General features: G+C 33.6%; 1 protein-coding gene and 1 long non-coding RNA gene across 2 annotated transcripts; both read left to right on the forward strand.

The window, feature by feature from the left end:
- Positions 1-275: 275 nt before the first annotated feature.
- Positions 276-58,479, forward strand: LOC132732544 (uncharacterized). Its single transcript, XM_060719022.1, has 8 exons — positions 276-721; positions 12,707-12,759; positions 12,967-13,010; positions 15,156-15,341; positions 37,283-37,606; positions 38,693-38,774; positions 56,633-56,742; positions 58,235-58,479. The coding sequence occupies exons 1-8, from the start codon at positions 680-682 to the stop codon at positions 58,477-58,479; spliced, it is 1,086 nt and encodes a 361-aa protein (XP_060575005.1). The 5' UTR covers positions 276-679.
- Positions 58,480-101,900: 43,421 nt separating this feature from the next.
- Positions 101,901-111,792, forward strand: LOC132732450 (uncharacterized). Its single transcript, XR_009626048.1, has 4 exons — positions 101,901-102,664; positions 105,111-105,137; positions 107,140-107,190; positions 111,667-111,792. It is a non-coding gene; the product is annotated as an uncharacterized LOC132732450 (long non-coding RNA).
- The last annotated feature ends 1,713 nt before the right edge of the window (positions 111,793-113,505 follow it).

The raw sequence follows: 113,505 nt of genomic DNA on the forward strand, positions 1-113,505 counted from the left end.
TTTCTATTGGAAACTCTTAGGCGGAAACAAATTTAACCACCAAACATAAAGTCCAACTTTATAATAATAATTATACTTTTTTTTCTTGACGTGTTAGAATGGCAATAGATATTAATTCTTCAATAATGCACGTTTTTCGTTCAAATGCTTTGTAATTATTCACTCAGGCCTATCGGCCTTCGTGATTATATTACTACGCATTTGAACTCAAACCGTGCATTGTTGTAGTGCATTGTTCTACAACAATGCACTCAGAATTGATATCTATTGCCTAAATAGTATATAGAAAACAATGGATAACTGTTTTTTTTTTAAATTGTACAACCTGTTACTTTCAACATAAGCATTTTTTAAAAGCTCACTAAATGTAGATTTTGTTAAACTTGTATACTTAATATAACTGATAATGCAATCAAAATGTAAAACGAATTATTTTAACCTGAGGGGAAGCCCTACTTTCGCTTTCGATTCAGATTTGTATAACAAAATATTGTGTGGATTATATTTTTATGTTTAAAGTTTACATTTAAATTAATTTGAACTATAAATTCAACCCTGATTTAGTGAAAGTGGTTATCATAAGACACCAACTTTGTACTGAACTGGTTAGGGCAAGGGAGGAAGCGCCAGGGAAGGAACTAGTAAAAAAAAAAGAATAATCCGACTGCCAGTCCAAGGCATGCTAAAGGTACTAAAAGTGATCTCTAACATTCTCATCAAGGTATTTAAAAATCTACTTTATAGAACTTTATAGAATTATGTTGTCGGTAAACTCTCAGTAGTTTTCTGATTTGTCTGAGGCAATTTTGAGAATGATTCTTTTTTTTGATTTTGTGACATTTATAGTTATTATACATGTATGTCAAGGTTGATTGAGACAAAGGTTGATTTTTACCTATATATTTATCTATTTTTCTATATTTGAAACATTTTAATCATGCACAAAAATGACCTGAAAAAACCTCTGTATAACATAAACTCAAATGAGTGTGGTCTGCTATGTATACTTATTAGGTTAATAGTTGATCATGCAATTTGAGGAGATTTATAAACAAGGCAAATAATAAAAGGTTTATTCTTGTATTATGCTCATGTGTTGATTTTAATATATCATACTCAGACTTTCGTGCCTCTTGATATTGAATACAAATTTCAGATCAAGATTACCCCTTCTGTAATAACCTAATATATCATATGGGAAAACAGAAACATTTTTTTTGGGGGGGGGGGGGGGGGGGGGGGGCGAATAAATCATTCAGAAATCTGCATACATGAATTCCAGTAATCTAAAACAGTTTGTATTGGCTGCATATCTATTGTAAACATTTGTGATGGACACTATCAATATTATTTGAGTTAGACAAGATGGTAAACTTGGCTTGCAGATATAGGATATATTAGCAGTAAAAACGGCGGAGCAATGTTACTAGTAATTTAGGTATGGTCTTCTGTAAAAAAGTGTAGAAAGAATCATTAAATAATTTACTGGTTATTAAATTAATAGACATTTTAGGATTTAAAAGTTAATTTTGACAAAAACAAAGTTATTTGGTCTCAACTGGGTTACTGATGAACAAAGAATGATAACTCCTACTGTAGGAAAGATTACTGTTGTTCAGTCAATATTCCTTCCATTATGTATAGGTTAGTGTTTGCTGTCATCATTAATGAAATTAGATATATCAAGAGTGACAGATTTTGTAACATAAATGTTGATTTCACAAACACTATCCTACTTGACCCCTACTTAACCAATGGCTCTTTAGTGATCTTTTTATATGTGGGTTCTTGACACTCCCGTTGTAAGGTCCTCGACCAAAAACAAAGCTAAAAAAGGTTAACACACTTTCTAAAAATATTTGTTTTTAAAGGAGTTGCGTGTTTTTTGTTTATTTTAAATAAACCCATTACGCGATATACACGCCTGTTTGAGAAATTTTGTTATTCTGTTTGGGGGGTTTGAAGGGGGGCGGAGTCCCCCTCATCGCCAAGAAAATTTTGGACTTGTGAGAGGCTATAAATGACCCCAGATTGATCATAAGGTAACGTGTAACCAACACTGAAAAGCATTTCACTCTATCTCAATCCATTGAGAAGTTGCAATACTTTGAAATCAATTTTGATGGAAAAAATCAACGCAAAATAGTGATTTTTGGCAATTTTGAGATGTCCCCTCGTTGCCATGGTAACAGAAGCTTTAAGCCTGAGCATGTTGTTGCAAGGGAAATGGTCCAGTCAACATTTGTGCCAAGTTTGATTAGTGTTGAAGCAGTTTTTATAGTATTATAGCAATTTGAACTTGTAACGGGAGACTTTTCAATGAAAACAGCCATTTTTCACAAAATGCTCATGAAGTAATGGGTTGATGAAAATAATAAAAAAATCTACAAAACAACAATTTTCTTCAAATTTATATGACAGGCCATGTTTAAACATGGAAAAAGCGATTTTGGGTAATTCAAAGTATTTTCATCATTTTCTGTTAAAAGAATGCTATGCCACGTAAAACATTTTTCTCATCATTTTGGATGCAGATTCGATACGAAATATCCCAAAATGTTGTTGCTAGAACTTTAACCAAATATCACCTCGGAATGAAATCATTAAAGATATGTGTTCACGTAAATGAATATTGTTTGAAAATGAATATTTTTAGAAACCCTTTTCAGCTTTGGTTAGATCAGAAAAAATGTGAAAGAGCTTGTGATACTAAAAAGTCTTTACACCTTGCAGCGGCGTGAAGTTGGCGGTTCAGCGGACTTCGGCATGGCGGCGTGAAGTTGGCAGCCTAGTGGCTCAGCGGCCTGGCTTGAACTTTAAAAATAATACAAGTTTGTCAAAGAAAAAAACGACTCTTAATATTAATTTTCAAAGACATATCTTACCATTTAAAAGTTACATAAAGAAAAAAAAAACATTTTGACAGTTTCTTTGCGATCTGGCAGAAATTTTAATGTTGTAAAACTGTTATAAATATGATAAATAGAGACTTAATGAAGTTCTGAAGACTATTCTTGATATTTAAAAGGTATATAAAAAGAAAAAAATCACTTTCAAAAAACTTTTTATTTTATCAATTTGTGAAGTTGGCGGCCGCCAAAAATTTAATGTTGTATAAATGTTATTCAAATAAAAACGGCATTTATTGAAGTTCTAATTTAAAGGATATAAAAAAGAAAAAAAAACACTTTGAGAACACTTTCTTATTTTATCATTTTTGTGAAGTTGACGGCCTGGCGGCCTAGCGCCCTTAAATTTTAATGTTGTAAAACACTTAAAAACGGCTCTTAAGTAACTTTAAAAGTCATATCTTATCATTTTAAAGATAAATATAAGTAAAAAAAAACACATTTAGAAAGTTTTTTTCACAAGCAACCTGGCTGCCGGAAATTTTACAGTTGTAGAAATGTTATAGATATGATAAAAACGCGACTTTATGAAGTTATTAAGACTATTCTTGATATTTGAACGGTATATAAAAAGAAAAAAAATCACTTTCAGAGAACTTTTTTATTTCCTCATTTTTGTGAAGTTGGCGGCCTGGCGGTCAAAAATTTCAATGTTGTAGAAATGTTATTTAAACAATAAAACGGCATTTAATTAGGTTCTAAAGACAATTCTTGTTATTTAAAGGATATATAAAAAGAAACAAATCACTTTGAGAACACTTTTTTATCTTATCATTTTTGTGAAGTTGGCGGCCTGGCGGCCCAGCAGCCGGGCGAGAAAACATTTTAATGTTGTATAAATGTTATTTAAACAATAAAACGGCATTTAATGAAGTCCGAAAGACAATTCTTGTTATTTAAAGTATATATAAAAAGGAAAAGTTAACTTTGAGAACACTTTTTTATCTTATCATTTTTGTGAAGTTGGCGGCCTGGCGGCCAAAAATTTTAATGTTGTAGAAATGTTATTTAAACAATACAACGGTATTTAATGAAGTTGTTAAGACAATTCTTGTTTCTTAAAAGATATATAAAAAGAAAATATCACTTTGAGAAAATTTTATTATTTTTTTTGTGAAGTTGGTGGCCTTGCCGCACAGCGGCGTAAAAGTTTACGGTTATAGAAATGTTATAAAAAGAAATGGTATTTAATGAAGTTCTTGTTATTTAAAATATATATAAACAAAGGATTACTTTGAGATATCTTATATCATTTTTGTGGATGTAGCATATATATGGTTTGCCTGGGATTCAGGCGTTGATATTTTTTGCATTCATAACATGCCCGTTATTTCATACGTATTTGTGTTTTTGATAATATCAATTTGCCAAACAGAAGCACATAAAAATTGACAGACTGGAACCTAGGCTAATATATGGTGTACAATTTCTGTAACAACTATGAATGGTCCTTAATGGAGTTTCTAAACAATATTTTTCGGGTCCCATCAAATTTATTCTCCCCGTCAAATGATGAGTATAGGTCAGGTAATCATCCTTTACTTACTTTACAAATAACTTTTGCTAACACATTTATTAACAATAACTCATGATTGTAGCATCATGACCATACCTGCTATTGGATGAAACTGAAGGTTGAAAAATGGATAAATGGTTGGGATTCTGATTCTAGCACAAGTGTAAATTAGTCGTTATTCTACGGTGGCACAAATACGGTGGCACAAAGGTGACATGTGTGTGTTTTATTTATCTCGTGGCCACGAGATACTATGTCGTGGCCATGAGTTACTAAGTCGTGACCACGAGATAGTTAAGTCGTGGCCACGAGATACTATGTCGTGGCCACGAGTAACTATGTCGTGGCCACGAGATAGTTAAGTCGTGGCCGCGAGATACTAAGTCGTGGCCACGAGTCACTATGTCGTGGCCACGAGTTACTATGTCGTGGCCACGAGATGGCTAAGTCGTGGCCACGAGATACTAAGTCGTGGCCACAAGTTACTATGTCGTGGCCGCGAGTTGCTAAGTCGTGGCCACGACATAGCTAAGTCGTGGTCACCAGATACTTTGTCGTGGCCATGAGATACTATGTCGTGGCCACGAGTTACTAAGTCGTGGCCACGACATAGCTAAGTCGTGGCCACGAGATACTATGTCGTGGCCACGAGTTACTAAGTCGTGGCCACGAGATAGCTAAGTCGTCGCCACGTGATAAATAACCAATCAGATTACACCATTTGTATGAATTTCCCTAATTAACTAGACATGTGCTATAGTACAAGGATGTCCCTACTTCACTAGCCTGTAAAAGTTCCATTTATACAACTTATTGACTGGTCAATAATTTTACATTTAGCGTCACTATGATCCTGATTTTTTACCCAATGACCTCGAAATTATTAGATGTCATCTTCTGATCAGGTGCAATGATCATCCTGGGTTATATAAACCATGGCTTATCCCTACTTGATTATTCATCAGACAAAGATTTAACTTATAGGCTTTCCACGGGCAATGTCCCTTCCAAATTAAATAAACTCGTGGCCACGACTTAGCTATCTCGTGGCCACGGCTTAGTAACTCGTGGCCACGACACATAGTATCTCGTGTCCAAGACTTAGCTATCTCGTGGCCACGACTTAGCTATCTCGTGGCCACGACATAGTATCTCGTGGCCACGAGTTAGCTATCTCGTGGCCACGACTTAGTAACCCATGGCCACGACATAGTATCTCGTGGCCACGAGATAAGTAAAACACACACATGTTCCCTTTGTGCCACCGTATTATTCGGGTGAAAAATCGTTGCTAGGTGGTATTGAATGTTTCCATGTTGTCATTTGAACGCTGTAATTTGTTAAAGTTCAATAGATGATCTTGAAATTTTTAAACATTGATTTGTACTAACATTTGTATATGTTGTATTATGCAAGTAAATGTATAAAGTTATCTAATTTATTATCATGAAACACATGTTTGTCAATTAATCGTTCTTGCTATTGATGTTTTTAAACACTTATTTCCTATAGTGTTGTATAGACATCTCAGAATAAATGTACAGTATCTCTGGAACGGGAAATGGGTGTCGTGACCCAATTACTTTTCCATAATTAGAATATGTGACATAATGGTTAGGAGTCCAATGCTGTATCCATTGACCACTGACACCATAAGCTTTATGTTACTAAAGTATCGGCTGATTAAACTCTTGCTTCAGCTTAAATATAAATGTGGATCATACTTATAGATGGAAAAGATATATGCGATAAATGTAAGATATACAACACTTGAAAAATTCAACATGCACAAAACACGCATTAGATGGACACATAGAGATTCGTGCCAAATGTGCTCAATGTGCTCCTACATTCATGAACTTTCTTATAAATATAAATATATAATAAATAAATATTATTTTGATCTCGAAATTGAAGAAACAGCATTATCCCCAGGAAATTTACATCACTACCCTCCACAGTTAGAACAAGTTCCGTACAAAATTTTCATTTCCATCTATATTTTCACTTGCGTAACAGTAATACCCAATTTTTAGCAGGCCATTTGTATATGCTCTTCGAGCTTGTAATAAGTTTAATTTTTGTGTTGACTTCTATATATATTCTTTTCCTCCTTGTACAAATTCTTTAATGTTTGGATGTTTGTTGTATTCTGGAAAAGTGGAGATCCATGAAGAGCAATATTCCAAAGCAAATACATAATTATATAGTTGACTCTTGCAGTCTATTTTCTTTGGAGTCTATTCATGAGAGATAATAAATTATAAACCCCCTTCGTCATTTCCGATATAGGGCCTTTTCTGTTCTAATGTTGTTTAAAACAGGTTTGAAGCTTAAAGATTAAAGTCAAATAGATTAGTGATAGCGTTTGTGTAGATAAGCTACGCAATGCGCGGGTCAGTGATTTCCCGCAAATATTACGAAAAGTTTCAAACAATAGTTTTTTGTGTGTTTATTATTTTTATCAGAGAAATAGGTGAAAGTGTTGAGTACGTTTAAGATAATTATTTAGTTACGCGGCGGTCAAATCCACTATATCGGGGTAAAACAGTTATCCTATTGTATTTAACATCTTTTTATGATATAAAAAATTATCAACTGTCAATGTAAAGCAGTAGGTAAGACTTTTAGTTAAATTTCTAGTTGAATATCAATACAAGGCAGGTTCAATTCGCAAAAAAATTTCTGTATAAAGAATATGTTTTTTACTGTGTTGTGTTATTTTTTATTTACTTTCATTTCAATTTTATCTTTTGTTTTCAATGTAGGCATATCTAGCAAGTTGGTGAAATCTTATACTGCATACAAGTACACAAATTGTTTCAACTATAGTTCAGTTGGCACGAAATACTCGTGCACTACACAAGTACTATGACTACTACATACAACACAAAACACAGGATAAAAGTATTTTTCCCGGTATATCAAAATTATTAGATATTATAACAAAACTACATTGATATTCCAATTCATTTGCATCTATCATAACATTAAAAAAATAGGGAAAGAAAAAAGAAAAATGTGAGACAACTTCTGAGGCTCGAACTCGTGATGAAATTTTAAGACGCATACCAACGACTTTACCAACTTTGCCATGAAGACGTTCCTGTCTTTCGTCATGATATGTGTAATTTTATTTGATTAAAGTCCACACACGTATTTAATTATCTAATTTCACACCAAACCTTATCTCAAACCAACCATTAATTTGCTTTATACATAGACTTTTAGACATATTAGTAGACTTTTAGACATATTAGTAGAAATATGAATGATAAAAAAAGAAGGTATTCGCAATACATATAAAGTAATATGTGTATTTTATATAATTATATATGTAAATATGATTTTTATAATATTTACGTACGTAAGTTTTGCTTACACCTCTCATATAATTCTGTATAAAATGGCATATGTACTTTTACCAGTTTTTTTATGCACTTTGAAAGTGTTGTATATGTTGTTAAAAGCTTAGTATCTGACAGACATGCGGGCAAATGAAAATAATGCAAAAGGGATAAACATTTGTTACTTAATGTACTTTCATATTAATTGCCGTAACTATGTTCAAATAAATGATATAAAACTAATAATCGGTTACCAGGCGTCGGTAGGGTGCTTAAATATATTGTGAAATGTATGTCGGTCAAATCTATACATAGGTTATGTTTTTGTGATATGTTTATATATAAATAAATTTGATTCGATTTGATTTGATGCTCATATACATGTAACTACAACTACATTGGCTAAACTAAACAGCTTCTCACTTCCCCCCGAAGCGTGCTCGTCGCTGGCAAATGGCATCGGTAGAATATTTTAAGACTGGAATGGCGAAAAATACCAAACTTGAACTGAAAGAGTCGTTTTTCATTCTTGTCCAAACTTTTACATCATTAAAATTTTAAGCCACCAGGCCGCCAACTTCACAAAAATGATAAAATAAAAAAGTGTTCTCAAAGTGAATTTTTCCTTTTTATATATCCTTTAAATAACAAGAATTTTCTTTAGAACTTCATTAAATACCGTTTTATTGTTAAAATAACACTTCTACAACATTAAAATTTTTGGCCACCAGGCCGCTTGGCCGCCAACTTAACTAAAATGATATTTTCTTTTTATATATCTTTTAAGAAACAAGAATCGTCTTAACAATTTCATAAAATGACGTTTTATTGTTTAAATAACATTTCTTCACAAAAATGAGAAAATAAAAAAGTTCTCTGAAAGTGATTTTTTTACGGTGGCACAAATGTGACATGTCTGTGTTTTTATTTATCTCGTGGCCACGAGATACTAAGTCGTGGCCACGAGATAGCTCAGTCGTGGCCACGAGATACTAAGTCGTGGCAACGAGTTACTAAGTCGTGGCCACGAGATACTATGTCGTGGCCACGAGTTACTATGTCGTGGCCACGAGTTACTATGTCGTGGCCACGAGTTACTAAGTCGTGGCCACGAGATAGCTAAGTCGTGGCCACGAGATAATTAACCAATCAGAATACATTGTATATATATATTATGTTTTTTTATAAACTTTATAACTTACTTTTACATGCAACATTAATCTTTGAAAACACTGAAGATATTCACTTTGAACTGGTCTTTAGGATCATATTAGAAAGTCACCTTCCAAGGCCCATCATACATTAATTTTGACTAAAGCTCTTTGTTGGGAAATTTTTGATCGAATTGGCCAGTTTGTACATACTACGGCCTGTTAACCTTGTTTATACGAAAACATGAGTAGAAATAAGTCCTGGTTTATTTTATTTGGAAGGGACATTGATCATGGACATTAGATAGCCTATAAGGTAAATCCTTGTCTGATGAATAATTTAGAAGGGATAATCCATGGTTTATATAACCCAGGAAGATCATTGCACATGATCAGTAGATGACATCTAGTAATTTTGAGGTCATTTGGTCATAGTGACGCTAAATGTAAAAGTATTGACCAGTCAATAAGTTGTATAAAAGGCACTTTTACAGGCTGGTGTAGTAGGTACATCCTTGTACTATAGCACATGTCTAGTAAATTAGGGAAATTCATATAAATGGTGTAATCTGATTGGTTATTTATCTCGTGGCGACGACTTAGCTATCTCGTGGCCACGACTTAGTAACTCGTGGCCACGACATAGTATCTCGTGGCCACGACTTAGCTATCTCGTGGCCATGACTTAGTAACTAGTGGCCACGACATAGTATCTCGTGGCCACGACTTAGCTATCTCGTGGCCACGACATAGTATCTCGTGGCCACGGCATAGTAACTCGTGGCCACGACATAGCTATCTCATGGCCACGACTTAGTAACTCGTGGCCACGACATAGTAACTCGTGGCCACGACATAGTAACTCGTGGCCACGACTTAGCTATCTCGTGGCCACGACTTAGTAACTCGTGGCCACGATATAGTAACTCGTGGCCACGACATAGTATCTCGTGGCCAAGATTTAGCTATCTCGTGGCCACGACTTAGTAACTCGTGGCCACGACATAGTATCTCGTGGTCACGACTTTGCTATCTCGTGGCCACGACTTAGCTATCTCGTTACCACGACATAGTAACTCGTGGCCACAACTTAGCTATCTCGTGGCCACGACTTAGTAACTCGTGTATAAAAGGCACTTTTACAGGCTGGTAAAGTAGGGACATCCTTGTACTATAACACATGTCTAGTTAATTAGGAAATTCATATAAATGGTGTAATCTGATTGGTTATTTATCTCGTGGCCATGATTTAGCTATCTCGTGGCCACGACATAGTATCACGTGGCCACGACTTAGCTATCTCGTGGCCATGACTTAGTAACTCGTGGCCACGACATAGTATCTCGTGGCCACGACCTAGCTATCTCGTGGCCACGACATAGTATCTCGTGGCCACGACATAGTAACTCGTGGCTACAACATAGCTATCTCATGGCCACGACATAGTAACTCGTGGCCACGACTTAGCTATCTCGTGGCCACGATATAGTAACTCGTGGCCACGACATAGTATCTCGTGGCCAAGACTTAGCTATCTCGTGGCCACGACATAGTAACTCGTGGCCACGACATAGTATCTCGTGGCCACGTCTTTGCTATATCGTGGCCACGACTTAGCTATCTCGTGGCCACGACATAATAACTCGTGGCCACGACTTAGCTATCTCGTGGCCATGACTGAGTAACTCGTGGCCACAACTTAGTAAGTCGTGGCCAAGACATAGTAACTCGTGGCCACGACATAGTATCTCGTGGCCGAGACTTAGCTATCTCATGGCAACGACTTAGTAACTCGTGGCCACGACATAGTATCTCGTGGCCACGAGATGAATAAAAACACACACATGTCACCTTTGTGCTACCGTATTTCATAAAGTCATAAAGGCAGCCAGGTTACATGAGAAAAATAACTGTTTAAGTGTGATTTTTTACTTTTTTATAACTGTTAAATGATAAGATATGACTTTTAAAGTTAATTAAGAGTCGTTTTTACAACATTAAAATTTTAGGCCACTAGCCCATCAGGCCGCCAACTTCACAAAAATGATAAAATAAAAAAGTGTTCTCAAAGTGATTTTTTCTTTTTATATATCCTTAAAATAACAAGAATTGTCTTTAGAACTTCATTAAATGCCGTTTTTGTTTGAATAACATTTCTACACTAAAAATTTTTGGTCGCAACGCCGCTGGGCCACCAGGCCGCCAACTTCACAAAATGATAAAATAAAAATATCTTTGAAAGTGATTTTTCTCTTTTATATACCTTTTAAATATCAAGAATAGTCTTAAGAACTTCATTAAGTCCCGTTTTTATCATATTTAAAACATTTTTACAACATTAAAATTTCTGCCAGATCGCAAAAAATCTGTGTAAATGTCTTTTTTTCTTTTATGTTACTTTTAAGTGGTAAGATATGTCTTTAAAAATTAATTTATAGTCGTTTTAATTTGTTTGCCAAACTTGTATTATTTTTAAAGTTCAGGCCGCCTGGCCGCTAGGCCGCCAACTTCCTTCACGCCGCCAGGCCGTAAGGCCGCCAACTTCACACCGCCAGGCCGCTAGGCCGCCAACTTCACACCGCCAGGTAATTTGCATCAGAAACCTTAAACAACACCAAGGCAATTGTGATTCGTTTCGTTACTTTGAAATTTCATCTCACACTTTTTGTTTTATTGTATTTATGCACAATCATGTATTCTGTTTGGCAAAATGTGTTGCCATTTTGGCGTATTGTTTTTCCACTTTTGCGCACCGTTTCGTTGCTTTATTGTCTTTCAGCTTCCGTGCTTTGTATTTGGTGCATTGTTAAATGGTGACATCACCTTGATTGTTAAATGGTGACATCGCCTTGATGTGTTGTTGCTTCGGCCTATTCCGTTTTTTTCGGCTTATAGTGCTTAATCATGTCATTTGGATTATGCAGTTATTGCTTCAATGACGCATCATCTTGTCACTTTGATATCCCATCACTTTGGCGTATTGTTCATCGTGATATTGTCTCATCACTTTTGGACTTTGTCTCACCGCTTTACTTATTTCATTATATTTCTTGGTGTGTTTTCTTAGTAGAAGCAATTCGTAAAAAACCGTAGTGAATAAAAAAGTACAATAAAAGATGTGCTACAGCATAACATATTCGAGTACATGTATAGATGGACATAATGTCACTTCAATGTTATAGTTTGAGATCCCTTACTAGGAACCTAATTAGCTGAGAAGTGAAGTCCTTTCAAATAAATCTTTTTTTAAAGATTTAACAACTATACCTTAAAAAAGATATATTTGAAAGGACTTTCACTTCTCAACTTATTGGTTTCCTAGTAGGGGATATTAATTAGGGGATATTGCATTTAAATGGCATTATGCTCATCTAAGTATAAATGGTAAGTGTACAGGCTAAAGTGAAAAATACATTTTGTTATGATTGTTTTAATTTTGTATTTTACTTCGCAAGAATAATTAATAACCCACGTGACTCATGTAGGATTCTAAAAATACCCTTAAGAATGTGTCTGAAACGTTCGACTTGTAAAAGGACTGGGACAGTAATATTTTGTGAAGTGTTCCTAGCCATATTTTACACTTACTTTTTTATGTCAAAAATCAACGTACTAATAAAGCTGATGTCACCTTAAAGGACATACTGTGAATATAATATACTTTTGATACATAAAATTAATATACATTTGTAATTACCTAAAGCAGACGATTGGCACAGGTTTAGTTTGAATTTGTATAAGAAATCTTTCACTTAATTAAAACTTTCTATCTCTTTTACTTAGAGAAAAATGCCAGTTTTACTGACAATCCTGCTGATGTTCCAGCTCTTTATTGAGTAAGTATAACAAAATATTTTTTCCTTGAATTTAATACTATCAGAAAAGTAAAAAAGTGTCATTTTCTGATTTAGCATTTCATATTAGGATAAATTGGGGGACAGGAAGACAGAAAAAAGTAGTAAAACAAATGCTTAACATTAATTTAAAAAAAGAACTTGAATTCAAATTAATGAGCTTAACTTGATGTTTTGTTTCTTTAACAGGGGTAGACACATAACAAGAGAAGGGGATATTGAAAAACGCCGAGGTAAATTATTGTATTTTAGTAAATGACTTTATTCACAGCTGAAATAAGAATAAGTTGTCAACATTTTTTCTTGAATTAAGAAGTCAGTAATAATTGATTTACACATTAAACCTAACTTGGCTAGTATTTACCTTTTACTTGAAATGTTATTTCATTTACTTTTCATTTTATCCTCTGGAGGCGAGTGGCTTTATGTCCGAGGGTATTAGGAATAATATCTGAGGTGAGCCGCGATAACAAACACATGGCGTTACTAACCTCGGGATAGGCCACCGTGAATTTAGATTATGTCTTTCTATGAATTTAAAGCTTGTCTATTTGAAGAATAGCGGGGCTATCCTACTCACCATTTTCTAAGGACTGTAACTCTAGCATTGATTTTGGCTGAAAATAATATGATGTCAATTTTTAGCTCAACTTTTTAGAAGAAAACAAATAGAGGTATTGTTACAGTCATGGTGACGTTATCTATCGTTGCAGTTGCCGTCCGCCAACTTTAACCTTGACCAAAACTTTTAAAAATTCTTAGTGAATTGTCTAAATACACAATAGACAATATCTTCAAGTAGACCAGACTAAACGTGACCTTAATTCATAAATGACATTGACCTTTAACTTCAAGGTAAAATATCTAAATTGTGCTTGATTTTTGCTGGGTTTTTTTGCTATTAATGGCTATAACTTTGTTAATTTGAAATGGATTGTCGTCTTCAAACTTTAACACAAAAATCGTTAAGAAAAGACGTTACAGATTACTATACAGACCTTGACCTTCATAAATAAATGACCTTGACATTGAAGGTGAAATTTTCAAATTTGTAACTGGCTATAAATTTGTTATTAATGAGTGGATTGACTTCATTTTAAGATACAACATTCTTTAGGATAAGACCTACTGACATTGACAATGGAAGTTAGGTTACTAAATTTTTCACGGATGTCTGCTATATTTGAATGTAACTTGGTTATCAATTTAGATGTGACATTGACCTTAATTGACCTTGACCATGAAGGTCAAATGAATGAAACTCTAGAGTGTTTTTTCTGTAACTGGCTATGACATTTGGAGCATGTGCATATTTTAAGATGTTAGATTGAACTTTGATATCAGCTGGCCTAGATTTTGACGAAGTGACCTTCTTTTGAACTTTGATATAAGCTGACGTTGATCATCTGAAGAAGTGATCATCTTTATTGTCTTTTGATGTACAGCTATGAAATTTTAAACATTTGCATAGTTTTAGATGAAAAGTTGTACATTGATATCAGCTGACCTAGATAATATGACAGTGACCTACTTTCTTGTTCTTTGATGTACCGCTATGAAATTTGGACCATGTGCACTTATTAAGATGTTAAATGGAACTGTAATATCAGCTGACCTAGATAATTTTAAGAAATGACATACTTTCTTGTCCGTTGATGTACAGCTATGAAATTTGGATAATGTGCACTGTTTTAGATGTAAAGTGAATTTTGACATCAGATGACCTAGATAATTTGAAGAGGTGACCTTCTTTCTTGTCCGGCCCATAACTTCGTTATTTGAAGTCGGATTTAACATCTATTTCACAGAAATGATCACCATATTGAGACGACGTGTCGCGCGCAACGTTTGGGTCGCTATCTGAACTTTTTCTGTGACATAACTCTGACACTACAAGAGGTATACCTTCCTGTGTTCAAAACCTATTCGGGGAGCATCACCCCGTTCAACCGGCTCTTGTTTGTAATTACTGAAACCTTCTTCTACTGAGATCTTTCTTCTTTTTTATTGACAGGAAGGCTTTAAACACATACACTACAGATATACAAATAAATGGCTGTAAAACACATATAACTTCTTGTTTAGTGAAGTTAACTGACATGAAAAGTATTGCTTGAAACTGATTACAGTTGGTTATAACAAAAACCAATTAGAGTACAAAAAACGAATAGGGCAGTTTTGGCAGTATTGTGAATGGGTTTTTGATATTGTTTGTATCATTAAAAGGATATAGACAAACCACAAACTCATCTATAATTATGATGAGCAATCCTATAACCGATTGATAATAAGTGCTCCAAATACTCGAGTAGACGTAATGTAATATGATTAGAACAAGTTCAAGAGAAACACAACTAATGGATTCTATTATTTAACAGCATGTTCAACAATTCCGACGTATGATATCAAGTGTCATGGGGCATGTCCTACAGTAGACTCATTAGCCTGGACCAAGAATAAAGAATTTAAGGAATGTTTACATCCTAAAACTTATCACTGTGTATATGACAATGAAACTCATGAGTACATTGAAGGTTGTGCTGAGCCAATCTTTTGCAATAGAGGTAAGACACTTTATTAATTTCTACGATTAATTTGTAACTTTATTTTCATTTTTAGCTTGACTATACAAAGAACAGGGATTGTACTCACGTGGCGTCGGTATGTGCGACGCCATCATTCTTAACTTTAAGTATTTGTACGCAAGTCTTTATCTCCAAAACTAATCTAGGGAAATTGCTGAACCTTCATACACTCTGTAATTATATTACATGATAGGCGCAGATCCCATTACTATTAATTACAAAGTTATGTCCCTTCTTTTACTGTCAAGAATTGAGAATACTAGTAGCACATGTTGTGTTACAAGTCATTATTAAAGCAGAGCTGTCAGTAAGGCAGCAGGCTTGATAGTTGAAGAAGAGTCTGGGTAATGTAGGCATTAGCAAAGAATATGATTTCAGTAAACAAGCATAACGTAGTTATGAGTTTTGGATTTGATACTGAGGTAAAGAGGTAAATCAATAAACACTTGTTCCTTGTATTAGGGACCAAATTGAAAACATAGATCTTAGACTTGATAATTCAAAATAATTTGTCTTGGAAAGTGACCTTCAATTATTACACTAACGATCAAGTGAATACCTTCTGTAATTTTGAAGATTGATGTTGCTCAAAAATGTTTGAGAATTTTTTAAGTTAAAAAAATCACAAAATTTTGTCAAAATTCCTGTTTGAGTAATAGACTTTAGACAGTGACCTAATCTAGTCTCAAATAAGTATGTGAAATTTAAAACATTTACTTCAGTATAATATTTTAGATACAAACTTGCACACAAAAGTCGCGCTAATATGTGAAGTGTACATAGTATAGAGAAACATACATAGTGACTGCAAGGAAATAGATTATCATCAAGTCGCAGATGTTTTTCTGTATACCGGTATTTCAGTTTTTCAATTCGCTTAATTAACAACACAAATGAACTTTATGGAAGTAAGTGGCCCAGAAAGGACCTTTAAAACTTTTCTTTGAGTTCAAACATGAGTCAACTCAAAAGAACAAGTCAAAGCAAAGCCTAATTAACACACTTTAGAGATAATCTCTTTACTTGGATCTTTATAAAACTTTGTCAAAATGCTTTTCCAAATGATATATTGTACACATTTGAATATTGGTCATCTTGGGGAAAAGGAACAATCTAGATTTATGGTTTTGACTGGATGATTTTCAAACTTTGTCAGAATGATTCTCAAAATAATATCTTTAAAAAGTTTGAATACACATGTATAGGTCATCTTGGATATCAGTGTAGATAAAAGAAAGGAAAGCCTTGTTTACAATATTGATATCATATTTATAATTGGATCTTCGGCATACCTTGTTAAAATCTTTTTTAACACAATCTTATGAAAGTTTGCACGTTGGTCACATATGTCAAATACTACAAATTTAGGTCATCTTTTCAAATTAAAGACAAATTCTGTTAACATTCTATAGATCAGTGTCTTGATCGGATCATAATTAAGCGTTGTCTGAATATTTAGCTCTTCTTTTCGAAAAAAGTGCAGTAAGTGTTAAAACCTTGTCTGCTCAGTAACTTGAGAAAAAAAGAATCTAGATTTATAAAAGTAGGTATGACATTGTCAATGTCCATGTAGACTATCCCTATAGAGTTGAAGGCTTTTAGGTCAAAGATCAAGGTCACAGTGACCTTAATTTAAATTTCTTGTCTGTTTAGTAACCTAAGAAGGAATAGGCATATATAAGTGAAACTTGGTAGGGTCATTAAACATGCTAATAAATGGCTCTTATTATTTTGAAGCCATTTGGTCAAAGATTAATGTCACAGTGACATTTAATGTAAATTTCATGTAACAATAACATTAGAAGGAATGAGGCAATATTGAGATCAAAGGTTAAGGTCACAGTTACAATTAAAGTAAACTCCATGTTTGATTAATAGTCTGTTTAAGTTTTTTTTCTTTTTCCATTGCGTCCTTACAACATCTAATACTACTGGCATAATCATAATGATCCGACATGCGGAGCTCTTGTTTATGTATTGGATTAAAATTTTACTATCATAATTATCGCCTGAAAACGCTGATAATGTTTTAAACTTTCTTTATATTATCCAGAAATAATTGCAGGCCAGCACCTGCTGTAAGACACAAAGGTATATATCTGTATACAGCTGCGTGTATGTATATCTATATGCCATGGTTGTTATGTGCGGTATTTCTATGCATGATCTTTGTATGCATGATCGAATATTCCAAATCAATAGACTAGCCTTATCACTTTTGCTTTGTTTGTTTGTAACATGATACGTATGTCTTTATTCTTTATAATTTTGTTCAGACTGGTGAGTTCTTACATCGTCTATTGTTTTGCACTCGATGTAATTAACGCATTGTCCTTTACTCTAAGTCTAACGTTAACACTATCTATATAGTATTTTGTAGACAATATACTATAGTAATCTCCATTACCACTTGTTATATGTTGACTTGTTCACAGAAATGATGCTAAGCTTGCCGTTATACTTTAGCAAGTCACATTAACTAAAACAAATTCATACTTATACTCGTACAAAACTTAAATGATTAGATAAAATATTCTTAAAGCAAAATATAGTAGTATATAATCATTTTCAGTCTCTTTTTTAATCCTAAGGACGAACAGCTAGAAAAGAGCCTTAGAAAATGAAGCATTGTCTAAAAGATGTCTTTGCTAGTATGATAATCATGCCCCTTAGTGACTTTAAACGCAACATTACATTAAAACAACTACCCAGACGTAGTGTAAATATATGCAGCATTGCAAAGTCGGCCTCTACTAAAGTTAGGATAATTTGTCAGGAGTTCTTATGATAACTGTCAGAGAGTTCCTGAAAAACGGATTTCGCCGGAAAAATTATTTGTGTAATGGAGAAACACACGTAAAAATGGTATATTTAAACTTTAAACGAGAAGATTGAGGTGCTTAATTAAACTTTGAATACTAAGCTTGCCTTACACGTTGTATTATGTGTCAGAAAAAAACTTTATAGTCCATTCGTCATCGCCTCTTGTTTAAAATCTAATAGTTTTGAATAACATTTCCAAATAACTTACTCATTCGTACATATTGACCTTTTCATTTGTGATCTTCTTTGTTGTTGTAAGGTAAGACCTAATTTTAATGGAAAGTTGCAACTGTAAAGCCCAGGCTTATAAATTTATGCTCGACTTTTTAAATGTAACGGAGTTCGTGTGATAACTCTGAATATGTCCTAGAGTTCTTATGATTATTTGTGTAACTGCCAGTGCGTTTCTTGTTTTAAGTTATCTTATTTGTCAATAAGTGTCTAAATCATTATAAAGCTTTTTTCATTTGATAAGAATTTATAAGATTTTTTGCTTTCGCAGATTTTGTAGACTGAAAAAGGCTTGATGCAGAGCATTGAGTTACAGGATGAAAATACATTTTGAATTTAAAACTCAAGCATGATGTCTTCATGTATACATTATTCCTGGCAGTTTTAGAGAGCATTAAGTAACTATGCTATCGGTCTGCCGAAACAAATTATATGTAAATTAAAATCTTTTGCAGCAAAATATGAAGAAGTATGCACTACCTTTGTCTAAATTTGATAAGTTTGGGGTCATATTGAGGTTTTGTAATGAATAGTTTGTTTTCTAAAAGGTATCAAATTTTGCAATAAAGACGTAGAAAATTCTATAACGAACCAGAATTCAACATTTAAACATGAAATGGTAAAATTTGAATTTAGAAACATCCGCAGATGTGTTCATACGGCGATTATCATTGAACGTTCAATGTGACATTCCATAAAAAGCGGCGTAAGGTCCTCAAGTAATAGAAAGCATGTGCACAAAACGAGATAACATGGGCGAAATTAAACAAAATGAAATTCTGAAAGGCGGTCAGAGGTTATAAACAGTAATGTTGTGCTGAATGATTTTTAAGTCTTTAACCACAAAGTTCATGTCGTTGATCGACCCTGTTCCTTACCTTATTGAATTCACTTTAGCATCACGTGACGTACAGAAATCTCCATATTGCGGAAGATTATTGCATACATTTTTCTTCATGCGGACGTACAAAAGTAAGAGCATGAATGTTGATTTTTTTACAGTAAAAACTAAATTCTTCTGTCAATGGATGATTGATGGACATTCATAGGTGTGGAAACTCTGTTGCTTTTGCTGTAATTGATAACAAAAAATATAGTCGAACTTTTTTCGCTTGAACCCGCAGAGCACGTGCAAATTTGTTGAAGAGATCGGTAGTTAGAGCCACCCGCGGTTGAAAATTTTAATGTTTACATTTTCGGGTGCATATAAGTGAAGGTTATCCTGGTTATATACGCCTGGACTGTCTTATGTAAAGAATGACTGATATACATGGTTAAATGTCATTCTGTTGAGTCCGAGATACAATATGCTGGGTCAAAATCCCAATATACTGGGTGAAAATCCAAATGCGCTCAGTTATTGAAGTGTAATGTTGTGTGCTGATTACATTTTATTTGGTCAAGTCAATGTATTTTCGGATGCATTAGTCGTTCTGTTCAGTTCTTAAAACAAACAGGCATGTGGTAACACAATTATGTTGAGTTAAAAAGAAATGTTGTAGGGTGTGACAGTTGTTATGTTCGGTTAAAATAGCTGTTCTCATCATGTTCAACCACGAAAATCAACAGTTGAGTGGTACTATCATTTCGTTTGGCTGAGGCAGTATATTATTGGGTGATACTTTTATTATTTTCAGTTGCAATGACATGCTGTTGGCAGCTTTATTTAGACTGTTCAGTCGTGAAATAGAACTGTTGAATAGTACTTTCATTATGTTCAGTTCAGATGATATACTGTTCAGTGCAGAGGTCATTATGTTAGTAGTGAACACAAACTATTGTGTGATACCGTCATTATGTTCAGTTCAGATGATATACTGTTCGGTGCAGAGGTCATTATGTTCAGTAGTGAACACAAAATGTTGTGTGATACCGTTATTATGTTCAGTTCAGATGATAAACTGTTCGGTGCAGAGTTCATTATATTCAGTAGTAAACACAAACTGTTGTGTGATACCGTCATTGTGTTCAGTTCAGATGATATACTGTTCGGTGCAGAGGTCATTATGTTCAGTTCAGATGATGTACTTTTCGGTGCAGAGGTCATTATGTTCAGTTCAGATGATATACTGTTCGGTGCAGAAGTTATTATGTCCAGTCTTGTTGTCCGAAAATATCCGAATGAACCCAACATAATTGTGGTATCACACAACAGTTTGTGTTCACTATTAAACATAATGACCTCAGCATCGAACAGTATATCATCTGAACTGAACATAATGATAGTACCAAAATAACACTGAACATAACGACCTTTGCACCGGACAACACATTGACTTGACTGAAGAAGATATAATCAGCACACAAGATAATGATAGTACCATTTAAAATAATGATTGTACCCTTTAACAGTTCTATTTCACGACTGAACAGAAAGAATTAAGCACCCAACAGAATGTCATTGCGACTGAAAATAATAAAAGTATCACCTAATTACACACTGCCTCAACCAAACAAAATGATAGTACCACTCAACTGTTTTTTTTCATGGTTGAACATGATGAGAAGAGCACCAAACAGCATATTATTATAACCGAACATAATAACTGTAACAGCCTACAACATATCTTTTTAACTCAACATAATTGTGTTAACACATGCCTGTTTGTTTTAAGAACTGAAGTTTTGCACCCGATAATACATTGACTTGACTGAATAAAATACAGTCAGCACACAACATAGCACTTCAATAACTGAGCACATAAGGATTTCCACCCAGCATTTTGTATCTCGGACTCAATAGAAAGACATTTAACCAGGTATATGATTCATTCTTAACATAAGACAGTCCAGGCGTTCCGTATAAGAAAGTAGGTTGCTTAAAACATGTGTAACTGAGAAAAAGTGTAAGCTTTTAAACATTTTTGCATTTTAATTTTCACACCATCCTACCACATACTAACTTAACGTTGTCATCATAATATAGATATGCATGAAATAATGCATTATATATTCCTATCTTCACAAGAACAATGTAGTTAATGTAAATTCAGCGTTTACATTTCAAAAGAAACTTAAAACATAACACTTTAGTTTACTAAAAGTTTACTTGTACACAGAAACGACATTTAAGTGCATTCGTTTGTTTTATAGTGTCAATATGAATACGCATAAGTTTAATTAAAAAAATATCTTTTGAACTAAAATACGCTCAAAACCAACTTATTATGACCGAGTTTTGTGCTATAAATGATCGTATTACGTATCATAATGATTTATGCACTTATTGATTATAAATTCGCCAAAATGTGCCGTAACTTAGCACAAGAATCACATTTGCAGTTAACAAAAGTTACCATAAGAATTGTATGACATCTTTTTAGTTATCAAAGAACCCTGTGGCATTTGAAAAATAAGACATAAATTTGCTTGTAGGGGCTTATTCAACTGTCCATTATATTGAGGTAATTAAGTATGACAACGAAGAAAATCACAAATGGACAGGTCAATGTGTACGAATGAGCAAATAATTTGGAAATGTTATCAAAACTACCCGATTTTAAGCAAAAGGTGATGAAAAATTGACTAAAAAAAACTTTCTGACACATGATACAATAATATATAGGGCAAGCTTAATCATCAAAGTTTAATTAAGCATTACAAACTCCCTTTTTAAAGATGAAAATCTAAATTTTTCACGAGTGTTTCTTTGGTACATTTGGTACTCTTTTCCGGGAAATCCGTGACGTTTTCCAGGAACTCATGACAAGTTATCATAAGAACCCCACCATTCGTGTATTTTACAATATGCAAGTGCACTGCTTTAAAATTTGTTTTTCTGAGTAATTCGGCTGCAAACATCCGAGCCTTTTAAAACTTTGAATGAGACGCTTGATTTACTGCAGAATGACACGATTAACTATGCGAGTCGACAATAAAAACAGAAGTATTTAAAATATTCACATTCATCAGCTTTACACTTCAGGACCAATTTAAGTTTTCTTGCTTTGTTGCAAAACAATTTTTAGTTACATTTTTCTTAAATGGAAAGACAATGTTTTCTTATTAATGGACTTTGCATAACGAGATTTGATATCAGGGAACCAGGCTAAAATTTAATCGTGTGTTAGCACGTTTCATAGATAAATCTACAGGGGAACTGTTTGTATACTTTTAGAAACTATTAAATAAGTTTGTTTTGTAGAATTTAAATGTATACAATTTTAAGTTTGGTATTTTTATTTTGAGATGATTTAGATAGTGCTGTGTGGCTTCAAAAATTGAAATAGCCGATTTGGTAACGGGTCTGATGCCTTTAATGACCTCTACATGTATACTATGTTTATGCTCGAATTTGATTTTTATTGCTGGTAATTTTCTTAGTAATCTTTTAATTGGGATAAAATTAATGATGTCTAAGGATGTATTAGGATAAAGCATTACGAGCGTGTAAGCTCTATATATAAATAACATACATGGCGTCGGATTCCTGGTGCAATACGACATTGACTAGTGTTTATTTTAAAAGTATGCAGTGCACAGCTGACGATTCCTTCGCAGCCATTTTAAGCGTGGGTAAAACCTGTTGTCCTTTTTTACCCATTAACATTTTGACCCAACGTTTCCAAATGTTTGATTAGAATGTTATGAAACTCAGAATGAACGAATTTACTCATCAAACATATCTTTTTTGGACTAATATAGGCTATATGTCGGAATATGCCAGCTGGCTTTCCGCCTTCAGACCCTGAAGGCCGATATCTATCCGATAGAGACAAACTGACAAAAGATTTTTTTTATATAGGTCCGGTATCGACCGGATGTACATCTGTTATTGATATTTTAAATGCATTCAGATGAGACACATTTTTGCGCAAAATTGATGCATTTGTACAGTTTGATTAATTAAGTTTGATAAAATAACATCGGTGCTATATCGGTTTTATGTCTGGCTACCGATTTATTGTAAGTGATATTTTCCAGCTCACCTACCATCTGGATAAGTGTTTGCAAAAACTCAGCTCAAATTTGTTTCAGTTTCTTTTCACTTTACCATATTGAGGTGTGTAGCGTTTAAGTCTAATTTGGTTTTTCAAAGTTGTTGCACCTTGTTACCTTAATGAAAAGTATATGTTATGCAAAATTACCATTGTGACTCAAAGTTTGGAAATGTTTGATTAAAATGTAATTCAATTCAGCATTTATGTATCTACCGGAATGTAGTTGTGAATTTTGAGATCTGTCCCTTTATATAATATAACATCTAGAAAGGGTGTTTTATTTAAGACATCAGCTAAATATTTATGTATTGGTTGAACTTTGTAATTCAGTACAAATAATTGGTTTTTAACTCCAGTTTTCCAAGAAATTTGGATCTTTTGTTATAATCTTCTTGCCGGCGTTGGTTAGCCTTCTTTTTTTCTAAGTTTTCGAATTCAATATAAACATATCTATCTCGTTGAAACTGTAAAACATGTCGCCCCATTATTGGTTCTACCTGTCGCATTCATTGTCAGGTCAAAAGATATATAAAAGGTCAGCCTCAGTAATACTTATTTTAACAAAAAATTAAATGGCCATTCAAGCGCAATGTACAGACTTAAAGAAAGAGTTCTACCTGCCATATCAATTTTTAGGTCAAAATGTTAAGGGTGAAAGTCACTAGGACCTGACTTTATAAAACATAAAAGTGGCCATTTATATAAAGTTCACTCACGTAGGAAAATCAAACTTTGTTTGATGAGTTTTACCTGTCGCAAAATGTATAAGTTAAATGTGTTTGGGACGTATAAAAGACAACATAAAACTGGCGATTAAATCAATATAAATTGATCTAGAATCTTTAAACTTTGTATGTTAAGATGTACCTTAATAATTCTTCCCGCCTTGCTTGTGTTTGAAAAGGCATACATTTATATTATCTCTTTCCTTATACAATTTGCCGTTTACTTTCAAGCACTGAGCTCTGTTCCTCGGACAGCTATTGTTAATAGTTAACCTTAGCGCAACGTGCTCATGGCAAGCAACAATTTCTTAAACAACATCTCTTCTCAAACCGATGATTGCACATTAACCAAACTTTCCTTTAGTGGTCTGCTTTTCCATGTTTCGGGTCTGCTGCTAAAGTAGGTCACAAAGAAAGAAAAGGAGTTTCAAAAATACAAATTTAGACACTCTACTTGTCTGAAAGTATTCCCACAGAGCTTTGATATTCAGCATATGATATTATTTAATCCATAAGTCCTTTACCAAAGTAGTTCATATTTTGCCTGTAGTGTCAAAATTTGGTCATAAGTTTTCCTTTTATGTATATAATTAAATCTTTAAATTAAGCATTCTCCTCTAAAATAACATAGGCTAGAGGTAAGATATTTCAAACACAGTGTAGTGGATTAATATGTACACATGGTAAATTAAAACAAAAAACCTCTTCTTTCTAAAATGACAGTGGACCTCTATCAAAGTTATTGTCTCTAGTATTTAAATTGGTAATTCTTATAGAAGAAAAACACGAAAACACTTTCCTCTGAAATGACAAGGGGGGGGGGGAGTAGATATTTGAAAAGAAACATTGTGTAGTGGACCTCTATCAAGAGTGTGCAAATTATACCCCTTGTGTCAAAATTGGTCCTGCCCCGGGGTTCTTAGGTTTCGTATTTTACACATATTATAGGTTAAATATTTTGCATGAAACGTTGTGTAGTAGACCTCCACCAAGTTTGCTCAAACAATAGGCATATGGTCAAAATTTGCACTGTCGCAGGGGTCATGGATTTTCGTTATGTACTTTTAGTAAAATTTATAGGAAGATTATCCTTTAAAGCAACAAAGGCTAGAGCTTAGATACTTGAAACATGGTGAACCTCTACAAAAACTGTTCAAATTATGGCCCTAGGGTAAAAAGAGCCCCGTACTTAGATAACGATAATTCTTTACAATCATTAAAAATATGTAATCTGAAACGGGGAAAGCTAGAGCTTTGATATTTTTCAAGAAGTATTGGCTGCTGGGCCTGTATTAAGATTGACCCTGCCCCAGGGGATACGATGACCTACATTTTTTATTTGTTTAAAGCTATGAAATGCACACAGTTTCAAATGTAGAATTGAACTGCGACATGAGCTAGCCAGATTTTGCGAAGTGACTTTCTTGACGTTTGATGAACAACTATGAATTTGGACCATTACACACTTGAAGATGTAGAATTGAAATCTAATATTAAATGGCATAAATATGATTTAATGACCTTTTTTTTGATGTGCAGATGTGAAATGAGGACCATGTAAAAATATATTTGCATGAAGTATGGTCTAGTGACCAACATCGTTCAAATTCTTGTTATGAACACTTGCTTTCACTGTTTTCACAAAAATAACTGTCTGTGCTGAGGTCAGCGCTTTGGAGCCAATGGCCCTCTTGACACTTTCAAATATTATGTTTTTTCCAACATTAGTTTATTTTTCACTCCTTATATGTACCTTCGTTTACTTAAATGATTTAATAGTCAAGTGATTTATATTATGGCAAAGGGTGTCAATTCAACGTATTTGCTTGTTGATATAGAATTATATAGTATACACATTTAAGTCATCTTGTGTAAGACTACAGTGCCGCTCAGAGCTTAGATATTTGGCATAAAAAGCATTGTTTAGAAGATTCTACAAAGGTAATATGGATCATGCCCATTGGATTGAAAATAGCTCCACCCTGGATTTCACCTAGTTAACATATAAGGTTATATAGTAAAAGTTTCTGAAGCCTTCTTCCCTTAAACAATAATGTCAAAGTTGGCATGAAGCATTAATCCTTTGCAAAAGTTATATTTATCATGTCTATGAGGTCAAAGCACTGATTGTGTCAAACTTTGCCCCGCTCGGGGGTCAATTGGTTTATATTAAAAACACATTTTAAATATTCTTATGAAAATCTAAATAGCCAAGAGATTAGTTATTGGATTTGTAGCATTTCCTAGAAAACCACTACAACTGTTTGATTAATCATGCAATTAGAATAAAACATGAAACACCCAGTGTGATCTTAATACTTAATTCTGTAGTTAACAAGAACAAATGTTGCTGCAGTGCAGCAATTGAGAAGCTCCGCGCAAAAAATGCGCTCATTACAGACACCTTACTAAATTGCTCCTACGCACAGGTCATGTTATATTCAGATAAAATCTTACTGTAGATTTTTTTCCGAATGTTTTGTAAACCATTTGTTTTGCATAATTATACTTAACTTATGCACTGGCCATAATTAAAAAGAGGGGCCAAAAATTTAATTTGAAAAAAAAAATGCTTTCACTGATGCCTACCTGGTAAGGAAAGTAATTCCATACTTACAAGACTTGTAAATGTTAAGTGACATGACTGTACTGTGTTCTGTTTGTGTCACTACTGTAGTCAGGTACATAAGATGGGTCATCAACGTTGGTGAATGAGTCGGACAGCTCTCAATATACTCCCTTTCCTACAGCCAAGATAAAATAATGTGCATAATCTTCAGTCTGCCATCTGGTCATATTTCAAATTTCATAAAAGTATTTTCAGTAGTTAATGTATTACTACAGGATCCTGTTTTTGTCCGTCAAGATTTCTGATATATTTTTTTACGCATTTTCACTAAAAGTTCTTTATTTCTTAAGGTATTTACTTCAAACTTCTGATATATGTTTCCGACCATCAACCACATTATATGTGACAAGGTTAACAACTCTTGCACAATAGTTATCAGAATTACCCCTTGAACTTTTTCATGAAAAAATGTGTTTTATATATATATATATATAACTTGTTTATTTTTGAATGTATCTACTTCAAACTTTATATACGAAGTTTGTTCAAAAAGTAATAGGACTGAGAGTCCTGCATATTCATATTTTATATAATTAAGAATATTTTCATATGTATAGTGATCGTAAAATGTTTCCTACAATATGAACGCGCGTTTCCTATGATATTGAAAAACCATGGTAACACACACCCGGAGCAGCACATAAAAATAGTTATTGAAGCCAAGATGTACTTCTAATTTATTCATAATTTATACTTTGTTTGTCCATATATTCCATCAGCATATTTATTTATATTAAAGTGACATTATCTCTAAATTTGACGTCATTCGGACATGAAATGACATAATTACTTAGTTTTGAACAGCTGTGGTCATGGCGTTAAATGTAGACATACGGCACTCGGTAACAAACAGAAATTCATGCGATAGTCAACAAATTGGCAATATTCTTTCAGATACATACAAAATGATAAAATAAAGACAGTAAATATTATCCTGTCATATAGTGCAATCAATTTAAAAACGGCGAATACAAAATCTCTAACAGGAAAGTGTTAGGATGAAAGCTGAAAATTGACGGGACGTTAGTGACGTCAATTGCAAAAGCGCTGTAAATGAATCGACGGTAAACGGTACGCGGACTGTCCGACACTTTTATGTCTGCTTTGGGTCTACTTATTCAGTTCTCACCAAAAGATTGTATATAAGACATTTCTATCAAACACTATTTTATTGTATCTCATTAGATATACTTTGTTTTAATAAATTAATATAATAATGATTAACGGTAATGATTAGTAGTATTTTTCCCCCAATTTTGTTTTAATAATTGATACTTTTCAATTGATAAATAGTGTAACATGTATTTTACTGTATATAATCATATTATTTTAAAAACGTACGATGAAATACATGTTGAAATTAATAATATAAATCGATTTTGCATTAGCAATTTAAGTTCATGCTTGTTGAGTTCCCAGTTTACTCAAAATATTCAAGAAAAGTGGAGGATGGCCGGCTATCGGGCATTTTTCTTAGAGAGTTGAACGAAATTGTGATCGCTTTCTTTCTCTTTTAATCTCCACATATGAGACCTGATCATGGTCACATGATTCAGACACCTAGAGCACTAGAGAGAATACTTTCAGGATGGATGACACTATTTAGTTAACGACGTCATGAACGTCATTTATTGTACTGTCAGCGTGCGCCGGGTTTCGTACCCCTTGTCATTTGAAAATGTCACAGAATTGTTATTTGTAAACATATTGTATTGTATATAGAGAACATGTTCCGATTTTTGTTTCTTGTAAAAATATATACGTAAATTAAAAAATGTGAACAGTATGGCTGCAGTCCTATTACCTTTTTAACAATTCTCGTATATGTTTCTCATTATCAATAAAACATATGTTAGAAGATTCAATAATCTATCTTTATTATTTCCAGAATAATGTCCCACTTGATTTTTTTCCTAAAAATTAGTACTGTTTACTCACACTTCTTCATTATTCATTTATATAGGATTTTCTTTAAACTCCCACATCATAATAAAACATGTATGGCAAGGGTTATAAATCTAGCATGCATCTTTCTAGAAGCGCCTTCTCCGTAAACTTTGAATTTTTATGCCCCCACAAAGTGGGGAGCATATAGCGTTGCACTTGTCCGTCCGTCCGTACGTCTGCCCTTCCGTCCGTTTGTCTGTCCTTCCGTCCCGAAATCTTGTGAACGCAACTTCTCTTAAACCGGATGACAAATTTTGCTTAAACTTCCAGGGATAAACAACCTTAATGTGTAGATGGCAGTAAAGGAAGGAATTATAGCTGCGACCAAATTTAACAGAATTATGGCCCTTTGTTGATTTTTTACTATATACCATATAGAAATTTTGTGAACGCAGCTCCTCTTAAACCGGATGGCAGATTTTGCTTTAACTTCAAGGGATGAACAACCTTAATGTGTAGATGGAAGTAAAAAAAGGAATTTTTGCTGCGATCAAATTTAACAGAATTATGATCCTTTGTTAATTTTTTCACTCTATACCATATAGAAATTTTGTGAACGCAACTCCTCTTAAACCGGATGGCAGATTTTGCTTAAACTTCCAGGGATGAACAGCTTTAATGTGTAGATGGTAGTAAAGGAAGGAATTTTTGCTGTGACCAAATTTAACAGAATTATGGCCCTTTGTTGATTTTTTCACTATATACCATATAAATAATTGAACATATAAATTTTACATTTGTAATTTAATTTAACATGTACATAAGGTTACCTGTAGATCATTTTAGATATATGTACAGAAATGAAACAGTGGAATGAAAAAGTTCCACATAAAAATCTTACATACAGATATGCATGCTTTTGTTTTCGAGAACATCTGCACAGTGGGGGCATCCGTTTCCTTTTGACACAGTTCTAGTTCTTTTTAAAATATGATAAACAAGATCGACAAGGAAAGGCGCATTCAATGAACGCAGCCCCCACCCGACCCAGCAACAAGCGCCAGCGGCAAGGAGCCCAGGAGGACCCCAAAGAAAAACAGGATAGGGCACAAGGCAGAGTACGGGCAGGCAAACCACTTCATCAGAATACATAATAAGTAACTTATAAGGAAATAAAACAAAACAAATAAATGATTTAATATAAGGCCCACAATGTCAAAAGGCACAGGGGAAGGGGACATGAGACACGGGGAAGGGGGGGGGAAATAAAATAAATATAAACCAGGGACAAGGGAAGATACTTACCGTAGACGAGAAACAACAAGAGACACGAGCAAAAGTGTCACCAAAACAGTATAAAACAACATAGACATACATCTGAGGAACACAGAGGGGCGCCGCCTTGGAACGGTCAGCAGCATAATAATGACTACTGGGGAGTTTAAACCGGTTAATGGTGCACCAAACCTCGCTCTTAGCCCCACCATGTTCCTATAAACGAGACAGTGTAAATAAAATGAATCCCCGCCAAGTGAAATTCTAACAGTTGTTATGGTTACAAAAGGTTAAATAAGTAAAACACCAAAATGATCATGTAGAAACATATAAAAGTAAACCCAATGACCATAACAAAAGTACTCGATGTCTTAAAGGAAGACAGAGCAACAAGAAAATCACCTACAAGGGCCCGACGAAGCAAGACAGAAGACGAACATTAAGGCAATTCAGTCCCAAAGGGCTTTAAGAACTGTCCATCAAAGAGTCTCCCACTTTGTCCGTCAGATGTAATCAAAAGAGGAAAGCGTAGTGTCGAACTGTAAAAGGATTAAACACTAAGCATGCAGTATGTCTTAAAATAGCAGGGTCATAACCCTTTTTAATAAAACGTTTTATAATTTTAGTAAACACAACAGAAAAATTACAATGACCCAAGATCTTACGAAGTTTGTAAACCACATCACCGTAAAAATCAGGCTGGCTAATCCCTTGTCGCAGAAGTGTTTTTAGATCACTATTGAATTTTGAAATTAAATCAAAGTTACGATTGTAAAATTTTGTAAAATATTTACGTAATTTATAATAGCGGTAGCCCTGTTTTAGAAGCTTACCGGTAATGAAAATATTTCGCTCGTTAAAATCCTTTACGTTGCTACAAGCTCTAGTAAATCTAATTAACTGAGATATATAAACCCCGTAAGATGTTGCGTGCGGTACGTCTCCATCCAAATGAGGATAATTTACTATACTAAAATCAAAGTCATCTCTTTTATCATTTTTCGTGTGAATCGAATTGTTTTTGATAGTGATATGAAGATCCAAAAATGATGTAGTTAAATTTCAAGAATTCGTTTTATTAAGTTGTAGCTCCGTAGGATAAATAAATATTAGACACCATTTGATCAAAAAAAGAATTATCTAAATTAAAAATGTCATCAAGATATCTGGAAGTGTTATTAAATGCTGATATAACATCTTGTTGTGTATTTTTAGAGAGACTTAACATAAAATCTCTTTCATAGCAATACAAAAACAAATCGGCGACCAGGGGTGCACAATTAGTACCCATAGGAATTCCTATGATTTGCTTGAATAGGGTATTACCAAACCTGACATAAATATTGTCTAAAAGAAAAGAGAGTGCTCTACAAACTTCGTCACAGGTCCACATAGTATATTGTTTAACAATACAGTTTGTAAAGAAGGCTTTTTGAGAGTTACATGCAAGAAATGTAACTTTTTCCCGTTCAAAGGTTTTCTGAATAAGGGAAATTAGTTTATCATTAATCAAATTATGTGGCAGTGTAGTATAAATTAATTCTTTAACTTCATGGAAGTACTTCAAATTTTAAAACATACATTCATTATCAACGTGATTAGATTTGTAAGTCTAGCGCCTGTTTTTTCTTCTTTGTGACTATAAATGGTATCTTCTTTAAACTTAATATAAATGTTCTTTGTTACACCATTTTCAAGAGTTATCTCCTCTTTTATTTAAGACCTTATTAAAGTATTGTATTCTGGTTACAATCAGAGATGTTTAAAGATATGGATCTTTTGATTATCTGTTGTATAATCATTTCCTTCCTAGGCAAGGAAACTTAAAACATGTCTGTTATACAGACAAACTAAGAACTCAAAGGTTTAAAGTCATTCATGTTATTCATTCAATGACATAATTAAATGGCCAACGGCCCTTCAGAATGTTGCTGAGGTTCTAACCGGTAGGGGACATGTATTGCTTGCAATACTATGATAATTGCTTGTGTCTTTTGTTTTTTTTTCATCTACTTCAAATATATGTATCTTATCATCAACACAACAAATGTGACAATGTTGTCAACTCAAACCAAAATTATCATAATTACCTCCTTTCAGTCCCACATCTTTCAGCCTTATGTCCGCTCTAGGTTTTTTTGAGTGTGTCGGGGGCCGCATCCTGTGAACGTTGCCTTTGCCTTGTTGATCTTTATTCTTGTTTCTTTAGAATTTTTCATGAAAAAATAGTGTTTATTTTCTATAACTTCTATAATCGACCAGGCTTGACATTTCAAGATATCTTTTGTCTCGCTACGAGGATGAACCTGATTTTATCTTCCGGATCGTAACTTAGGATGAAACATGGGTTCATCACTTTGATCCAGAATCCAAAAAACAGGGCATGCAGCGGAAGAACCCTGGCTGGCTCACCTCCTCCAAATAAATTCAAGAGGGTGCCATCAGCATTTTTTTTAATACACGGTACTTTTTATGCAGACGAATTGAGACGTCTGCGTCAAGAAATCGCGCGTAAAGGAGGGGCAAACTGACTCTAGGCGTTCTGCTCCTGCTCGACAACGCACCAGCACACACATCCCAAGTTGCAATGGCTGCTGTAACTGACTGCGGCCTTTAATTTCTTTCCCATCCCCCATATTCTTCGGTCTTGGCCCTCTCTGACTTTTACCGGTTTCCGAAACTGAAACCAAGCTTCGTGGCAAACGTTTTGGAAGCAATTAAGGTGTCATGGAGACGGTCAATGAGTTCTTTGAGGACTTAAATAGAGAGTTCTATTTGGATGGGTTAAACAAGATGGAGCACAGATAGGCAAAGTGCATGCTAGTATTATATTGAAAAGTAAGACCATTAGTTGGGTTCTCTGACTACCGGAAGTACATCGGGTCAAGAACGTTTTGATCAATCCTCGTATATAATTGATAATTGTTATATCTTTTACTTTCCTTCTTTGTTTCTACAAATGGTTTCTGCTTAGACTTAAGACAAATGTTCTTTGCCATGACTAACATCATGTATGACTAGGTTCATAAGTCTAGATGTTTATTTTAAGAGATATCTCCTCTTTAGATAAGAAGTTTTTTCTTTTAGATATGTTATATTCTGGAAACAACCACGGATGTTCTCTGTCTGCCAATCAGTCTGTCTGGCCGTCCCTAAAACGTTGTCCGGCGATTACGTTTAAAGAACATGGAACATGTCCAACAAAATAGCTTATAAAGGAGAAGTTTAAACGTTGATCTTTTGATTATCTGTCGTATACACATAGTTTCCTTATTTGGCAGGGAAACTGAACACTTTGCTATGATATAAGCAAGCTTAGAAATCAAATAGAGAGAAATAAGAATCCCTAAAGAAAGCCCAACACGGCCAAATTGAAAATGTTGCAGGCTCGGTTTGATTGAGCCTATTCATGGATGGTACTGCCAAGTGCAAACTACCGTCCACGCCCCATAGAACCGGCTTAAGCAGAAGTTCATTCATATCTTCTACAATGGGCTAACTATTGGCCATGGCTCTGCACAATGTTGCTGACATACTTCTTATGGTGTTCTAGGGGACTTTTGTAATGCCTGCCAAACTCATATTTTGGCCATACTTAAAAAAGAGATATAGACTTGCTTTTGTTGGTCTATCCTTTGGCTGTCACTTGTGCGTCTGTTGACTGACAAGAGGTGAAATGTTGGACACCCCGCGTCCTATAGACACATTTCTAGTTTCATTTATAAATGATACAAAGTTATTTCCTGTGCCGACTGGTCTTCAGAGATGCCCGGAACACCACCAGAGTCAGGGTTGAAATAAAAAAATCTTTTAAATGACATCTCCTTCTTAATTTTGAAGAATATTTTGATGAAATTAAATATGAATAGTCCATTGATAATCATCTATAATAATTGCAGTCATTGGACAGTGCTTTACTACAGTTGCTAAAATAATACTGTTGTGCTGAATAAAATGGCTTCCAGAGCAGAAGAAAAATAACCACTTCACCTCCTTACATATCGGGTAGAACTTGATGAAACTATACAGGAATACTTTTCTATAGACCCTTTCATTCAAGCGATAACAGTCAGGGAAGAGTTATTTCCCTTACCGGATGTGACGTAAATGGTGATAAAACTATGCAGTTAGCTTACTGCGTAAATACTGACCGTTCAATTGTGATTATAACATGTAAAGATTTACGCATGCATACATAAATTCAATATCAAGACAATAGCAAAAAATACAAAAACAAAGATTGAGAATAATTCTCGCTACGGAGTGAAAAAGGTGAATATATTTATTAGATCTAGATTTTCTCTAATTAATGCCAGGATAAAAAGCTAGTAACTAAATCAAATTTTAATATTTTAAAAACACCCATACACACTGATATTGCTTATTATAAATTTAAATGGTCATTTTCTAGTTTTATGTGTAACTTTCTATCATATAGAAAATTCCGGCGTATTTGTGACAAACATGAAAATTAATTTGCCAATGTCTTTTAATGTGTTTTTCAAGCTTTAATAGAACAATAACAGAATACATTCTGTCAATACTTACTGATTCTTTTTCATTATGCCGTACAAAAAATATTTCAAAGAACCAGTGAAGGATATAATTTTATAAATATTCCGGAAAGAACGAAAACCATGTGGCAATGTCTTTTATAATGTACGTTAGATTCGCACCAGACGATTATAATATAATTTTGAAATTAAATATCTATTCTTATGATTGTAAGAATAAAGACCTTTTCCCCAGTAACTTATTTCACAGATAAATAGATTTAAGCGCCACTGGGCTGTAACATATTAATAAACAGGGTGCATACAAGCGGCACTTGGCTGTGATATCATAAATCACCAGGGTGCATTTTTTAGAGTTATAACATTACATCAGATTACGTCACTTTTGTAAGTTGTCAAAATATCAATGGTCCGAATTTTGTTATGGATCATCCTAGGGACTTTATTGGTCATGCCTTACTGATTTGATACTCGATCCAGAGTCCTACCAACTGGCACAGTCAAAAATACGTAAAATTATAATACAGTTAATAACAAAACTCTGTGAACGTGTTCACAACTTGTTTTTTTGTTTTTGTTTTTTGTGTGATTTTTTTTTAAAATATTTGATAAGCAAAGTATGAATTAAAAAGAATCAAGTTGAAAATATTACTTTACCAGCTTAAATATATTGGTGGTAAGATTTTTGAGAGTGCATTTTTTGCCGACACAAATAGCTAGTATACATTCATGTACATTCAAAAGAATTTTTACTTTTTAAGCTTTTACATTTTTTTTTGAAATTACATGTATTTATATTGTTGTTTTTCTTTGTCTTAGTTATGCTTAAATCAAATGATTTTTAATAAACCAGTATTTTGCAAATAATTATTACGCCGCCGTTTTTTTCGAAACGACAGAATCCTTACATTTTTGAAACTCAAAATATCTTTTGGGTATTGTATATTAGCAGAGACATATGATACATTATCTATATCTCTAGTATTAGCAAGTAAGTACGATTTACTTGCCTGGTAAAATTTTCATTATTAAGAATCTCCCGAAAATGGTCTACTATTAAAACAAATCGTTAACCTTATTATAGTAAACATTTTATTCATTTCACCATCCTTTTTATGTAATATCTTATTCAATTACACAAAATTTTGGCAATTTCAATCCGCCAATCTTACAAGAAAAAGGATTAAGATTTTTATATCCCTCTATTAGTGTACTTAATCGTATCGGCATTGTCCACCGTATCCCCCAATGACGTCATTCAAGGGCGACAACTTGAATACGGTCTTAAATGAAAGGGTCTATAACATGGTTGTGACCTGCTAAAGAAAACTGCTGTCAGAGATAAAAAGAACATCCTTTAAACAACGCCTATTCCTCCACTATGGGGTCGATTAAAATGATACATAAGTGGTCATTGGATGGTATTTAATACTTATATGATTCCGGTATGCTGATCAAGATTGCCACCAGAGCTAAAAAAATAAAGACATAAATAAACGACACCTCACTATTGTTCATTTGAATCGTCGACTCAGGTGAACGATTAAGGGCCATCATTGCCCTCTTACTTTAGGATTTTAACCACTATGTGTTTTCTTTTTTTTCCTTTGATAAAGTAATATTTTCTGCAATGATAGATCATTATTGTGTTAAAAATTGAAACCATACTCCCTTCATGTGTTTTTCTTTTGGGAGGAGGATTTCATATCGTTTGTGTATTTTATGTAAAGTTATTACACAATATTATACATAAAACTGTTGTTCAATTAAATTGTAATATTAAGAATAAAAGGATGAAATGTGAAGAGGATAATATATTTTCATATAAAAAAACAATTCGTGCCTGTTTAATATTTGTTGTCGTAAGACTACCGAAGAAATGATGCTTCCCTGGATGTTTTATAATTTTTCATAATTGTAATAAACTATAATACACATAATATTATACTTCTTTTTATTCGACTGTATAGTAGTGCTAGAAAAAACAACGATCAAAATGCCTTTTTACTTACACTGTAAATACATATATGTTTTGTGCTTTTCTTAATTTTAAACTATTAGGATCTATTTTATTTTCAAAGGAACACTTCTGGCGCATCGAATTATATTTGGTGTCAGTATTATAAAAGAGTTATGTTTTCTTCTTACTATAACATTTATTTTGTTAATAGAACCAGACATTTTCCTAAAGAGACAAATGATAGCCGTTTCATAACTGTGTCAATTGCCCCCATCGAATGCAGTTGGATTTAAGATTTAAGTTTGGTTTTGTTTGTCCTGCCGTTCGGCTTTCCTCGCCAAGATTATTTTCGTTTTGTGTAGCTATGGGGATAAAATGAATCTAGAAATTCTCTTTGATGCAAGTAATTCCGTAAAAGTTTTATGTGGCTTAAATAACAATAATTACTACAACCCAAATTAAAAGTCGGTAATGGCATTGTTTTTGAGTTTGTGGGATAATACCACATATAAAACAACAAAAAGGCAGAATTAAAAAAATCAAAATCTATAGTATGTCAGACTCACGTAATTTCATTTGAACATTTTAGCTTTTTTATTTATAAACACAAAACTTAATACGTTGTTACCATTCATTTGATTAAAGTACAGTAGGTAATAGTTGTAACCCTTCTTTTTAAAGTTTTTAGCTATACCCCTTTATCATTTGATTACTCTGGCAACCAATTAACATAAAGACTTAAATTACACAAATGATCATTTACTTTTTAAATCCAACAGATATGCTTTTTATTCATAAGGCAAATGTATAATAAGGTCACAAAAAGACATTTTCTTTCACATACTTCTATTTGAAATTTTCTATCCAATATGCTGCATTTTGTCCAGTTTCTTTTTACTTGCGAATCACTTAAACTTACCATGCACTTTTTTGCAGGTGAAGAACCTATGCTGTATAATCAGGGAAATAGTTTTAATGTAGAGTGCAGACATTGCAACGATATGCAACATTTTAATTCAGAGAAGAGAAAATCAGATACATTTTCTGAATGTTATCAGGAAAGAAGAAAATGCAATTCTAAACTAGGAGAAGAGGAATGCGACAAATCTGAAGGAATGGAAATGTATTACACACAGACAAAATGCACATGCAAATGGAAGGATAATTATATCCCGGCAAAACCTGATGCAACTTTTTGTTCGCCTGAAACTATATGTATTTGGAGGAGGTGTGAATACAAAAATCAAAGTAGACTGTCTGGTTGGTGTTTATCTTTTTCTGTATTGCAACAATTGCTTTTTGTCTTATCTTAAGACCAGTTTATTATATTAAATAGTACACCAAAGAGAATATTTACTGAAATTTGAGATATCACCTATAAATGCTGACAATTTGTCAAACTTTGGTTGAAATAGAAACAAAAACAAAATCCCTAAAAACGTCCAGAACGACAAAATTGAAAATTGTGCAGGCGTACTGTGCGCTGACTTATTTGATAAATTTATCTTGCCTAATTAAAACTGTAATTAGGATTTAAAACTTGTCTCAAATACATCGTACATATCCGAAGTTTTTCGGAGCGTGCGTGAACATTTACCCAGGCCAAAGAAGCCACGACAAAAGGACACATACACCAATTTAGAATGTAACACTATTTTTGGTTCTTTACAAAAGTAATTATTTCATGATACTTGATCAAAATTTGATTTGACCTTTTTGGTCTTTTATTTTTTAACGTCCAAACAAAAGCAACTTAGCTCTGAAATTACTGTTTTCCGAAGGGTTTTAATGAATGTATTTGCATTTGCCAATTAAGTTTGCCATATGAAACACATTAGAATTTCACTGCCACCAATTTTGTGTATAGTTAAACCCTTTAAAACCAAGTAAGTTTTGTAATTTTTTATTGTGCAGTGTAGGTTACTTATATTAAGATGCGATTTAAATTTGCCATATGGTATTTATTGCTTATCTTCAGATGTAGAGGTATACAAATTTAAACTTTGAAATGTGAAATTTATGTCCTTGTATTTGCCATATAGCATTGCCTAATTGCCTTCTTTAAAATGGCCTCTTGGGCCAAAAAATGACATTTCCTTTCGTTAACCAAATGACTTATTAAGTATAACCTTTTTTTACAATTGATTCTAAGTTAACGTTCCATGGTCATCATGGACCTGTTGTTATAAATCTTAAATGACAGGGTATGAAATTATGGGAAAATATTTATTGGAAACTTGTAATAGGATAAAAAACCTCATTTGTGTCGTTGTGTTATTATCTCATTGGTAAAATCTAAATACAATTAAATATCATAAGTGTTTCTTAAAAACTTTATTTAAACAGATTTTGATTGCCACCAAGCATGTGAAGAAGGCATGGTTAGGATAAATGATTCCATTGCATGTGTTCCTGAACCCATAGCAAGGTAAATGACATTAACTTATTTCTTTGTTTCAATTTTACTAACCGAAAATTGATATAAATTAATATTAACGCATGTTAATATGATATTTTCACTAAAGAAAAAATACTAAGGTAAGTGTGATAATTGTCTGGAATTTAATACATTAAAGTCAAAGGAATTGTAGAACAAAATAGATATTTGTTATTTACTTTTTTGAAAGAACATAAATATAATCTTTTGCCAATTAATCCCGAAATTATGTCAGCATCAACACGTTTGATTTTATCAGAACTTCAAAGAAAGCTTTTCTACTGAGACAAGCCGTGAAAGTTAGAAGAATGTTCTGGTTGAGTGATTATTTCGTTATCATTTCTCAATGCCAATAAGTCATTTGTTGTTCAGACTCTATGACAGCAACAGTTGACTTGAATTAAAATATAAACTTAAAAGGAAAACCAAGTAACAGCATTAGCTAAACATGTAAGTAGCATGATACCATACAATGGTTTCTGAATAAATTGACCCATGGTTTTGCAGCTAATATATTTCTCCTAACTATTCACCAGCAAAGTAACTGTTTATATCCAGTTACACAGGAAAGTCCAAATAAACCTGGCATTGTGAAAAAGAAACGCAGAATTGTACAAATGTATTGCCGAAAGGATAAACTTGGCAAGAAAACGAACCAACGTTTTCATAGTATTCAAATGAATTAGCGCATACTGAGACATTTTGTTTTAAACCTCATTTAAATATTTATTTGAAAGTGTTTATTTTTCAAGATCATCCATGAAAATGACCACCTTGCTAGTTTTTTGAAGCGATTTCTTGCAACACAACAATACAAATTTTATTAAACATTCATCTATATAAATCTTTTTAATATAACATAGTGGCAGTCAAATATGCATCTTTGTGATTAAATATTGGAAAAGTTTAGCTAAGATTTCTCCATTTAAAGAACGAAAGCCTTTATATTTCAAAGAAACATACATATATTTTAATTGATGTATGATATTGATAAATATATTGTAAGGAGAGTACTGTTTATAAGAAGAACAAAATAAATGACTGTTTTGTTCCTTATCTTCTTGGTAAAAGCAAACCTTTTTATACAGGTCATTTCATATTATCTTTTTTAAGGATAATTTTCACATATGTTTTATGTTAGATATTTCCATGTCATGATTTGATATCACACATTCTTAAACTGGTGCATGTGTAATGAATTTCTTTTCAAAGAATCTTTTACTAGGTACGTATATATAGGATTGATTTATGGGTAAAGGTATATATGTGATAGAGGTAGTAATTGTTTATTTAGATATTAGTAGCTTTACACACTTTCATATCTCTCTTTTATTACTTGATAAAAGGAAGAGGCTCATGCTGAAGTTTGGTTTTCATGGTTTTCCAGCGTTCATCATCTGATGTGAACAATTTGCTAGTTCCATCGATTTAAGGAAGTACACCGTTTAGAGACATTATCGTAGCAAGAATTTCTTAAGCGCATTTAAATGGTCGCTCTGGTAAAATAAATACTGTCATTCCTTAAAGGGGCAGCTAGAGCTACACATGGATCATCCATGCATTTGCTTCTATGAAAAAGTAAGATTGTGAACTGATTCTATGATAAACTGTCAATTGCTCAATATCTAACATGGTATACAATATATAAATTATACCTCCTGCACGTATTGCCTGTACTAGAATCACATTGTTGCTTTGGTTGTGTGTCTGTCTGTTTGTTGGACGGTCAATCCGTCCGTTTCAATCGTGACTATGAATCATGTTTACCTTGAAATAGTTTCTTCAAGCTTTTCTAAATGTTATAACTCAACAAGGTAATATGCAGACTCCCTGCCACCACAGTTCCAGCCCAAGTTCATGGTCCCTCTTGTATGGAAAATTATTGTTCGCTCTTTAAAATCTTAAACCCTTGAAGAATTGTATTCAAACTTGGCTCAAATGTTCACTTTGACAAGGCAATGTACGGAACCCATGTCAACAGTACCAGCTCTAGGCTACGACCATTTAAGGTCAAAAGTCAAATATCAGAGAATTTCGTCTTCGCTCTATAAACACTTTACCTCTTGAAAAGGTTTCACCTCGTTATGTACAGAACCAATCAGACCGAGTCTCCAATGTTCATATAATTTGCCTTATGCCTACGAAGATAATTTTTATTTCGGATTATTTGTCATAAATGTTGACATGTTAGTAGGCAATGTGTAGAACCAATGTCACGTCAGTAATGTGCAGACTCAAAGAGAACGTCAGTCTTGAAGGGTAAATATCAGACACTTTTATGTCGGTTTTATAAATCCTATACCCGTTGGAAAGTGTTTTCTTAATCTTGGGTAAATGTTATCCTTATCAAGACAATTGCAAAACCCAGACGGCAACTGTGCAGACTCAAGCTCAAGTTCAACACTGAAGGTCACTTGTCTGACAATTTGTGTCTCTGTATGAGTCCTATAAGGTCAAATATTGTATAATTTTTGTCCGCTCTATAAATGTAATATCTCTTGAAAGACTTTTATACGTCCATTTGAAAACTCCGATCGTATTAATACGATAAAAGTCTCTAGGTAACCATTGCTAGGCGGAGTTTCGCGCGTAAAATTCAAGTCCATGCGACCAAGACCAAGGCCACACAAAGAGGTCAAAGTTCAGAGAAAAATGAAGATGTATATAGGGACCATTTAGGCGTCATTATTGATGGATTTTGAAACAAATGGTCATTATCATGACGACGGCTGTGACACATGTAATTTGGGAACCTGTATTTAAGGTCAAGGTCACTAAAGGTAATGACATTTATAGGTTTTGTCAGGACCATATCTCCTACACCTATTAAGCAATTTAATGAAATTTCACAGAAATCATAGAAATGTTCACCTCTAGAAGAACATGAACCAAATCTCTAGGTCAAAGGTCAAGGTCACACAGGCCGTTAAAAATGCAAAATGCTTGTCTGAAGTCAAACTTCTACATGCAAGGAGGATTTCAATATAACCTGTTTACCATTGCGAGGTAAGACGCCGCACCCAAAATCAGGTCATTACAAAGTAAAAGTCACATATACAGGTCAAAGTCCAGATCAAAATACTAAGATGTATAGAGGGACCATTTAGTCATTTAATCATTAACTATTTGATTGTGATACAAATGGTCATTATCATTACGCTGGGACACATGTAATTTAAGTCAATGAATTCAAGGTCAAGGTCACTCAACATGGTAAAAATATCCAGATTTGAAGTAAATCTCCTACACCTCTGGAGCTATTTTATTGAAACTTCATAAAAATGATTACCCCCTATAGGGAAACGTGTCCCCGCACCCTTTAACCAGGTCTCTACATCCCAAAGGTATTTTATTGCCCAACCTTTAAGAACCCCGGGGAAAAAAATTTTAAAAAAACAAAACATGAAAGTCAAAATTCAGATTAAAAATTTTGAAAAATTTGGAAAAAATTTAAATTTAAAATTTTTGATGGGGTTTTAATACAAAAAAGGTCATTTCCAATTTTGTCTGGAACATTTTTAAACCCTACATTCAATTTTAAAATTTTTTTTAAAAATGAAATTTATTTTTAAAAAATGAATAAAATGTGTACCCCAATTTTTGAAAGGGAAAATGGTCGCACGCAAAAAAATTTAGGTCCTGGCAGCCAAAAGGCCAAGGTTTTACCCCAAATTCAAAGTTTTTGGGTAAAATATGAAAAATATGGTTTTTTAAAAAGGGAAAAAATTCCCAGTCATATTTATTGTGGGATTAGCACCCTTTTCCGTGACTTCAGATTTGGCAAAATGTAACTGAGGTAATTTTATTGTTTGGGACAGGGTCAAATAATAGATTAAAAAAATGGCCCAAGGAAATTTAAACCTTTTTTGGAAAAAATTTTTATAATAAAAGCCAAAATTTTAACCCAAATTTTTTTTTACTTTTGCCCCTGGAGAAAAGTTTTTGTTTCCCCTGAAAATAAACAATTTCTAGATAAAAAGGTCAAGGCAAACTTACCCTGTGTTTTTAAAAATGCTTGTCTTAAAAAAAAAACTTTTACAAATTACATTGGAAAAGGCCCATTTTTAAAAAAACTTTTGTTTGTTTTCGCAAACAATTTTTAAAAATTTAAACCAAAAAGGTTTTTTGCGAAAAATTAAATTTTAATGTTACAAAAAATTTTTTTTTTTTGGTTTTTTTTAATATTTCAAAAGGAAAAAAAAGTAATAAAAGGGCGAAATTGGTTACCACACCTTCTTTAAAAACCCACTTTTTTTCCCTCTAAAGCTTTTTGTGACGGGGGTTTTTTTTGTGACCCAAAAGGGAACCTTTTTTAAAAAACCCCGCTTTTGGGGAACGTTGCCCTTTCTTTGGGTTTATCTGGGATTCTTTTTGTTTTTTTTGGTTTAAAAAATAACCCAAATTTTTAAATCAACCTTTAAAGTAAACAATAAAACATAAAATGTATTTTATTCTGTAATGGGTTTAAAAAAAACGATGTTTTAAAGGGATTCTTTTCAAATGTGTATTTGGGAAGGACAAAAATTTTTATACCATTTTCCCAAAATTGTTTAAACGGACGAAATAAAGAAACAATTGAGCCGTGTCACGACAAAACCAACAAAATGGGTTTGCGATCAGCATGGATCCAGACCAGCCTGCACATCCGCACAGTCTGATCAGGATCAATGTTGTTCGCTTACAGACCCTATAACAAATAAAGAAACTGATAGCGAACAGCATGGATCCTGATCAGACTGCGCGGATGCGCAGGCTGGTCTGGATCCATGCTGGTTGCAAACCCATTATGTTGGTTTTGTCATGACACGGCACAATTATGTCCTGCCTTTTTGCTCTTCAATTTGATTATTTTTCATCTTCTTGGTATGAAGGACTGCGTAAGTCACTGAAGCACAAACTTCAAGTAGCTTAAAATTAGGGTTTGCGTTTTAAAAAAGACTATACCCCAAGGACTTTTGTGACAAATAAGGTTCTGTCTGATTGAAAATATTGAATGCCAATTATGGAGTGAAACAGTTAAGACTAAACCACATTCATATAGGACATGTTTAAGGTATGTAGAGAATCCAATTTGAGATATATCAATTTTTTTTGCTGAAAACGAATCTCGTGTTACATACACGTTTTTGAATATGCCAGACAGCATTAGGTCAAGCAAAACTATTCAAACATTTTAAACTAGGGACTATAACTTTTCTTGAATAATTTGCAACATATGTGATAGTGTTTTACATATTGATTTTGTATTTAATAATGTATTTTTTTATACGGAATTTATTTTAGTTTGCATGAGTACAAACGGTTTTTCTATCATAACAAACAAGTGTATTGACTGTTGTACAATGTTGGAATCCTATGGGTAGCGTAAAACTAGGGTATAAACATACCGCTTAATTTTTAATTGTTTTGTTGCATTGTGTTTGTTTCATTTGCATGTTTATATATGTGACAATGTTGTATGTGTTTCAGTCGAGTCTTTTAAGATTTTGAACAAGACGTATGATTTACTGTGGAATGACACGATTAACTTTGGGAATGGTCAATAAAAACAAAAGTATATAAAAACATTCACATTCATCAGATTTACACTTCTTGACCAATTCAAAATTTCTTGCTTTGTTGCAAAACATTTTTATTTACATTTTCCTCAAATGTTAAAACAATATTTTCTTATCTCCGTAAGCAAATAATGGACTATGCGACTGCCTGTAGTTTACCGAGATTTGATATCGTGGAACCAGGCTAAAATTAAGTCATGTGTAAAACACATTTTATCTATAAATAACAAATGATACAAAACGCATATTGGAGTTGCACTGCATTGTAGTAAAACTGAAGTTTATTTATTGTTGTTACGTTATACTAAAATTGTTTCGATATTAATGAGTTTTATTATTCTTTTTATTGATAGCTTTGGTCACTAATACGCCTTTTATATAATTAAGCGAGGTCACACGTGTTTTTTATTTTGGTTAGATGTGGAGACGGGTCTGATGCCTTTTATGTCTTAAACATGTATACTATGTTTATGCTCAAAGTTTATTTTTTTATCGTTGGTCATTTGCTTCATAAAAGTTTAGATATCTTTTAATTTGGATACAATTAAAAATGTCCATGCTATTAGTATAAACCATCACGAGCGTGTCAGCTCTGTCTATATCTAAAAATAAGCATAGTGTCGGATTTCTGGCACAAAACGACGTCGACCAAAATGTACCCGTCATGTCACAGTATTATACGAGTACTATAAGTATGACTTAATTAAATTTTTGTGTCGTAATGCTTCCACTTTAATTTCAACAACTGATAACTGCTCTTGTGTATTTTCCATGAATAAATCGATTCGATAAGATCAGTAGTTACTGGAGTTTTTTTTGTGTCGCTTCTACGGAATAGTGTCGATATATAGGGATCACTTTTCCGTCTTCTCTATGTCTGTCTTCCCGTCTGTCCGTCTGACAGACAAAACTTGTCCGGACTTCTCCTCATAAACTGCCGGTGCAATTTCATCCATACTTAAAAGGAAAGATCAGTACTAAATGTAGTTGTTCATTTTGTTAGCATTTTCCGGTTCAATGATTTTTGTCAGACTTATGGCCCTTTTATTATTCTTATTCTTAAAGTTTCTCCGGACTACTCCTTTTATATCAGTAATGCAAATTCAATGAAACTTTACAGGATTGATATATAGCTAAAGTCCATGCGCATATTGCATGAGTTTTTTGGTAGAATGATTTTAGGCCGAGTTATTGGCCTTGAATAAAAAGTTTTTTTTGTGTGTGTTGCCAGATACATAAAAGCTTGTCCGGACAACTCCTCAAAAACTGCTTGTGCAATTTCAATCAAACTTTACATGAATAATCAGTACCAATCAGAATAATCAGTACTAATAGAGAAAACATGAACATAACTGGTATAATTTGGAATTTCAAAACATCCGCAGATGTGTTCATTTGGCGGTTATCACGGAACCTTCAATGTGACACGTAAGTGTCATTCCATCAAATGCGGCATATGGTCCCCAAGTAAAAAAATGCGTGTGCCCAAAACGAGAAAACAATGGGCGGAACTAAATAAAATGGCATTTTGAAAGGGGATCAGAAGTTATAAGGCTGCATATCACATATCATACGTCAAAAGACTTTAAAAAGCAGGCCACATATCCTAAGATATCCTAAGGGTGACTCAACAGTATTCAAGTGAGGAATATTGGTTTTGCAATTTCATCAAAACTTGAGGGGAATGGTCAATGCCATATCTAGCTGTGCATTTCATTTACATTTTTTGGTTCATTGATTTTTGTCAGATTTTTGGCCCTTTCATGCTATTTATTTTGAAATTTGTCTGGACTACTCCTGTATACCCCTTATGCAATTTCAATGAAACTGGGACTTGAAAACTGACAATAATTCCCTTTCATTTTTTTCCATACTGTATTGGATTTATCACCGCAGTGTCTTCAAAAACTTTTCGTACAACGTGTTGGTTTTCATTTTAAAGTAACGAAATGTCATTATGTTTTAAGTTCTCTTTTTTCCTTTTTATGAATGCTTGTGTTTTATGATACTGAAACCTTTCAGTGATTAGATATAGTACTCATACATTGTTTATCTGATATAAAAATCAGGTCTATAGAATGTAGCAGGTTTTTGTATGGATTTTAATTATTCAATTATCAAACACATTTTATTTTTCGATGATATTTGTATATGTTTGTGCGAATATTTTCTACCATTTTCTATTTATTTAGAAAAAATGTATTGCCATTGCCTCCTATTATTTTACTTTTCTTAAGTTTCTTCAAGTTATGGCATTATGCACATCCAAGGGATATACTGCATGAACAGGTGAAAGTTGAAATAGGGCTATGTTTTGCCATAATTATTTTCAATTTTATTATTTACGTGTTATGTTCATTTATAAACGGAGTGGGACAGTCTTCTTATATTTCATGCAGTTTTACTTGTTCAAGTATCAAGTGTCATTCAATCACAATTAGAACAGTCAATCTTTAAAAATATGTAGGCGATCTAGCTTAACTTAATAATGAAAATCTAAGCTGAATATTTTTTAGTGTCATTGTTTGTTCAAATTCAATTGTAAGTAATTTTTCACACATTTTGTATGCAATGAAATCCACCGTGAATGAAAAACCATATACCTATTTTGTTTAATGAATTTTCGTCTGTTTCAATCTGAAGTCCGTTTAAGATTTATATATATATTTAAAATGTTTTTTTTTAAAAGCCAGATATTATATTTTTGGATTTTTGACTTGAATTATTCCCCAAACATCACGCATCTAAAGTGTAAATTGTCAATTTGATGTAAATTAGGAAAAACAAAAACACTAGATGATTTTAGAAAAATAGATTAAAAAACAAAACCATATTGTTGAAGTAACATGTAAAGATCCATCATTTCACCAAAAAAATAATTAATAATGTTTAATACAATTTTTTCCATCTGATATGCTTGATTTAGATATAAAAAAAGCGAGTGTGACCTTTGCTAGGCGGTGATTTGCATTAAAAGTTCCCTTTGTTCACTTTATGCAAGATTATTTCAAATTCTTTTTAATTGTCGAATGTTTAGGAGACTATTTTCTGGTATCGTTATATCATCATTTTGATATGAGTTCAGACAATATACAAAAGCTTCATCTTAAGACTGGACGTCAGATAATTGTTAAGATTCCAATGCCCCGACTATAAGCTTTAAGTCTCCCAAGGAGCTTCATCAGTGTTAGATTCTGTTTATTTAGTTGTCTGCCCGGCTGTTTGTTCCTCCGTGTGTCCGAGTCTGTCCGCCTTTCCATTTTTGCGTATGTCTGCTTTTTTTCACGAATTGAATAGTGAATGATATTTTTTCCATTGTGGAACTTTAAAAGTCAATGTGGTTAGAAGGATTTTGCATAAGAAGCAAAGTTCTCTTTTTTCAAAATTTTAAGCTATTGCCCTTTTAAATTCTTAATACTTTATCTTTTTATTAGGCATAGTTTAAAAGTATAGTAGCTATTATTTGAAATTTTGTTTGATAGGTCAAATATAAGAGGAGATCAGTGTAAAAGAACCCTAACTTTCCTTGCATTATTTTGGAGTAATTGCCCTGGCTATTTTTTATATTTAATTCTATACCAAAGTATAAATCAAAATATTTGATACATCAGTCAGCAATTTCACAGCTTTATTAATAAGAAAGAGGCTGTTTTAGAAACAAAACTATTTATTATATGATACTGTTGCCATTTCCGATATCTCTATGCCGCCACAGTATCTGCATTGCGGTGGCATCTAACTTTTCACCTCTGTGTGAGTGTGTCTGCGTGTGCGTGCGCGCGTGCGTGCTTGTGATATATGGTATAATGAACTGAAAAATATCTTCTTGTTAAAAACTACTTGTCTAATTTCATTTAAACTTCCCAGGACAGGATTGTTCCTTTGGTGAATGACTTCAAATGTTGTACAAAGTATTTGATTCAATGCAAAACTCTGGTTGTCATGATATATAACGGTATGCGCCTGATGTAGGCTGCTCTGTGATTTTTTAATTATTTCAACAAGAAATATTTAAAAGATTCCCCTGAAATTTGTCATGCGTGTTAATGAACGTGGAATGATTGAATATATATACTTTTTGTAATGCATAAATTTGAAGTTTTTGTGGAAATTTAGAATTAATGAACATAACTGATATTTCAATTGAAATTTAAGATATGTGTACCTTGCCTAAGGCGGATTTAGCTGATCAGTGTTGACCAGGGATTATCCAATATAATAGGTGTAGCCTACATAATATAAGGTAATTATCACCAGCCAAACTTGATCCTTGTGCACTAGAAACATTAAAACAGCCAGACATACTAAAGCTATATAGGGGTACTATAGGGAGTCGTGCCATTGAAAGACGAATATGGGACACAAATGAGGAGTTCACCTTCATAATATTATAACTTTACCTCAGAATGTATTAACAAGAATAACAAATTTTGAACAAAGACAAAATCCAAAAATAAACAGTGTTAATCCTGACAATTTGAGAAAGAGCACATTTGCACCACTGTCTGTTTGTAAAGGACAAAGATTAGAATATGTTGTCACAATTCAAGATTAGTGAAAAATAAGATTTTGGCCTTTTCTGATTACATCATATCCAATGATTTTGACATCATCGCTGTGACAGAAACGTGGCTTGGTGCCGAATAAGTACCTAGTGGATACAAAATTACCAATGTTCCTCGCCAAGGTCGTGGTGTTGGAGTAGCGATTATTTACAAGGCACACCTAAAACTAACTATGCTTGCATCCAGTCGCAATACTAATGTTACTTTGTTTGAATATATGGACTGCAACATCACTGTAAAAAACTTCTTTTCTCTACGATAATCTGTGTTTTAGGCCGCCTCCAAGCAAACAAAGTGGCTTCAAGGCTAGTACATTTCTTGATGATGAATGGTCGACATTCCTTGCAAACTTTACAATTGCTGAGAACGATATTATTGTGGTGGGCGATGTTAAGTTTCACCTGGACAATCTTTAAAACCCTAACACCGCAAAATTCAAAAGTGTCTTGGAAGCGTGTGACATGCGACAACACGTCACTGAACCAAGTAATGTAACAGGCCACATACTAGATGTGCTCATTACCAGAGATACAGATTCAACGGTATCAAATGTAGAAATATCTGATCCTGGACTCCAACTCAATGATGGAAATACGTCTCGTGATAACTTCGCTGTTGTATTTAATGCTAGTGTGTCAAAACCACCACTAGTAAGAAAAACTGTGACTTACAGAAAATTAAAATCAATAGATGTTAATGAGTTAATTATGATGCCAAACATTTAAGACATCAGTTAGAGCGAAAGTGGCACTTGACTGGATTGAAAATTGATCACTTAATTTATAGAAACCAATGCGCTGTTACGAATAAGCTTCTAAATATGTCCAAAGTCAAAGTCGTGACTTGAAAAATCTTACCAAAGTGACCCGGCATTTGATGGATGAAAACACAGATGTTGTGCTGCCATCTGGTAAATCTGCAAACGTTCTAGCACCAGATTTTAGTGATCTCTTTGTGGATAAGGTTGAAGGCATACGTAATGGTGTAGCCAAGACCAAGTCTCACCAACAAACAGACAATGTTGTCCTTGAAGCACCTTTCAATGGAGAGCAATTTTCAAACTTTTCAGTAGTCTCTGATATGGAAATTTCAAAAATTATTCGCAATTCCCCAAGCAAATCTTGTGAACTTGACCTCATTCCAACATGGCTGATGAAAGATTGTTTTAATGAACTATTACCATTGATCACAAAAATCATAAACACTTCACTTCAGAGGGCCTATGTACCACCCGCTTTTAAAAGTTCTAGAGTCAGACCTTTAATCAAAAAGTCAGGGCTAGATCAAGAGGTTATGAAAAACTACCTGCCTGTATCTAATTTACCATTTGTCTCCAAAATTCTTGAGAAAGTTGTCGATTCCCAGCTAGAAAGACACCTATCTGCACAAAAACTTCATGAAGGGCGTCAGTCTGCTTATAGGCAGTTTCATTCAACAGAAGCTGCTCTATTATGTGTACAAAATGACATTCTCTGTTCTCTTGATCAGAATTAAGCTACTGTTCTCGTAATGTTGGACTTATCTGCTGCTTTTGATACGATCGACCATAGTACCCTCCTTTGCCGGCTCGAACAACACTTCGGAATAGTAGGCAAACCTTTACAATGGATGAAATCGTATCTGTGTGAGCGTCATCAAACTGTCTGCGTCAATGGTGAACTGTCAAAACCTGTACGTTTGACATTTTCCGAGCCACAAGGGTCCGTTCTTAGTCCGAAGAATTACATCATGTATACCAAACCTGTGGGCGCGATCTGTCGGAAGCATAAACTTCAACATCATTTCTACGCTGACAATTCGCAATTGAACATGGCATTTATACCAAAGGAAGCCATTTTACGCAATGAGACCTTGCGACGGACTGAAGCATGCCTGACATCATACTATGGATGAATAATAACTTTCTGAAACTCAATGCAGACAAAATAGAGGTGATTGTCTTTGTAGCAAAACGAAGTGATGTTGAAGATCTTACTGTTAGAGTCGGTGATTCTGTAATAAAACCATCAACAACAGTTAGAAACATTGGCGCTGTACTGGACTCTCTTTACACATGGAACACCATGTGAACTCAGTTTCTCGTTCATGCTTCATGAAAATTTGACAAATAGGTCAAATTCGGAAATACTTGACTGCTGATTCAATCAGAACCTTGATAAACCCGTTAGTGACATCAAAATTAGATAAATGTAAATCGTTGCTATATGGATCTCCAAAGTACGTTATCAACATGCTTCAAAATGTTCAAAATTCGGCTGCTCGTTTTATTACCAGGACACCGCGAAACTGCCACATAACCCCAGTTTTAAAGGAGCTTCCTGTGCACATCAGGGTCGAATACAAACTCCTTACATATGTGTTTAAGGTGCTTCATGGACAGGCACTTACTTACATACGAACCATGCTAGACATTTATATCCCATCCAGACAACTTAGGTCCAAGAATAATTGCTTAGCACTTGTTGTACCGTGTATTAGGACTTTGACTTATGGTGATCATGCTTTTATGACGGCAGCCCCTAAACACTGGAATGCTCTACCTAGAACACTTAAAAGCTGTAAAACTCTAACAGTGTTCTTAGAGCACTTAAAACTCACTATTTAAGGGGTTTTATTTGGACTGATTATATTTGGCGTTCGCTTTTTGTAAAAACTATTCTTAAGTCTTACCTGTTTTTATTATTCATGTGGGTCTTTTTAACTTTTTAAACTACATTTGATTTGAATTTGTGACTTGAGCAATATTGATATTTTAATTTTTTAAATAAAAATTGTATCATTTATTTAGTTATACTGTACAGTACTTTTGAACGTGTCAATGTGCATGAAAAAAGTTCTTAAGAAGTTTGGTATATAATAGTAATATAATAATGATGACATCAAAAATAATTATAAGCATTTAAAAAAAATGTTCTTCTAACTAACAACCTTAGAGCCCTTGAGCAATAAGGCATTGTCTGATGGACCTCTACAAAGATTGTTCAAATAAATTTTAGCACTGGGGTATGCTAAAACAACTTAAAACTTGTTCTTTTATACTAAAGATGCCTAAGATTATATATTTGGTACGAAACATTGTTTGGTGGACCTCAGCAACAGTTGTTCAAATTGAAGTTTTTGGTCAAAATTGGCCCAAAAAATTTCCTTACATGTATGAAATAAAGAATTTTTAAAAGAAAATTCTTTAAGTTTTTTCTTTTGTAGTGGGCGTCTACCAAGTTTTGTTCAAGGTCAAACTTTGCACCACCCCATGAGGTATTTGATATTCCGTATGTATATAGTATAAACAAAAAGGATCTTCTTTCTGTTGTACTATAGAGCCTCTACAAAATTTTCAAAACACTTTTCTTCAAAACTACAACGACTAGAGTTCAGATATTTAGCATCAAACATTGTTTTGTGAACTTCTATTTACATTCTTTAAATTAGTGATTTGGGGTCAAAGCTGGTCTTGTCCCACGGGGCCAGTGATTTTAGTAAAAATGATCATCTCACATTATACTTTAATTGTTTTAGTATATTTGGTATCAGACATTATCTGGTGAACCTCTACAAAAATTGTTCCAATTATTGCCCTTAGGTGAAAATTTGCCCCGCCTTGGGGAATTCATATTTTTCTTATATGTTTTTAGTGAAAACCTTTAAAAATCTTGTCTAAAACTTTTAGAGCTAAGGCTAAGTTATTTTTGATATGAAACATTATCTAGCAGACTTGAATAAGTTTCTCAAATTTTAGCCCTTGGGTAAAATGTGGCCCCTCTCAGGGGATCGTGGCTCACCCTTATATACATTGTAGTAAATACTTAAAAAAATATTCTTCTTGAAAACTGCAAGGATTATATTTTATGCTATTCAACAAGAAAGATAGTTTTGTGTACCTCAACTTCTTTATCAAATTATAGTCCTAAAGTAAAATTTTGCCAATTTCGCGGGAACATAGATTTTCCTAACATGTGAATTCAAAAAGCAACCAATGACTTTCCATAGTAATTATTGACTTTCTTATCAACCATTGCCTTTCAATAGCAACCATACATTTTCATAGCAATCTTTAATTTTCATAGCTATGACTGATTTCCATAGCAACCGCTTGCTTTCCATAGTTACCAGTGACTTCATATGAGCCATTGACTTACATTGCAAACTGAAAATTTTTCCAAACCAACTGTTAACATTGACTTTTTACAAAGCAACCAGTGATTTTCATATGAAACACTCCATAGCAACAAATAAGTATACCATTGGATGCTTAGGATTCACTGACTCCACTAAGGAAACCACTGAGTTTGTATAGCAACCTGTTATTTCTTTTGATTTTTTTTTGTTTTTCCTTAGCGATAACAACCAGTAATGCTTTTACACAGGCACTATTTTAGATATAAATAGGAACTTTGAGATTCAATTTTTTATCTGTTTTTTTTTGTAGTTTACATTATAACTTGTCCTTTGTCATTAAGAGAGTTATATTCAGGTGAGTGATATTAGGGCCATCATGGCCCTCTTGTACATGTGTACATGCTATCAACTTTTCTGAAGAAAGATTAAATAGCTTGAAGTTTGTCTAAAGGTCATGACGTCTAGCAAGAGAGATGTTTGCTTTAAGAGAATCTTATAAAATGATTTGAGACAAGAGTGATGTTTGTTTTGCAGGGATATTAATGAATTGATTTGGGCAAATAATAAGGATATTATTATTCACACCATGTATGTATATAATGATGATTTTAAATCATAAATGTTTTATGTTTTAAGAAAAAGATAATGCTTAATCGAAAATAAATGTAGCTGTTTTTCAAAGTTTAATACAGCTATGTAAAACAGTTGATACCCAAATTTTAAATAAGTATGAATACTTTTATTTTGAATTAGCTATTATTCTACAGCATTTGTATCCGAACATCAGACACATTGTCTTTTATTTGAAATGCTGAAATATGACATTGACCCTCTCAAATTCAATAGACAGCTCTGTATTATGACAAAGTTCAATTGTATAGAAAAATATCTATTTCTGCTCCATATATTAATATTGTGTTAATGCGGCGGCATAGTATTTTTTTTCTAAAACACAATCATGTTTTTTTCGGATCAAATGTTGAAGATCGCAGTTTGAAACTTTTGGCTCTTGTTGCTGGATTGTGAGGGAGTTGCGTTCATTTCCTTGTGGACTTGTTTATCATATTTTATATATTGATAGATCTCATTAAGAAAAATAAAATTACATTGTGAAAGAGCTATAATTCTCATTTGAATTATTTAAGACCTATCCTACTTTGCATTTTTTCTGTTCGATTTGTTTGGGCCAAAAATCTAAAAGTATCAACATTATGATGTTATTAAGGAGTGAAACAGTGCATAAAAACAGTATCTTTATATCTTACCTTATAGATTAAGTTATTGCGGTTATTCTGGAACATAATACTAAAAACCTTCAATGAAGTGATTTATATCATTTGAATGTGGATATCAATTTAACAAAATTTCTTGTTTTTTTTGTGATATATTCACCTATCTTGATTTTTTTACTATGTACTGTTGTCTAGTGCAATGTTTATGCTTGACCATTCATTACCTTTCGTTGGTTAAAAAGTTACAAAATCAGTCGGATATAGTCCTCAAAGAGGCCAATATTTTCTCATTTTCAGAGTCCGTCTACTTGCAACCTTGCATACCATCTGTTAGCCGAATAAATTGTCCCAGAGACACTTTTTCAGAATGTTTTATTACTTCGTCTGATAACAGACACAAGGCGTTCTTGCAAGAACTTCCTTGTGCTAATTCATTAATTAGACTCTCCTTTTGATATAATTTCACTTAATTGCTGTTTTTATTTAATGACGACATAAATTTGCATTTTTAAACAACAAGTTAAATGTTGCTTGAGAAAGCTAGGTTGAATGAGCGCGCCCGACATGGTATATCACTAACAAAATGCAAGTGCAAAATACCTCACGTCTCACATAGCTTGGTCATTCGCAAACCATGATATTGTATTGTCATACCGGTAATTAAGCATGTGTATCCTGTTGATTGAAACTATTTTTTATTCTGTAAAATCAGATTGCAAAATCTGTTGTGTTTATTTTTTTTGCTTTATATTAAGTACATGTTGAAAGTTTTTATAATGTATTCATGCATATGTGTATATAGATACAAGTAATGTTATCAAACAGCTTTTAAAAATATGAATAAACTGTTTGAGTATTAAGTCTACGTATAAAACTCTACCATGGACCAGACCTGGGGATGATTACTTTGATCAGTAATTGATTTTATAACAATTGCCTTCAAATTTTATTGTAATTGATTAAGAATGATTACTTACCTGCCTCTGTAATCAATTTGATAACAATTACTTTAAGAATGTAATTAATTGATAATTTATTACATTTAATGTACAGTATAATCCCTACTTAAGATAATTCCAGAATTAAGGCCACCCTGCTATAAAGATCATTTTTTGAAAGGTTCTTTATGCCAATCGTTACATGATCCGGAGTTAAGACCAACCGCTTATCCACTTTTAAGACCACCAGATTGGCAGATTCAGTCAAAATTTTTGTTTTATTCTTAACTTGACCCAACTATTGAGTTCACTGATATGACAGTCAACACCTACGTAGGTCTATTATGATCTGTTCGAATGCTCTTTGGCATGACACTTGATGTCACAATATGTGACAAACTGTTATTATCGTGTTTTTCTATTAAATAAGGTGTGAGACTAGGTAAATTTTAGAGTGGTTTAATGGTGCTTTCAGCACATTTTTTTTGAAGAATTAAATTCCATTTGATTTATGTACATCATATAATAATTGATATTGAAATTAGACTGAAAAGAAATTAATGTTAAATATCTTCAAAAATATGTTTTTCTCTCATCAGATTGGATATCATAGCATACTTATTTTGTTTCTGCAGGTTTTATATTATGACCTTCAAAACAAATTGAAAATATGTAAAGCCATTTTTGGTGCAGTTGATGAAAAATAAGCATAATAAGGGGAGAGTAGATTTGCAGAATTTTATCAGAGAAAAATTTATTTAGGAAAATAGTTATATGTAAAGGGAAAACACTGTATGATAAAGTGGTAATTGAAAACATTTGGAGAATGATTTCTAACATCATAGATCATGTGTCAAGACAGTGTCTTTTATATTTTATTTGTAGGTAAAGATACATATTGTTTATTCATACAAAATGACTAAAATAGACCATGGCCATATAGTATGTAAGCAATGATAAGAATATTCAATTTGGTCCAGCTCCAATGGTGGTTTTAATTGCGGATTTTTTACTGTTTAATTGTAAAACAAAAGTTAAACTGTGTCATGTAAAATACAGGCATCATTTGAATTGAAATAGTTTCCTGTTAAATCTGAAAGTAATCAATGTCAATCAAATTGTAATCGTAATTCCTGACTGAACTTAAGCTGTAATTGATTAATTACAATTAAAGTAATTAATTTGGGTAGCGTAATCAATTACATGATGATTACAGTCTAATCATGCAATCAATTAAAAAATCAACTTTGTCATGAAATTGAAAACTCTCCATGTAAATTGAAGCACACTTTCATGCTTCAGAAATCTATTGTAAGTGAAATACTAGAATCATTTTTTCATTTAAATTTTCTTTTATAGATTCAAGATGATTGTGACATTGAAACAATTAATATATGTTTAGTCTTTCAAAGCTGTTAACATGGGCATTTTCGTTTTCAGAAATGTAACTGGCACAACAAGTTCAAATAGGGAAGATCTAACATCAGCGTTCACTTTTTCCTCAACTGAGCCATCAACGTCCGCTAGAAACCCAGACGAAGAAAGCAAAGGTATGATTATAAAATAAAAGTGGCGAGGGTAAAATACAGAACAATCTAGATCATCAATTTTTAAAAATGTATATAGTTTTAGATATACAAATGTACTTGGAATTTACTTTACTTCAAAAGCATTGTTCATGGATTTTGTTTTTTTTAAAGACTTATCCTAATGACAATCCAATATGAACAAACGATTTAAGGCACATTATGTGGAAGCATAATTGCATGTACGAGGGGTGATCCAAAAATTCGTGTCTCCATAACGTGACGTCCTACCGAGGTGAACTCTTTGCACCTTATTAATCAATGCCTTTCTAATAAATTGACTAAATTTTAAAACACCAATTGCATTTTTTATCTATATATGACATCAACACATTTAGTATCAAAATCGCGGCGCAGCTTACTTTTTCTCTGGGAAGATTTCATCTCATATAAACACATGTAAAGCCTGTGCAAACAAAGAAAATTGCGGGAAACGTTATAATAACATTGTTTTGATGTGTATAACGCCATTCAGTCAGTATCAGAAGACATTTTGAAGTTGCGGTTATTTTACGCTTGTGCTTTAAAGAACAGTTGCTAAAATCAGCTTTATGAAAACTTGACGTCACGGATCCAGCAAAACTTCGGACAGTTATACAGTTATGTGTAAATCTTGGAAAGACGCCTGGCGAGACAAAAACAATGATCGGAAGTGTGACAAATAAACCGTCAGTGTGTCGTTCTCTAGTTTATAAGTGGCAACGCCGATTTTCGGATGGAAGGGAAAGTGTTTGGGATGATTCGCGGACTGGTCGACCTGTCGAGGTAAGAGACAAAGAAACTGTTGAAAGTGTGCGTGTGAAGATTAATGAAGACAGACGGATAAGTTTAAGGCAGATCAGTGATTTTTTAAATTTATCGTATTGAACTGTTCAGAGAATTGTTACTGAATTGATAGAAATGCGTCGTTTGAGTGCTCGATGGGTCCCTCGACTGCTGTCAGCGGATGAAAAACAAAAACGAGTTCAGGCGTCAAAAACTTCTTGCAACGTTTTCAGAAAGAGTGTTAAAAAGTTTTAGATAGCATTGTCACTGTTTACGAGACATTGCTATTTTTCTTTGATCCTGAATCAAAACAACAATCTATGCAATAGAAAAAGAAATCATCGTCTCCACCGAAGAAGGCACGTTATCCCGATCAGCAGCTTAACACCTGTTTATTGTGTTTAAAGACACCAAAGGGCCAATCCTCTGTCATGCCGTCCCAGCTGGACAGACAGTCAATGCAGCCTACTGCAATATTTATTTTGAATCTACAGAATAACTATTTTTATTAATAAATAAAAAGCATCTATGAATAAATAAATGATTACATAATGTTTAATTAATGATTGTAACATTACAATATAATACAACTAGATTATCTTCATTTTGTCCACAGGTCATCCGCCGATATTTGATGCACGCATTGAGAAAAAGAGACCCGAATCTATTGAATATTTATAACTTCACCAAGACAATGCACCTACTCACCGTGCCCGGGATACACAGCTGATCATTGAAATCCAGCTTGGAGCAGATGTACTCAGTCATCCACCATATTCGCTTGATCTTTCCCCGTGTGACTTCGCCTTGTGTCCCAGGTTGAAGAAAGAGTTGAGAGGGAAACGTTTTGACAATCTGGACGAGAGGAGCGTTGTGAGGAGCCACCCAATGCATACTGTCATCATTCATCCAGTCATGGTATGCGAGTACATTTAGAGACTTGGTCCGCCGCCATGAAAAATGTATGCGGGTTAAAGGGGAATACTTTGAAAAGTTATAAGGCAAAAGGGTAACGTAGATTGCTTCCTATGATAGCATAGCGTCGTTTGTGACGTCGTGAGCTGCGCCGCGTTTTGTCATGTGTATGTTTATAAACCAATGCAAAATTGTTAATTCTTGTACAATCTTTACAATATTTGGAGAATTTGTCAACATATGCTCACTTGATAAGATATTAAAATTGCATGTGATTTCCTTTATTACTTTTGTTTTATGCAGGGTGTCCACGAACTTTTGGATCACCCCTCGTATTTTTATAGTTATTAAACTTCAAAATCTGTAGCGATAGATATCCAGACTTTCAATAAGCAATATTTTGATCTGTACACCAACGAATCTGTTAACTTGAACACACTGGTTCTTTATGTACTTCTGACGAGATTTTAATAACCATTTCTGTGTGATATGTTTGTTTGTTAGTGTCAAACATGATAAACTTGCTCCAAAACAAACAAGTTATACAAGAAATTTGTATTCCCATTCCAGCTTTGAATAAGTATTGAAATTGTTTTAGGTCACCTGACCGCAACGTGCTCTAAGTGAGCTTTTGTGATTACAATTTGTCCGGCGTCCATCATCCGTCAACTTTTTACGAACGACTTCTTCTCAGATATCACTGTTTAAAGTTCATGAAATTTTCGTGAATCCTTCAAAATCTTCTTCTCTAATAGTGAAAGGTTTTATGTGTTTAACATCATCTAATAAAACGTGACTTGTTCAAATAACAGGCCTGGGGTCAAAATTTGCCTCGCCCCATGGGTCATTGATTTTTACTTTTTACATATGGTAAAAACTTCTGGTCTGAAGGTACAATGGTAAAAGCTTAGATACTTGGTGTTTAATATCATCTATAGATCCTCTATCAAAGTTGTCCAAAGTTTTCCTCCAGTGTCAAAATTGGCCCAAACCCGGGGGGTCATAGGTTTTCATTATATGTATAAGAATCTTCTTCTCTGAAATGACAAACCGGTAGGTTAGAGGTTAGATATTTGGCATGAAACAGTGTGTAGTTGACCTCTACCGAGATTGGTGAAATTATAACACTGGGGTCAAAATAGGCAGAGCCTCGGAGTTTCATTGACTTGAATTTGATTATGAACATAAAGTTTAAAATTTAGATTTTTTTTTGTCTGAAAGCACAAGGCTTTGAGCTTTAAAAAGTGGTATATAATATCATATATAGGTTCTCAGCAAAAGTTGTTCTGTAATATAATCTGATCTAAATTTTGACAAAGTGACTTACTTTCTTATCCACACATATAAAATTTGGACCATGTCCAGAGGTTTAGATGTAAATTGAGCTTTGTTATCAGCTTACCTAGATTTTGATGAAGTGACCTCCTTTGGCGTTTTTGAACACCTGAGTCGGATAGGCTTTTAGGATCGTTAAATAACGGTTATCTGTCGTACGTTAAGATGTTGTTCGTTAACACACTAGTGGTTGCATTAACTTAATTGTGATAAAACTTTTCAGGATGTTTGTCCAAGTTATTGCTCGGACAAGTTCTAACATTAGCCATCTTTGCTGAGAAATTAGGCCACAACATTTAAAGATATAGAAACGCTTCTGTTTTGGTCCAAATATCCAGGACTTTGGCCAGAAAAATCGTTTTGATTATTTAAAAATCGAACTCGAATATACGTAATCTGGTATCAAAATTAGGTCGCACAGCCCAAAAATGAAAAATTTATTCTCTAGAGGCTTATGTTATTTTCTAATATGGGCCATCTCAGGTTAAAAAGCAATGTAACACAGCCAAATTATGGAAAACATTTTTTTCACTCTAGTGGATATTGTTACTGCCCATATGACCTGGAAATTGGCCAGAAAGGTTCTTTTAATGATTTCTAGCTCAAGTATAAATATAGGTCACCTGCGGTCAAAAACTAGGTCACATAGCCAAAAAATAGAAAAACTTTGTTAACGCCCTAGAGGCTAATGTTTTGGAAAGTATCCTGGAAATCGGTCAGAAATGTTGATTTGATGATTTCTATGGCAAGTTATGATATGAGTCGTCTTGGGCAAGAAAAAAACTATCCAACAGCTCAAATGTGAAGAAACCTAGTTTACACTCTAGAGGTTATTGTTTTGGTCCAGATATCCTGGTAAATGGTCAGAAATGTTGTTAAGATGACTTCTAGACTAAGTTTGTACATTGCTCATTGGTGTAAAAATGTAGATCATACAGTCCAAATATGAAAAAAACTTTGTAAACATTTTAGATGCTACTGTTTTAGTCCAGAGAACCTGAAAATTAGTCATGATGGTTGTTTAGATGATTTCTAGTTTACATATGGGTCACCTTAGGATAAAAAAATCGGCCATACAGTCAAAATATGGAAAACATAATTGACACTTTAGAGGCTACTGTTTCATTCCAAATATCCTGGAAATTAGGCATGATGGGTGTATATATGAAAGAAATGATATCAGTTTGACTTGCTAGCATTGAATCTGCCTTCATTCATTGCTAACAATATTAGAGTCTCAACAATCATGTGAGCGATATTAGGGCCATCATGGTCCTCTTTTTTAGGTATGCATTAGGAAAATAAGACTTTAAAACACATCACTTTCTTGAACGTAAATGATCTGTTTTCTTTAATGATATCTGAATTTATGTTCTTGTCTTGTTCCTGAAAAAAAGTTATTTCTGGAAACAATAACTAGTCGTTGTCAGTATTGGTGACAGATGTCTTAAAGTCATATTATGTTTCGATTTTTTAAAAAAAATATTAGGAACGGCTATCATAAAATTTAATATGTTTTGAAAGAATGTTAAATGCTCAAAGGAAGTAATGATTAATATGAAATATATAATTTTATGTTTATTAAAAACAATGTTGTTTTTCTTTACTTCGATACAAAAAAGAAATTCACCTTTATTGTACCTATTGATGAAAAAATCAGATAAAAAGAATATTCAAGTAATTGGCCAATGAATAACTTTTAGATACTATGAAAGTACACCAAAACAAAGCTTGAAAAGAATTAAAATAAATGCATCTCTGAGGCATAATGGACATTGAAGGTTAGACCCCCTTATGCATTAATTCAGCTGAATATCCAAATAGGCTAGAACTACTGTCAACTGTATTGAGACTGATTGACGTAGGTTCAAACCCCAGATGTGGCAATATTTTTTTCTTTCATTTTCAGTTTTTTCAATGTATCTCTCAGACCCCTCTTAGAAAGAAAAAACAGTGTTTGATTTTAATTATATATATTTGATATTTATTTGCTAAAGATGGTACCTGATATTTTCAAAGTCTAATAAAATAAAAACTACGTGGTTAAAGTATTTTATATTTGGCAAGATCAACCAATATATTTATAGAAAAATGTAGGTAAACTTTGAAAACAGCCCCACATTTTTTTGTAAAGTTAAAGGGATATTTTGAATAAGGCTCTTAAATGGGACAAAAGTTAAACAAGTGTTTAAAATGGGTGGGGTAAGGTAACAAATTTATATATATATATATATATATATATATATATATATATATATATATATATATATATATATATATTATATATATATATATTATATATATATATATATATATATATATATATATATATATATATATATGTATACATATCAAACATTTTCAGTAGAAACAATACCTTTCTTCTGAAATCATTAAGTTTAATGTTAGTATATGTTTCAATCAATGATCAGTAGAAAAATATTTTTCATAATGTTGAACAGAGATAAACACATTCGGCGCCAGTGTTTTAGTGAGAATGCGTTTATTTGAAATCAGGAAACGATTCTCTAGACAAAATAAAATAAAAAAAATGACTACATTAAATACAAAGATAATTATATTAAAATATCAATAACGTACACACACATTACATCTTATCACCAAACCAAATATTTATATTTACCTCTAAAATAAAACATATTATACTTAAATGTTGATATAAAATTATCGTATTAAGCAAATAGACATACATACCAACTATTGCAGCGTTTTAAATAAAGCATCGTGATTTTTACAAGAATGAACGTTGGCATTGTTCCGAGCATTGCATTTCCGTTTAGATGAAGAATGACAAATTACGGTGTCTCAAGCCGCGCAAAATGTTGCAACAAAATATCAATAAACAAAAAAGCAACTTTAAAATGCGAATTAAATAGACAGACAAACAAGACGAAAATGTAATTATATATAATAAAAAGATAACTATTACATGTATATGAATTCAAAGAAGAATGTAATTATAGAGTTTCCTAATTAAAAAAAGCCCTTGTTTTAATTCTCGTAAAACATACAGAAAACTAAATTTTGCGAACAGGTAACCTTTAAGGTATATAACCAACCTATTTTGTAAATGTTACTTTGCCCATTACGGAAGTCCCACATGAAGGACAGTTTCTAATTGAAGAAGTAAGTTGCCTGTAATTTCCAATTGTATTTTGTTTAATCTTATGAAAAAGAAATTGTAGATATGGTCTTTTTTCAGAGGTAGACGATTACTGGAAGCCTGAATATTATTTTTATGCAGTTGCAGGTATGTCTGATTTAGTTATCTTATCTTTCACAGGTAAGAATTTAGTTAATGTAATATCTTTAAATACGTTTTACATATATCTGCATGAGCAAAATTCTTTACTTAAAATCAGATATGCAACAAAAGAAGTTTGAACACTGCATTACATATAAAAAATCTGCTATCTCGAGTCAAGGATATATTTAGTAAAAAGTAGATTTCATTGCGTTTCTGATATTTTTATTTTTTTTCTATTTATTTTGTTTAAGTTCGCCTGGGCATAGCTCACTTACTAAATTAAAATCATAAGGTATTTTTGATTTGCCCCAAGGGAAAGAGAGACCTACCTTTTTGTTTTTGATATACAATTATGAAATGTTATTGTGTCCATACGACAGTTTTAAATGAAGAACTGATCTTTGATATAAGCTGGCTTAGATTTTTACTAAGTGACCTACTTTCTTGTGCTTTGATATACAGCTATGAAATTTAGATCATGTACACAGTTTAAGATGTAAAATTGAACTTTGATATCAGTTGACCTAGATTTGACAAAGTGACCTACTTTATTGTCCTTTGATGTACTTCAATGAATTTGGACCATGATTTTGATGAAGTAACATACTTTCTGGTCTTGCAATTTGGACCAAGTGCACAGTTTTTAATGTGACAGTGAACTGAAAGCTGAACTAGATTTTGACCAAGTGACCTACATAACCTTTTTATCTCCTTCAAGAAAGCAAAAGGGGATTAAAGAAATGGCCTCCGTCTGTCAGTCCGGGCTAACATTCCATTGTCTATAAACTTCATTCTGTCCCTAATCTTACTTAAAAAAGAAGGAAATCCCATAAACCGATTGGTGTATATGGTAATTTTCCTGGTTTATGTAGAAAAGTGCCACATAAAGATAAAAAACACTTGAACTCCACATTTTGGCACACCCGTTCCTCCGTTACACTTTCGTGTCAGATCCATAACTTGTAAACTGCAGAAAAGTTTTGATGTTACTTGGCACAAATGATCACATTTATGAGAAGATGTGTAGACTGCACTAATAGGGTTGCTACCCTAAGATCAAGGTCACACTGGAAGGTCCAATTGTAAAACATCTATTTTTCATGTCAGTTTTATAACGTTTTGAAAATTCAAAGGTTTTAAAATTATTTGGCACAAATGACATGCTCCATGACATTTGAACCCCCGAAATATTTTTAAGATAAATTGGCAAAAAATGATTACCATTATGAGACAAAACCTACAGAGCGCAACATCAAGGTAGCTACCACTAAGGTCAAGGTCACACTTAAATGATAAAGTCCACATTTTCCTGTCCGCTCCTTAACTTTTAAACTACTGAAGTTTTTAAATGATCTTGCACAAATGGACACCATAATGACATGATATTTGAAGCGCAATATTCAGGTTGTAATCCCTAAGATCTAGGTCACACATAATGGTCAAATTGCTGGAAGTCATCCATTTTGTGTCCTCATCATAGCTTTTAAACTTCTGTAGTTTTGGAAATTATGCATGAAGTAGAAAATAGTTCCATGTGATGTCTATAAAGAAAGTATGTCTTGTTTCTTGAACTTACACAGTCATGTAGAAAACAAAATGTTAGTAACATTAATGAATAAACATTACAAAAGATATGAAATAGTATGATTGATTGGATGGTTAGCTAAAATTTCATTGACTGTATAACATTCATTATGCAATGAAGTTTGGCGGGCGTGGTTAATGCAGTTCTAATATTCTAATAACCAAGGAATAAAGAAATTATCCTTTGGATAACGTGAATGGATTGCAAAATAAATGAGTGACAGGTCTGATTGACCCCTTAAGTATGTTAACACCACCTTTTTTTCTTAATTTATTTGTTTACAATACAGTTACAGCACTTTAATATAAATAGAAAATCTAAAATACTTTTACAATATATCCGTTTAAAACAAAAACTTGCAAAACACGATTATTAACGCAATTCAAGATATTTTGATGTACAAGCAAGAAATATTAACATATGAGTATAACCGACATATGGGTCAACAAAATTAGGTATGGATATTCCTACGTCATCGGTGAATAAGACGGCGGATATTACCGGTCGCGTTACAGAAACAACATTTCTAAGCATATTTTTGCCATATAACGACATATTGAAACACCTTTTCAATTGTTGTTTTACAAATCTATTGGATATAGAAAAACATGCATATTCTTGGCCAGATACCTTAAACTTATATAATATATAATATAAGATATCACCTCTTTATTTCAGTTAATTATAAGTTCCATACTACTCAACTTTTGCTAAGCACCATATGTTTGAGTATGAATAGTTTCCGTCCTTTTTTCACTTCGTCCTTCTGTCCTTCTGTAATTCTGTCATTTCGTCATCATAAGTTTCCGTTCATTATCTCAGTAACGGTTGCACACTTTCAGCTCAAATTTGACATATGGATATGTTATAAGAAAATACAGGTCAAGTTCGAATTTGGTAATGGTCCGATTTTTTGGCAGAGTTATGCCCCTTTCATTTTGAAAATAATATGAAATTTTCATTTTCGTTCATTTTCTCCCTAACATTATTATACATTCAACTCAAAATTGACATATGGATACGTCAAAAGATTGCCCAGGTCAAGTTGGAATTAAGTCATGGTTTGATGATTTTTGGCAGAGTTATGCCCCTTTTACTTTGAAATAATATGAAATTTTCAGTTTCCCTTCATTATCTCCTAAACGGTATTACACATTCAATTCAAATTAAATATATAAATTACATCAAAGGAATGCCCGGGTTAAGTTCGAATTTGGCCATGGTTCGATGAATTTTGGCAGAGTTATGCCCTTCTTCATTTTTAACATAATATGAAATTTTTATTTTCGTTCATTTTCTCCCTAACATTTTTATACATTGAACTCAAACTTGACCTATGGATACGTCAAAAGATTGCGCAGATCAAGTTGGAATTAAGTCATGGTTCGATGATTTTTTTGAAGATTTATGCCCCGTTTACTTTGAAAACGATATAAAGAAATTCTGTTTCCCTTCATTATTTCCCGAACGGTATTACACATTAAATTCAAATTAGATATATGGATACGTCAAATGAATGCCCGGGTCAAGTTCTAATCTGGTCATGGTTCGATAATTTTTGCAGAGTTATGTCACTTTCACTTTGAAAATAATATAAAATTTTCTGTTTCCTTTTACTATCTCATCTAGGGTTTAACACATTCAACTCAAATTTGACATATGGATACGTCGAAGTAATTGGCAGGTCAAGTACGAATTTTGTCATGTGATGATTTTTGGCAGAGTTATGCACCTTTAACTTTGAAAAAAAGAGAATTTTCAGTTCCCATTCATTATCTCCCCCAACAGTTTTACATATTCAACTCAAATTTAAGATATGGATTTGTCATAAGAATGCATTGGTCAATTTCGAATTTGGTCATGGTTTGATGATAGCTGACAGAGTTATCCCTCTTGATCTGAAATTTTAGCTGCATGCGGGGGCATCCGTGGCGTAGCGACACATTTTCTAGTTTCACATTTTTTGGAATTATTTTATTAACGCCGTGCGAAAGGTTATAAATATTGATTTACTGTTTTATCAATTCTGAAGGACGAAATTAACCCTTTAAATAAGTTTCCACTGATTTTGTGCTAGAAAAAAGGATGACCCCCCTCTTTGAAGATTTCAGAACATGCGTGTTTTCCAAATTTGTTAAATTATTATTTTTTTTTTGTTTACAGATGTAGACTTTATACCGTGTATGTGACCCGTGGCTATCAATGACAGCTTGGCAGCGCCTTCTCATAACCCCTTTTAGGTTTCTAATCATTCTAACGGGTATGGCTATCCATTCTTGGACCAACATGGCTCCAAGCTCCTGGATGGTTCTAGGCTGCAGCTGACGAGTTGGAATTCTAACCTGCAGCTCATTCCACATGTGTTCTATTAAGTCAGATGAGCGAGCTGGCCAGTCCATTGCCTCAATAGACTCTCTCTCTAGGTAGTTCTGGACCACTCTGTTCCTATGGGGCGAGCATAATCGTCCATTAGAATGAAGTGATCGCCGACAGCCCAAGCATACAACCTAACCTGGTTGTTTAAGTTGTCGTCTATGTATCGCTGACATGTTAATGTGCCTCTATTTAGAACAACCAGGTTGGTTCGACCGTCCAAGCTGATGCCTGTCCACATAATAACTGACTCACCTCCTAAGCAGTCATGCTCTGCAATAGTTGCAGCCTGAAACCATTCACCATGTCGTCTCCAGACTCAAACACGCCTATCTCTGAAAGTCTAGACAGAACCTGAATTCATACGTGAAAAGAGAACGTGTCTCCAGTGTTGCCTGGTCCACCGTGTATGCTCCATGGTCCATTCAAAACGGGCCTAACGATGATGATGCGTCAAAGGGATATGTATGCAAGGCCTTCTCGACGGCAAATTACCTTCATGCAGCCTTCTATGTACCGTCTGCAAGTAAACATGGACCCGCGCATCATTAGCATGGCCATTTCCAAAAAAAGTTGCTCTCAAAAACCTTGCACAGGTTGCCTAAACGACCAAAAACCGACTTTTTCACAAAAAATCGTACGGTTTATCTTAAGTTTTTGACTAACGATAATCGTGTTAAATCTTAAGCCATTTTCACAAAGCAACTCGTAAGTTAAAATTTTATCTTAAGATAAAAATTCACTTACGACAAATCTTACGATAAAAACATCCCTAGCAACGTTCATTTGATATTAACGTGAATGCTTTATATTTGTTTCCGGTTTTAAAATGAAGTAATAAAGAGCTTGAAATATTTATTGAACACAATATAATATATTTGTTCTTCCATTTTTTGTTTGTTTTCATTCTGTTTATATAAAAGATACATGATATTTTTTTACTCTAAAGAGATAAAAAAAATTGCACTTACGAATCGGGAAAGCTCTACCTATCGTAAAGTTACGACAGACTTTACACTTTAGATTTTCTTAAGCTATTTTGTGAAAAGGAGATTTATAGTAAGATTTCACTTAAGATAAAAAATTGTCGTAATGTTTTTTTTTGTGAAAATGACTGCTGAGCTGTTGTTATAACCCTTTGCCGACCTCCAGCATGCCTCCTGGCGGGTTTACATTGTAGCCGGTATCTCTCCAAGGCTCTGGTGTGCTGAACAACCGGCACCGCACCAACCTGGCCGAAGATGACCCCCTCTTGCACCATCCCTACAGGTCTCCGTGACTCTGCTTCTCTCAAATGCCGCCTTATGTTTGCATTCGCCGTATCAAAGTGACAGAAGTAAGAAATATGAGCCACTGAATGATAATTAGTCAATAATGTCGCCGTATAACAAAAGACATATGTTTTTACACCCCATCAAAACATGAAAATATTGGAGTGCATGTTTTCCATGCTAACTAGACGAGTTGTAATGGATTAGTCAACACGGATTCTCAAAACATTGCTGAATCAGAATTTTCAATAATTGGAAAAAAAAACCTGTTTTATACTTGTGATAATATAAAAAAAGCAATTATGGTGCTTAGCAAAAGTTGAGTCTAGTATATATTTGCTAGATGTCTTTAGCAAAATTTAGATTTTGTTTTCCATTCCATGTTATGCAGATAATAATACTAACAGTTTCTGTGTTTTCAATACTGTGACTTTGTCTTGCCATTTCATCTAACACTTTCAACATCTTTGAGAAAAGTTTATTTTTGGGGAAAGTTTCCTTGGTAAATAACTATGACGCATCAAAATTCTGCTTTTTAACTGTGATTCACAATTGAAATGAACATTAAATTAATTATATTTACTCTTTATAATTATTGTTGCTTGTTAACATTTTTGAAATCGTAAATAGCCTTATGATAATTTTCTATATTTTAGGTGCATTATTGGCTGTGGTTGTAATAGTCATTGGACTTTACTGTTGCACTAAAGGAAAGGAAAATGGTAAGTTAAATAGAGAAAAATCAGGTGGAATGGGGAAGTCTGTTATATCTTTTATAGTTCATTTCGACAGAAATCATTTTTGGTAGGGACAACAGCGAAATATGACATGAATACATTTTTGAAGTCACTTTGCTAAAAGATCCTGTAACACAATTTCTTCATGGTTTTAAATAATAAATTTGTTCCTCAAATTAAGATTTATCAATATTTTAGGTTCCAAAAAGCATTATTTATGAAGATATTACCGAATTTAACATTTAATTTAAATAAAGTGAGGTAATTAGAAATTTGTTTTCTATAAAGTTTAAGTCAAATTTTACAATAAGAAATGAATGCATATATTTAAATGATTACATATAATATACAGTATATATTTTACATATTCTTCGATGTTTGAAAATTGTTTTATTTGCATAATTATGTACAAATATATATTTTCACTTAGTGTGGTTAACCACCTTGATCACAACATACATAATCTCTAAAATCCTTGAACATGATAGGCTTAAATGTTTGGAACTTTATAGGGATATTGCCAATGACAGAAGATGACGCAGATTGATTTACAGATCATATGATCAAATTACTTATAGAAATAATATAGGCACTATGTGATATAAAGTCGTAGTATAGTGTTTTACTATATAAGTCCTTAAGATATGCCATCATGATACAACAATGATAAATCAAACTTAAATGAGACTTTTTTTAGAACTGACTTTGTTATGTGGAATTTAGCAAGCAACAAAAGTTGGAATAACGTCTGAATTTTTATACTTCGAAAACATTCCAGCATATTTTGTTATTCACTTTGTGTTCTGTCAATTAGTAAATAACTTTGTTTCTGTTTTGTTTCTATTGAAACGATTGATGGAAGTTCAAATTACTTGGCAAAAATGTTTATCACCGTTGAATGATTAAAAAAGACCTTTTAAAGGTCAAGGCCAGTTTCATCCATCAAACTTTCATATCTGTTCTGTATCTTTGGTACCGAAAGAGGGAGTTAAAACTATTTGGCAGAACTAGTATCCATATTTCGACGATGTACGATGTACTAAACGGAGGTATGGGCTTTCTCAGATAAAAATGTGCCTCAAATTGTGGCGAACTTAATAAATATAGTAATTTATAGGTACATACACGTTGTTACGAGACAGGCGTAACGAGAAAGATAGCCAGCAACAAACTTGTAACAATAACAAATTTATTACAGAAAAATAATTAAAGAAAGATTGAAGAACAATTTATGCTTATAAATACCTGAAGTCAAAATAAAAATATAAATCTCAAATGTTTAGTCTGATCCTGGAATGATCCCTTTTTGAACAGCACAGTTAAATCCAAGAACACTTTAGAATAAATTCCCACAATAAAATCCACAAGAATAATTTAATCTATTTTAAAATCCAAGCTCCAATAAATCTGGCACTAAATTACTTAATATCCAAGTTGAGTAATACTACAAGTGTATTGATGACTTAAAAGGTAAAGAAAATGAAAAAATGTCCCCTTATATATATTAGCTAAAATCATTCTAGATCAGTCTTTTATGTTCTCCAGTAATCATATAATCTAGCACCTTCAACAGTTAAGAATAATCTGGAAATTCCTATCTAAATATAATGCATGAATCATAATCTACATTTTTCTACAACAGTTAAGAAACTTCTTGTTAAATCTTTTGTTTACATTCTATTCAGGTACACAAGTAGATTATGTTCTAAAAATAGAACAGTGATCATATTGGAAATACCAACTTGTTAAAGATAAACTATATACAATATGTTGAAATGATAATTCACAGAGCTGAAATATTTGGCATGCAGTATTCCTTTTTTGTCTCCCATGACATGATATTCACCCTTTATTGAATTATTATAAGTCCCCTACTGGTTTAACCGGAGGGTACTTTAGGTTTACCCTCCGTCCGTCTGTTTGTCCGTCCGTCTGTCAGTCCATCCGTCCGTCCACAAAACTGGATCCCGCGATAACTTAAAAAGTACTGAAAGTATTTTTATGAAACTTAATATGTGGATAGATGGCAGATTATGCACGTATTTTTCCTTTTTTTTCCTATGTTGAAAATTCTGGTTGCTATGGCATCGAATAGACTGAAAATATGGCAAATTTAAACATAAACTTGATCCGTAAAAAGTAATGAAAATATTTTTATAAAACTTGAAATATGGGTAGATGGAAGTCAGGAGATTTTGCATATTTGCATCCATGTAAATTGCCGGTATAATTGATAGTGTAAATTGCCGGTATAATTGATAGTGTAAATACAAGCACTTACTCTTAACATGATATTTGTGATGTTTATGATAATAATAAAATGCGAGAGTGTAAAACATAATATTTAACAAGAAATTATCAGTTTAAAAAAGATCAATCTAGAATTTTATATTCTGTAGTTTATAGAAGTTTAGGTTAAATATATATTCCCAGTGGTACATACAGACCTCAAAAATATACAAATGTAGTATAATATGGTAGCTTATAAAAAAATACACCTACTGCAAATAAACCAGAAAAAAGCCCCCAGGGTGAGAATTTAGGATCGTTGAATGTCCATCGTCTGTCGTCCGTCCACATTTGTTCGTTAACACTCTAGCGGTCACATGTTTCTCAAACTTTGTCAGGATGTTTGTATAGGTAACTGCTGGGACGAGTTCAAACATGGGTCACTCCAGTGGCTACTGTTTTGATTTAAATATCCTAAAAATTGGTTTGTCAAGATTGAATATGGGTTACTTGGGGTCAAAAACTAGGTCCCACTACCCAAATATGGAAAAATCATGTTAACACTCTAGTGGTCACATTTTTTACACAACTGTCATGAAACTTTGTCAGGATGCTTGTCTAGGTAATTGCTCGGATGAGTTCGATGGGTCAGATAAGCGATCTAGGGCAATCTTGGCCCTCTTGTTTATTTATATCAATACTTTTTTCACTTTTTCTTATAGAAAATTGCGCTAGAAACCATTAACATTCTCAGTGTTGAATTATAAAATGCATCTTTCATTATGTTTTGATTATAATAATGATATATACTATATCTTAACTAAATAAGCAAGGACTAGGAATGGGGCCCTGAAATCAACCTGGCAACGTGAAATGCAAGCATTTGTCCTCTCTACCAAAGCAGGGCACCCCAGGGTACCGGGGACAATATTAGCTACCGTCCATGAGGTGAGAGGCTTGCAATGTCCCTGATCCCACATTCGGTAAAGGATTCAGTTCAAGGCACTTTAATACAGAGAAAATGAACAACAACAAAAACCTTAAAAGAAACAAAGAACCCCAAAAAACACCATTGGACATGGGTATCAATGAAAAGTTCCATGACAACACCAATTTTCTAAAGCTTTTCACAAAGACACAGCTTAATCAAATTGAAAAGGGAAATTAAGAAAATTTTACGAATGCTTAAATAATTTTTAAACAACAAATGAGAAGTCAAAGGCAAAATCCAGTATCAAGTTTTACGGATTTTATACGCCATTCATTGAGAAAATGCCCCCCCTCATTTTCTCTATTTTGTTGCTGCCTATCCAGATTTTTAATTTGTTACTGCCTGTGTATTATTCTTTCTTGTTCAATTCTATATCCAATAACCTTATACTTAATTTTTTAAATGATTTTGATGAATGGCTTTTTTAAAAACATAAGACATCTTATTCCAAAATTTTGACAAATATCTGATGTCATGAAAGAAATGATCATAATCTTCAACAGTACGGCAGTGATTACAAAGTTCATCGAACATAAATTTACATTAAAAAAAAGTCTGTTGCAATAATGCGAGTAATGCTTTGCGTTCATTGAACGCCGCCTTTCCTTGTTGATCTTCTTGTTTATCTTTCCGTTGTGATAATAAAATTTATAAGTTCTATACTTACACTGCTTTACTTTACTGTCAATCAAGAGTTGTATAGAATGAATTCGATGGGAGTCTTTGTCCAAAGAATTTTCCAAAAAAGCTACGTAGGTATTGGCTTTGCATATTTGTTTGAGGAAATATAGTTTTTATCATCGATTAATTGCAACAAATAATTATGAATGGTGTAAATATTACTTTTTTATCATTATTATCATTATGATAGATCGCACTAAGAAAAAGTGCAGAGCACAAGAACCGGTCCTCTGTACTTCCTGATTTTGGCGTTATTGCCGTTTGTTAAATACAATACTTTTTTGCGGGTCAATTCTCCTACACTTTAAAAGCTATTGACATTAACTTTCATAGGATTGTAGCTCTCATTGAGAAGAAGAGCAGTGCACAGATACTTGTACGCTGCACTTCATGATTTTTGATTATTGCCATTTATTAATTTTCTTACTTAAAGGCTTGTCCAGAACATAACTTTGTCACTATGAGTTTGATTGACTCGCCTCGTAGGTTAGTTAGTTAATTAAGTTTTGTCATTGAAATATTATTTCTTATTATACAACCGCAGCATCGGCGATGCGATGGCATTAAGCCATTCACCTGTGTGTGTGTGTTTGTGTGTGTGCGCGCGCAAAGCCCACATCTTAGAGCATTGATATTTTGCATAAGACATTGTCTGGAAGACTTTAACCAAGATTGTTCACTGAAAATTGGCCCGCCCATAGGGGTCATGTGTTTCGTTACATGTATATTAAAAACAAATCGCCATGTTCTAATATTTCAAAGCTATAGCTTAGACATTTGGCATGAAACATTGTCTAGTGACCTTCTGCGAAAATTGTGCAAACTACACACTTTAGTTCAAATTTGGCCCTTGGCTGTGGGTTATGGATTATTCCTTATATAAAATTAGCAAATGATTTGAAAACCTTTCCATTAAAACTGTAAGGTTTATGGTAAGACTTTTGCCTGAATCTTTTACTAATGTTTTTTTCATATGATATCCCTGCTTTTACAATTGAACCCACCTCAGTGCAGGGGTATGGGCATGGGTTTTCCTTATATACAATAAGGGAAACTTTCTTGCTAAAAACACATTTGCTAGAACTTAGTATTTAGCATTTATATGGTTTAGTGGCCAAAATTAAATATTGTCAAAATTTTAGTGATTGGGTTGAAAATGGCTTCACTTGGGATCATAGGTTTTCCCTATATACCTGCAATAATTTTTATTATGCTCCAACTTCAAAGAAGAGGGGGTATATTTGTTTTCATTTTGCTGTCGGTCCGTAGACCAAATGGTCTCTGAGTGATAACTAAAGAACCCTTAGGCCTAGGAACTTCAAATTTAGTATGAGGATTGGTCATGACTAGTAGATGACCCCTATTGATTTCGGGGTCAAGGGGTCAAGGTCGCATTGACCTTGTAAGTAAAAACGATTTCCGATCAATAACGAAAGAACGCTAAGACTTAGGAACTTCAAACTTGGTACGTTAATTGGTTATGACGAGCAGATGACCCCTTGTGATTTTGGGGTCAAGGGGTCAAAAATCAAGGTCACATTGACCTTGTAGGTAAAAACGCTTTCCGAGTGACATAAACTAAAGACGCTTAGGCGTAGGAACTTTAAACTGTGTATGATGATTGGTCATGACCAGTGGATGACCCCTATTGATTTTGAGGTTAAGAAGTCAAAGGTGAAGGTCTTATTGACCTTGTAGGTAAAACAGTTTCTACTCAATAACTAAAGAAGGCTTAGGCCTAGGAACTTCAATCTTGGTATGATGATTGGTCAAGACGAGCAGATGACCCCTATTGCTTTTGGAGTCAAGGGGTCAAAGGTCAAGGTCACATTGACCTTTTAGGTGAAAACGATGTCCGATCAATAACTTGACAGGCCCATAGCTGCTGGCCCTCAAACTTCGTAGGTGCATTGGTCTTGGCCAGTAGATGACCCCTATTGTTTTTTGGTTCAAAGGGTCAGTGTCATATCAACCTTATACTTAAAGACGGTTTCTGACCAATAATTCAACAACTCAAGTTGCCGTGATTGATATTTTATATTAAACTAAAAATTCTTTGCGTATACACATTTGTAATGAAATAAAACAACTTGGCTGTCATTAATGAGGCCTTCATGATTCATAAAATTTATGCATATATTATTTGGTAAAATTTGTAATAACTTAAATTGCTGCACACAACCTATGCGGTTACAATGTTCACTAGGTCAGAAGTCATGCAAAATAACCTGATCACATGACTAATTGGCTGCCGATAGGGGGCATACATGTTTTACAAACACATCTTGTTTTTTTTTAAAACCTTGTGCGGAACAATAAAAGCTAGAGCTTAAATTTTAGAATGAAATATTGTCTAGTGTACAACTACAAAGCTTGATCAAATCATAGCCTTGCGGTCAAAATGTTCCTTTTCCTGGGAAGTAATAGGGCGGAGGAGGTAGCTATCTTGTTTTTTTTTCTTGTTTAGAGAGTATACTGCCCCACCTTTGCGGTTCTGTTCTTGAAGTCTAGTCAAAACAATGTTCCATCAAAAGTACATCTAATATATGTCTCATATTGCTAAATATTGTATCCAATACCTTATACCTTTTTAATGTTGCCTTGTTGGTCGATAGTTATAATGTATTGTAATACAATTTTAATCTTTTAGCTAAAACTCTTGCACCAAATTCAAAGACAACATTTAATTACGAGATATGCCTCCAATTCCCATTTTTTTAGGATCACCTTTCTAATAAATTAACTAAAACACCTTGCTTTTGGGATGTTGTCATTTCATTGAAGGAATAAATTTTGTTTTAAAGTTATCAATTAATAACCAATAAGTTCAAAAATTATTTTGATAGAACTAAAATAGAGAGAAATAAAGAATCCCTGAAGACAGCCCAACAAGACAAAATTGAAAATGTTAAAGGCTCGGTTTGATTGAGCCTGTTCATGGGCGATAATGGAAAGTGCAAGTTACCGTCCACGCCCTAAACCATCCAACCATTTAAACCCGAATGTTATTTTTGATCACGTAATTTAATTTTGATATGGGCATGTATTTCCTTATATTGTTTGCTCTTAATATAATTCGTTTGCTTTATTTATTACAGGGCCAGCAATTTATAGCAACATTAAATGCTGTAGTAAGCATTCAGGTAAGTAACATAATATCAAATTAAATAATTAAACGTTCAATCAATATTTAAACTATTTTTTATTAAATGATGTTTTTGTTTTGTTCTTTTTATGTCACCTGTCACAAAGTGACATGGTGAGCTTTGGTGATCGCTTTTCGTCCGGCGTCCGTCCGTCCGTAAACTTTTATTTTAAACAACATCTCCTCATAAACCGCTGAGCCAATTTTATCCAAAGTTCACAGCAATGTTACTTTGGTTGTCAACTTTGAAAAAATTGTTCAAAGAATTTAATTCCAAGCAGACCTCTGGTTGCAATGGCAACCGAATGAAAAAACCTAAAAATATCCTCTCTTAGAAAACCGAAAGAGCTTGAGCTTGAATATTTGGCGTGAAACATCATCTAGTCAGTGTGTACCAATTTTTTTCAAATAAATGCCCTGGGGTCAAAATTGGCCCCGCCCCGGGGGTCATTGATATTCCTTATTTGTATAAAGTAAAAGCTTAAAACTTCTTTAAAAAACACAAAATAGCTAGAGCTTAGATATCATGCAGGAAAAATCTTCTAGTGGATATCTACCAAGTTTGTCCAAATAAAAGCCTTTGGATAAAAATTGACCCCATGGGGTTCATTGATTTTCTTTATTTGTATATAGTAAAAACTATATAGTAAACCTAAATAGCTAGAGCTTAGACATTTATCATAAAACATCTTCTAATAAATGTCCACCAAGTTTGTTCAAATAAAATCCCGTGTTTTAATATTGTGCTTGGCCAAGGTGCATTTATACATGTGAGCGAATTTATGGCCATCATGGCCCTCTTGTTTTTGTTGGTTTTTGTCAAGGGGGTCAAAGTGTCCAGAAGAGTATTTTCCACACTCCATCTCAACATTCAAAATGAATGGAATGTAACTGAAAAGATTGTCACAAAGCTAGTTTTACATGCACGTCTGTTAAATACTTTTAAATGTCATCAGTATCTATGTACCGTTGTGGTTCTAAATTATGGTTCTTTATGATTTATGATTCAAGCCATATTTTACAACTTGTCAGTTTTATTTCATGAAACTTAAAAAGAACTTTTTCACGAACAATTTAAGTTCGAAACAGAAAAATACAAATGCATCAGAAAAGCACAGCGCTCTAGACAGTTTGCCAAATCATTGATCATGATTCCCAAACGAAATTGTCAGAGGTTGTATTGATAAAGATAGGAATGCTCATTATATATGTAGTATTGATAGGAGAGGTCATGATACCTCTTCACAGTGTTCAGAATGATTGCAAGCGGCATCCAGTTTTGCGTATCAGAATCAGATTAAATCTCGTGTAAAGCCTAAAGAACTAAAATCAGTCTACAAAAATATTTACTCGTGAGCTCAATTTCCAAATACAAATGAACTTAAACGGATGATTAACATTGTGGTAAAAGTAATAATTGGAAAATATCATTCACGATACATTTGAGACTACGAACAGGTGCTTATTCCACTTTTGATCCTTGTATAAATTGATATTTTTTTCTTGCTTGTCACAAAGTCACATGGTGATGGTTTGTGATCGCAATTCATCTGTCGTCCGTCCATCCATCCGTAAACCTTTACTTTATACAACATCTTATAAACCGCTATTTTTTGTATCTTGAAGATCCGTGTAACATGTGAAACCGGTAGATATATTTCTTCTTTCATTATTAAAGTTTTTGTTAATAAACACTTGCAAGGTAAATTGTAAATTGGAAAAGAAAGACAGGACGGACCACATACAATAATACCACATACGGAAAATGCCTCTGGACTACAGAACCGTTTCGTACAATATTTGCATGTGTGGTTATTCTTTATACTTTTTCCGGTATGTGGTATTATTGTATGTTGTCCGTCCTGCCTTTCTTTGTGTAGAATGAACTATTGCATTCTTCAGTCGTGCACACAAGTTCCTTTTCCGTGTATGTACTCGTTCAATATGCCTTTTAAAAGAAGATGGTGGTGTTGCGTATCGCCCATCACATTTACCACATAGTGTACTGGTCACCGCCTGCTCATGTTAGTTTTTTCTATGAAATTAAACCCTGGCCTTATTGGCGTACGTCTTTCCACACACATCACATGCAAATCTTTTTTGTATCCCCTTTTCCATGTCGAGTTTCCACCTGAAATTAACATAAATTTCAAAATTAAAAACTCAAACTTTTCCGACTTTAAGTAAAAACTATTTTGTGTGCCTAATATGTTAGTATTTTATACAAAGAGGTTTTACTTCAATTTAAATGAATTCGAATAATCAAATCGCGTATTTTATTTCAATATGTCAACCCAGTGATACGATGCATATGAAATTGTATATGTTAATCAGTTACGTATAATAACGGTTACACTCCTCCATCATATTATCACACAATGAATGATAGTGTTGGCTCCATCACATTTTCGAGGGCTCATTCACATTGCCGATGGCGCCAGCACCTTGTCGATGGCTTGATCACACTAATAAAAATGTAATTATTTGGTTTTCAACTAAGTTCTGTAAGTTTTTTTGTGTTGGTCCAAAGAGGAGGTTGGGACAATGCTTTATGCAAGGTTCCGTTGGCCAGTTTCTACTTTACGGTAGGGAAATTGGTCAAAATGTGTCTCCTTGTAAAAGAAAACCCACGAGGTAATATTTGGTAAAAGTTCTAGCAACGTCATTTCAGGGTATTTCTTATCGAAACTGCACCCAAGATGATGAGAAAATGTTTAACGTGGCATGACATTCTTCGATTTTTAAAAAACAAGCATGATCTTTTTAAATTGATATTTCTACTAAAATTTCTTACCTTTCTCAGCCTTGTTTTCATCGAGGGCTCTGCAACGGAAGTGTGGATGGCTCTCATTTAAACAGATCACCAAAATGTGAAAGAGCCACCGTTTAGTAGGCGTGTCTTACGTCTGTAAGAAGACACTTTTGAAGGAAAACTCGTACTGTATCCATTACATAGCAATATGATTAAAGTCACTCTAATTAACGGTTTGCATATAAAATAAGTAAGTAGGTCTGAACTTTAGTCAGATTAATTTTCATAGCAACCTGCAAACATTAACGTTCCTTACACACCTCCTCTATTGTTTGTGATAGGTCTATATTTTTCAGATAGACCTGTTTCAACAAAAGAAAGTCCGTTATGAGGTCTATCTTTTGCACGTGCACAGGTCTGACTCTTGTTGGATAGACCCGGTCATGTAAAACACGTAAAAAAAGAAAACATAAATTTAAGATTCATTTAGTAGCGACATTTTTTTTAAAGTAATGATAATCTAAGCGGTTCTTCTGACTTTTATTAAGTTCACAATATGACGAAAGTATACGCTTCAAGTTTATTTCTATGGAACTAAAACAGTAATCATAGCATACTCATTACGATTGTTAATTACAATATCCATCAGAAATAAAAAATAAATTGTATAAAAACTAGAACTGTGTCCAAAGGACACGGATGCCCCCACTGTGCAGATGTGCTCGTAAACAAGAGCATGCATATCTGTATGTAAGATTTTTATGTGGATCTTTTTATTAAAATCTGCAATCCGGTTTAAGAGTTGCGTTCACAAAATTTCTATATGGTATATAGTGAAAAAATCAACAAAGGGCCATAATTCTGGTAAATTTGGTCGCAGCAAAAATTCCTTCATTTACTACCATCTACACATTAAGGCTGTTTATCCCTGAAAGGTTAAGCAAAATCTGCCATACGGTTTAAGAGGAGTTGCGTTCACAATATTTCTACATAGTATATAGTGAAAAAATCAACAAAGGGCCATAATTCTGTTAAATTTGGTCGCAGCGGAAATTCCTTCCTTTACTGCCATTTACACATTAAGGCTGTTCATCCCTGAAAGTTTAAGCAAAATCTGCCATCCGGTTTAAGAGGAGTTGCGTTCACAAAATTTCTACATAGTATATAGTGAAAAAATCAACAAAAGGCCATAATTCTGTTAAATTTGGTCGCAGCGAAAATTCCTTCCTTTACTACCATCTACACATTAAGGTTGTTCATCCCTGAAAGTTTAAGCAAAATCTGCCATCCGGTTTAAGAGGAGTTGCGATCACAAGATTTCGGGACGTACGGACGGACGGACGGACGGATGGACGAACGGATAAGTGCAACGCTATATTCTCCCACTTTGTGAGGGCATAAAAATTATATCGTAAAAATATATCAGAAATATGCCTGTTAAATAAACATTTTGTGATTAAAATTATGTATATTTGATACACGCTTTGCATTGCAAACCCCAGCCGACTCACAGTTTATAGGGAAGTCCCTGGTATAATTCCCACCCGCGGGATCAATCAGATTGTTAATTCCCCGATAAATGTCCCTCTCTTTGAGCTAGGCTTCATAGCCTCTGATCCCCTTTCAAAATTCCATTTTATTTAGTTCCGCCTTAGGGCAAGCGCATTTTTTTTACCTGGGGACCATATGCCGCTTTTCATGGAATGGCACTTACGTGTCACATTGAAGATTCAATGATAACCGCCATATAACACATCTGCGGATGTTTCAAAATTCAAAATTGTACCAGTTCATGTTAAATGTTGAATTCTGCTTAAGCCGGTGCTATGGGGCGTGGACGGCAGGCCACATATCTTAAGGCTGATTCACCAGTATTCAAGTGAGGAATACTGGAACCACCCAACAAGATAAAGCCAAATAGAAAGAACTAAATTATCACAAGCACAACAATTAAATCGTGCTGAACGTTCTTTAAGGATTGGAAATATAACATCTCTAATATAAAGTTTTAAGTGATTTAGTGAAAAAATTTATATGATGAACAATTATATTTTGTTTTAGAATACTTTATTATCTGCTACATAGATATATATAATTTGGGGTCATGTATCTAACACTTGCGAACATTATACATATTTAAGTATTTCGTGGTTTGAAGGCATGTCTGATGCAAAGTACTATCAACATAATTATTAATTCTTTTATATACCTCCCTTTACAGACCAACTCACTTTTATATTGACAAAAATGCACATTTAGCATTCTTAATCATTATTATGCCTCCACTTCGAAGAAGAGGGGGTATATTGCTTTGCACTTGTCGGTCTGTCGGTCCGTCGGTCCGTAGACCAAATGGTTTCCGAGTGATAACTAAAGAACCATTAGGCCTAGGAACTTCAAACTTGGTATGGTGATTGGTCATAACCAGTAGATGACCCCTATTGATTTTGGGGTCAAGTGTCAAAGGTCAAGGTCACATTGACCTTGTATGTTAAAACGGTTTCCGATCAATAACTAAAGCACGCTTAGGCCTAGGAACTTCAAACTTGATATGGTGATTGGTCATGACCACCAGATGACCCTTATTGATTTTAGGGTCAAGGGGTCAAAGGTCAAGGTCACATTGACCTTGTAGGTGAAAACGGTTTCCGATCAATAAATAAAGAACGCTTAGGCCTAGGTCCTTCAAACTTTTTGTATCATGATTATTCATGACCAGCAGATGACCCCTATTGATTTTGGGGTCAAAGGGTCAAAGGTCAAGGTCACATTGACCTTGTAGGTAAAAACGGTTTCCGATGAATAACTAAAGAACGCTTAGGCCTAGGAACTTCAAACTTGGTATGATGATTGGTCATGACCAGCAGATGACCCCTATTGATTTAGGGGTCAAGGGGTCAAAGGTCAAGGTCACATTGATCTTGTAGGTAAAAACGGTTTCCGATCAATAACTAAAGAACCCTTAGGCCTAGAGACTTCAAACTTGGTAAGATGATTGGTCATGACCAGCAGATGACCCCTATTGATATTGGGGTCAAGGGGGAAGGTCAAGGTCACATTGACCTTGTAGGTAAAAACAGTTTCTGATCAATAACTAAAGAACGCTTAGGCATAGGAATTTCAAACTTGGTATGATGATTGGTCATGACCAGCAGATGAGATGACCCTTATTGATTTTGCGGTCAAAGGTCAAGGTGACATTGACCTTGTAGGTTAAAACGGTTTCCGATCAATAACTAAAGAACCCTTAGTCGTAGGAACTTCAAACTTGGTATGATGATTGGTCATGACCAGCAGATGACCCCTATTGATTTTGGGGTCAATGGGTCAAAGGTCAAGGTCACATTGACCTTGTAGGTAAAAACGGTTTCCGATCAATAACTAAAGAACCCTTGGGCCTAGGAACTTCAAACTTGGTATGATGATTGGTCATGACCAGTAGATGACCCCTATTGATATTGGGGTCAAGGGGTCAATGTCATAGTGACCTTGTACTTAATGACCGTTTCTGACCAATAACTCAACAACTCAAGTTGCCTTGGTTGATATTTTTATGTGCTTTTGGTATACACATTTGAAGGTCTTATGTAATATAACAACTTGGTTGTCATTAATGAGGCCTATGTGATTCATAAAATTAATGTATATATTATTTGGTAAGATTTTTAATAACTTTAATTGCTGCACACAACCTATGGGATCACAATAATTATTACCTTGTGACTAGTCATGACCAGAAGATACTAGATAACCGTTATTAATTGCTTGTTCACTGGGTCAGAAGTCATGCATAATAACCTGATCACATGACAAATTGGCTGCCGATAGGGGGCATACATGTTTTACAAACATATCTGTTTTAAATGGAAACGCAAAGTTAAATGCAAAATGTTTGTTATTCTAAATAGGCAAAATGTTGATAAACGATTTTACCTGTATATGCGCTGTGTTTAAAAATAATCTATGTGCATAATATCAAATGCTTCAGATCAACCATTGCTCAAGCCAATATAGTTTGACGGTGTGTAAGTTGTGTATCAGCCTCGACAAATCGATCTTTCTGTTTAGTAAAAACCTGGTCACTAATTTCGTGAAACACCTCAATCTGTGTCACATAAAATTCGTGACCAGGGCCCGTATTTAGAAACGATACATAATCTCAATCTCGACTTAAACACACGAAAGGTCGCGTCAAGTAATGCTTGAGTAGACTTACGGTAAGTAACTCACAATGTGCAAAGTGATATTCGTTTTGTATACTCAACTTTGCCTCTCGTGAGGGCGACTTCGATGGTTTTATTGCATTACATCATTCAATATACATGGCAAAAGTGTAACCGCGTCGTGTAAAAGAGTGTATTTCACCGAAGTGGAAAATAAATTAAGATAATTATTTTGTAAAAGAAAGCTTAACAAAAATGATTTTAAATCTATGTTCGATAAGTAAACGCATAAGGAGAAATTTAATAAGAATTGAATAGTTTTTCAAGTAGTAAATGCCTGAAAAGCAACCATTAAATGTTGGAAAACCAGAAAGACAGGACGAAAGAAATGAAGCTGAAGAAAGTCTTCTTACAGACATTTAGAACTTTAAAAACACATTTCAATAGCGTAAACGTTATTTTGAAAGTAGCATCCATTTTTTTATGTCAATGAAAAACATTGTCAATACACACTTATGTTTTGTTTTCTTAATCGTCTTATGATATTTTAAAGGCACATTATGCCTCAGAAATTCTATCATTTTTCAAAACATTTCAGTTCTTGGTATCTTGTAACAGTTCTGAACTATTTTTTTTGCAAAGAGTATAATCATAGTGTATTATCATTTTGTATGGAAGTCAAAATACTACATTGTTTAAATTTTTCTACTTTCAAAACACATTACTGCACAAAAAATGCAACTTGAAATATGTTTTTTAATATTTTTCTAAAGAATTAAAGACGAATGAGGCATAACGTACCTTTAACAAGACTTTTTTATTTAAATTTTTGTCGTTCATATTTGCAAATATAGAATCCTAATTATTTTAATTTCTTAAATAAAATAAAATAATTTTGTACATAACTCCCCCCTCCAAAACAACCCTGTTTGATTATGATGCTGGAATACTTGACGGCTGAAGCGGTAAAATATTATACAGTTATTATTATGTTACAAACCTGGATCAAAGTAATAAAACACCAAACTCGTTTAGTAAAAAAATCTGATAACAAAGTGATCCCTCGGAAGCATTAATCAAAAGAAAATTACATGAAAATTGCAAACTGGGTTTGATTGAGTCTGTACATAGGGGATAATGAATATGTACAACATCCCTTACGCCCCCAAGCACATTGAGCGGTACTCAATTCTCAACACTCAATAGTGCTGGCATCAATGATCTCGAAGGACCAGAAAAATATAACAACACTGAAGTGAAGTACGGGGCAACTTTTTACAGCTGCCACATAGCACTTGACACCTGCTGTTGTGAAGTATAAAAATCTGGAAACAAAGTGATCCCTCGGAAGCATTAATCACAACAAAATTACAAGAGAATTGCAGACTCGGTTTGATTGAGTCTGTACATGAGGGATAACCATGCTGAACAAATGTTAAAGGTATTGTCTTGCTACGAAGATTTTAATATATATTTTTGTATTATGATACTCAGACGTCATCAAAGTTTACTAAATATGCCAAGGTTATTCATGTCGCCATGAAATTTTTCTGTCATGTTTCCTTTGAAATATCTTTCAATATATAAATTGGGAATTCTATGTCAATCACAAAATTCAAAAATTCTGATATAACTTGAATCTAACTGTTATTTACATATTTCAAAAACAAAACAATAAATAACTAAATTGCATTTGTTTAAAACGTAAATATTTATATAGGGATATATTCCTCAGATACTGCCACTTCACGTTCATATGATGTATTTAAATGTGTATGGGACGAAATTAATTTAAAATCATTAAACAAAACAAGTGGTATTCAGTATTTTTTCATTGACACACTTAAGGTAGCCCCCTCCTAATCTCAGAGGTTCTTAACTGAGTTCAATGGACACTTACTTTATAACATGAATACCACTTTACTGAAAGGCGAGGACTGTCTTGACCGTTAGGCAATTATATGGGATTTACTCAATGAGTATAAGTGTAAATATCGATTCTGAATACGGGCCCAGGTCTTTTCTAAACAGAAAGACTTTGTACTCGGTCGATATCCTATACTTAGCAACACGTTAATCCACCATTGATTATTATAGACTTCCAAAGAAACCATTGGTATTGTATTGTAAATAATGAAGTTTTATGGAACTGTTGTTTTCCCTTGGCAATAGCAGCAAGTCGTGTTTTTACACATAATTTTGAACTTTTATTATATCAGTTTAAGATTAAGACTTTATATCTGCGTTTATACATACTTAAAAATATTACTTTTTTGTTATGTAGAATATTCAAGTTCAGGTGAGCGATATTATGGCCATCATGACCCTCTTGTTTATAACAAATATTCGAAAAAGGTAAAAGTAAACATTATATCTACTATATTATCAATCACTTTTATTTGACCTTGTTAAGCGTATACGGAAAATTTACTGGTCCTCTAAGTTCGGAATACCTCGCCGATTATTCCCAAAGAGGAGTGTATCTGGAGCTTTAAGAAAATACCCAATTGTTGCAGTTGTTCGCAGATACAATTCTATCAATAAGATTTTTTTACTTTCTTGCATTTGAATAATAAACTAATCTTGTACACTGCAAAAATACCTCTTACAAACTATTCCTCTAGTCTTAACCATCAATCCGGTGTTACTGACGCGAACATTACATTTTCTCATCTTAGCAGAATAAATAGCCCTGAGTCTGAAATTGTCAACTTTTTGCTTTGTTTTCCCGTTTTATTCCTCCGAGGACGTTTGGGATTTTTAATGGTAATGCATTGTTCGTCCATATGTCTGTTCGTTTTGACAGCATAAACTTAAAAATAGAGTTAAATCCGTTTTGAACTATTTCAGCCCAGATTTTTTGTTGTTGTGTATTGTCTTCATACATGGGCACAACAACCCTTAGGACAAGACCTTCACTTGCTGATAAGAGGTCAACATTGTCAATTTTAGGGTATATGTCCTGTCCGACCCATAATTTTCTTATCCATTAAGAAATTTTGAGACTACTTGGCACAAATGTTCACAATAATAGGACTAACTGTCATTCAAAACACCAAGACCTCTACCTTCAATGTCAAGGTATAACTTTGGCACCAAATCTTAACATGGTCTGTTGTAGGGCATATTTTGTGTCTGGTTTATAACTTTTTCATCAATCAATGGACTTGAAAATAATTTTGCACAAAATGTTTACAATAATAAGACGACATGTATTGTTTTTGTATTTGTCACATTTTGAGGCTTTGAAATAGTGATTGCAAATATACAAATGTATTTCTGTTGTGTCATTCACAGGAGTTATTTCATTATATTTCTTTAATGAATTTAGTGTACATTCTTAAAGTAGGCAAATATGCGTTGTTGATGGCGGCGGATCCGCTGCCTATATATATATATATGTATCGGTACAAGTCGTTATCATACTGTCTTGTAATAGTTTGTATGGCGATAAAGGGCTCCTGCAACGACGCAAACTTCCACCCTTTCCTTCTGTAAGTTAATTGCTGGAGAAATCGCACATGCAATAAACTATATTAAGTCTTATATTTATATAATCTTGCTGAATGATAATATATCGTACATACGAGAACATAATGTTGCTTATTTAAAAAAGATATAACGTATCAACGATTTAAAACGTGACTGTTGACAAAATTTTCAATAAGAATATTGAATATTTTGTTAATTACGAAGAATAATAAAAATAATTTATACAATTGTAAACCATGCATATAATACTTAATGCATTAATATTTCTCATTTAAAAAACCTTAGTTAGAGTTGACTGCACCGTCCCATAAGCTACTATCCATTATTGATAATGTTTGCATTCTATCGTCTGTCATTTTTCAACGTCTCTGCGATTGACGTCAACAACGTTCTTTCAAAATTCTTCTTTCTGCCTCTCCTTTACTTGTCCTCAATTTCTGAATTACCTTTAATTTATCTTTTATGCCAATTAAACACTATGTTGTGGCTTCCTGGACCTTTTCTTTTGATAACCATAATCCTTTTCTATGTTTTAGACAGTTTCTTGCTTTACTTTTCACAAAAATTTCTTATTGATCTATTTTCGAGACGCCCCGACATCAGTTTTAACGCAAGTATTTATTTAACAAGTGACGTTTGAATTGTAATTGCAACGGTAAATGTGGTTTAAATGAAGTCATATTTTTCTGACAAAGACATGACTCATGATACGCATCATAAAGTGCATGTCGTTAGCTTAAAATTTAATCACTGCGCCGGGTGTGCGTTACGATGGTTTTTTAAATTCTCTGTTAACGAAAAGCTATTTGCGTTATCAGATTAGAAATAGTATCAGCTTATAGGTATTGTTTTGCGATTAAGTATGATATACATGTATAACAGTAAGTGATAGGTTGGCAATTCTTCAATTGGTAGCCCCAATCCGGTCTTTTGAGGAAAAAATGCCATTTTGGTAAAAATACGTATTAAACTAAGAAAGAAAAGCAGAATTCATTTTAAGCTATATGAGAAGATAATTCCGATGTATTCATCTTCGCGTTAATATTGAAAGCTAAAACATATTTACAAACCACGCACGAGACATAAACATTTACAACATATGTATAATATTAATACATAGACAGTGAGTGATACAGACAAAATAACAAAATTAACAGTATTTCAGTATTCATTGAAAAATATCTAAGCAACTTTGTCTTTTATCTAATGCATAGATCAGGTACAGTGCAGTGTTTCTAATTTCACTTTTGTTTGACAATAATGAATAAAATTTATTGAGTGTTGGTAGCATTCTGTAATTTTCCGCAATGTCGAGCTAGAGCTACATTCAAAATCTTTTACAACAAAATATATGAAGTGATTCAATACAGGAAATAATACTAAGACCCCATAATTATCAACCATACAACATAATTGATTTTATCATAATTACATCATATAGTTTAAAAAAAGTTTTATAAGGTATGCAACCGTATTCCTGAGCAGAACTTAAAATATAAAGAAACACTGTTTTGCCTTCATATGCTCCGCTATTTAGTACGTTTTACTGGTAAAATGAACCGCCTTTAACAACTTCAATATTTCTATCAGAATAGTGCCTATGCTCATGTGTAGACAACTGTCCCCCATTTTATAAACCATTTTTATTGTTTCGTAAATGTTAACAACAATTTAATATAGACTTCAAAAATTCTAAAGACAATTGAGCTGTAGTTGAAGACCAATGATAGTATCAGATACAGATGCTTTTTTGGCGGTAGCTATGGTAGAGTGCGTGTTTGCTATTTAAAAGAAAACGAGACAAAATCGTTAGGTCGTTAAGCGTGTTTAATTTGCACAACGGTTTATGGTTCGGGATTGAAATAGTTTCTATGACAAATATCCGGAAACAAAGTGATCTCTCGGAAGCATTAATCGCAACAAAATTACATGAAAATTGCAGACTCGGTTTGATTGAGTCTGTACATGAGGGAAAGTGCAAGTCGGGGTGAGGGGGGATTGGCTGCGTCCTGTGAACGTTGCATTTGCCTTGTTGATCTTTCTTTTTACCCTTTCCAAATGTATTTTATTTACTTTTGCCCGTTGTCTCGTTAAGGGCACGCATTTTCTTAGGGACCATATGCCGCTTTTCATGGAATGGCACTACGTTCCACATTAAAGGTCCAATGATACCATGATAAAAAGTATCCCTTTATGATATATTTTCGTTCAGCACGACATTATTGTTGTGAGTGCATGTTTTTGGTTCTTTTAGTACTTTCCAACTGTGCGTTTTTCAAGTCTGGTGGTTCCAGTAATCCCTACTCAAATACTATTAAATCACTCTTAAGTTATGTTGCCTGCTTTTTTATTTTGTCTTTTGACAGCTTTTCTGTGATATGCAAGCTTTATGACCACTGATCCGGTTTCAAAATTCCATTTATTAAGTATCGCCGATTGTTTTATCCTTTAGGTACCCTTTTTTTACCCTGATGACCATATGCTGCTTGAATGGCACTTACTTGTCACATTGAAGGTCCATGATAACCGCCATATGAACACATCTGTGTATGTTTCAAAGCAAAAACAATTCATGTTAGATGTTGAATTCTGCTTAAACAGATGCTATGGGGCCTTTACGATAGCTTGCAATAACCATTACCTTCCATGAATAGGCTCAATCAAACCGAGCCTGCAACATTTTCAATTTTGCTGTGTTGGGCTTTCTTTAAGGATTAAATTGCGTTGAACCCGGAGTTGTGGAAACTTAAGCAATCTACCATTTATAAACAAAGTAGTCTTATCAAAAAATCATGATCATAGCTTATGTTTGCCTGTTTAAATTATTATTGATGATTTTATGAGATCAAAGTGAACAGAGAAATGTGCAATTTTTATGACTACGCCACGATAATGGAAAAGAGGGCATAAGGTTTACCCCTGTATATGCGCTCTTGAGAGCATAAGACATTGTCGGTCCGTAGCTCTGTCAGCCTTGAAGAAATTTGAAATAATTGACGAGACAATGTGTCATGTTCATACTCTAGATCTATGGCTCCAAAGTCAAATAGAAATAGAGAGAAATAAAAATCCCTAAAGTAAGCCCAACACGAAATTGAAAATGTTGCAGGCTCGGTTTGATTGAGGCTACGTGCAAGGTACCGTCCCGGCTTAAGCAGTATTCGACATGAACGGTTAAATTTAGAATTTTTTAACATCAGATGTGTTTATATGGCGGTTATCATGGAATAAAGAGAAATAAAAAATCCATAATTACACACATCCTCTATTGTTTGTGACAGGTCTATATTTTTCGGAAAGACCTGTTTACACGAAGCGAAATCCGTTATGAGGCCTATCTTTTGCACGTGTGGAGGTCTGGTCTTGTCAGACAGACCCAATAATGTAAAACACGTGAAAAAATAGACCTGCCAATGCGCGGATAAAGAAAACATTAACTGTAATCAGAAATTAAAAGTACAGAAAAAGCCAATGATTTTATAATATCACTGTCGTAAAAAATCAAGACACAAAGTTTTAAACAACATGATGTTTATTGAATGCTCTTAGCAATTATTCCAACATTCCTGTATTGTTTTTTTTTTTTTTCATAAAAATTATGGACAGCTTATCAAAGTAAAACCATGTACACATTTAAGATTTATCTAACGAGTCATTTTTTAAAGTAATAATAGTCTAAGCGGTTCTTCTGGCATTAATTAAGTACACAGTATGACAAAAATGGACGCTACAAGTTCATTTTTATGAAAAAAATAGAACAGTTATCATATTATAACGATTTGAAATCACAAAATCCATATCATCTTAAACACTCTAGAAAATGCATAGAACATAAAAATTGTACCAAAATTCATAATTGCTACACAGTCTTTTTTGTAAATATAAAATAAACATGTTTTAACTTCACACAAAGTAGAGATATGTTACTTTTAAAACTATACACACTGTAGGTGGTAACAATATGAATACATAGTAGCAATAATAAAAAAACGGGCAGTGTTTATTTTGTGTGTGTGTGTGTGTTTGTGTGCGTTTTAAGACCAACTTTTCAGACTCAATCAAACCGAGTCTGCAATTCGTATGTAATTTTGTTGTGAATAATGCTTCCGAGGGATCACTTTGTTTCCAGATTTTTATACTTTACAACAGCAGGTGTCAAGTGCCGTGTGGCAGCCGTAAAAAGTTGTCCCGTACTTCACTTCAGTGTTGTTGTATTTGTCTGGTCCTTCGGGATCATTGATGCCAGCACTATTACGTGTTGAGAATTGAGTACCGCTCAAGCCGGTGCTAGGTGCTAAAGTTTGAAAATTGCTCTCCATTGAAAGGTGCTTCAGGGACATCTGTGTTTTCACCCATCAAATGCCGGGTCACTTTGGAAAGGTAAGGTTTTTCATATCACGACCACATGACTGTACTTTCTCAGTGTAGTATTTGACAGTGAACTGAATGACCTTAGGGGAAATTAAGTTCCGCACCTGTCAAGTTATCTTGTAAGTTACAGCATTTCATAAAATAGCAACACTTTTTTTTTCAGTTACCAATAATCATTTTAAATATTAAGTAGAATTATGATTTTTTGTTTTATTGGATTAAATTTACGGTAGTAGAAATGCGTATCTGTGTGGGAAAGGGATTGGGTAAGTAGATAACGTGGAAAAAAGCTATAGGGAACTGGATAAACCCGAGAACATGCGTAATAACAGGCCTGTTGCTGTTGGTACCAGTTTTGACTGGGTGCCTAAATAACCTAACGGACAGTTTTGTTTTCATACGATATTAGTCTGGCTGCCGATTTTCCTGCGCCATTCTCATTTTTAGCGTCAATGGCGGAAAATCGCGTCCTCAGCAGATCTCTGCATATTGGATTTAGTTGATATTTTACGCTGAAAAAAAAAGAAGTTTCTCATAGTACCCAAATTAAATTGATGGTTTATCTTTGAAAATTAAGCAGTCATTGCTTAAATCATGTGGTGGGATCATCAGCAAGCTTGAAAATCGGACAAATGATAATTAATGTCGCGGCGTCTTCAATTAATTAATTAAAGCAATTCAGTTCCATATGATGTTTTCATAAATAATATATAATATACGCAATAAGATTAATAAGTTCTTCATCAAGATATATTTCAGTTGTACCAGCGTGTACACCTATACTGGAAGTGGGTGTAACACGTCACAATCTCGGTCTCGTCTGTCTCGCGAGAATGACAGAACGCTGCGCCCATGAACTTATTTCTCAAGTGAAAAATAGTGTCTTAAAACACGAATTTCTCACTTATAGGGTTGATGTCAACAGAAAAACTGTCATGGTACCTCTTTTTAAATGATGAATATTTATATTAGACAGACATGAATCCATCCATTCCTATTCCTTTAAGGTCAAATGCAAAACAAAATGGTCACAACAGCTTGTCTGCACAATAAGTCTATCACTAGTTGGTTGAATTTCAAATAACCTGGCTCAAATGTTCAACTTTATGAGATGGTGTGTTGCCACATTCAATGCCTTATTGTTTCTACAAGTAATTCATATATGACCTTGAACTTTGAAACACTTTTAACTAAAAAGCTCTTTCAATGATATTTTTGGATGTAACATTAAAAAGTAGTGTCGTGACTAAGAATCTTTCTTTCGCATAATTTGCTGTATTTCAAAGATATTTTATTGTGTTTTTGCCCCTGAAAGTTTTAGTGGTTGACATTTTCTTTGTTCATCTGTTAGTCCATCTGTCTATCAATAGATTGGTCATTCCTTACAACAGCTTTTTAACGTGATAACGACGTGTCGTAAGCTAAAGTTTGATTTCCAGCTTAAAGTTCAAATTCAAACCTTTATGTTCAAAGCCATAATATTTAATATTAGTGAATAGATGTCATGTCAGGTGCATGGTGTAATAATTCATGAGGAATTTTTAAATGCTTATATATAAATATTTTTTACATCGAGCTCAAATGTTCTGTACAAAGATTTTTGTCCAAGCATAAATTAAAGGCAAATCCTGATACCCTACAAAAAAGCTAAGTACTGGGAAGTTTTCCCAATGGCAGTAACAGTTATAGTTTATAATGTATATAGCAGCTGCTTGAACAAAGCCATAAATTACTGCTCTACTATTACATATTTCGGCTATATTTATATCAACAGAAAATGCCAATTTGCATTTCCATCCAGGGGAAAGAAATATTACAGTTTAGTAGAAAAATTCAAAGTTATACTCAGCACGTCTTAATACCTTATATCGACAACACTTCTGATCACAACAAGCATTTCTTAAAAGTTACCTTTCTTAATAAAGGTATATATTTCATCGATTTACCCAGTATATTTCGTGATAAACTTGTCACCGATTCAGTTCCTTTATACTTCAAAAACTCTGAGATACGAATTATTTGCTATAAATATAAGAAACCTCTTACAAATATCATATTTAATTACAACAAAGTGGTCTCTGACTTAGATATTCAGTCTAATCCAACTACTTGAAACAGCAATACTTCTAAATTCTGTAATTCAGATTTTGGCCATATTATCACTGGTAATTTTGATATTATTGCAGACAAAAGAATTCGTAAATTATTCTTGAAAGAACCTAAACACAAAATTTCTTCAGAAGTTGATGCTTGTCGTTGTCAGATTGCCGAAACAATTGACGATTTTTCAAGTAAATTGTGTCGCCATGAAAATGCTGATTATTAGTCCCCTACCGGTTTACCGGAGGGGACTTTAGGTTTACCCTCCGTCCGTCTGTCCGTCTGTCTGTCCGTCCGTCCGTCCGTCTGTCCGTCCGTCAGTCCGTCCGTCCACAAAACTGGATCCCGCGATAACGCAAAAAGTACTGAAAATATTTTAATGAAACTTGATATATGGATAGATGGCAGTATGGAGATTATGCACGTCTTTTTCTTTTCTTCCTATGTTGAAAATTCTGGTTGCTATGGCAACAAATAGACTGAAAATATGGCAAATTTTACACATAACCTGGATCCCGCGATAACGCAAAAAGTACTGAAAATATTTTTATGAAACTTGATATATAGATAGATGGCAGTATGGAGATTATGCACATCTTTTTCTTTTCTTCCTATGTTGAAAATTCTGGTTGCTATGGCAACAAATAGACTGAAAATATGGCAAATTTTACACATAACCTGGATCCAGTGATAACACAAAAAGTACTGAAAATATGTTTATGAAACTTGACATATGGGTAGATGGCAGTATGGAAATTATGCACATCCTTTTCTTATCTTCCTATGTTGAAAATTCTGGTTGCTATGGCAACAAATAGACTGAATTTCAAGATTTCTGATTCTAGTTTTTAAGTTTTTTCACTATAAGTTCTTTATTTCTTAAGGTATTTTCTTCAAACTTAAAATATAAGTTGCTTGTCATCAACCACATCATATGTGACAAGGTTTACAACTCTAGCACAAAATTTATCAGAATTACCTCTCTTGAACTTAAAATTTTCATGAAAAAACCTTTTTTTTTAATAACTTCTTTTTTTGAATGTATCTACTTCAAACTTTTTTTTTGAAAAATTGGTAATTTTTACTCCAACTTCTTCAATCATGATAGGATTTTAAAAATGTTATATTTTGATAACAGGGATGTTTAAAAAATAACTTTAGAGTGTCCTTCAGTCTGTCTGTCTGTACATAAAAACTGTTTCCTGTGATTACTTTTAAATAACTTTTTTAACAAATTTACTTAAAATAGGAACATAAGTGAATGGCCAATGGCCCTTCAGAATGTTGCTTGGGCTCTTACCGGTAGGGGACTTATGGATTGCTTGCAATACTATGATAATTGCTTGTTATTAATGATTGTTATGAGTAATTTATTATTTATCAAAGTAAATAATAAAAATGCAATTTTTATGCCCCGCCATGATAATTGCAAAGAGGGATATAAACAAGTCAACATTTGCTAAGGATCACCTTTTTGTCATTGCATATTTCAGTCCTTTTATCATCATATTAAAATCATATTTCAGCTAACGATATACCTGTACCGGGACCTCATAATAGTTATCGATTTGTCATTTACACCTTGCAAGATAAGCTATTGGATAAGGATACCCATAGAAAGTTTTATGGTCATGTGCTTTCACTTTAACGTGTACAAGCAGCAAGACTGCTCTCGTTTTATTTTAAAACTGTGTTCGAAATTAACAACCCATGGCTAATCGACAGGTTACACGTGGTCTTTTTGAAAATGAGATGAACAGCGTTGTAAGAATGTTGGAGGCTGGCCGTTCACAAAGGCACGTTGCCCCCGTGTCCTTTGGGTATCCAAAAGCGTTGTCTCCCGGATTTGGAACCGATTCCAATTGACTGGAAATGCCTTGCAGGGCCACGCCAAAGGTCGGGAACGTTCAATGACACAAGTACAGAATCGATTTATTGTTCATCAGGCCAGGCGCCAACAGTTCTCAAACGCTACGACCTTACGTAACGACTTCCAGAATGCAACTGATGTGCGTGTAAGCACACAAACTGTTAGAAACAGGTTGCATGATGATGGGTTGAGGTCACGGAGGTCAGCAATTCGCATTCCTTTGACACAACGCCATATTCAAGAGCGTTTGCAAAAGGCGAAGACTCATGTCACATAGACAGTTAATGATTGGACCCCGGTCCTGTTAACTGATGAGTCAAGGTTTTGTGTGGACTTCAGGGGCAGACAGCTTAGGATTTGAAGAAGTCCAAATGAACACTTAGCTCCAGCAATGCGTTGCAGAACACGACCGTTTTGGTAGGGGTTCAGTCATTGTGTGGTCGGGAATAAGCGCTCAGGGGAAAACGGACCTACACATAATTGAAAACGGTACAATGGCGGCAGTAAGGGGTGTCAATAAAATCTTAAACGTCCATGTACGCACGTTCGCTGGCGCAGTCGGCACTGATTTCATTCTCATTGATGACAACGCCCGTGCACACAGAGCCCACATCACAAACCGATATCTTGAGGAGTCCGCATGGATTGGCCAGCGAGGTCCCCGGATTTTAATTCAATTGAGCATGCTTGGAATATGCTGCAGAAAGCCATTTCTTCACGCCACTTCCAACCAACAACAGTTCAGGAGCTACGACATGCACTCATAGAGGAATGGGCCCATATTCCTTTTAACAAGGTCCGCAGGCTCATCAGTGGCTATGCCAGGCCCTAATTAATGCCCGCGGACACCATACTCGGTATTAAACACCCTACAATAACCATTTCCTGATTTGCAAGATTTTTTTACTCTACTATGTGATCTCGAAAATGTTGATTTTCTTCCAGCACACTCTTTCTGCAACTGGCACACGTCAAGGAACACTTCCATTGTCATTATTTTCATAAAAATCAATTCCTGACTAATTATATTTAATTCCTTTTTATTAATTTTTACATTTATATTACAAATACACAAAAAGTAACGCACTGTAGAAAAAGTGATCCATAGAAAATTTTGAGTAGTATAGTTTTACCCCTGCACTTGCGCGCGTGATAGCATAACACCTTCTCCGACCCGTAACTGTCAGCTATGGAGAATTTTGAAATAACTGATGAGACGATGTGTCAAAATCTAGATCCCTGGCTCCATGGTCAAGACCACACCACAAATGAATCATCAGCAGATAAAAATCTTTTCTGACCATGACTTTTTCATGCACCAAGGAATTTTGAAATACCTTGTCACAAATGTTACGGCAGTGTGTCATGCACAAGACCTAGAACCCTAGTACCAAGGTCATTGTCACAATACAACTCTGTCACTCATGAAACGATTTTAAAAACACTTTGCACAAACGTGAATGAAAATAGAACAAATAAAACGGAATCCCTCAAGAATGCCCAAATCGACAAATTTCGGTTTAAATGATCATGTTTGGTTAAAATGATCATGGTTATGAACAGTTATGGAAAGTGCAAGTTACCGTCCTTGCCCCGTAGCTCCGAAAACATTTAACAATGGAAGAAGTGAAAATTTGAATGAAGATCCGCAGTTGTGTTCCATGAAACCTTCAATGTGACAAGTAAGTGCCATTCTATAAAAAGTTGCGTATGCCCATCCCCAAATATAAAATATCAGATAAGCAATTACGAGGTCTGCAATAAAAGGCTCAGGTTTCTATTACTGAAGTAAATTTTTATGCCACCGCAGCATCTGCGATGGGGTGGCATATAGCGATTCATCTGTGTGTGTATTTTTTGAATGTATGTGTGTTCTAAAGTGAACTTAAAAAATCTTCTTGTGAAAAGCCACTAGTCCAAACCAAACCAAACTTGGCAGGATTGATCCTTGGGTGAAGGGCTTTCAAAATTTTTAAAGAATTTTATTCCATGAGGAAATCTGGTTGCCATGGCAACCAAAAGGAATTATAAGAAATTTTAAAAATCTCCTTGTTAAGATTAAAAAGGCCTAGAGCTTAGATATTTTGCATAACGCATTGTCTGGCAGACCTCTACCAAGATTGTTCAAATTATAGCTCTGGGGTCAAAATCGGCCCCGTCCCGGGGGTTATAAATTTTCACTTTATGTACATATAATAAAAACTTAAATACTTCTTGTCTGAAGGTACAAGGCTTAGAGATTTCATATTTGGTATGTGATATCATCTATAAGTACTCTACCAAAGTTGTTCAAATTTTGCCTTAAGTGTCATTATATGTATATAGTAAAATTTAAAAAAAAATTCTGCTCGCAATTGACAAATGCTAGAAGTTAGATATTTTGCATGAAACATTGTGTAGTAAACTTCTAGCAAGATTGTTTAAATTATAGCCCTGGGGTCAAAATTTACCCCGCCCCGGGGGTCATTAATTTCCACTATATACAAGTTATGTAAGGTAAAGGCTTAGAGCTTAAATATTTGTTATATGATATCATCTAAAAGTACTCTACCAAAGTTATTCAAATTTTGCCTCTAGTGTCAAAATTAGCCCCGCCCCGGGGGTTATAGGTTTTCCTTATATGTATATAGTAAAAAATTAAAAATCGTCTTCTTTTAATTGACATAGGCTAGAAGTTAGATATTTTGCATGAAACATTGTGTAGTGAACCTCTTGCAAGACTGTACAAATTATAGTCCTGGGGTCAAAATTGTCCCCACCCCCGGGGTCATTGATTTTCACTATGTACACATTGTAAAATATTAAAAAATTCTTGTCTGAAGGTACAAGACTTAGAGCTTTGATATTTGGTATATAATATCATCTATAGGTCCTCTACTAAAGTTGTTTTAATTATGCCCCTAGTGTTAAAATTGCCCTGCCCCAGAGGCGATAGTTTTCCTGATATAATGTATAGAGTAAAACTTTGAAAAATCTTCTCTGAATTGACATAGGCTAGATGTTAAATATTTGGCATTAGAGTTTGCAAAGTGTACCTCTACCAAGATTATTCAAATTATAGCCCTGGGGTCAAAATTGGCCCCGCCCCGGGGTCATTGATTTTCACTATGTACATTTAGTAAAAAAATAAAAAATCTTATTGTCTGAAGGTACAAGGCATAGAGCTTTGATGTTTGCTAAATAATATCATCTATAGGTCATCTACCAAAGTTGTTCAAATTTTACCCCTGGTGTCAAAATTGGCCCTGCCCGGGGACATTGATTCTTATTATGTACAAATAGTAAAAACAGAAACTTAAACAAATGTTTTCTGGAGAAAGCTACAGCTTAGACATTTGACATGAAATGTTGTTTGGTGGACCTGTATCAAGATTGCTTTGAATTAAACCCTTGGGTCAAAATTTTGACTTGCCCAAGGGGACAGTGACCTACTGGCTTGTCCTTTGATGAACAGATATGAATTTTTGACCATGTGCACAGTTTTAGTTGTAAAATTGAACTTTGATATCAAGTGACCTAGATTTTGATGATGTGACCTACTTTCAGCTATGAAATTTGAACCATGTTCACATATTAAGATGTAAAGTGAACTTTGATATAAGCTGACCTAGACTTTGACAAAGCGTCTTACTGTGTTGTCCTTTGATGTAATCATGAAATTTAGGCTGTGTGAAATATGACCAAATTCGCTAGACTCACCTGCATTGATACATTCCTACTCTGATCTTTTATTTGAATAGCAATATAATAGATTTAACCACTAATCTGATAATAAGAATTAGATAGGTCAGGGATCTATGCATTATGACATTCTTCATTTGTATAGAAAAAAAATATGTTCCTACACTATTATTAAGTGTTGTATTAATGCGGTGGCATAGCATTTTTCACAAATGCCATCTTGTTTGTAATTATGGTAATGTTAGATCCTGTACGCGTCACGTTTTTTTCCAGGGACAAGAAACGATGGCATTTCCTATTAACATGGACTCATTTCCATGTTTGAATCCTATTTCGATTTCTCCGTTCTTTGACAAAATTTAGCATAAACAATATGCTGTCTGTTTGCTTTTTATTGCTCGCTCCGATGCAATTATCACATTTATTTCTGAAAGTGAGATCACTCTTAACACAAGTAAAAACTGTGCATTAGCGGTGCTGTGGTACGTTATCACTCTGACAAAATATACCACAGTCAATAGTAAGGTACATTCGCTTTGAATTTCGAGTTTGTTAAAATTGAAACAAAATTAACGTATATTTAGTACAATAACGATAATGATATTGTACAGACAAAAAATATAATCTAACTAAAAATATTTATTTAAAAACACAAATAGTAAAACTTTCAACAATTTAAAATAATTATCTTGTGTTGCACATGTTTAGAAATAGTGGAGAGGTTTTTCTGACAACTAGATAGCTATAAGCCATAATAGAAGCATTAATCATTACAATCATAACGACTCGGTTTAAATCAGTCTGCACATGACGGATAATGAATAAGTGAAACATCCCTCTCGCCTCCTAGAACCGGCCTGGGTATTACTCAATTCTCAATACTAAAAATGGCTGGCGTCAATGATCCAGAAGGACCAGAAAAATATAACAACATATAAAAATATAACTTTCTCTGTGGGTTACAGACCCCAGACATGTCACTAGTCATGCCCTTAAAAAGCTTATGTCGAAGAACAGGGACGGTGATTATTAACTTCCATGCAGTTGTCACGGAGTATATAAACTGACTAAAAACAACAAGTTTGTTTGATGTTGGGTTTTGATGATGAAATTCTAAAAAAAAAAAAAAAAAAAAAAAAATATCAATAAAATAAAACCAGAAAATCAAAAGCATATAAAAATCTTAAACATAATCAAAATGCTATGTTTACAAAAAAATTTCTTTCTTGTGACGTCGGCGACATAAAGAAAACACTTCTCCGTCGCCTGTCTGTCTGTCCGTCCGTCTTAAAACTTGTCCGGTCTACTCCTCATAAACTACTTGTGCAATTACATCCACACTTCACAGGAATAGTCCAAGTCTTGTTGTGCATATCGTCAGAATTTTCCTGTTCAATGTTTTTTGTCCGAGTTATGGCCCTATAATAATTTTATTTTCAAAGATTGTCCGGACTACTCCTCTTATACCACTAATGCAATTTCAATGAAACTTTACAGATTTAATGATTTTGACCGAGTTATGGCCTTTAAATGAAAAAGGTGGTTTTTCTTGTGTGTTTCTAGATACACAAAAGTTTGTCCGGACTTCTTCTTAAAAACTTCTGGTGCAAAGGAATAATCAGTATCAAGTTTAGTTGTGCATATCATCGGCTAATTATGGTTCAATGTATTTTGTTGGAGCAATGGCCCTCTTATTATTTTTTAAGTGTGTCCGGACTTACTCCTTTTTTCTGTGACCCCTGGGACAGAGCCAACATTGACCCCTTGTGCACAACTTATATACATTTTGTAGATGTCAACAAGGCATCCTTCGTGTAAAATATCTAACTTTTAACATAGATATAATACTTTTGAGGATGTGAAAACGACGAAATGGAAAATTTTGCAGGCTCGGTTTGATTAAGGCTGTTCATGGACGGTAATGGAACGTGCAAGTTACCGTCCACGGCCCATAGCAAACCTCACTCTTAGTCCCCCTGATATATTCCTTTAAACAAGACAGTGAAAATAATACGAATACACGCCAAGCGAAATACTTACAGATTTTATGGTTTCAAAAGGTGAACTAAGTAAAACACAGAAATGCTCATGAAGATACATACAGAAGGTACAACAAATGACAATAACCAAAGTACACAATGTCTTAAAGGAGGACAGAACAGCAAGAATATCATATACAAGGGTCATAGTTGAACACTAAGCATGCAATATGTTGTAAAAAAGTAGGGTCATAACCTCTTTTAATGAAACGTTTAATTATTTTAGAAAAGGCAGCAGAAAAATACCATGACCCGAAATCTACGCAGTTTGCAAATCATATATCATAAAGAAATCAAGCCTGCTTCCATTGTCGCAGAAGAGTTTTCAAAATGCTATTGAATTTTTTTATTTTAATTTTCTTATTAATATAACCCCAGCTAATATAGAAAATTTACTATATCAAAATAAAAGTCAACTATGGTGTGTGGATAGTATTATTATCGACATTAACATGAAAATACAAGTATGATGTGTTGATTTTTCAAGAATTCGTTTAAATTAAATTAAAAGTTCTTTTGGATCGATATTTGGCGCAATTTGTTAAAAATAAGAATTATCTTAATTTAAATATCAAGGTAACGGTATATGTGTTATCTTATGCCACTATTACAACTTGCTGTGTACCTTCCATCGAGGGATTTTAAAATAACTAAACAAATGTGTGGCATGATAAGACAGTATTTTATGCGAAAAACATTATCCCTTGCTAAGAGGTCTGCGGTTAGAAATGTCTTGTCCATAACCATGTCGTGCATGTAAAGGTGCAAAATGTTTATCAAAATGACTCTTAGCAATTTTAGTTATCAATACTTTGTCAATAATACTGATTTAACTAATGTAAAAACCTTTTAAACATCTATTTTTCCAGTTTCATGCTCCAGTACAGAGACAACTGAGAAATATGTGCTCTGTCATTTTGAACTTAAGGCCATATGAACGCCGGTTCACATTTGAAACAGTCAAGCCTTTAGGTATAAGTAAGTTTAAGGCTGGGCATATCTAATACATGTTGTATGGTGAAACTGGAACTTTATATCATGTGAACAAGACCACATGTCGTGTTGTCTGAGAAACAGCAGTTTCATATATGAGCACCTTTGAATGGAGTTAAGTGTCATAAAGTTAAGGTCTAAAGTGCTGAAAAAAGATTTTTACACTTTAGTTCGTTCAGCCTTCGTTTATTAATAGGTGCCTTTCATTTTGGAAGAATGGTGCAAATTTGCGTGATCTTCTTCCTCTTTGTAATTGAATAAGGTGTCAGTAGATGAAGATCAGGGGTGCTAAATTTGCTTATTTTCAAAGACCACACTTTTGATAGTCCAGTGCTTGGAGTAACAAGATCAGTGTCAACCTGTGCTAACAAGATATTTTTAAACTTTAATTGATACAGTCTTTGTATTGCTTACCAATTTTAATATTTTTAAGAAACATATCTGAGGTTGTTTTACGTTTGTGTGGAGTGCCGTCACTAGGTATAAAGTCAAGGTCTATCATTATACCCCCACAAACGAAGACTAAGGGGTATAAACGAGTTAGCTTGCGATCGGTTGGTCTGTCCTTTTTTTGGTCCACGTCATGGTTTCCGGACATAAACTAGAGTTAGGAATGAGATATTGTAATCAAACCTGGTGTATAGCAAGCTTATATGAAGACCGCGGTTGGGATTGCAATTAATTGAAATAATTCTTTGTACACAGTTGATACATCATTTACTATAGGTTGAGTTTAAATGTTTCTTCAGGCAACTTATTTTTCAAAAAGTCAAAGTTGCTGGTGGGGGGTATTAAATTACTAATCACCTTCAGTGATAGGTCTAGTTTATATATATTTGATTATGTTTACATTTGTTATGTTTTTCATCTTCATCAAACAGCAATGACATGTCAAATGATATTTTTCACAATAATAAAACATCGTGATTCTGTCAAGTTATATAACGGTGTTAACAAATTCTATCGATAACAAAGAGAATGGGTTAACCTTTCTTGAAAAATTGTAACTGACAAGAATCTTGGCCGTGGGTACTTGTGTTTACCAAGCACGTTGTAGGTATGACTTTATTTTAACGTTCATGTTTTAATTTCAGGTAACAAAACAAAGTCACGAGATCAAAGAGACCAAAGTAAGATAATGTTATGCATTATAAAAAAAATAAAATAGAAATTTTATTCATTTTTGTCGCAAAAGATACATACTCATAACAAATTATTTTAGTTCGACCTTTTCGTAGAAAAAAAATCTAAGTATTTCTACAGTCGCCCATATCCGTTTCAATTGCCTTCCAGAAACATTAACATTGGTTATAATGAATAACCTCATACATGTTCCTGGACACAACAACCTTCTGAATAAGACCTTCATCAGACAAGACAAGTACACCAGACTGAATTTTACCTTATTTTAAAACTGACTGTAGCCTTCCAGGTCTTTTTTTAAATGCTTGTTGTTTGCAGTAATTAGCTATAAATTTGTTACTCTCAAATTGATTATTTTCCCACTTGAACACAACAATATTTATATGCATGACCCTTAAATAGATTAAATTGATTATTGATTATTCAATTGTCAATGGTCTATGACAATTATTTATCAATTGCCTTAATGTTGAAGGTCAAGGTTTTGATTATCACCTGATTTGTTTGTTGAGCCCGCTTGTTGGCAGCTCGACATAGTTGTCGCATCGAAGGTTGGGTGTATGAACGTGTGTCCATATTATGCGTGTCTAGCTCGTAACTTTGTTAAGAGAAGGCAGAACTTCAAATAACTGAGCGCAAATATTCACAATAATGAAACGGCGTGTGGCACCCAAGAACCACGTGGTTTAATCAAGAGTCAATGCCATACTTTTACCAGCTTGTCCGCACCATAACTCTATCAGTAGCTGGTTTAATTTCAAGTAACCTGGCATAAATGTTTAACATCATAAAATGTTGTATCGAGCGCAAGAACCGTTTTGTAAGGTCAAGTGTCAGGGTCCTAGTATCGTCCTGATTATGCTTGTCCCGATCGTAATTCAGTACTGAGGTGGCAGAATTTCAAATACCTAAGCACAAATGTTTAACATCATGAGATGGCGTGTCAAGTACAAGAGTCGTGTGGTTAGATCAAAGGTTCGGATCATACTTTAAGGTCAAATACAAAGAGATATTATATCAAACAGCTTGTTCACACCATAACTCTAACACTTGCTTGTGGAATTTCAAATTACTTGGCACAAATGTTCAGCGTCAAGTCAAGAATCGTATGACTTGGTCAAAGGTCAATGTCTTACTTTAAGGTCAAATGTCAAGAAATGTTATAAGTAGCTTGTCCGCACCATAACTCTATCAATAGCTGGAGAAATTTGAAAAAAAAATCTCAGGCACAAGCATTATAAGACGTAGATAATACAACATTCAAGGCCAAATTGTTTTTTAAAGTACTATATGACCTTGAACTTGGAAACACTTTAAACAAAAAGGCCCTTTCAGTGATATTTGTGGTTGTAACATTGAAATGTAGGGTTGTGACTAAGAAACCATTCCTTTCTTTTACACAATTTGATTTATTTAAAGATACTCCATTGTATATTTTGACCTATTTGCATTACTTGATTTATTTTAAAGATATTGTATTGTATATTTTGACCCTTAAAGTTATAGTGGTGTACTTTTCCGTTTGTTCATCTGCTAGTCCATTTGTCTATCGGACATTCTTTACATAAATTATTAAACGTGATGACGACGTGTCGTGAGCTAGAGTTTGATAGTTAGCTCAAAGTTCAAATTCAAACCTTTATGTTCAAAGTCACAATATTAATTAGTGAATAGATGGTCATGTCAGGTGCATGATTAAATAATTAATGAGGAATTCGAAAAGCTTATATATAATTTTTTTTTGCACATCGAGCTCAAATGTTTCGTACAAAGCTTTTAGTCCAGGCATAAATTAAGGGCAATTCCTGATACCCTACAGAAAAGCTAAATGTAGGGGTATTTTGTCTAATGACAGTAACAGTCCTAGATTATTATGTAGATGGCCACTGCTTCAAATTACTGCTGTGAGTATTTAGACTATATTTATACAAACAGAAGATGACATATTTCCTTTTCCATCCAGGTGGAACAAATATTTTAGTTAAGTATCAAAATGTTAGAAAATCTATACGACTCTTCATAGAATTTAGAAAAAAGACATACATGTTTTCCTTTGAAGAGAAAGCTTACCTTCGCTTTTATGCAAGTAATAGATTTTTAAAATGATAGATTCATGTTTATTACATAAAAATTGGCTTTAAATGTAAAATTGTCATTAAAGTAGCAAAATGTAAACAAGTTGGTGTTTGTCCCCAATACAAATTAATAAAATACTTCACCAGTTACTGTATTTTTAGCCAAATATTGAAGGACTGTGCAGCTCAATGGCATATGAGTAGCCTTTTGGAAACCACAACGAATCAGAAAAGAATGAAAGGGCTTTGTAAATACAATGTACAAGCAAGAACTTTGGGTTTCTTAATTTTTAATGAGCATTTAAGAAGTACATATATATATATATATATATTTTCTTTTGCTGCTTTTGTATTTCAGGGATTCCTTTAGTTGAGACTGACAGTGGTAAGAAATTATTTTTATTTTATAGCATTAAGATGTACAATGGTAGCTCCACACAGCGAGTACCTTGTAATTTCAACCGGTTAATGTTGCTCTTTAACTTCACTTTTGGCCCAGACATGTCCCTGTAAAACATGACCATGTTTTTTTAAGCACTCCCTGCCAAACGGTTTTCTAACAATTGTCAAATGATACATGGTAAATAAGATCAACAAGGAAAGGCGGTTCAAAGAACGGTTGTATCAGGTGAAATTAAAAAGACATACTGCTCAAGTAAAAAAAAAGAGAAAACCTAATTGCCATAACGAATGTGCCATAACAGAAGCTCAAAGTAGCAAACAAATAAGCTACCAGTGCCGAATGAAATAATTAAGAAGACAAAAGATAAGTCATTGATATGGGATTTAAGAACAAAACATATCGACTCCAACTTGACCCGTCAGGTGGAAGCAAAAGAAGAAAGTGAAGTGTCCAACTGTGAAAAGTTTGAATACTAAGCATGCAGTATTTTCAATGTACCTTTTATGATATACTCCTTTTATAAAACATTTGATAATTTCACCAACAGCCAATGCAAAATCGTCCTTAAAACCTAACTTAGTTTATAAAACACATTTTCTTTAAGCTGGGTTACTTAAACCTAACCGCATGTTTTTTTTTCTTCAAAATTTTGGTGACTTACTCAAAATTTCGAGGGAATACTTTTTAAATCGCTTTAGTTGTTGAAAGAGTTTATTAGTTATGTATCAATTTTGTAAAATAATGTCCTCCGCACGGCTATATGTCATAGAATATCGGGAAATATGCACCACATTGGTTGAAGCACGGAGTTCATGACAAATTCAATTTGGAAATATCAGCTTTGTAAGGATGTAAGTCAACCTTTTTGCTAAATATCTTATCATTAATATTATTTATACACACAGAAATATGCAAGTCAGAAAAATGTGAAAAATTCATTTGAATTAATTGAAGAATGTTTGGATAAATATAATGTATTAACTTTATTTTTTTTACAATATGAATTGTTAATATTTAAATGCATAAGGGTAACTGGAATGCCGTTTCTTCGGCTTGTGTATTCTGTGAACAGGTCAACATAGGAATGCAAATATGTTGTTTAAAACTGCTTTTCTGAAACTATCACAATATTATCTAACGGAAAGGAAAGTGCTTTACAAACCTTGTCACAGTTTTAGATTTTTTGTGTGTTTTTGCAATGATATTTGTGTAGAACGTACTATTTGAACAAAATACTTGACGCTTAAGTCGGTTTCTTGCGAATTATTCTGAATTTAAAGAAATGAATTTGCTTTTGATCACTAAAATTATTTCATTTAATGATTTGAGGTAAGCTCCATTCAATTTTCTGTAGATTTTGTGTGTGTTTTTGCAATGATATTTGTGTAGAACGTACTTTTTGAACAATAGACTTGAAGCTTAAGTCGGTTTCTTGCGAAAATATTCTGAATTTAAAGAAATGAATTTGCTTTTGATCACTAAAGTTATTTCATTTAATGTTTTGAGGTAAGTTCCATTCAAGTGTTTTATTATACGGGCGGGAATAACAAATGTCAACAAATGTGGATGTATTTACGAAATTTCAACAGTAAAATCAAAATGCATTTTGATCTTGTATATTTATTCAGTTGTCTTGAAAGCCACCTATACATGTCTTTGTTCTTTGAACAGTTCTTTTACTATTTAACCTTCATAAATTTAGATCTGCCTAATACCGATCAAAATGATAAAACAATCAGAACGATTTCGGAAATAACATGCTTACGTTCCTTCGATATTATCTCCTTTTTATTTTGACTCTTCTGATTTGATTTCATCTATTGAAGTTGTTCCGGTAACTGATTCTCTTGAAAAATGAACTTAGTACTTCTTGAGAGCACTTTGATATCTTATCATGTTTTATAAGTAAATATCATACCTTCATGTGTTAGGTATTTGTATGTTTTGCATTAAACACGATAAATATTTGTGTTGTTTTTTCCAGGAGAAAAAAAACTTGAAACGAAACTACAAGGAACGTCTCTTACAGTTAGAGGTATGTTCATATTCTTAGTTTTTATGTGTCTCATTTATATTTTTAATGTAAAAAGTGGTATGACTAGTGTGATTTTATATTTATATTCATGCAATATGTTTGAGATTGTTCTTTTAAATGCAGATACAACTTGAACTTCACATTTTTTTCATTATCCCTCATGTACAGACTCAATAAAACCAAGTCTGCAATTTCATGCAATTTTGCTGTTATTGATGATTCCAAGGGAAAACCTTATTTCCAGTCTTTGGAAAAAAGATGAACATAAATTTTTAATTTGACATTTTGATTTTGATATATTTAAATTTATGTATGTTATGCATACAATGCTTACTGAATATTACAGCTTTAATCTATTTTTGAGAAACTTAAAGCGTATAAACGAGCACAAAGTTAATACTTAACATTTACATGTGTTCTGAGAAGTACAACTGGCATATCTTTTCCATTTTATTCTTCAATGTTTTCATATTTTTTGTAGCAATGTAGTGTTATCCTCCCTTAATTGAAATCATGATAAATTAATAGCACCATCCGCGAAACTGTAATTAGATAGAGATATGTCTGCGGGCGGTCGTAAAGAATTTCTTCCATGCGCAGCTGTTACATTTCTCAAGGGATTTTGACTAAACATTGTCATAAGTGCTCTGGTGCGTTCTCTCTGAGTTTGGTCTAATTATGGCCCTTTGTTTCTTCCTTATATGTAAAATATAGTGAACAATTTCTTTTGTGCATAACTACTTCTACAGCTCTTGTCATGCTAAAACTCAAATGATCAGCTGCAAAGGAATGATGTTAGCTCTACTATTCGATAAGAATAAGTCAACCGAGCGTCTACGTCGACGTTACCTTTAATGTTAAAGTTTGCTTACCACCTCAAATATTTTCAAAGTCGTTGACATATGCTTTGAAACTTTTCACACTTGTTAACCACCATGCACCTTATGTGTTGATAGGAGGAGGTAACTCTATCAAGCATTTTTACAGAATACTGCCCTCTCATCGACATACAATTTTCATTAAAGTTTGCGTATCACCTCAAATATTTTCAAAGTTCATTGACAGATGGCTTTGAAACTTTGCATACTTGTTCACCATCATGCCCCAGATCTGAACAACTTGATATATGAATATATGGCAGTCTGGCCCCGTGTTCACAAAGATTTAAGGGTCAGGATCAAGATCAGGATCAAATCTAAAAACTCAAATATTTTCTATTGTTTATTTTCATAGATTAAATATTTAATATTTACATGATAAAACTGGACTTGAAATAGCATGTTTTTGAAATTTTAGAATAAATTTATTGTTATTTTTGCAATATATGGGCATTTTACAATTGATCCAAATATTGATCTTTATTCAAAAATGATCCACATTTTGATCCGAGTATTTTTGTATTTGTTAAATTATTCATCGATTTTATCCCAAAGTAGGTTTGTTTCTTTGCAAATCAACAATTATTTACATTTTGAACATGTACCATTTAATTCTAGCAAAATACGATCAATATTAGTTACATGTATATAAAACATAGAAAATAAAATCAGGACAACTTGATCCTGATCCTGATCTTTTCTTTGTTGACACGGGGTCAGGAGATTATGCACGTCTTTATTCTTTTCTTCCAATGTTGAAAACTTTGGTTGCTGTGGCAACAAAGAGAGGCAATATGGCAAATTTAACACAAACTGGATCCAGTGATAACGCAAAAACTACTAAAATATTTTTGTGAAATTTGATATATAGTTAGATGGCAATCTTGAGATTATGCGTGTTTGTTTTTTCTTCCTGTATTGAAAATTTGGTTTCTATGGTGAAAAAATAGGCTTAAAATATAAATTTTGACTATAGGGAGTATATTATGAGTTGTCCTACTCAAGGAGCGTCGGCCACCTTGTCAAGATTTCCAGTTTTTACGCTTTTTGACTGTAAGTTCTTTTTTTTTTAAGGTATTGACTTCAGACTTCAAACTTAAAATGTATGTTTCTGATCATCAATCACTGCATATGTAATAATGTTTACAACACTGGCACAAAATTATCAGAATTACCTCCCTTGAACTTTGAATTTTCATAAAAAAATGTTTTGTTTTTTCATAACTTCTTTATTTCGTAATTAATATATTCCATACTTCATATATATGTTTCTTATTATCACTCAAATCATTTGTGAGAAGGTGTAATACTCTAGCATTACCATTTCCAGAATAATTTCCCCCTTGAACAATTTTTTTTCTTGAAATTAGTATTTTTACTCATATTTCTTCTTTTAGGATTTACTTCAAACTCCCACATCATAATTGTATGACAAGGTTTATAAATCTAGCATCCATATTTCCAGAATGATATCCTAATTGAACTTTGAATTTTACTTATATTTTTGAACTTTCTTATTTCTTCGTGGATTTACTTTAAATTAAAAATATACATTCAATATTAAAACCTACATCAAAGTCACGGGTTTCCATGAGTATTTTCATTTTGAATTTTAAATCTATTTGAATATTATTTTTATTTTTAATTCATCTATTTTATTTTTTTGTTATTAGCTCACATGAGGACAACGTGCTCATGGTGAGCTATTAAGATCCCCCACCGTCCTTCGTGCGTCGTCGTGCGTTGTCAACAATTTATTTCAACATAATCTCCACAGAAAGCAATTACTGCACATTAACCAAACTTTGCAGAAAAGATCCTTAGGTGGACCACTGCCAGTTGTTCAAACGGTTCTTGTCTGATGCATAAGTGGGTCACGGGGCCAGAAAAGGAGTTTAAAAATGCAAACTTAAAAACCATTCTTGTCTTAAAGTACAAGGTCTAGAGCTTTGATATTTGGTATATGATATCACTATAGGTCCTCTACCAAAGTTGTTCAAATTATAGCCCTTGGTCAAAATTGGATCTGTCCCAGAGGGTCATAGGTTTTCCTTATATGTATATAATAAAAACTTAAAAATCCTCTTGTTTGAAGGTAGAAGGCCTAGAGCTTAGATCTTTGGTATGTGATATCATCTATAGGTCCTCTATCAAAGTTGTTCAAATTATAAACCTGGGGTCAAAATTAACCCCGCCCCAATGGGTCATAGGTTTTCCTTATAGGTATATAGTAAGAACTTTAAAAAAAATCCTCTTGTTTGAAGGTACAAGGCTTAGAGCTTAGATATTTGGTATATAATATCATCTATAGGTCCTCTACCAAAGTTGTTCAAATTATAGCCTTGGGGTCATATTTGGCCCCGCCCCAGGGGTCCGTTTTTTTCTTATATGTATAAAGTAAACACTTAGAAAATCTTCTACTCTGAATTTACAAAGGCTAGAGGCTAGATATTTTGCATGAAGCATTGTGTACTGGAATTCTACCAAGATTGTTCAAATTATAGCCCTAGGGTCAAAATTGAATTTAAGACCTGGTTACTTCACTTTAGTATATCAATTGCATTTAGTACTCAGGTGAGCGCATTGGGGCCAATGGCCCCAATGTTATAAATTGAATCTTCTTTAAACTTAAGATAATTGTGATCTGTTACACTCATATCATGTATGACAATGTTCATAGGACTGACATCTTTATTTCAAGAGTTATCTCCTCTTTAAGAATTTTTAAAATGTTATATTATGGTAACAACCACGGATGTTTCAATATTTCCCTTCAGAGTATCTTTCAGTCCGTCTGTCCGTCCCTAAAACTGTTTCCTGAGATTACTTTTAAAGGACTTGGAACTTTTCAACAAATTTACTTGTAATAAAGAAAAGTTGAAACATTAGTTATACATATTCATCCTGGGAAAATTTGATCTTTTTGACTATCTGTTGTAGAAACATAATTTCCTTAATATGCAGGGACACTACGATACAGACAAACTAAAATCTGAAAAGATTTAGTTCATTCGTGCCATTCATTAATAGAATGGCTAATGGCCCTATAGAATGTTGCTTGGGTTCTAACCGGTGGAGGTCTTATGTATTGCTTGCAGTACTATGATAATTGTTTGTTTCTTGATCTAATGTAGATATTAACAACGCTTTTTCCTCGATAATAGAGAAAATATCATTTTAAAAGAGCTCCGAGCCATAGAGCACAAATCAATGTAACATTGACCTTATTTTAACTTTCACTTACACGTATGTGCCAAAAATGATCGGTTTGTAAAAAATATTTGAGCTTCCTGGTGTGGGCCCTTACATACAATAAAGTAAGGTCGTCTATTTATATCGTGACAATTTTGTAAGTTTGGTCACAACTTAAAGATACGAAAGATTTTTTCGAGACAACTAACTCGGACGTAAACTTTTATTAACTTGGATTTTGCTAGCGAATTAAAATACTACATTCACGATCATGCAAGTTCATCTAGGTTTAATATTGTTATACATTGATCTACGTTATGCTTTCCAGAAAATGATGTGAGTGATGTAAAGTCATGATGACCCTTTCATTTATCATTCGTTGCAAATTATTCTGTCACTTCTTCAGATGTTGGTCGCAAAGTAATGGATAGAAATGTTAGTTTTCTGAAAGAGAATATGGAACCTAACTTGCTAAAAGATAAACTGCGAGAGAAACGTGTGTTTGATGAAATGGACTTAAAAGATTTAGAGGTAAGTGCAAATTGAATCCTTTTGATAATATCCACAATATTTGCATAAAATGTTGAAGAATAAAGGTAAAATATTGTTTTAGCTCAAATTCTCACCATTGCATTTTGTCCGTGAAATTTGAGAATGATTTTTCCGCTTGATGAAATATAATGCATCGAGCTTAAATACTTTGTTTAGCATAATCTGGGGGCCCTTTTCAAAAAGTTATTATGAAATATTCTAAAGAGGGCAAAGTTTTGTTGTCAAACTGGTTCATTAACTTTACATGGACTTGCATTTGAAGAGAAATTGAAATTATTTTGTCTATATTTCATTACTAAAGCTAAAACGGAAATCATTTTTTTGAAACTTAAACAGGCATCTCTAAATAAAAAAAAGTTAAAAAGTACTTAAGCCTCAGATATGTGACACGCATCCCGCAGTGTATGTCAACTAAAGATATTTTTGTTTGTTTGTTTCGATTTACAGCAACACTGACACATTATTGGGTAATACTACGTCGAACATTAATATTAATACGTAGACCTAAAATATGATGGTACAAGATAGTTAACCTTAGAATGGAAGGGTCTTCCTTTAAAAAGTCGACCGAGTCTATAATGTTCATGTAATTTTGTTGAAAGTCATGCTTCCGAGGAATCACAGTGTATCGAGATTTTAAGATGTAACTGAGGCAAATAAGAAGAATTGACTCGATAAGATCTATCACGAACATGTTATAGCATTCAAGAAGAAATATGCGACAGAAAAATATTTATTACAAAGTGAAGCATCATGACTTGTTAGCTCACCTGTCACACTGTCTACCAAGTTTGTTCAAATAAAAGCCCTGGGGTCAAATTTGGCCCCACCTTGGGGTGTCATTGATTTTCCTTATATGTATACAGTAAAAACTTTAAACATCTTTTTAAAAACCCAAATACCTAGAGCTTAGACATTAAGCATGAAACATCATCTATTGAGCGTCTACCAAGATTGTTCAAAAGCCCTGGGATGTGGATGTGTACCAAGTTCTTTCAAATAAAATCCCTTGGGTCAAAATTGACCCCGTCCCGGGGGTCATTGATTTTCCTTATATTTATAAACTAAAAACTTTAAAAATGAGCAATAGCTTAGATATTAACATCTTCTAATTGGGTATCTACCAAGTTTGTTCAAATAAAAGCTTTTGGGTCAAAATTGGTCCCCAGGGGGTCATTGATTTTCCTTAAATGTAAACGTCTTTTGGAACTGTTGTTTTCCCATAGAGCAACCAGTAATGTTTTACACATGCACTATTTCAAAAACAAATATGAACTTTGTGATATCAGTTTTATATTAAAAATTTATATCTGCTTTTGTTTATAGTTTACAATATTACTTGTTCTTTATCATGGAAGGTTTATATATTCAGATGAGCGATTTAAAGGCCATCATGGCTCTCTTGTTAGAAATCTTGTATGTCCAGTTCTGCATCTAGGACAAACAACTTGATCATGACGGTTAAGGAGAAAAGAGATGGTGATATATCAGATCAAAGGGTTGATATCATGAAGTCACAGTTAAATCCATGCAGAAAAATAAATTAACTTATTGAACGTTTAAAGTCAATATTTAATAACGTTAAAACCACTTGTTGAGAATTTAGCGAGTCTTATGGCAAACCATCTTCTTCTTCATTTCCTCTAATCCATGTCGTGACTTCAAACAAAAATTTGACTGTCTTGGTTTTTGA

Source organism: Ruditapes philippinarum, unplaced genomic scaffold, assembly GCF_026571515.1.
Source record: "Ruditapes philippinarum isolate M1 unplaced genomic scaffold, ASM2657151v2 ctg424_1_1_1_1, whole genome shotgun sequence".
Classification (NCBI taxonomy): domain Eukaryota; kingdom Metazoa; phylum Mollusca; class Bivalvia; order Venerida; family Veneridae; genus Ruditapes; species Ruditapes philippinarum.

Bases quoted from the DNA above. Each gene is read 5' to 3' on its own strand.
- LOC132732544 (XM_060719022.1), top strand. From the start codon at position 680: ATGCTAAAGGTACTAAAAGTGATCTCTAACATTCTCATCAAG. The intron at 13,011-15,155 runs GTAAATTATTGT...ATTATTTAACAG, and splicing joins GGATATTGAAAAACGCCGAG to CATGTTCAACAATTCCGACG. The intron at 15,342-37,282 runs GTAAGACACTTT...ACTTTTTTGCAG, and splicing joins GCCAATCTTTTGCAATAGAG to GTGAAGAACCTATGCTGTAT.